The 119549-nt window shown below is 38.9% G+C and overlaps 2 protein-coding genes and 1 pseudogene across 7 annotated transcripts; all 3 read left to right on the forward strand.

Annotated features, from left to right (window-relative positions):
• The first annotated feature begins 6676 nt into the window (after positions 1–6676).
• Positions 6677–7039, forward strand: LOC135321273 (peptidyl-prolyl cis-trans isomerase A-like; annotated as a pseudogene).
• Positions 7040–18141: 11102 nt separating this feature from the next.
• Positions 18142–79120, forward strand: GABPB1 (GA binding protein transcription factor subunit beta 1). Of its 6 annotated transcripts, none has more exons than XM_031453077.2 (9): positions 18142–18291; positions 48919–49026; positions 54268–54435; positions 55622–55816; positions 57318–57465; positions 57820–57933; positions 69745–69930; positions 72834–72949; positions 77616–79120. In XM_031453077.2, the coding sequence occupies exons 2-9, from the start codon at positions 48919–48921 to the stop codon at positions 77766–77768; spliced, it is 1188 nt and encodes a 395-aa protein (XP_031308937.1). In that variant the 5' UTR covers positions 18142–18291; the 3' UTR covers positions 77769–79120. The 6 variants fall into 6 exon arrangements, with proteins under 6 accessions (XP_031308937.1, XP_064341680.1, XP_010994122.1 ...); XM_064485610.1 differs by lacking the exon at positions 18142–18291 and adding an exon at positions 18756–18895 and having other exon boundaries at positions 72834–72968; XM_010995820.3 differs by lacking the exon at positions 18142–18291 and adding an exon at positions 18756–18895.
• A 12118-nt stretch (positions 79121–91238) lies between these two features.
• HDC (histidine decarboxylase) lies at positions 91239–113282 on the forward strand. Its single transcript, XM_010995819.3, has 12 exons — positions 91239–91621; positions 93712–93884; positions 97321–97434; positions 98511–98633; positions 100864–100998; positions 101251–101394; positions 101829–101895; positions 102737–102899; positions 102991–103081; positions 108003–108101; positions 112079–112180; positions 112314–113282. The coding sequence occupies exons 1-12, from the start codon at positions 91594–91596 to the stop codon at positions 113058–113060; spliced, it is 1986 nt and encodes a 661-aa protein (XP_010994121.1). The 5' UTR covers positions 91239–91593; the 3' UTR covers positions 113061–113282.
• The last annotated feature ends 6267 nt before the right edge of the window (positions 113283–119549 follow it).

The following is a 119549-nucleotide window of genomic DNA, read 5'->3' on the forward strand; positions in this document are numbered from 1 at the left end:
ACTTAGATGTCCATATTGAAGGCATTTTTACAGTTGTCTCTCCAGAATGATGAATAACTAATAAACAAGGAAGCTGCCTCAAACAAGGAATTCCTGACTTTAATACCCCTCTACTATCATTATTTTTCCTTGAACTTGATGTTGATGTCCAAATGTCCTCAAGGAGTCCAGAAGACTAGAATGTGGCAACAGGAGGCACCAAAGGTACAAGCCAAGTTGACAATGTCCATAGTTGTGGTAGTGCTGGAAGGACTATATGGCTGTGACTAAATCGGTGTCATTACCCATTTCTTTCTTTGAGCAATTTCATTAGAGTTGTGGATTTTAAGGGAGATACCCTGTGTGCCACAACACAAAAGCACAGACCACAAGTACAGAACTTGGTATAACATTCCCTTGTGTGGAAATCATTAAGGGGTTTCAAGATGTGAAGAACCGGGCAGTTGGAGATTTGGAAGGTAGAAACTAATGAAAAACAAGAATAATTTTAATAAGTAGATAAACCAAAGAGAAAATGACACATGACAATCTTGATCTTGTCTTAATTTAAACCTATTGTAAGAACAAGGTTGACAAACTTGAGACCTCTGATTTAAAAAAAAAATCCTGAAGTATAACATGCACACTGAAAAGTGCCCAAATCATGAATTTCTCAATGAATTTCACAGATTGAGTGCAGCTGCGTAAGTATTGTCAGAGCAAGAAGGATAATGTTACTTATACCTCAGAAATTTCTCTTGTTCCTCTTTCTAGCTGCTACTTTGCTCCCCCATCACACACATATCATGGGTAACCACTGTACTTTTTTCCAACAGAATCTATTATCTTTGTTTTTGAACTCTCTATAAATGGAATCATACAGTGTGAACTCCTTCATCTCTGGTTTCTGTTGCTCGTCATGATGTTGTATACTTCATCCATATTGTTGTGAGGAGTTGTGGTTCATTCATTCTCATTGTAAAGTAGTATTACACTGCATGAATATACCACATTCATTCATTCATTCTACTGTAGGACACTGCATAGAATCCAGCTGCTTCTGCTGGGTAGATACTTAAGATTTGAATTACTAGGTAATAGAGTATGCACTTGTTCAACTTTATATGAGAAAAGAGTTTTCAAAAGGGGCTGTACCATTTTATACTATCATCTGCTGTGTGTGAGAGTTCTGGCTGGTCCATATTTTTACCTAACATTTGATGTTTTCTGTTCATTTTAGTTGCTTTGATTGCTAAAATAGCTTGTGGTTTTAATGTACATTTCTCTGATGGACTAAAGAAGTTAAGTATCTTTTAAAATGTCTATTAGTCTTTTGCTTAATTTCTTTTATGAGAAATTAAGACTGTTCAATTTTTTGCCTATCTTGTAACTGGACTGCCTTTTTCTTATTGATTTATAGAAATTCTTAATGTATTCCAAGTATTTACATATTAAGAACACCTTTCTTCATTCTGTGTCATGCCTTTTTTTATTGTCTTATTGGTGTATTTTGATGAACAAAACTTTATAATTGTTTAATAGTCCCAGTTTATCACATTTTTCTCTTTGTGATTAGCAGCTTTTTGTCCTATGTAAGAAATTTTTGCCTATTCTAAGGTCATGAAGACTTCTCTTATGTTTTCTTCTAGAGGTTTTATTGTTTTACTCTTGACTTTTAAAATGTTTGGGTGGGAAAGTAATGAAAATCAACATCCATCCAAATTGAAGAGCTTTTTTTGAAGAGCCAGTCACAGAGTACTGTGATATCAAAACTGAAGTAGCTGAACAGGCAGCTCTTTGCAGCAGGAATACTGGGGAAAGCAATTACACAACAGCCACTCTGCTTCAGCTAAGTGTCTCTCACTAAGTACGCCATGTTGCAAGCCAGTCAAAAATTGGTTTAATTGCCAAGGGACTGGGGGAAAAAAAAACAGTAAGATTTTCCATACAGAAAAAAAAAAACCCAAACAAACCCTGAGGTCATCTGAAGTAGAAACTGAAATTCTTTATCTCTTACGCCTAGAAATTGTCACAGAAATATTTCACATCTTTCCCTCCACTAATGCCTCTGAAACTATGACCTTGCTCCATAATTTAGCCCCTCTTTTATCTTTTGTTTTTGATCTGCTCTTTATTTTCCCTTTCAATCTACAAGTAAGCTCAGTCTCTGCAGTTCATCATGCAACAAAAACTTTCAAGATCTTTCCTCATATATTTTCTTTTCCTTCATTGCCAAACTTCACTAAAGTCACATTTACTGCCTCTACTTTCTCACTTCCCGTTTCTCCTTAACCACTTGTCTCATCTTGTCTATTGTTTCTACCAGTCTACGGAAATTGCTCTTTTGTAGATTCTCAAAATTAGTGTGTCCAAACCGAATTTTTTCATTTCCCCCAAGGCTTACCTCTTACGTTTCTTATTTCTGTTAATGGTATACCACCCTCTCAAGCACTCAGGTGGTCAGTAACCAAACAGCCATGCCTGGAACGCTTCTGCCATTTGGCCTTTCCCTTCCATTCCTCCTTCTGTTTTCTATGTGATCTCGATACCTCTTACCTAGCTATTCTAATAGTCTCCTAATTGCTCTCCTTGCTCCTAGTGTGCTCTTACCCAACCTATCCTGTACAAAACTCTAAGCTTATTTTCTGAATTCAAAGTTCTAACCTTATCATGTCCTAGTTTGAAGATCTTTAATAGTTTTCCCCATTGTGTGATTAAGCCACCACAAACTGGATCAAATTCATTAATTTTTACTCATTCATACTACTGCGAGAATTATTTCACTTCCTGTTTTCTTCTGATTTCCCTACCTTTGATGATGCAGTTCTCTACTTTTGTTGATGCAATTCTGGATTCTCCCCATTTCTGAATGTCTAAATTCTTCCTATTTTCAAGATAAAAGGGCAACTTCTTAATAGATACCCTTTCCAATCTTCTCTGGTAAACTCCTCTTTATCCTTCAAGAACCAGCTCAAACATCATTCCCTTATACAATCTGTATGCTGATTTAATCACTCCTGATCTCTACTTCCAAAGCACACTGAACATATCACTTATAAAGCAGTCCCTACCACATAGTACTGCAGTGATTTTTTCTGACTTTCTACCCTACTAAGCTCTTAGCTCCCCAAAAGCAAGTGTAATATAATCTTAATCTTTGCATTCTCAGTGTCTGGACTAATACCTTGCACAGACACATCTATGATAAATGTCTACTGAATGAATGAATGAATGAGTGAACCCATTTTTGATCTTCTCCAGTTGGAAATAATTTTTCCTTACTAAATTGCCATACCAGTTTCTCTTATGTACATGTCATTGAGACATACATTACTTTCTACCTTGTGTAATTGTTATTTGTGTAAATATCTTATATTCTCTAGTAGACGGTTATCACCTAAAGGCCAGAGGTTCTGCTCTGTCATATCCATGGACCTCATGGAACCTTGTAAGAGAGACCCTTACATACCAAAGGCCAAGAGCAGTTGGCCTTTGATCAAGACACACTATGACACACCTCAAGAGGACAATGTTCCAAAGCTAAAGTGCTAGAGACAGGCCAAGGCAAGCTACTAAGAGACCGTGTTTGCCCCTGTCTTTAGAAACTGGTAGTGCAGGTTTCTATAAATAGGTAAGTATTATTGCTTAGGAAAGCTGTTCATTTGTAGATTCATTAATTTGTAAACCACTTTGCGGAAAAGAAGGGAGATGTGTTTAGACGCCAAGAATTTCCACATGCCTTGTCTCTCACCATAATATTATGAGATAAGCATTATTGTTTTAAATTTACAAATAAGGAAAACAAGACTCAAAGTGCTTTAGTGACTTATTCAATATCGTGGAACTGGCAGTGGACAGAACTAGGACTTAAAAGCAAGTACTATATGAAACTCAAGCACAAGCTATTTCCCACTTCATCATGCAATATACTCAAGTTTCTGGAGAGACTACTCAAGAAATCCTTGCACCTAGGGGAACATAGCCTGCCAGAACTAAGGGTCAGGTTTGTATCAAATTTTATATTGAGGAAATCCCTGAGGAACAAAAATAAACTTGCCAAGTTTTATCTTTTTAAAATTGCAGTATTATTGACATGCAGCGTTATATTAGTTTCAGGTGTACAATATAGTGATTTGATATCTGTATAACCTGCAAAATGATGATTACAATAAGTCTAGTTAACATCCATCACCATACATACAGAATATTTTTCTCATGTGATGAGAACTTTTAAGATTTACTCTCTTCAGCAACTTTCAAATACGCAATGCATTACTAACTATAGTCGCCATCCTGTACATTACATCCCCATGACTTACAACTGGCAGTTTGTGCCTTTTGACTCCCTTCACCCATTTTGCCCATCCTTCACCCCCCCCCCACCAATCTGTTCTCTGTATCTATGAGTTTTGTTTTTTTTTTAAAGACTTCACATATAAGAGAGATCATACAGCATGTCTTTCTCTTAACATTTTAAAATTTTAAGTATAGTTGTTTTACAGTTATATCATTTTCAGGTATATCAGCATAGTCATTCAGTATTTTTACAGATTATACTTCATTAAAAGTTATTACAAGATAATGGCTATAATTCCCTGTGCTATACAACATATCCTTGTTGCTTGTCTGTTTTATATCTAGTAGTTTGTATCTCTTAATCCCATACCCCTAATTTGTTCCTCCTCTTTTCCCTCTCCCCTTTGGTAACCACTGGTTTGTTTTCTGTATCTGTGACTGTTCCTGCTTTGCATATACATTCATTTGCACTATTTTTTACATTCCACATATAAGTGATATGATACACTGTCTTTCTAACATATTTCACTAAGTGTGATATTCTCTTGGTCCATCCACATTGCTGCAAATGTCAGAATATCATACTTCTCATGGCAGAGTAATACTGCATTCTATATATACACACACCACATCTTCTTTATCCATTCATTGATGGACACTTAGATGTTTCCATGCTTTGGCTATTGTAAATAATGCTGCAATGAATATGGAGTTACATACATCTTTTTGAGTTTGTGTTTTCATTTTCTATGGACAAATACCCAGAAGTGGAATTGCTGGATCATATGGTAATTCTACTTTTAGATTTTTGAAGAAATTCCACACTGTTTTCTACAGTGGCCACACCAATTTACATTCCCATCAATTGTGCACAAAATTTCCTTTTCTCCACATCCTCGTCAATAATTGTTACTTCTTGTCTTTTTGATAACAGCCATTCTAACTGTTGTGAAGTGATATCTCATTGTGGTTTTGATTTGCACTTCCCTGATAATAAGCAATGTTGTGCACCTTTTTATTTGCCTGCTGGCCATCTGTAAGTCTTCTTTAGAAAGGTCTATTCAGATTCTCTGCCCATTTTTTAACCAGATTTTTTTTTGCTGTATAAATTTTTTGTATATTTTATATAAATATACACAGCATATTTGTATATATTCTTTATATATTTGTATTAAGTTCTTTGTATATTTTAGATATTAATCCTTTATGAGATGATACATAAGTAAATATTTCCTTCCATTCAGTAGACTGCCTTTTTGTCTTGAGTTCCTTTGCTGTACAAAAGCTTTTTGGTTTGGTGTAGTCCCATCTGCTTATTTTTGCTTTTGTTTCCCTTGCCTGACGAGACATATCCAAAAAAAAAAAAAAAAAAAAAAAAAGACCAAGACTGATGTCAGAGAGTTTACTCCCTGTTTTCTTCTAGGAGTTTTATAGTTTTGGGTCTTACATTTAAGTCTTTAATCCATTTTGAGTTTATTTTTGTATATGATGTGAGAAAGTTGTCCAGTTTTCCCAACACAATTTATTGAAGAGACTCTCTTTCCCCCAGTGTAGATTCCTGCCTCTTTTGTTACATATTAATTGACAATGTGTGTCAGTAAGTGTGGGTTTATTTGGGGCTCTCTATTCTGTTCCATTAACCTATGTGTCTGTTTTTGCGCCAGTACCAGATTGTTTGCATAACTGTAGCACTGAGAAACCAAAAAATTCACATGACCCACTTTATGGCGAGATTTGCTTTATTGTGGTGGCCTGGAACCAAAACTGCAATATCTCCAAAGTATGCCTGTAATCTACGAGGCTGGTACAACAAGCTTTGGTAGTCGTTGCGACAGTAAAGACACCAACTTGGTTAGAAGAAGAAAAAGAAGCCAACAGTGCCCGCAATGTGCTCGGAATGATGCTAGGTGTTTTCACATACTATCATCCTTGACTGCAGGTCTGCTCAAACCCAGGGCTAGACAGGGCCAGATCAAGGACCTAGATACTTTTTAGGGTAATGCTCAGAGGAGTCTCAAGATGAAAGCAACGTCTGAAGAAGGTCACAATGGTAATCAGGCAGAATAATCTGGGGGCAGGAAGGAAAGGTTAAATTCAGAGGGCAACAAGACTCAGTCATCTTAAGAAAAAGTGATAAAGGCTTATTTACAGTGAAGTCCTTGCTTGCGGAGATAAGGTAAAAAAATATAAGAGCTTTCTTTCCAGGAGGACAAGCAATTTGGACTAAAAGAATGAAGAAAGTTTAGCTTTGCAGACACCACCACCAGCAAGCCAGTCAACCCCACCATGTTCTTTGACATTGCTGTCCATGATAAGTCTTTGGACCATGTCTCTTTCAAGCTGTTTGAAGACAAGGTTGCAAAAACAGCAGAAAACTTTCATGCACTGAGCATTGGGGAGAAAAGACTTGGTTATAAAGGTTCCTGCTTTCACAGAATTTATGTGCCAGGGTGGTGACTTTATGTGCTATAATGGCACTAGTGGCAAAGTGCAAGTCCATCTACAGGGAGAAATTTGATGATGAGAGTTTTATCCTGAAGCTTATGGGTTTTGGTATCTTGTCCATGGCAAATGCTGGACCCAACACAAACTGTTTCTGGCTTTTCATCTGCACTGCCAAGACTGAGTGGCTGGATGGCAAACCTCTGGTCTTTGGCAAGGTGGAAGAGGACATGAATACTGTGGAAGCCATGGAGTGCTTCAGTCCAGAAATGGTGGAACCACCAAGAAGCTCTCCATTGCTGACTCCAGACAACTCCAATAAATTTGTCTTGTGTTTAACTTAACTTCCAGACCATTCCTTCTGTAGTTCAGGAATGCACCCCACTACCTTCATCTGCTTACTGTATCTTATAATGTTTGTGCTGTCTGAAAATATTCAACATCTATTTATGTGCTACATTTCTTTGGGTTCTATATTTTCCTTATTCCCTTCCAAGTCTAGTTGAAGTTAAGTTTATTATTACGAAATAGAAACTAAATGAGAAAAATGAAAGTTTTTTTGAGCCTAGACTATTGGAGAAAGGTGGTACCTTGATAAAGATTAAACAGTTGGGGAGAAGAAAAGCAAAACGAGTTTTACTTGAAGAGTTTAAGGGGAAGAGGGATTCCTAGGTACCTTCTTCTAGATCCTGTACATGTGTGTGCAGATGACAGAAGAGTGAACAAATCAGTTTTTACAGTTCATGTACAAAAATATCTAAATTGAAATCAAGACTATGGGTTTCAATGCTTTACTAAATATTAATATATTGTCCTCCCTATTGATTGCCTGCTGCCAGAGAGAGGCGGGTTAGCCAGGGGAAAAGGCAGCCCTCAGCTTTTCAGACTTCTGAAAGCCTTCTTAGGTTGGGCAGGGACATTTTTCAATTTATGCCTTTAAATAACCTGTAGATGTTCTCTTACTGTAACTCAAAACTCTCGATTTCTCATTTCCTAGTTTTCCATCTCTTTGGGTTAAGCATCAAATCTTTTCTTCTAGAATCAAACATGGTATATCTTCTCCAGTGACTCAGTACTCTTGCCTGGTCAAAGGACATTTCTGTGGATAAAACTGGAGTTTGTGCTCTGACTAACTTTGTTGTATTAGCTTTCTCTGGCCTGGAGATGCAGAAACCTAGGGGCAGGGAAAGAGCACCATGGAGCTGAAAGTCAATCCCACAGACCTACTCTGCTGGCTAGTCAGCAAGGGGTTATTTTAAGCATAGGTGAGCCTAGATTTGCCCAAGTATGGTGCTTTTTATTTGGGGGATGGATGGGTGATGAGGAATAAAGCAAGTTTAAGTATCCAGATCCCACATAAGGCCTTTCTTGGATTCAAGTGTTGCTTTAACCACAAATGCTTACAAAACCTGGTCTCTTCCCTCCACACACTTCAGGATGGGACTTTTGTTAAGCTCTGCCACACTAAGTATTAAGTATTTAAGTATTCTTAAAGTTCCATAGTTACAACTGGCTTGGGAGTAGGACTAGAGGGTTGTCCCAAAGTCCCTCATATTGCAAACTTGGCATATCCTTGGGAAGAGAAAGGAGAAAGCAATGAGTGGCTGAACAGGCTGTTCAGTGTTTCTGCCTTTCACTTACTCCATTTCCTGAGCTGTGTAGGTGTTGCTTCTCACTGAGGGTGGAGTGGGGATATAGGAGGGAGGAGGAGAGAGGTTAAGAGTGTTAGGATTGAGCAGCCCCCATTAGCTTTACTGAGATATAATTGATGCCTAACATTAAGTTTAAGGTGTACAATATGATGATTTGATGTATGTACACCAGTTACCATTTTTTTCTTTTTCTTTTTTGTGGTGATTACTCTTAGTAAATTTCAGCTACACGTTACAGTATTAACTATAGTCACTATGCTGTACATTAGATCACCAGAACTTATTATCCATCTTATAACTGAAGTTCGCACCCTTTGACCACCTTCACCCATTTCCCCTCCTCCATTCTACCCCGTGCCCTCCCCACATTTCACTTCTGACAACCACAAATACACTCTGTTTCTAAGAGTTTGGTTTGTTTAGATTCCAAATATAAGTAAGATCATTCAGAATTTGTCTTTCCTCTGACTTATTTCACTTAGCATAATGCTCTCAAGGTAAGCATAAAGTCCTCAAGGTTGGGCTCTTAATTTATGTTCTGAAAGTGAGATGAGAATATCAGTTCAGTATCTTGAATAATAATTGACACAGATATATGTAACAATGGTCAAATTAATTCTTAGAGAACCAAAGCTTGGTGAGTTAGGTCTGGAATTTTATCAGTTCACTGTTAAATGGTGTCCTTTAGGTACAATACACTTTTAACTACTGCCTTGGGACTCTACCTGCCTTAACAGGAAAGGTGAGGACAAGGATCTCAGAAATCTTCCACATTTTCACATGTGTTTGTCTACCTGTGGTTTTAGGTTTTCACTCAAACAGCATGGAAGAGCTGAAACAGCACAGAAGAAAGAGTGGTCAGGTCTGTCTGAAAGCAGCACGGTACAGTAGAAATAAAACATAAATTTTGGGAGGCAGACCAAATGGGGAAGAAAGTCCTAATTATATTATTTTCTACCTGTGTATTACTTATCTAGAGTCCACATTTTCCTCATTTGTAAAATGGGGATAACATCTACCTTTGCAGAGATTAAATGAGAAAAATCTACAGGAAAGCATTTAGTAGCTGCTAAATAAACGGATGGTAAGTGAAGTCAAATTCATGCCAATGCTGAGCATTTCAATTTCCATGCTTGAGAAGACATTTCAGCTGAAGATTCTTTATATGTTAATTTCAACAGGTATTAGAATTACCCAGAATAATGGAAGGTAAGACAATGAAAGCATAATTGTGGTCACTAGTTATACACAATCATAAGTTATTTTAACAATTTTTTAGTATAGAATATGTCAACATATAGAGAAGTAGAGAGACCACAGAGAACCCCCACGTATTCATCACCCAGCTTCTCCAATTATCATCCCCTAGACCACTATTACTTCCTTAATACTGCCAACTATTTATTTACACCCTGTTGCAACTCCACATTATTTTGAAACAAATCCCAGATATCATATCATTTCCTCTTAAATATTTCAATATGTGTAAAAGATTCTGGTTAAAAAACTTAATTATAACACTATTATAACAAAACATCATAGCTCAGTAACAGTAGTTTTCTTGTATCACCAAATGTCCAAGCAATCACGAGTGTGTATCACTACTTACAGCTCATCAACTGAATGATTTTATACCTGCATTTATACCTCTTATTTCAGCTCAAAAGGCATAAGGATGCCAAATTCCAAGCCACTCGGAGATGCAAATTAAAATTTAGGTATATGAAACAAATTGAAGGATTCCCCAATAGTCTTAAGAGGTCATTGTTTCCAAATTTCTGCAGGAACTACACAGACAATACGTTGGTTGCAGTTAATCTGAAGAAACACAGGATACTATTAATAGTTATGATAATTACTTTGGATGGACCTTTATGAAGTGGGACCTGGAAAGTCCAAGATTAAGGTGCTGGCCATTTTGGTTCCTTGTGAGAAACTCTATTCCTGGCTTGCAAATGGCCTGCTTACTGTGTCCTCACATGGCCTTTCTTCTGTTCTTCTGAGCTCCTGCTAGAAAAGATCTCTCTCCCTCTTCTCATAAGGCCACTAATCCCATTATGAGGGCCCCACTCTAATGACCTAATTTAACCTCAATTACTTCCTGAAGGCACTATCTGCAAATACAATCACATTAAGGGTTAGGAGTTATGAATATCTGGGAAGGGAGGGGAAACATTCAATCCATAACAAACCTACAAATTTGTAAAATGATTTAAAAGTCTGAAAAGCCAGTAAGCCAGCATGCCACACTGAACTATTTTTCTCCCTAAATTACCTTGGCTCTAAGCAGCTTAGATGATCATTTCTGGAAATTTTTCTTTATACCCTAATATAACTACCAGTGCAGGTGGAACCCATAGCCTAATGTCTCTTCCTCCCTTCCTGTGCCACTTCAGCAACAAAGCAAAATTAAGTAAGAATCATTTTCAGCTCCTGTCATACTAAGGGCATTTTTCATGAAATGAGTAATTTCCTCCCTCTTACCAGGTTGATTCTCTGTAATTCAAACAAAGGCTGAAGGATCTTTTTAGATACTGCTAAGCTTGCAAATTTGCCACACACACACACAAAAAAAAGTGTAGGTGGAGCTGTTTGTAGTCATTCTTGGCACTTTTCCAGGTTTTTGCTGGCTGCTTAGATTGCATAAGCAGCCATGTTTTTACTAGTTGTGGGTGTGTAGCTACAGGAGCTGCAGCAAAGAATTTGTGTCCTGAACAAATGCTGTAAACCAAATCTCATTTCCCCCAGTTTAACCAGATGATTTTGTTATTGGTCCTAAAAATATTAGGTAGGACTTGAAATAATCTGCCTTTCAAAAGTTTGCAGGGAAAAGTCCAAAAATTTGGTAACACTCTAATCTACCAGTAATGCTGTGGGAAAACATTTGGTACATGGAGGACAATATGGCAGTACCTATCAAAATTAAAAATACACATATGCCCTTTTGCAGAGTAATCCTACTCTGGGAACTGAGATGAGACATGCTTAAATATACAAGAAAAGATGATGTGTGTACAAAGATATTCATCCAAGCACCAATTAGAATACCAAAAAAAAAAAAAGAAACTCATGTCTCTCAATTGGATATCAATCTACAGAGGTAAGAAAAAAGGATGCCTTTTATGTATTTATATGGAAAAGCCCAAGATGTCTTAAGTGCAAAGTGCCGAAGAGTGTATATGATATCCTTACTTTTACAGAAAAATAGGGGAAAATAACATGGTAAGGCATGAAATAATTGCATGTAGCAAGCATGAAAAAAAAAAACTCTGGAAAAATGCACCAGAAAATAAAAATAGAGGTTACCTTGGGGGTGGGAACTGTATAGAGGAAGGACAGTGACAATGTTTAAAATGTTTTTTGCACCAGTAGATGAATTACCTAATCCAATAATTTTTAAAAACCTGTCTGGAATCTGAAATCAACAATTATTAAATGCCCACTGCCTTAAAAAGAGGAGAAAATCAGTTTGCCCAAATGCAACCTTCACTCTGGGGTATAAAATACAAGGTTGAGTGAAGTGGCTATGACTAACGATTTCCTGGAAATCAAAGTTCTCAGTGCCCCTAGAGAATTCTGAGATCAGTGTCTTCGCCAGAGTTTCACTTACTGGAGGTCTTCTCTAGAACTCAGAAAGAGGGAACAGGCAAATACAAAGGACATCATGCTCCTGCAAACAACTTAAAATTCCTCAGTGGTTTGTCTGCCAAAAATGTACCTGTTATTCATCTGTGAATCAAAAGACAAGCAGTAAGAAATTAGTAATTGTATTGTGGTGGGACATTCTTCTTCTATTTTTCTTTAATGTTAGGATGCGATCGTAAGAGTAAATAAATGATTTTAATAAACCTACCTCACCAGTAATAGTCTTCCTCACCAACAGTGGATAACTCTAAATTTCGAAGAGATATAGCTGCTTTCCAAAAGGAATGTGTTCATTAACAGCAGAAATTATCTTTCATTCTAAATTATAATGTCCTTGGCTGGCAAAGCCATCTTGATCTTTTCCCTTAGAATTTCAGGTGACTGAAAAGGTGAACACTATTGTAGAACGTTTCAGTGTTTTCCAATGTGAAGGACCCATACCACTGGTGATATAAAAGATGGTTCCAGGCAGTACATGAACGAAGCAGCAAACAACATTGAATCACATGAGTTATTCCTGTTTCTCTTTCAGGTCCTGGCTTGATTCAAAGCAGTTGGCTGCCAAGAGTATCTAGCTAAGCTTCAAAACCTGACTTTGTTTTCATTATACTAATTTTTACAGTCACCATCTTGACTTTTTTTCTTTTTGCTAGAGGTCTAGAACACAAATATTTGTCTGAATTAACCATGCTCACAGAAGCACAACAAACAGGAGAGTGTAGGTGCTGCTTTATGTTCCAAAAATCCCTTGGTCACAAATCACAAAAATCCACTGGTCTTTTCTCAGGCTTTATCCTTTCCTGACTCAGATTCTCCCTGTGGACTTCTGTAAGAGACACTTGGCTCTACAGGAATGGTGTAGCGCACTGTATAAATTGGAGCAAAGCTGGTTTTAAATACTGGTTCTTAACCTTACTGTGAGTCTACAAAGTCAGTCTATCAAATGAGGCTAAACTGACTACCTTGGAATCTGAGGGGAATATATAACATTTATTAATGTAGAGCAGCTGGCACACAGTTCAACAGGTGCTCAATAAATACTAATTTCCTCTCCTCCTTCCTCTACTTCTCTCCTCTGTCCTCAGTACTGTTTTTCTATATTCTCTCCCAATGATCTCATTCACTCCCATGGCTTTAATTATTACTCTTGTGTGGGTAGCTTCTGATTTATATCACCAATTCTGACTTTTTCACAGTACCAAAACTTAAGTTATAAATCTGTTTAATAATTCCACTTTGATGTTCTGGCATGTATTGAACAGCAAGTATCTTTCTCCAAATCATTTAGTTCATGCTATCACTATCAACTCCATCACTCAGGCTCAAAATCTCAATCATCCTAACTCCGCCCCCCTTTCCCATCACAATACATCAAACACCAGTCAAATATTTTATATGCTGTTTTAATAGCTTACAAAGGGTTATAAACAAAACAAAAATGCTTTATCAAACTCCCCTCAGCCTCAGGTGAGAAAAATTAAATTAAGTCAAGTTAGGAGATATGCTCAGGTCATATGCTAGAGTGCTTAGAACTCAGAAGAAAAACCTGTTAAGACTTGAACTTGCAGCTCTTCACTCCAGCTGCCATGCCCTTTTACCTTCTCATATTGCTTCAAGTTTTGCAGTATTTTTTGCATCTGTCTCTCCTCCCCTTCACCAATGCCACCCCTAGAATTCAGATCTACCTTATCTTTCACATTTGTAATGTATATATAGAAAGACTGGCTCACTCAGCAAGGTAATGGCAGTATATATCCAACATTGGATATTTTTTCTAACTTCTTTACTCCAGCAAAATTTTTAAAACTCTGCAATATGTAATGCACACACAGAAAAGTCCTGTACCACAAAACCTATAGCTCAATGAATCACACAGTGAACATCTATGTAACCCCCACTTGGGTCAAGAAAAAGAACATTGCCAGCACCCCAGCAGCCCCCTTATATACCCTCCTCCCAAGCATTCCTCCCCCACACCAAAGTTAATCATGTCCTTTCTTTTCTTTATACATTTTACTACCTAAACATACATCCCTAAATCTAGTTTGGTTTCACACGTTTTCTGACCTTTGAATTTTCTGAAGTGGGTATACATTCCCAACAACAATGTATAGTTTCAATTGTTTCAATGTTTGGCATTTTCTGTTTTCCATTTTAACCATTATTGTGGGTATGCACTATTAACTCACTGAGATTTTAATCTGCATTTCCCAAATGGTTACAGAAGTTGAGCACCTTTACATGTTTATTGGCCATTTTAGATACTTTCTTTTGTGAAGTGACTATTCAAATCTCTTACCAATTTTCTATCGGGTTCTCTTTTTATTTGTAGGGGTCTATAAATTCTGAATAGAGCAAAGCAGACATATTTCTATTGTAGAAATGAATGCATTTGCTTCATGCTATTAGAATACTACTAACTCTTCTTACTCTAGCCCCAAATCCACTAACAAACTCTTTGGGAGGTAATGGTCAACTTCACGTATTCTCTCTAAAACAAGGTAGACTTGTGCCAGGAAATTTGCTAGATACTTGAGATATAATGGCAAAAAAAGTATCAGGAACAAGAGCTTTGGAATGAAGCCTGTGTTAGAATCCTGTCTCTAACATTTACCAGCTTGGTGACTTTAGGCAAGTTATTTAAACTGTTTTAGCCTCAGCTTCCTCTTTGGAAAAATGGGGTTAGTAATACCTATTTGAAGAGTTTTTATGAGGGTTAAGGGAGACAATATATTTAACAGGCTTTGCACAGTGGCCAGCAAACAGGAACACTTAATAAGTGCCAGCCAGTATAAATTTGGTTATTTCCATGTAGCCTTCCATTTCAACGTGGAGGGAGAAACTGAGCAGATATCCATTCCCCCTCTTACTCATTACAGTTCTCACTATGAAGTTAAAAAAAAAAAAAAGGCACTGGGTTTAGATCTTCTGGGAACTTGGTCCTTCTCACTCCCCTCATCTAAGTGTCTCTAGAGCAGTGCTTCAAAAATTATCTGTGGTGAAAGGTCATAGACACTTTTATAAAAGATAAAAATAAATTACTAGAAAAAGGAAATAAAAAAAGAAAATAAAGACACATACAATACAATCCCCTAATCTTTATTACAACCATAGACATAAAATTAATGTAACACTAACTGCTATAAAAGTTTCTATATTGTTACTCTCAATTTCTGTAAATACCTTGTCTTGGACCATTAACAAAGGGTTTGCAGACTGGCACTACCCTGTGGCCCATACCTTTGGTGGCACTGCTTTTGGAATGCACTGACAAATAACAGACTTCTGAATCTGAAGGGCTAAGGTCGACCCTGGAATGTGGGGACTAAACTGAAGGGTTTCTCTTGGTCCTGAGCCATCCGTTGGCCACCTGGTGGCCTTTTCTTAGCCTTAAGCAAAACACTGTGTCACTCTCTACCTTAGAAACCACCCACTGTTCCCCTCGTTTCTAGGGTAAAACCCCAATCCTTTAATATGGCGCCAAAGGCCTTCCGGGCTGGTTCCATACAACTTTTTTAGTCTGATATTCCACTATTGTTTATTCCACTAGACTTCACTGTCCAATATAGTAGCAACTAGCCACAAGTGGCTATGGAGCATTTGAAATGTGGCTAATTTAGGAATTGAAATTTTAATCTTAACTTTAAAATAAGAAACTTTATACATAACTCAATTACTGCAAAACTTTTTAAGTATGTTTGGAACAATTTGGATATGTGAATGTACTTTTTCAACTGTAAATTTTATGAAATCAATTACTGAGATAGACTATAAGTGTAAAATACACAGCAAATCTTGTATACTTAGTATGAGAAAAAGAATGCAAAATATTTAAAATATTTAAAACTTTTTAATATTGATCACATAGGAAATGATACTATATGGTTATACTGGGTTAAATAAAAGAAACTATTAAAATTAATTTTTTTGTTTTCTTTTGCTTTAATGTGGCTACTATAAAATTACACATGTGGATTGTGTTATATTTATACTGGGCAGTGATGGCCTAGACAATCATGCCCCAGACCTAGAAACCACTCTTGATTCTTCCCTTTCCCTGTTTGATTCATTAGCAACATATGTTAGTTCTAATCACAAAATGTATTTGCAATCCATCCACTTTATCTCTACTGCTACTACCCATGTTACTCCATTCCTTAAAACCCTTCAATGGCTTCAAGAGCTCTTGAACTTACCAAGGCTGCAGATTTCATTTTCTACCATTCCAACGTGGCTCTCTAGATTTTAGCCACATTGCCTTTCTTGCTAAACACAACAAACTCTTTTTCACTTTAGGATTTTATCTATTATTCCTTTTGGTATCGAATATTGCCTTCAACTTGCTCCTATTCAGGTCTTGGCTCAGAGAATACCTTCTGAGAAAAGCCATATCTGAACAATCTCCAAAATTTTACCTGTCTTCCTCCCCACACCATTGAGAACTGCTTCATCCAGATACCCTTTTAATCTCCTCATGGAAGATATGGGATATTACTTTTTTATAAAACTTGTTTATAGCCTGTTCCCTCCACCAGAAACACGAGCAGGAACCTTGTTGGTCTTGTTCCTGCTTCATCTATTCCAGTGTGTTGAACAATGCGAGTTACAGTTGTTCTTGAAACAACTTCAATGAAAGATACTGAATCGCCTACTAGATACATCTGCTTGCTTGGCTCATAAGCACTTAAAATTCTAGTCAGAACAGAACCATCTTCCTTTCCTAACATGTATTCCTCTGTCTAATCTCAGTGAAGACATCCTCTCAACTGCTCACGCAACAAACTTGGGAGTCATCTTTGACATCTCCCTCTCAGTCATTCCCTTATCCAGTCAACCAAATCACCAAGCTCTCAACATCTTTGGTCACATTCTTCACTCCTATGCCACTGTCTCAGCCCAAGTCATTATCCTCTCACAGACTGCTGTTTTCTCCAAACTGTTTTCCTAGCCTCTGACTGCTGCATAATAGTGATCTGTCTAAAACACAAATCCAATTCTATGATGTTTCTACTTGGTCTTTCAGTGGCTTCCTCAGCTCTCAAAAGCTAATTTCTGGACATGGCACTCAATGCCTTTATGACTAGACCTCTTTAGATACATCTCGTGGTACTCCTGAAACAGAATCACCTTCTTCATCCAACAATCTCTAGAATCTGCCTCCTAAACTTTGTATTTATTGCTTCCTCTGTCTCAAAGGTCCTTCCCCAACTCCCTTATTTAAGCTAATTGCTTCTCCAGTCCCATTCCATGCCTCCCTCACAGGTAAGTAAGGGATTCCTCCTGTATGAAATATCACAGCATTCAGCAGTTTACCCTCATTATACTACTGATGATGCCTACTTACTTGTCTGCGTTCTACAATATAAGATCAAGGATTCTATAGCAACCATCAGCTGAACGTTTACTCAAACTCACCATTAAAGAAAACTATGTGACTATCCAAAGAAGCACTGAAAATATTAAAAGAGAAGAAAATATGGTCCCTATGCTATTCACTTTGCTTCTACTTTAGGCACAACGCTTAAGTGAGTTACACAAACACTTGACAAATCTTTACTACCACAACATCACACAAATGGAGAAAGATTGCATTACCTGAGGCCACACAAAATCAGTAGGCAATATGAATTTCATATGGTTTGTAAACTCTAGATTAAAATCTTGGTGCTCACATATTCCCAATCCCCAGATATGGGATACCAGAAAATTGTAAGGTTAGAAGGTTGGGGAATTCATTTCTAGGCTCACCCGTTAAAAACACTGATATCAGCGTGGTGGGTTTCATAGCAATCATCACTAGTAAATTCATAAGGCTCTTACTTTGCAAATCACGATTTCCAAATAAACTTTTGCTACTTTCTTGCTAAAATACAACACAACAAAAATTTTGACGTTCCAGCCACGTAAAAACAAGATTTCTACCTCTTGAGGTGACAGTAATCCAAGGGAATTCAGCGAGTAGTTATTAGGGTCTAACACACCATCAGAATGTTAAAAGGGTGGGAGGATTGGTGGGGGTTGGTTTAAAGGAATATGAACATTTTCGTCATGAACTTGACTGCTAGGCTTATGCGAAGTGGAAAAAGAACATCTTTAGTTCCTCCCCCTGTACCTCAACAGCGACTCCTGTCCCAGGCTAGTTGACTCTGGGGCCACTTCAAGTTAACCCTAGCCTCCTGGCTGCCCTTCGGTCTCCCAGGACTCTGCTAGATGTCTCAGCTTAATCTTGAAGGAGTGTGGACTCCGCGTCTCTCAGCGCTCTCGTCCGAGAGATAAGGTTAGCACGCGCACTTGAGTCTCCCAACTCCTAGCCCCCGCAGAAAGAGGCGGGAAGGCTGGGCGGCCAGCCCGGGGCTCCGCCGCGCACATGGCCGGCCGCAACTCCCACCCCCGTGCCGCGCAGGCGCCGGGCGAGCCGGGACTTGCGGTCGCCGACAGCGGATCATTCCGCCGCTTTCTTTGTGTGGCTGAAGCTCTAGAAATGGCTTATTTCCTTCCCCTTCTTTAAAAAGAAAAATCAGACCCTTTCGCCCTCTTCCTCCCGCCGGAATGGGATCGGGGCCTGGGTGGGAGAGGGGTCCGCTGACGAGGACAGGGGCGGAAAGGCTCAGGCGAGAGGCTGACGAGGGCCGGGTCCGGGAGGGATGCTGGGAGCTTTGACTCACTCGCACACCATGTGTCCCTCCGCGCGCAGCACGGGGGACTTTTCGGTGGGGATTTTGGGCGCCGACCAGACGCGGCATTTTCGGAAAATAGCGCCCTGTGCAGCTGAAGCGCTTTGTGTGTAGCGGGGCCGCGTCAGCCCGGCCGGGTACGAGGCGCCTTGGGTCCCCGAACCACCTCCTGCTGCTCCCCCGTCGCCGCTCCCGAAGCTTTTCCAGGTCAGTGCGGGTCTGTGTAGGGCCCTGTTACCACCGGATGTGGAAGTTGATCTCTTCGCTGGTAAAAAATAATTCCACTTCCCCCGGAACCCAGATCATCCCCGCGATTTCCTGTTTATTGCATTAAGGCGCCGGGTTTCCGGGGCTCCTGGCCCCGCTTATTCCGCGGGGGTCGGCGGGGTCGGCCTGGGCCCCCGCTCCGCCCGCGCCGCCGCGGCGCTTTGTCCGCTGGCTCCCCGCTTCTGGGAGGGGCGGGCAGACATGGTGGCGGCCGCCGCCCCCTCCTCGGCCCCGGCGCGCCGCGGCCTCCCCGCCATTCCCCGCCAGGCCGGCCCTGAGCGGCGGCCCCGGGGCAGGATGGGGTCGGCTGGGGTTGCGGGGGCTCTGCGGGCGCCGGGAGGCGGGCTGTGGGCGGGGGAGGGAGGCAGGCAGGCAGGCGCGGCGCGGCACGGCCTTGGCGCCCGCCGCCTCGGGAGCCGCGGCTCTCTTTGTCTGGGCGGGCTGACTGCCTCGCCGGGCTCGCCGAGCGGGGAAGGGGCGGTGGGGGCGGCCGGCCTCGGGCGCGCTGTGCTGCTAGGCCCGCGGGGCTGGGAGGCGCTCGGGCCGGGGCGGGAGCGGCCGGACGGTACAGGGTTAACGGGAGCGCACGGCCGGTCCCGCGCGGGGCCGCCGCGGCCACTGCCTCGGCCTCGAGGACTCGAGCCCCTGAGGGGACGAAGCCTGCCGCTCTGGATGCTGGGGACTTCTGCTCTTGGGATTTGGCTGCCGGAATCTGCGGGTGCACGGCCTCGGGGACGAAGTTGAGAATTTTGCCAGGTCATTTCTGCCTGGGCACAGTTAATCAGTGTGTATTTAGTGTGTTTCGTTGAAGCTCTCCTACGCTGTTGAGCCAGCGTGCCTAGCCTCAGGGGTGCATCGTGAAAACTGAAACCAAAGGAATGATAGAGGCCTGCTTTGTGTGTGTTTTCCCACTTGAAGCCTGTTTTCAGTACACAGACTCTTGCTTTAAACCTGATTGGACTGTGGCGAGCAGACATCTGTTCAAAGGAGGGGCAGAGACCACAGTACTTCTGAAGGGGGCCTGGTAATGTGGAAATATTTTAAGTGCTCTCTGTGGACACTGATTTACTGTCTTGATTCAGGCAAGTTATTTTCTGAAGTAGTTTTTATCTGGAAAAATAAATGGTTTGACATATTCAGTAAGTGATTCTTGTACAGTAATTTGCCATCCCAGAATTAAAGATGCACCATAATTTATTATGCAGAAGTTAGTGGTCAGAAATTCTTTTTGCAGATAGTTTATCTCACACATAGACCTACCTAGTTTGGTTTAAGTTTCTTCTTAGTGACTTGTAACCATCGACCTTGACACGTGCACTTTCAGGCTCAGACTCTGAATTTAAGGAAACTAACGACGATTTTATCTTTATTCTTAACTTTTCCCTCTTTTGAAGTATTTATTTTTCCAAAAATGATTTTAAAAATCCATTGCATGTTAACATCAGTGACATTTTAGGAAACAGTGACGTTTTGCAGTTCTGCAAGTCTTTTAAATGTCTGGTTTAGCAGAAGATAGCTGGATTCTTAAATCTACTTCTGCATTCAAGCTGTTGTGGTATCACACCATGTAACCACTGGAAAACACTGTATACTCATGCTTTTTAAAACCTGAAAAATGTGTCATTTCTGTTCTCTCACCATTCAAATCAAATTAGGATATTGTTGTACAAGCCATTTTAAAATATGGATGAGACTGATTCCTATACTTTTTTCTTGGGCTCTAAATTTTTTTCAGCTTGGCGTTTAGATGCATAAACAATACCATGAGTAAAGATTGCATAATCGCGTATGATCTTGGAGACTCAAGAACATTTGAAAAAATTTCAAGTGATTAAACTTAATTTTTAATTCTACAATTTATTTTTAATGATGCACACAAGTAAAACATGAATTCTGTACTTGATGTTCTTGTGAAAACTTGTGTGTAAACGTAACTTTGGAGATAGGAAACTTTCAAAGCACTACAGGAGTGCTAGACTTAAACGAGTCCTGCGGTGAAACCTTCGGTGAAACGATACTTTTGTTATATGCATACGTACTTTTAGAGTTAACTCTAACTTAAGAGTTTGTGTTTTCTATCTCTTTGAATCAGTTTGGGTTTTCTAGGTTGAGGGACAGTTATATAGTAAATGTGTAAAAATTTAAGGCCATACTTACTTTGGTTTACTGGTTTTGAAATGAAGCTAAATTAATTTCTAGTTGTTTCTGTGAACTCTAGTCTGATTCTGTTAGTCTAGTTCTCGCCTGTTCTATCAACAGGAAGCATCTGGTCATTCTTCATGCAATTGTTAGAAAACGCCAGGTATATTTTTGATGTTTGCTATTCAGATGAAAATAAATGTCAGATTGGATCTTAATTTGTTTCCCTTAACTCCCAGCTCTAAGCTATATTTATGATGGGCCTCATTGTCCATAGAATAGACTTTTTTCCCCTCTTTGGCCCTTGAGTATCTCAGAAGTTAGAAATAGTAAGAGGTAAAGCAAACAAGTGAAAAGGAATTCAGACAGAAGTCATTACAAGAAATTTTGAATCATGAATTCATTTTTGAGGGTGCAGTGCCCCTTTGCAAGTAGCCTGAATGTGCATGGGCTCCATCTCCTCCTTTCTACAAACACTAAAAAACAGAAACAAAGCCTTAAGAGTTCAAGGCAACTTAGTTTTCTAATGAGTATTATTTCTTTGGCCCCAGAGCTTCCCAACTAGTAATCATATATTTCTATAGCACTAATGTATCTACTCTGGGACAACCTTAATTAGTATTATACGGAACTTTCCTGAGGATCTGTGCTCCATCGTGCTCTCTAAATGGTCAGTGTATTAATATTAGGGTCTGTGTGTTACCTCACAATGTTGACAACAGTGCTCTGCACAGAGAAGGTGCTTTGGTGCAGTCAGTTGTCAGTTCAGTCGGTGGGCTAGTGCACCTTTATTTGGGCTGAATATGTCCGTGGTGTAGTGTAGAGGCTTAAGCATCAAGTGATTTCTCCAGTGAAGGTAAATCCATATGCAGGGCCATTGATCCCTTTAGAAATAGAAATCTAAAACTCTTGAGCCCTAGTCTCTTACCTTTTAATGGGAATGATCATAAAGTTTGACAGGGCCCAAGATGCTAATGCACAAGTAGAGAATGTGGAAAAGACTTGATCCTTTTAACTAATTGTACGTTTAATATGAATCGACATTTAAAAAATTACGATTTTTTAAAAAGTGAGTATTTTGAAGCTGGTAGGACAGCATGCAGAAAGGGCAAGGTGTTAGTCCCACGTTACTTTGTACTGCTTGTATTACACCTCTGGTATTAAGTCAGCTTTTTAGGTGGCATACTGTCATATTGTAAGTGGTACTTTGCATCAGTTCGCAAACTTTATGTCAGAATCACCTGGATAGCTAATTTAAAAAATCCATGGAAGCCCAAGCTTCAGTGGAATAGGAGCTGAGCCTCTCTTTTTCTCACATTCCTTAGGTGATAGACACTCAAGTTTAAAAACCGCTGAACTATAGAGCATATCCAGAGAACCTGGATCATGGGGGAAATGGAAAGGAGGAAGGGTTGAAAAAATGTGATGTTTGGCCCAAAAAAGAGAAGTTCATCTAAGAAATAATCATGGTCTTTAAATATTTGGAGGTTTGTCACACAGAAGTCAGGTTTGATCTGACCAGAAAGAACTAGGAGCAAGTAGTAGAAGTTAGAAGGAGGCAGATTTCAGTATGCTTCCAAGAAAAATTTCCTCAAAGCAGTAAAAGTATATTGGGTTGCTTCAGGTGGTAGGCTGTCCCCTTACTGACAGTGTTAAAATTAGGGATTCTAGGGTGGAAGAAATGATCTACTTAATGAGGATTTGGGCTAGGTTTCCTCAAGTTTCCTACAAACAGACTATGAAATAGTCTAGGTTTGCAGGTACAGAAGTGGAAGAGCAAAAGCAAATTGAGTGAAACAAGCAGGTTAGCATAACTGGATCATTGTTTTCATTTTCTTGGATAAAGAGAAATGAGTATTAGGTCAGAGAGCTGTTTGATGAGGATTTTAAACCCAGCTATAACTTGGTAGATTCAAAGCCTTAAAAATGGGCATACCTTCTGATGTGGCAGTTCCTATTTCAGTGAATTTATCCTGGTACTCAGCAAATGAGTAGCTGTGAACATACCAATCGCAGCATTGTTGATACTAAAAGCTGTGTGGTAACACATTTGACCCCCCTATATTAATTGTATGAAGTAGGACACCAATCCCAGAAGAGAAAACTAAGGCATATAGAAATTAGGGTGTTTGTCCAAAGTAGCAGAGTTAATAAATTGGTAGAGCCAGGACTTGTATCCAAGCAGCTTGACTCCAGAGCAGGTAACTCTTGATCATTTCGCTGTAAAATTGTGAACAACGTAAATGTTTCATTGTGATTGTTAGGATACATCCCTACAGTGGGGTACTGCATAACTGTTAAAATGATGGTTAGAAGAATGTAAAGATGTGGAACTATATCTTGGTATATGTTAGGTGAGAAAAATAAACTTAAAAACATGATTCCATTTTGGTTAAAAAACAAATGTATTGACATCTGGAAGGATGTGTACCAAATTGTTAAGTGGTTATTTCTGAGTGTAATTTTATAGTAGATTATTATTATTTTTTTACTTATCCAAATTTTACTTCTACTATGAAAGTGTATTATTGTGTATTGGTTGTAATTAAAAAGATATTAAGGTGTTATATTTCTTTTTTTAATTGAAGTATAGTTGATTTACAATGTGTTACTTTCTGGTGTACAGCATGGTGATTCATTTATACATATGTATGCCTTTTAAGGTGTATTTCAGTAAAAAAGATACCAGCATAAGCTGAGAAGTTTGGATATTATAATATACAGTTTATGCAATTGGCTTATGAATTAGACATAAATGATAAGTAAGTGCATGAAGTGTTCTATATTTAAGTTTAATTCTTTACCATTGTAAAACTCATATTAATTGAATAGGGAAAGAGATCACTGACTCCTACCACCCTACCATAATCAGTTGTATATTTTATGTTTTCTTCACCTTATGTGTAATATTTTAAATGTTGTATTCATCCCAGCTTAGTCCCTAGCTGGGTGACTTTAAGCAACTTGCTTAATCTCTGTGCCTCAGTTTCCTCCTTTGTAAAATGCAGATAATTATAATATCCATCTCATGGTGTTGGGAGAATAAAATGGATTACTATATTCAAAGTGATCACAGCAGTGCCTGACACATGGTTAATACTTCAGTAAATGTTAGCAATTATTATAGGATCATAGCCTACTAAAACTCCTGGGGTCTAATAGGTTTTGGAATTAAACATTTTTTGGATATAGCTAAGGTAATGTTACATAACTTTTCAGCAGTCTAATGCAATATACCTTTTCAAATATGTTACTATTTCATCAGAATGTATGAATGTTTATGGGGTAAACGGGGTAAAATAAGACTATAAATAGCGTCATGTCACTTCAGGTAAAGTTTTAACTGCCAAATGAGTTATTTTGGGTTTCAGAGCTTTTTTGGATTTTAGAATTGCAATTAAGGAACCTGTAGAATATTTACTCAATTTTTAGTCCTATTTTAATTTTAAAGCATATACATCTTTACATTATTTGATAGTTTTACAACCTGTGGTAATGAAAAAATTTAAAAGAAGATAACAGAAAAAGTTCACTTCTATTCTATTTGTTTGAAAAATGTGCTAAACCCACAGATACTGTGATTCTGTTACATAGTGGAGAATCTTTTCCCGAAGAAGCTTGAGAGTTCTCTAACACAGTTAGCTTTTTTCTCTCATTACACTTGGCAGATGAGGTGTTTTTACATGATGGTTTACTACAGCAGTGATTTGTTAAAGGAGGTAAGTGGAAACCACCATGGTACCTCTCTCTTTGATATACAGTCCCACTCTCTGGATGTGGAAACTGAGGTGGATATTTACCCTAGGTCAATATATTAATTATAGAACTGGACATTGGAATTAGATCAGCTTCCTTTCACGATAAAGTTATTGGATGTGAAGCCCCTTCTGACTCATCTACCTTTGTGTCCATAGGCTTACCATGTATCCAAATGCAGAAAAAAATTTTTAAAGTGTTTTACTTAGTCTGTTCAAGCTACTGTAACAAAATACCAGAGACTGGGTAGTCCGTAAACAACAGAAATTTATTTCTCGAGGTCTAGAGTCTAGAAGGTGCAAGATCAAGGTGCCAGCATCATTGGGCTATGATGAGGACCATCTTCCGGGTTGTAGACTTCTCTGTTTTATCCTCACATGGTGAAAGGGGCAAAGGGAGCTCTCTGAGGTTCCTTTTTATGAGGACATTAATCTCATTCATGATCTGCCTTCAAGACTTAATCACCTCCCAAAGGCCCCACTTCCTGATAACCTTCACTTTATGCATTAGGAGTTCAACATACAAATTGGGGGTAGGGGAGACACAAACATTGAAACCAAAGTGAACAGTTTGATAGATAAGTGAATGATCTAAAAAATTTCTCTTACATCCTAACTGGCTTTGTAAACTCTGATCTTTGACGATGTGATTACTCTACCTATGTCCTTTGATCTATTCTGTCCATAGGAGCCCTCAGTTTCTCTCCCTTAGCTTATTTCTGTATGTATTGTGTATAGCCTGAACTTCATCACGTCACATCGGTCACTTTAATATTTCACTGGACTTCTATTGTCAAATCTTCCTACCCATCTGTTTCCTCTGTTTTTTCTCATGGGTCACAATGTATTTGAGGAGGAAGGTGGGTAATTGTGAAGATGTCTTGGCTACTATAAATTTATGCTGGATAATTCCAAGGGGCCCTTGCTATTTGACAATCATTTTATAAATCTTATGTTTTGCTGTTGTCTCATGTATCTTCTCTCTCTCAAAAGATGCCATTGACTTCTACTTAACTGAAAAGAAAATAGAATACAAGCTTGCACAAAAGTCACCATGACAAATTTCTATTCTTTCACCTTATTTTGTAAACTGAATGGAAGAGGAATCTTGCTTTTCTAGGAATCTTGCTGCCATACTTTTCTTCTCTGATTACTCTGATCATTGTCTTCAGTGGTTTTTCCTCCCTACCTTCAAGTATGTACAGACTTCTGTATTTTGGGAGGGGAAAAAAAACTTTGGTTCACCATTGCTATTGTTCTCTCCAGCTGCTGCCCTCATTTCTCTTCTTTATTTCAAAAAATTTAAGACCTTAGTTAAAATTGCTGCCCTCAGCTCTTTTACTGCTTCTTCCCTAACTTGCTGCAATTTTGTAATGACATTACATGTGTATGTGACACATCCTTTTTCCCAATGGTATTAGCTTCATCCTGATTTTATTCATTCAGTATATGTGTATTACTATTGACTTCCATCTAGGCTTCTTAGCATTCCTTCTTTCCTTGCCCTTCATGTTAGTGTGCCATCCTGCTTTTCCCTTTCTGGCTATTACTTTTGTTTTGTTTTTGTTGTTATTTCATGATCCTCTTACCACTGTCCTCATTCCTTTCAATACTTGGCCCTCTGCTCATCCCTCTGTCTTTTCTTGGATATTTTATGTGTTGATAACTCCTAAATGTGTGGTCTCCAGGTTTGTATCTCCAATGATTTACTGAATATTTCCATTGGGAGGCTCAAGGACTTCCTATCACTTTTTGATTTATTACCCAACTTCCAGCCTACTCTGATTTTCTTTATCATCATCATGCTTAAATGTTAAAGTTGTCTGTGGTACATGTTTTCCCTTTATTTCTTAAATCCGTCAGTCAGTACAGTTCTTGAGATTACTCTTTACCGGATCTCAGTTTTTCTTGGGATTCTGTGTTGCCTATTATTTGCCCTTTCTAACTTTAGAGTCTTCTTTCTCCAATCCATCCTGCTTATGGCTGCCAGAATAATTTTCATAAAACTTTTTTTGAACTCATTGCTGCTAAACCCTAAGCAGTGTGAGGAGAGAACATGTACTGTTGACCTTTGCACTCTCCATTGTGCCAAGCAAAGTGAATTGAACTTGTGCTGAATAAATGTTTGAATGGATCACCGTTTGCTCAAAACAGTGAATGGCTCCCAACTGTCTGCAGAATAAAGTCCAAACTCTGCTTTCTGGCTTTTAAACTTTTTCGTATTACATTGTGCTTCTGCAACTTAATATTTTACTCTTCAACATTGCCAAGCCAGTGCTTTCTCTATAATACACTATGCTGAGGCATCACTCCATGTGTTCTTTCTTTTCCTTTTTCTTGCCTGTAAAAGCCTGTTCAGATATGTTTGCTCTGTGCCAGGCACTGTTCTAATCTCTGGTGTTACAGTAGTGAACAAAACAGAAGACAAAGTCTCTGTTTTCTTGGAGCTGACTTTCAGGATGGTGGGGAGAGGGCACAGTAAACAAATGTCAGGTGGTAATGAGTGCACTGAAAAGGAGTAAAACTATAAGAGGGTAGAGTGGTGGGAAATGGTTCCCATAGGTGATCAGAGAAAGTTTTTCTCTTTGAGTGTCCTGAAATGAGGGAGTAAACCATGCAGTTATCCAAGTAAAGACCTTTCTAATCAGAGGAAACAACACATCCAAGAACCTAAGGTGGGAACATGTTTGATTTGTTTGAATAGTTACTAAGAAAATCTATATGGCTAGAGCAGAATGATTAAGGTGGGGGTGATAGATGAGATTAGAGAGGTAGTGGGGAGCCAGACTATGCTTCAAGTGGCCGTCTTTGATTCAAGAAGCCTTCCTTGACTACGTAATTTTGCTTTTTAATTTAAAGCTTCTCCAAACCCATATAGCAACTATGGAAGCAGCTTCCAAATTATTTTTTATTGTGACCCACGATAAGAAATACGTTTTACATCATTAACATATATTCACATTGTATGTATGTTGTGTATTGAGTGTGTGTGCGTGCACATGGGTGTAACGGAAACAAATATATGAAACATGACTTATCTTTACTACATTTGATATATACTGATATTTTTAAAAATGTTGACTTTAATCCATTAGAATTATTTCATAGTCTGCTAATGGATCATGACTCACAGTTTGAAAAATGCTAATCTCTGATATATACCCACTTAAAAAAAAAACCAACAACCCCCCAAAAATTGAACTGCAGGCTGCTTTCTTAATAATCCACATGTTCTTTCAGGTTGTAAAGTAATTTTTTTTAACTTTTTTTTTTTTAATGAAGGTTCTGAGGAGTGAACCCAGGACCTCGTGCATGCTAAGCATGTTCTCTACCATTGAACTATACTCATCCCCAGTTGTAAAGTATTTTTGGTTAAAGATCATGATTTCAGTTTTTTTGTGTGTAGGTTTTTAGAGTTTACTATAGTGCTGAATAGAGAAGACTTTAAATTTAGCAAATAGCTATTGTGCAGGATGCTAGAAAGGGCTGGGTACTAAAATACACATAAGAATAATGTAAACCCTGCCTGATTACGCGAGGCTCGTGTGGGAGAGGAGAGCTTATAAACAATTGTTTGTAACGTGGTAGGATCCGCATATTAATGGAAGTAGGTTCAGGGCATGATGAAAGAATAGAGAAATGGTTAATCCCTATTGCTAAGAAGGTCAAGGAGAGCTTGTTGGAGGAAGTAATATCTGAGCTGGTTTTTGGAGGAAGACTATGAAAACTTGGTTCAGTAAATTGGAGTAAGTAGAAGACTTCTCAGTCAGAATAAGGAAAAAAAGAATGGTACCATGAGACAGAATTGTACCTAGAGGTATTTATAAATAACTCTGTATTGTTGGAGTGTAAATCCGAGGGGGGACTGGTGAGTTGATGATGCTGTATTGAGGAAAGGGCTTTGTCTTTAAAAGTCTGAAATGCATTGGAGTCATCACTTATTTAATGATTATGCAATTAGTTAAAAATACCTACAGTCAAAATTACTTATAGGAAGTTGCTGCATAGGAAGTAGAGATATCATTTCAGTAAGTCCAGTACAGCCAGTTTTTCCTCTAGTGATGAAACATATCGCTGTTTCTTCTGTTGTGCCTTAGAGGAAGTTGGCCTACATTTATGGGCTATGTTGTACCAAAAAAAAAAAAAAAAATTTTTTTTAAACATGAAACTTCCACCAATTACAATGTGACAGTCACTCTAGAAGAAGCATTTGAGAACTGAGACTGAGGAAATCGGGAAGATTCATGTTTCAGGCTAATTCTGGGACTTAGGTTTACAAAGTAGAATGATGGGTGGTCAATTATATAAGTATTTTTCACTTCAAGTTAAATATATATGGCTAAATTTTATTCTATAGGTGATTAAAATATGTGATTATATCTGTGTTTTAGATACTTTGATAAGTTTGACCAAATCATAGTTTAAGACAGTGAAATATTCAAAATATAGAAATTTAAGACAGACTGGTAGAAATATTCGCTATATATATACATAAAATAAACCAGAAATATACATAGTACACTCCTACAAAGAAACAGTGAAAGAAAAGTAAAGGCAGTTTCAAAAGAGGAAACATAAGTGGCTGACAAACATTTGATAAGATATACAGTCTCATTTCTAATTTGAGAGATACCTATTAAAACAGAAAGATAACATTACCCGTGATACAGGCAAAAATTTTAAAAGCTTGGTAATGTTAAGATTGGCTATTGTGAGGAAATAATAAATATTATAAACTATTATTAGGAATATAACTTGGTGTAGTCTATTGGAGGTATAAATTGGTATGGGCAGTTCAGTAGTATCTATTAATTTAAAATGCTGTTCTCAACATATCTGTCCATTTTCTGCACTACAGAAACACATATATGTACATAAGGAGGCATGTACAGATATGTTCGTTGCAGCACTGGTTTTTTTTTGAGTGTAGTAACATTGTTTATAATAGTAAAAAACTGGAAAAATAAACAAAATGGATCATAAATAGGAAAATGAACAGGTAAATTGATATATTAACACAATGGAATAACGTAATAATTTTAAAATGAATAAATTACATATATCATTAAGGGATAAGTTGTAGAGCAGTATATACAGTATGATAGCATTTATACAAATAAGGAAAAAACCCAGAACAATACTATATATTGGAGGGGGTGTATGTGTATGTACATGCAAATGCAAAGAATATGGTCTGGTAAGATAAATACTAAACTGGTAATAGTGCTTAACTCTTGGTGGTGGATAGAGGATTGGGTCTGGAAAAAGGCGAGAGGGAGGGATGATCAGGGAACTTGAGCCTTTTCAGTTCTTTAAAATGTAAAAGGTAGAATTATTATAGTGTATACTTAAAAATTCATTAAAGGTAATAATGATCAGTTTGACAATAGGATGGGCAGTGGTTGGAGAAGAAGGGAGACCAGTTAAGGAGTCACTTCATTAATGAAGGCATGAGAATGCAAAAAAAAAATGGTGAGTAAAGGACTAGTTTAAAAATGACATGAGGGCAGTTTTATATCTGTCAGAATTATAATTGTATTTACCTTTGTCCTAGCAACCATACTTAAAGGAATTTTCCCTACAGTTATATGAAATGAAATGGTACATCTGCCGTTATTAATTGCAGTGTTGTTTATAATAGCAGCAATGTCCATCTATAATAAACTGAGGCATGTCCACACAGTAGCATAGTAAGCAGCTGTACAAAAAATGGGGAAGCTCTCTGTGAACTAATAGGAAGAAGTCTCCAGGATGTGTTAAGTAAGGAAAGCAATGGCGGAACAGTGTATGTAATAATGTTATCTTTTGGTAATTTTAGAAATACTAGAAGGATATCCATTAAACTAGTAAAGATGAATAGTTGTGGCTGGAAGGATGGTATAGAACTAGTATAAATGCTTCCATTGAGACTTTTCAATGTATACATTTCTTTTTTTTTTAATGTCTCATTTTATTATTTGTAACAAACTCTTTAAAAATTTTTTTTTAAGTTTTAAAAATATTTGTTATTGAAGTGTAGTTCATTTACAATGTTAGTTTCAGGTATACAGCAAAGTGATTCAGCTATACATATGCAAATATATTTTTTCTTTTCAGATTCTTTTCCATTATATGTTATTACAAGAGATTGAGTATAGTTCTCTGTGCTTTACAGTAGGTCCTTGTTGTGTATCTATTTTATATATAGTAACGTGTGTCTGTTAATCCCACACCCCTAATTTATCCCTCATCACCCTTTCCCCTTTAGTAACCATAGTTTTGTTTTCTGTGTCCATGAGTCTGTTTTTGGTTTCAATTTATACATTTCTGTGTTTAGATTTTTGAGCTATGTGAAAATATTGCCTGTTGGAAAAAAGAGAGAGAAAGAGTGGTGAAGTAGACCCTATAGGACTTGATGAACAACTGTATGTACAGACAGGAAGGAGTTGAGGATAACTCCCAGATAATTTGGGAGGTAAAGAGGGTGGTAGTGTCATCAGGGATATAGGTGGAAGACTAGATTTTGGCATGTGCTTTGGTAGTTCTGGTCATGCCAGTTGTTGAACCCTTACTCCTTTTTAGTTTTGTGTATGTGTGTGTGGATATAGTTTATGTGCTTTAGAACTCAAGCTTATCTTAAATGTGAATAGCAAATAGTCATCAATAAATGTTTTTTATCCTTAGATTACAGATGTTTATATTACAGGTTTTTTGGGAGAACAGCTGTGTAATGATGTCATAGTTTTATAGTCAGCTAGGGGCATTGATATGCAGAGATAAAATGTAGATAGAGAAATAGAGAATGTGTATCTGATACATAGCTTATATGGGAAGTAGGAACTTAATGTATTAGCATGGTTCCTGTTTATTTACATCTTTGGGTGCCTGAAATTCAAAGAAATAAAAATAGCTTTTGAATAAGGAACTAATCTTTAGGGTAGTTGAGATTATATTGTAATATTTAAAACAATATTAAAACTGGGTTAGGGAAGTTTATAGTAGAGCATGAAAGTATTTTTATATAGTACATGTGGGAGTAACTGCGTATAAGACAAAGAGGTTTAACCTAATGCAGGAAAGGAATCCTGAAATGCTGGGTGCTGCCTGAAACAAGCTCTTGCTGTATAATTTTGGTTTTAAACTTTTATTGGAATGAGTTATAGCTCAGAATCTGATTTTAGAGGCCCTAATTTATCCATGTGACTTTTACTTGGTTTCCATTTGGCTAGAGTCAGAAAAATTAAAGGGAGTACAGATAAAGCACATACATGCCAGGACTTGTAAATGAATTAGTAGTTCTTTTCTAGGTTTGTGTTAATAAGGACTTGGGTGTGGAATAGCAATAAAAAAGGGCTGTGTTAAATAATTCTTGCTTGAGACTTAAAATTTTAACCATTTTATATCTGATGAGAAGATGCTATACTGGCAATAGCTTTCTTTTAAAAATACTTTAAAATTACAAATAATGTCATAAATAGAATTCTGTAACAATTGGAGATGGTCTTGTTTGAGTCAAGGTGAAACTGTTCTGTAACCTCCAGCCTTTATTTACTCATTCACCCGCTGTCTTTCTCAGTACTGCAGTTCTCTGGAGCTTTGAGAAACACAATTTGAGAAATGCTGGATTGGGCTTGGCCACAGTTTGGGCTTGGATGGACTGTTACCTCTTATATATGTTTGATGTGTCCAGTTGAGTGAAAGGATAACACAGTGTATAGAAATTAACTTTAATTCAAGAAGCATTTAATTAGTAGGTCTCAATTGGAGTGATTTTGCAATATCTAGAGGCATTTTTTTTTATATAAATGGGGAGGGGGTTGCTACTGGCATCTCAGGGTAGAGACCAGGGATGCTGCTAAATATCGAGAAACCTTTGCTTAGTTGAATACCCACTAAGTATGTAGCACTGTTTGAAAGTACTTATGGGTGCAGGTGACACTAAAAAAAAAGTCTTGTCTCTACCCACAAGAAACTTAAGACCTAGCTAAATAAAGCATTTCAAACTTAACAAATCTGTGGCCAAACTTTTTAACACCCAACCCGCCCTTTCCACTTTGCCATCTTTATTTCAATAAATAATCCCACTTTCCACCAAGTTGTTGAGGCGAAAGGCTAAGATGTCATCTTTGACTTCTCTTTTTCTTGTACATTGACATCTGACATCAGCAAGTCCTGTTACCTCTACTTTGATGTATATTTTGCATCTGGGTTATGGTGGGATAAATTATTTAAACCAGTTCTCTCTTTGAAAACAACTGAAAATGCTGGATAAGATTTATAAGACACTACCTTAAGAGCTTTGAAGAACTGGGAAGATAGTGGAATCTGGTTAAGTCAAATTCTGGAATGAAGCCTAAACCAAGGGAGGTTAGCAGAATGCCTAGAGAACTGAAGCCACTTTTGCCCTGAGTCTGTTTGCTGATACCAAGAAATTTAGGTTTCTGTTCATCAGCCTTGTTGGGTGAGATGGACAAATGTCAAGACTCAGAGCCTTCCCAATGTAAATCTTGTAAGAGATCCTTCCCTGTTAGGCTTAAACTCCATATGTTAATACCTGAGGGGAAAGGATGAATCAGAGCTAACCCCTGACCCCCTTTCACTGCCTACTTCCCAGCCAGATATCAAGGGACTTCAGGGCACATTGTCTTGGTAGTGAGCAGAACAGGAGGAAAAAGGAAATAAAACTCTTACCAAATTGTGGCCACAGCCTAGATAGGTAAGGGAAGCTTACCTAGTTAATTTAGGTTGGTCCCTGACTGGTAGTGTCCCTCAGGTGCTTGGTAGAAGCAAATGCAGATATTCCTTTGAGAAATACTCCTTCATCTTAGGCATCCCCACAAATAATTTTTGAAGGACACTGACCAGCACATAGTCAGAGATAACCAGGCATGCAAGGAAACATGGGCAAGAACCAGCAGAAACAACAGAGCAGGAAAAGATTTTCATAGGCATCATATATCAGAATTGGAAGATACATGATAAAACAACCATGATTACTGTGTTTACAGAAATAAATAACAAACTTGAAAACAGGAAACAGGAAAAAAAAAAGGTGACATTTGTGGATTTGAAAAAAACAAATACATATGCTGAAATATAGAATAACTGGATTAAAAACTTAATGATGTAATTTGCAGCGGACTGGACACATCAGAAAAATTATAGTTCTGACAGCATTATCCAGGGTGTAGCTTAGAGGCAAAAAGATGGAAAATGTAAAAGACAGGGTAAGAGATATAGAGAACAGAGTAAGAAGGTCTTAAGTGGAATTCCAGAAGAGGAGAGAAAATGGGGACATTTAAAGAGGTGATGGCTGATATTTTCCAGAAACAGTGAAAGATACCAACCAGGATTCAAGAACCCAGTGAATCTTAATTAGGATGGAAATAAACCCACACCTAGACACATCATAATTAAATTGCAGAAAATCAGTGGCATAGAGAAAAATCTTAAAAGTAGCTGGAGAAAAAGAAGATAACTATCAGTGTAGCAAGAATTAGGCTAACAGATACTTAACAACAACAATGGAAGTTAAAAGATAGGCAAATGATGTCTGCAACATGAAATGAAAAAACCTGCAAACCTAGAATTTTTTTTAACATTTTTAATTGATTTATAATCATTTTACAATGTTGTGTCAAATTCCAGTGTAGGGCACAATTTTTCAGTTATACAGGAACATATATATACTCATTGTCACATTTTTTTCTCTGTGAGCTACCATAAGATCTTGTGTATATTTCCCTGTGCTATACAGTATAGTCTTGTTTATCTATTCTACGCAAACCTAGAATTTTATAGCCAGTGAAAATATCTTTAAAGAATGATGATGAAATAAAGATAGTTTAAACAAAAACAGTTTGTCACCAACATTCAATAAAGATAATTTAAACTAGCACCATTCAGTAAGATTTTCTGTGATGATAGGGGTATTCTTCATCTGTGCTATCCAATATTGTAGTCATAAATTACTTAGGGCTACTGAGCACTTGAAATGTGGCTAGTGGGATTGGGGAATTGACATTTTTATTAATTTAAATGTATATGGTCCTTGCACCATATGAGTGCAGTTGTACAGGATATATAGCAGGCAGAATGAATTTGACCCTACATGATAGGAATAAAATGTGTGAAAAGCTAATAATAAAGTGATGTGTATTTATAAAATGAAAATGAATATTGACTACATAAAGTGGTTTAAGATATATAATGGATTTAAAGATAATAACAGAAAGGGGCTAAGTGGGGCTCTAGGTTCTAAGGTCCTTATCTAGAAGGAGAGTAAATTAAAAAAAAAAAGACCTTTGTGGAAAACTTTAAATATGTAAAAGGAAAGGAAAGAGTATAATGAACTGCATGAATTCATTACTTAGCTTTAACAGTGATGGACTCATGACTAATCTGGTTTCATATACATCCCCCACTTATTCTAAAATAAATTCCAAGTATCACATTATTTACTCCATAGACATATTATTTTTAATCTCTAAAAAGATATAAACTTAAATTATAATATCATATCAGATCCAGAAAAACAGTCAGTATAATTCCTTAATATTACATATTTAAGCAGTGATTACATTTCCCCAGTTATCGCCAAAATGATTTTTTAAACTTATTTTTTTAGGGCAGTTTTAGGTTCACGGCAAAATTGAGGAGGAAGTACAGAGATTCCCCATACACCATCTTTCCCCGTACGTGCATGACCTCCCCTGTTGTCAACATCCCCCATCCAAGTGGTATATTTGTTACAACTGATGAACAGTGACACATCATCATTGCGCAAAGTCCATAGTTTACATTATGATTCATTCGTAGTGTAGTATATTCTATGGGTTTGGACAAATGTATAATGACAAGTATCCATCATTATGGCATCATACAAAGTATTTATTGACTGCCCTAAAAAATGACTTCTAAAAATTTACGTTTAGTTTCTTCAGATTGAATCCACACAGGATCTAGACGTTCATTTGGTTGATATGTTGCTTGGGTCTTTAAAAACCTGTAAGTCTTTGGGGAAGGGAGAACTAGAGATATTGATTAACTTTAGACTTTAATGCATGGTATAATATCTAGGGAGCCACTGAAAGAACAGAGAATATAACTCCAAATCAGTAGAGGAAATGGATAGAATGTTAAAAAATGAATCAATTCAAAAGAAGGCAAGAAAGAAAAGAAACCTAATAGGGAACAATGGAAAGCATAAAATAAGAATTTAAATTTGTATAGATAGTATTTAAAGGTTAAAAAGTCTAAATGATTGCCCAGGTATCCTAGGCTGAGGCACCATCAGCCTGAAGTGTTTTCCTAACAAGTGTTCCTGCCTTAATTCTTGCCTCCTTCTATGTATTGCCCACATAATATCAAGAGGAGTTTTTCTTAAAATGTAGCTCATATCACAGCACTCTCCTGTTTAAAACATGCTGACAGCTTTCTAGTAAACTCAGTAAAATCCAGGCTTCTTAATAGTGCCTATAAGGCCCTGTGTGAAGTGGCCCATTTTATGTCTCTGTGATTACATGTCCTGCTCTTCATTCTAGTTCAGGACCCTAATAAGTGCTATTGCATCTCCTTGGATCACCAGGAACAGTCAGAATTCTTAGTTCTAAGCACCAGAAGCTGCCTCTGGTTAATATTGCAGAAAAAGAATTTACCCACTAGGGTCATTGGAATCTGCTGCCACTGTTGCCCATGTACATGATAGATTCTATGTACTTCTTGCTTTTTTATCTCTGTCTTTTAAGTTAGATTCCAGCATAGATGTATCTCTCTTGGAGTGGAGATGATGACTACCCTAGCTTCATGGGAAGCTGAGAAAACAGAGGTTTTCTTCAGTAATAGGCAGAGGTTTCTTCCTTCTTTCAAGACTCATGAAGGAATTCCCTAGGTGTCTGAAGGTGTTCTAACGCTGAGCATTTAAGAGTGACATGTTCATCATGATGCTTTTCTCCAGAATCCTTCCTTGGCTTGCTTCTTTCTTTCATTCATGTTTCTCCTCATGTGTCACCTCCCTGAAGAGGCTTTTCCTTTAGACTTTGTCTAAAATGGCAGTTCTCCATCCCTAACCCAGTACTTTCTATTTTCTAACCCTGCCTTACGTTTTCTTCATAGCATTTATCACGTCTTCTACTACTCTTATTGATTGCCAGGCTCTCCCTGCAGAACACAAGCTCCATGAGGGTAAGGACTTGTCTGTCTTTGTTTTTCTGTTGGCAGATAGTACATGCTTAGTAAACATTTGTTTATTGAATGAATAGGAAACATAGATTATGACATAAATTGCTGAGAAAAATTGAAAGGAAGGATTATTGAGGAATTAGCTCCTTTAAGGAAAGCTTATTGGAAAAGAGGAAGTTTTGAAATGGGCTTTGGTTAGAGTCTAGGATTTGGAGAGAAGGGATGTAGCCATTCCATACTGGGAAAACAGCATGAGGGGAGGCATTGGGTCTGGAATAAGGTGAGCTTATATGAGATGAGGGAAATTTAGATTCTGGTGGCGGTTGAGGAGTATTAAGTGGGAGTTGAGCAAACTGGATGAGGCGAATGCAAGATTTAAGCAGTTCATATAGGGCCTTAAAGTGAAAGTTGAAGGCTTTTGACTTACTTGCTAGGGAGTAAGAGATCACTATTTTTTTCTTAAATTAAAAATAAATTGTGTTTTTTTTTCACATTTATGAGTACTATGCAGCTGTAAAACAATGTTATATATAAAGTGGGAAAAAGCAAAGTGCAGAACAGTGTACATAGTATGCTCTTTTGGTGTAAGAGGAGTGTGTATGTGTGTGTGTGTGTGTGTGTGTGTGTGTGTGATAAAAATATATATACTAATTTGTTTATGTTACAAAAAGAAAAACTGAAAAGACAAACCAGAATAAAATTGTTAGTCTTTGGTTGGTGGGGGTGGTTGAGAATGGCGTGAAGGAAACCGATGGAAGTGAGATTTCTGGGTTTACCTTTTTATTTAGTTTTGACTTTTGATTTGTGGAAATATTTTACACATTCAAAAATAATAATTAAGTCGAAGTAAATAAAAACAATTCCTAAAATTGAGAACTTGAACAAATGAACCTGTGTGTATATCAAAATAGTTATTCAAGAGTCTCATGCTCTACTGACTGAGCTAGCCAGGCAATAACTTTAAAAAAATTTTTTTTAATGAAAGTACTGGGAATTGAACCCAGGACTGCGTGCATGCTAAGCATGCGCTGAGATCTTCATGCTAAGTGAAGTAAACCAGAAGGAGAAAGAAAAATACCATATGACATCACTTATATGTGGAATCTGGGGAAAAAAGGACACAAATGAACTATTTACAAAACAGAGACAGACTCACTGACACAGAAAACTAAGTTACGGTTACAAGGGGAGAGAAAGGGTGAGGAGGGATAAATTGGGAGTTCAGGATTTGTAGATACTAACTACTGTATATAAAATAGACAACAAGGTCCTACTGTATAGCACAGGGAACTACATTCAATACCTTATAATGGCCTATAATGAAAAAATATGAAGGAATATATATGTATGTATATAAATGAATCACTGTGCTGTACAAAGGAAATTGATGCAACATTGTAAATTGACTATACTTCAATAAACCAAACCCAAACAAACAAAAAACCAAAATAGTTATTTAAATACATGAAGAAAAATACTTTCTCAAGTGACTTTTGAGTCCAACACCTAATGTCATATATGTTAAGGACAAAAAGAACTGCAGAGAAATCTTAAACGTCATTCATTTTATTGCTAGTTGTAACAGGTTATTTTTATTTTGACACCATTGATATATAGTAGGATATAGTAGGGTAAAGCCAGTAAGTTTTTATGCTTGTATATTAGTATACACACATGTATACTATCAAAGAAGCTAAGCAAAAACCTGACAGTGTTGAACTTGAATTATAAATGCTAATATGAATTCATGATTTAAAATAGATATTTCTTAATTCCATCTAAATATATATATTTTTAGCTCTGTTCATTGAAGGGCCTAGAAACAGTGTGTCACTTTGGCAGATATGAGTACCTCTATTACCCCAGTTTTGATCTTTGCATACTTCTACTTAGAATCCAGGGCTCCTCAAAGAAATGACTGATTGCAGGACTAGGGCGGGGAACATACATAGTGAAACTGGAACATGTTTTGCCAGAAGCAAGAAAGCTTTCAAAGACACGAAAGCCAACCTGAAAAGGCTTTTGTTGGCCAAAGTTGGAACAGGTTGAACATCCAAAAGAATAAGGACAGAATTTTTTTTTGAAACAAACAAAAAATTTTAAAAAACTAAATGAAAATGGCATTTATACCTATTCTTTACTCTGAAAATTGGTACTTAAATGTTTGAACTGCCTTTTTAGTAGAAACTATATTATAGTTAATGAGGAATGCCAGGTGATAAATATAGAAGGAATTATAGAATTAGAAAGTCACAATTTGTTACAACCTGTTATGAAATAATTGACTTGGACCAGGATCATTAATGGATGCTAAAACTGTCAGGTGAAAGGTTCATTGGCAACTGGATATTCATATGGTGCCAAGGTAACTCCACAGAGTACTAGTTAGTCTCAGAGTAAGATGATAAAACTTTGGATCAGTGGAAGGATCAGGCTATCACCAACCCAGTTATTAATTTTAGCATCACTAAAAGTGAACCAAAAATGTATGCTTCCTGATGTGACTCAATATCAGGTATCATCTATGAAATATTTTTTTCTAAAATTTAAAATCTGAATTTAGTAAAACTTTTAAGACTTTGAGTTAATAAAGAAATACGGAAGATGAAAGAAATTAAGTACTACCTTGAGGAAACAGAAAAATCCAGAATGTGAGATACAGATGAACTGGCCATTTAATATCATGGGGGAGAAAAATGGGTGAGTGAGGTAGATGGGGGAAAGGGAAGTTAACCTAGAATAAAACTAGTTTAGAGATGTAACAACCAAATGCAGTGTATGTCAGCTGTAAAGTACATTTTTTTTTTAGAAAAGAGTAGGCTGAGGCATGATAACGAACTTTTAATTTAGAATGTGGGTGATGGCGTATGGACATGTGTGTGTGTACACACATACACATTTACATTTCTATATTTGAGAATTTTTATATAAAAACTTAATAGTTCTCTGCTGATGGACACTTAAGTTGTTTGTAATTTCTTTCTATTACAAATAATGTGTCTGTAAACATTCTTACACATGTTCCTCTCCTTGTGCACATGTCGTAGAGTACACAAGGAGATAGAGTACTTTCCTTACAGCAGAATCCCTGGATCAAAGAGCAGGTACATCTTCAGCTCTACTAGATATTGGTAAATTGTTCTTCAAAATGATTGTACTGATGAGAATTTTAGACAAAAGAATTATGAGATCTATGTCTTCCCTGCTAAATGTTGAATTCTTTGAGGGTAGGTACTGTGTAGAAACTCACATATAAAAATGTTTACATTGAGTGAAATTGTATTTTAGGGGGATTGCCTGGCAGCAGGATAGAGAAACTGGAGTTAGGTCACCTAAGAGGCTATTGTGATGATTAAAGCATGAGGCAATGAGTGTGTGAGACTAGCGGTAGTAGAGAGCAAGGGATGGATACAACAGAAATCTTGGAGAGAAGAGTTCAGAGTGTATGGATTCTCACTGCTGGGCAGAGTATTGATGGCTCACTGTTGTGACTTAGCATCCAGGAGTTTGTTGGTTTCACTTTGTAAAACAGGTAAGTTATGCTTTTCTAATTCAAAAAACCATCTGCTGGTCCCCATCTAATAGAATTCTAGGCTTATCTTCATCCACTGCCCATACTCCTTTCAAGCCTCAGTCTCTTCCTGGGATAAATACATGTGATTTTAAAAAGACTAGTAGTTGAATGGGGTAAAGGGACAGTGGGTTGCAAAGATAAGAATTTAATAGAATCTATGGATGCTGTCATCCCCAAATGAGTTCATGAGGCTCTTACAAGGACAAAGGCCATATCCTCCTATAGTTTTTAGAGGGAAAGTCTATCCAGTGTTATAACGGGGATCATTTATCAGATGCACTTTTTCTAAAAGAATGCCCTATATTTATATATATATATAAATATATATATATATATATATATACACACACACATACATACACCTATATATGTTTATATGTATATATTTCTTCTAGTTTTATTGAGATGTAGTTGATATACAGCATTGTATAAATTTAAGGTGTAGAGCATAATGATGTGACTTACATACATCATGAAATATCACAGTAAGTTTAGTGAATACCATCATCACACTAAAAAATCTTTTTTTCCTTGTGATGAGAATTCTTAGGGTTTACTGTCTTAACAACTTTCATATATGAGATACAGTAGTATTAATTATATTAATCATGTTGTGCATTACACCCCTGGTGCTTATTTATCTTATTACTAGAAGTTGTACCTTTTGACTGCCTTCATCTAATTCCATTTTCCCTGACACCCTCTGCCTTTGGTGACAACAAATGTGACCTCTTTTTCTGTGAGTTTGTTTTTGAAGTATAATTGACCTACAACACTATGTTAGTTCCTGGTAAACAACATAGTGATTTGCTATTTCTATACATTACAAAATGATCACCAGGGTAAGTCTAGTTACCATCTGTCGCCATACAAAGATGTTACATTATTGTTGACTATATCCCCCACTTTGCATTTCATACCCATAACTTGTTTATTTTGTAACTGGGAGTTTGTACATCTTAGTTTCCCTCACCTATTTCTCTTATCCCCTGTCACCCATATCTTATTGTAAAATGTTGCAACTTTTTGCAAAATTCTAAAATGGGTGCCTTTAAGAAGTTTTGACTAGTGGTTCTAGAACAGCTCTATCCAATAGAAATATAATGTGAACCACATACTTAAAGCTTTCTAGTAGCCACAGTAAAACAACAGAAACAGGTGAAATTAATTTTAATATATTTTATTTAACTCTGTATATCACTACTTCAACATGTAATCAGTATAAAAACTACTAATGACATATTTTACATTTGGACTAATCACATTTCAATATTCAGTAATCTCATACAGCTAGTGGCTCCTATACTGGACAGCTTAGTTCTAGAACGTACTGAATTGAAACCTTTGAACTCAGTTTGGTACTGATTTGATCCACTGTCATTGAGGGTGGCCCTGAGCTGATCTTCCTTCACAATCCTATTGCTGATTATTAGATAAGTTTTGGCTTCCCGTCCAAATTACTAACCTGGCAGGTCCAAGAGTAATTCTAAGGGTCCAAGATGAAGCCATTACCCATACTTATTATGTTCATAGTTTCCTCCTTTGAGTCAGCAAACATAGAACTGACTTCAGACTCTTGGATCAAATCTGTCAATTTGAGTTGCTGCCAGTGAAGAAAAGAATATCCAGGCAAGTTCCAACCTCATTTAGTTATGAGGAATTTACTTACAAGGCTGATACCAGTTCACTTGAGCATTCTGTTGATTATGGTATTAGAATTTGTGAAGCTCTCAGCCTAATTTACATTTAAAGAGTCAAATGTTGTGGCTTTATTGGGTATGCCAAGTATTTCTGGAGTTTCTACAGTATGGTAAACTTTGTTTATCTATTCAGTGAAAGAACACTTACGGACCGTTCACCAGGCACCACAGTCCAGGCACAGTGACAAGCTGTCGCCAAGCAAACAGGCCCATTTAATGTGGTTTGATAAATGCCATGATAGAGATAAACTTAGGATTCTAGAAGAACTCACAGGAAGAATACTTGAGTTAATTTTGGTGCCATCAGGGAAGCCTTCTCTGAGAAGATAAACTGAACTCTGAAGGACAAGTAGAAATAAATATGGCAAAATGAGTGTGGAGAGAAAACCATTATTTTTGACAGAGGGAATATTGTGTGTAGGTGCCCAAAGGTGAGAAAAAGAGCCCAGTACAACATATTATCTGGAGTATAGAATTCAGTGTGAGAGGTGGTGAGTGGAGGATGTGGGGGTGACAGCAGCAGATGCCAAATATGAAAGGCCTTGAATCTCATGGCAAAGAGTTTGACTTTATTTGCGTTAACTGAGGAGAGACATGATTTCTGCTTAAGAATGACTGAGAAGTTTGGTAGCAGAGTGGAGAATAAATTAGAGGAAGGCAAGACTGAGGCATAGATACTAGTTTAGAGGTGCTCTAAGAGAAAGGGTGGAGGCATGGGCAAATATTTTGAGAGAGGGAAAAAACTCAGTCAACAAATATTTATTGAAGGCCTATGCTGTATCAGTGGAAAGAGGTAGAAGGATTTGAGGGATATTTAGGAGGTAAAAGTGATGGGTCTTGATTGATTGAAATTGAGGAAGTTGAGGGTGGGGAGGAGTCAAGGATGACTCCAAAGTTTCTGACTGAGGGAACAAGCCAGTACGTGGACAGTTTTAATTTTGAGGTGCTTTGTGATCTACAGGTGGAGGTGTCTATGCAATTGAATACTTGGCTCCAGTGCTCTGTAGAGAGGTTTGGACTGAAGGTAGATTTGGAAGCTATCAGGTAATCACGGCTAAAAAAAATAAAATCTGCTAGATGAGAGAATGTAGAGAAAGAAAAAGGGGACTGAAAATTGAAACACTGAGGAATTGCCAATATTTAAGGGGAGAAGAAAAGGAATCTAGTTGAAAGATACATTAACTACCATCCTTGCCTTCAAGCATTTTATAATTTAGGTAAGACACATAAACATGAACCATGTGGTGACCAAGGCAAATCAGAGTGTAATTTGGTGGGGAGTTTTGTTCTACCATGTCTGTGTTCAGTGTGAAATAAAATTAGGTAGGTAGAGATAGTGGTTAGTGTTTAGCCTAGGGAGTAGAATTGTTAGCGTCTGCATTCAGTGGGGGCATCTGGCCTGTGGTCACTAGGAGGATCAGATCAGAAGTATAGCATAGTGACTGTGAGCATGGACCCTGGAGCCAGACTGCCTTTGTTCTAATCCTCACGGGCAGTCTGTCCTTGAGCAGTGCAACCTGCTGTGCCTCGGTTTCCTAATCTGTAAAATGATGATAATGATAATTACTACTATTTAGTATGTGAGATTGAATGAGTTAATGTGTGTAAAATTCTTTGTCACATAAATGTTAGGGATTATTATCATTTAATAATTGGTGAGTTGGTGGGTCAAATGAGGGCCTATGTTTTGAACAGAATAGGTAGACACTAGAGAAGCCAAAGTTTCCCTGAAAAGGAATGTTCCCTCTATAGAACTTAATGTGAGCACATAAGGTTTTGAGCAGGCTTTCACAGTTTAAGTGGGTGAAAAATGACATGGGAGAACCCAAGAAGGACATTTTCTCCCTAACTCCCAGTTGGGGGCAAAGATGTCTTTTTTTTTTTTTTTAACATTTTTTATTGATTTATAATCATTTTATAATGTTGTGTCAAATTCCAGTGTAGAGCACAATTTTTCAGTTATACATGAACATACATATATTCATTGTCACATAAAGATGTCTTTTTACTAGAGGCTTTAAAGATGGTAAAGAGTCTTGTAGTTAAAAAGTCTTGCTATCCTGGTGTGGAAATGGAATTTCTCAGGTCATGATTCCTGAAGAAAGTTGTTGTGGAAGTTTTTTCATCAGCTTTGTGATTATGATTTCACTGGATCCTTGGCCTTGACTGTAGGAAAATCTAGACCTGGGGTCAATTTTCTTAGGAAAGTGGGGACCTTATGGGGAAACAGTCATTCTTGTACACTGATGGTGGAAGTGTAAATTGGTGTAATATTTTGATAGATAATTTGGCAGTGTTCATTACAATTAAAATGTGATTTTAAAAACTCTAGCAATTATACTTCTCAGAATAACTTCCATAAAAATGCTAACCTGAGAGTATGTTGAATGTCTGTGTTATAGCATTGTTTGTAAAAATGAAAAATTAAAATGGAATTAATGTACTCATACTCTGTATTTGTTTCCTCTATAGTGTAATAGTTTCCTATTTGCTATAACAAATTACCACAAACTTAGTGCCTTAAAAATAACATAAATAAATTATTTTACAGTTCTGGAGGTCAGAAGACCTAAAAAATCTTCAACAGGGCTGTGTTCCTTTTGAGACTCTAGGGGAGTATCCATTTTCTTTCCTTTTCTACTTTGTAAAAGACTGCCTGCATTTCCTGACTAATGACCCCTCCCTCCATCTTCAAGATTAGCATCTGCTGTGTCTTCAAATCTCTTTTTCTCGCTTTCTCTCCTATCTGCTTCTTTTTCTCAGGCTCTTCCTGCCTCCCTTCTTATAAAGACCCTTGTGAGGACCGCCTGGGCAATTCAGGATACTCTTCCTATCACAAGATCCTTAAGTTAATCACATTTGCAAAAGTTCCTTTTGTCATGAAGTTATCATATTCACAGATTCTGGGAATTAGGATCTAGAGGTCTTTGGTGGAGCCATTATTCAGCCTACCTACCACACTCCGTAATACTGTGCAGCCAGTTAAAAGAATGTTTAGGTCTGTGTATGCTGACATAGAAAGATATCACTGATAAAACAGTATTCTTTTTTGAGTGCTAGTAACAATTCACATGGAACTAGTACTTGATAGTTTTATAGAGAGTTTTCATGTCCAGGAAATATTAATTTTCATAATAGCTCTTTGAACTATAAAACTATAGAAATTCAAAACAAAATGGACTTTAAGCTTTACGAATGTAATTACTGGTAGTAATACCTGTTACCACTAGATGGCCCTCTCAGCATGTACTTTTGAGCAAAAGTAGCTAGTTTATAGACATTTTGAAGTTACCTTATAGATCTTACTAAAATACATTTTAATTGGAGCTAAAAAATGGTTTATATCAGAGTATGATAAGATTTTTTTCTAAGTAGTAAAGAAATTCAAAATGGAATTTATTACAGTGGGGTTTTGGGTTTTCTTCTCAAGAAGAATGGAGTATTAAACTTAGTATCATATACATAGTATACTTTCAATAAGTGTTTTTATCATTCATTAAAATTTATTGAATTGAATCAGGCTTCACCATTTGCTTGGGGAAAATTATTTGCCATACCAAAAAAGAACTTTTATTGCTAAGCCTTTAAGTGGTTTTATTGAAATCTGGTATTTTATCTCTGAGGATTAAATATATAGATAACAAACTAAATCTGAGGGCTCGAACTAAGTAAATCGCTTTGTTCAAATGCATCATTGTTTTGTTGCAGTTTTTATAAGCAGATCCATATGTTTGCTATTTTAGGTCCCCAGTAGCCTGTGTATTCTTTGTTTTTTCCTCTCTTTCTGTTTAGTAAGTCAGTGGTATATAGCTTTTTGTATCTTTTCACTTAACATAGCATCACTTTTTCATGTTATTATATAACTTTAAAACTACTATTTTATATTACTGCATCCTATTCTATTAGATTCCACAATTTAACTATTTTCCTGCCTTTAGTTTGTTCACATTATAAAAATGAATATATATGTATATATAATATGTGTAAACACGCACGTATACTTTTGATCCGTTTGGTATATTTTCATTTTTCCTTTAGGATAGATCTTCAGAACTGGGGTCATTTATTGGGTCATTAGGATTAGGCTTAACATTTTTATAACTTTTCTTAAATATTGCCAAATTGACTTAAAAATCACTTACATTTTTTGACCATTAGTGATGCTGAACATTTTTACTCTTGTGAATTATTTCTGTTTTCTCTTTTGGAAAATGTGGGATCATGCCCCTGACTATTGATCTGCTGAGTGCTTGGTGTTTATTCTTTTCTCTTTTCATCTGAGTCAGACCTTTAAAATAATTATAATATTAATGTTTCTTACATTCATTTTTGTGCTGTTTTTATTTTAGTTTGATTATTTTTTTAATGAGACTTGACAATTATCTACTCGTAGAAGATATTATGTAATTTTAAGAAGAGAACACAGGGTGGGAGAGTCAAGAAATCAGGGTTCTAGAGGGAGATAATAATAATATGAATTTAATATGTATTATATCTTACAAAGGACTCAGATCTGGAACCTATATAAGCATGCTTACAAATCATTAAGAAAAAGGCAGACAACCCAATTTCTAAAGAATGACGAAAAGCCCTAAGCTGCCGTTTCATAAAAGATATCCAGATGTCTAAACCATCTGGCAGTATGTATGCTGAATGACTGCAAACTGATTTTATATTACTGTGTAAGACATATTTAAAAATACGTATTTTGGGGAAAGACTTGTTTCATTATGAAACCAGATTAATATTAACTTTTGGTCACCCAGAGTGTAGACACTGTATTTGTTAGCGTGGCCAGTTTGGATTTTACTGTACTTCTGTAGGAGAGAGGTCAGATTCTCTTAACTTATTCTGCCTTTAATGCAAAATAGTCATTGCAGGTTCTTTGCCTGTTGAAAATGTTAACTCCTGTCCAGCTGGTACATATTCCCTCAGAAAAAAGCCTTCATTAGAGAACAGTAATCTCTTGTGATTTCAATGCTTTTAGTGGGATTAAGGAGTATTTTGGATTCCAAAGACTCCACCAAGGTATGAATGAGAGAATGGGCGGAAAAAGGAAAGGAAATTAGAAATTCAACGGTGAAAATATTGTGAATGTCACAAAAAAGCATTTAAACCCCCACATAAAACCCACAACTGCATTGATTGTTTTTCTTATTCTTCACCATAGGATGTATTATGGATTATTTATATCCTTACAAATAGAACAACTATAAGAAATTCTTTTCCTGCCTAATGACAAATGCCTGTTTTGGATATATATATCTCACCTAATCATTGCGTGAGCCTCCTAGTATTAACATCTGTTCCTAGGGGCTCTTTTTGTGTTTGGTTATTTTTATGTTATGGAATCTACTAAAAAAAAATACAATAATTTAAACAAATTTGTGTTCTTTTTTTAACATTTTTTTATTGGGTTATAGTCATTTTACAATGTTGTGTCAAAAAATTTGTGTTCTTTTAAGGACATTTTTAAATGAACCTTTTAATCAACCCTTTTAGGTTCCCTAACACTTCTAGTTATGTGATGCGTTATGTTCCTTTCTGGCATAAGTAACTCTCCAAATTCTGTCAATGCCCTTCTCATACACATACTCCTTTCCCCTCTTTCTTGAGTAATAATTGTTCATACAGTTGGGATACACTAATCAACTTGACATTCCTCTCTTATGATTTATTTCCCCTTGTCACTTTTTGAGACAAATCCACACCCCAGGCACATTTTTTCTTGTGTAAATTTCAGGGGTTTCACATCTTTCCTTCCCCACAAGCTTTAAATTCTACCCGTTTGCCTTTCCTCCAGATACTATATAGCATCATTGAATAGTAGTCTTTTCTGGATTTAGGAACTTTCTTCTCCTAGAACTGTCATCCCTTGAATTTGAACATCACTGATACATTTGAATCTTTCTTCATCTGTGTACTCCTATGATGATCTTTCCCTAACTCATATTTCAGTATTTCTTGTTCAAGACCACACGCGCGCACCCCCAGGCTGTGACATGAGTCTTTTCAGGTGTCTTGAATTCAGGATACCAAGTATACTTACTTTCTAGGTTCTTGGTGAGACACATACACTGTTGATAATACTGTTAGACTCTTTTGATTATTTTCATTGAATGTGAATTGTGCCTTTTCTGAAAGAACTTTAAAGTGTATTTCTGGTATAAGGGTTGAAAATACTTATTTTCAAATTCTGAACACATTTACTGTTGCAAAAAATGTTATGGCAGATTCACTTTAAATTTTACCCTAGTTAAAGAGGACAGTATATTTACCTTATTTCTATTCACATTTGTGAAAAAAATTTATTGTACAACTTCTCCAGTGAAAACAGTTTATTGCCTATTTTAAATTTTAGACAAACTTTCTCTGCCACTTATCTCTTTTGTCTTTCACCAGTTATTTTCAGAGAATTTGAATTAATTTCATTATTCTAGGTAAATATTTAATAATAAATCTGTTCTCAAAATTCAAATATAAATTGCTTTTGTGTGATCTATAGTTTGAGTTTAACCATATCATAATCTTTGGAAAGGATAATTGAAAATTGACTTATTAATGAAGATAGAAGGAAAAAAGAGTAATGTCATAATATATAAATGGAGATGTTAAATTCGTCTGTGTTTTGTTTAGATGTCCCTGGTAGATTTGGGAAAGAAGCTTTTAGAAGCGGCACGAGCAGGTCAAGATGATGAAGTTCGTATTTTGATGGCTAATGGAGCTCCTTTTACTACAGACTGGGTAAAGAATGATTTTAATGTTGTGGGGTTTTTTTTTTTTTCCTCTTTTTCTTTTTCTTCTTCTCATTTTTGAGTTTTTCCAGATAAGAGTTTAGTCACTATGTGTTTATACGTGGTAAAAAATTAATTTTTTTGCGAGTTTGTTTGCAATTTTAGAATTATAGCAAGCTTTTAAAGAGAATGGCTAGTGTGTGTGTGTGTGTGTATATATACACATACATACACACACACACACACACACACTAATATTGGACTTCCTTGTCTAAATATTCTGTCCACACACAGGTTTTTCTTTTAGACTATGGAGTTCAGTAATAAAGGATTAATGTAATGTAAAATGTAGCTGCTTAGGATTTAATTTAAAAGCCTTATAAACAGCACAGGCAAAATTCATAATTCAGAAAATAACAAATTTGGGGTTAATGTTATAATTGATTCTAAAAAGAAAATTTGTTTACATTTCAGTTGATACTTGCAAAACTATTGCATACCTGACTCAGAAGGTAGAAAGGATTGGGAGGGAGGTCTTAGTAATTACAGAAGGTGATTGTGAGGAAGACAAAAACCACAACTCTGTCTAATTCTGCAGGTAAATCAGAAGGGATGGTCTTGGGAGTATGGAGGATTAGAAGTCTGGGTTAACTCTACCGCTGGTAACAACTGAAAAATCCAGAGTTTTGATTTTGTTGTCTTTGGCTTATTTGTCCAGTGTTCCTTTTTATTTTTCTTTCAAAACAAAATAAATTTTTTTATTATGGAAAATTTCAAACAAAACACTTGCATAACCTTCATCTTCAGAAATTATCAAATCATGATGAATTCTGTTTCCTCTGTAACCCTATTCACTTTCTTTGTTTTGTATTGTTTTAAAGCAAATTCCAGGAACTATTTTGTTTCATCCATAAATATTTTAGTGTCTGTCTTTAAAAGCGAAAGATATTTTCACTAAAAATTTTTTTTTAATTGCCTTATGTGCACTGATGAGTTAGAAAGTAAAGGATTATCAACCTGAGAAACTAAGTGAAGGCCAGAATGCAGAGAAGGTTCACCCTTAGAACATTTGGGGACTCAGTAAATTTGCCTGTTGGTTTTCCCACCTCCATGGCATAGGTTACTAAAGATAAAGTCCTGAGATTGCTCGTAGAGAAGTCTCCTGGGAGATACTTTCCACATAGTTCTGGAATCCGCAAGAGATGTACCTTCATTGTAAGGGTAAACCAGAAATAGTCCCTCCCTCCTCTTGCTGGATCCTGCCCCTGCACCTGCCTCTGTTGTTAGGGTACTGCAAGGAAAATGAACTGACTTGAACCCCGGTACCAAATGGAGAGAGGTAAAGTTTTGTTGATAGAATTGGTAGTCAAAAGCCATCCTTTGCATACATTTATGGCTTGAACTCATAAATATTTGTGTACTCTGCAAAACTGTGAACTGAAAAATGAATTTAAAGTGATCTTTGGACTAGAGGTTACCCCACGTTCCTGACACAAGGAAATGAATGTCCTTTCTGGAGGAACCTTCCTTCATCCCAGGCTTGATAGCCACAAGTGAAATGTCAAGGAAAGTGAACAATCAAAAATAACTGAACATACAAGGGCACAAAGCAACTTGGACAACAACCCACTGAAACAACTGACAGTAGAAGCAGATGTATACAGACTTTTGGTAAGATTTTAATAGCAGTTAGGAACAGCTGAAGAGAAAATTAGTAAACTGAAAGATAGGAAAAAATCATCCACAATGCAGCACAGAGAAGAATACGTAGAAAATATAAAAGGTAGCAGGTGTCATGAAGGCAAGTGTGTGACAAAGTCTAACATACGTCTAATCGTAAATCCACAAGGAGAGTGAGAATAGCGATGAAATAATTGAAAAAAAATGATTTGGATTTTTCCAAACTGATGACAAATGGCAGTTCCCAGATTCAAGTAGCCCAACAAATCACCAGCAGAATCAATAAACGCAATCTGTATCTAGACACATCATAGTGATCCTGTGGCACCTCAAGACAAAAAGATCCTTCAAAACAACAGTGAGGTAACACCTCACATCTGTCAGAGTGGCTATCCTGAAAAAGTCTGCAGATAACTAATGTTGGTGAGGATGTGGAGAAGAGGGAACCCTTGTGCACTGTTGGTGGGAATGTAAATTGGTGCAGTCAGTATGGAAAATGGTATAGAGGTTCCTCAAAGAACTAAAAGTAGAACCACCATGTGATCCAGCAGTTCCACTCCTGGATGTATATCCAGTAAAGATGAAAATTCTAATTCAGAAAGATCCATGCACCCCAGTGTTCATAGCAGCACTATTTACGAAAGCCAAGATACAAAAGTAACCCAAGTGTCCATCAGCAGACAAATGGATAAATAAGACGTGGCATACACACACACGCACACACGCACACACACACACACACGTATATATACACACTTACAATGGAATGTTAGCCATAAAAAAGAATGAAATCCTGCCATTTGCAGCAGTGTGGATGGATCTGCAGAGTATTATGCTTAGTGAAATAAGTCAGAAAGAGAAAGGCAAATCCTGTATGATATCACTTATTTGTGGAATTTAAAAAATAAACAAATGTATATAGCAAAATGGAAACAGAGTCACAGATGTAGAAAACAAACTAGTGGTTACCAGTGGGGATAGGAAAGGGGAGAGGGACAAAATAGAGACATGGGATTGAGAGATACAAACTACTTTGTATAAAATAAACAACAAGGACATATTGTACAGTACAGGGCATTATAGCCATTATTTTGTAACAACGTTCAATGGAGTATGTGCTATAAAAATACTGAATCACTATGCTGTACACCTGAAACTAATATATTATTGTAAATCAACTATACTTCAATTAGAAAAATACATAAATAAGCCCTGGCATAAAAAAGACAAAAAGCTCTCAAGAAGGATTAGTGTCCATAATACGTAAGGATTCCCATGACAGTAGTGAGATGACAACAAGACAAAAAGAGAGGGCAAATGCATGACTTGATATGGTACTTTACTAAAGAGAAAGTTCGAATGACTAATAAACATGAAAAGATGCTCAACTACATTAATAATTGGGAAAATGCAAAGTAAAATCATGAATTACTATTGCATATCTACCAGACTAGTCCCCCCAAAAGAAAAAAAGTCTGGCAGTTCCAACCATTGGCAAGGAGATGGGTAAACTGGTATAAGCATTTTGGAGGACAGTTTGGCAGTACCTGGTAAATTTGAACATGGACATACCCTATGATGTAGCTATTGAAGTTCTAAAAATATTCCCAAGAGAAACTCTTATTCACATACTTGAGACACGTGCAGGACTGTGTTTGTAGCAGCATTATTCATAATAACAAAAAACTAGAAACCTTAGTGTTCAACAGTAGATAGATTGGTTGAGTTGATTGTGGCTTATTCATTCGGTAGAATGTTATACAGTAGAGAAAATTAGTAAACTACACTTACATTCATCAACGTGGATGAATCTCATGATATTGAACATAAAAAAGCAAGTCACAGAGAAATACATGCATTGTGATTCTGTTTAAATAAAGTTCAAAACAAGCAAACCCGAAGAATATTTTTAAGGATACATGGTAATTAAAAAAAAAAGTAAAGTAAAGCAATATTCATTACAAAATTCAGACTAGTAGTTATCTCAGGAGTTGAGGTAAAGGTTTATTAGGGAGCGGCATGTGGGGAGATTTTAAAGTGCTGGTAATGTTTTATTTCTGGACTGTGATGGTGGGTTCATGAGTGTTTGCCTCATTTTTTTCCTTCAGACTACATATATATGTGTCTCTCTCTCTTTATATATGTATGTGTGTGTGTATATGTATATATATACATTATATATATGTGTGTGTATATATTTTATTTATATATATATATATATATATATATATATATATATATATATATATATAAGCATCAGCCAAAAAGATAAGGTCTCAAGATGAAAAAATTACAAAATAAACCATTATATGACACTGAGCAGAAGTCATGGTTGCTAAATGGGCTGTTGAGGTACTTCACTAAATATTAGAATTTAAGCATTTGGAAAGGGCCGGTTAGAGAAAACTATGATAGAGCATGGAGAAAGAAAGAATTGTTTAAGAATCTTCTTAGATCTGCTAGAATGGTCTTCCCTTAAAAATTCAAGACTTTTAATAGCAGTTAAACTATTTCCAGGGTAAATGGTTTCTATTTTTACCATGTATTAAGACCACATGCCTAGCTTTATATTATAACTCTTGTTGTGTGACTTCAGGCAAATTAGTAACCTCTTTGTGTCTTAGGTTCATTTACTGCCAAATGAGAATAGTAGTAGTACCTATGTTATGAGGCTATTAAATGATAAAATAGATACAAAGATCGGAGAATAGTGCTTGCTTTGGAAAGTGCTTAAACAAAACCTTAGTTGTTATTATTACAGTAGTGGTCTTAGCAAATACCATGTTCTAGTGAACTATCTTGATTCTTTAGAACATGAGTGCCTTGGTAATCAGAGAGTTGTAGGGACTTTCTGTGCCTCTAAATACATGTGATACAGCTTAATTCTAATTTTCACCTGTTAATGATTATACCTCTGATAAGGTGCTTCTGCACATTTAGTATGTACTTTCCCTATATTAGGAATGTAGCATTAATGTCGTGGCTAGGCAGTGTGGAATCAATTTCAGGAAAACTGGGCTCTCTTTTGGTTCTGTCTTAACTCACCTTTGGCAAGTACACCTCAGGATCAGATTTTTCCCTTGAAAAATGACAATATGAACTCTTTCAACTCCTTTAAAAAGGTCATTGAGGTGCTTTAATTAATTTTTTAAGCCCTACAAAAGTTTAATGTAAAAATGTACAGTTACATTTATTTGATGTGAATTTCATAGATGAAAAGAGATTTTGTGTGAATGGTATGAGGAAAACATTTTAATACTCAGAAAAATTTCTCAAATCCTAATTATGTCTAATTCCTGATGAAATTAATTTTGTTTAGGCTATTTATCTGATAAAAATAATGAGAAATTCAGGTTTGAATTAAATAAAATCCTTACTTTTCTTCCTCCTTGAGAAGTGAATGAGAATTCTTGAAAGCCTCTATAAAGAGACTGTTCAGCAAAAATTATTTCTTTTCAGTTTTGAGTTATTATGTAAACACTTAATGTAAAGATAATCTACTCTCAATGTAAACAGGAAATACAAAGTAGAAAGTAATAGTGTTTTATATGTGGTTTTTCTTGTGGTACAGCTGGGAACTTCTCCACTTCATCTGGCAGCGCAGTACGGGCATTATTCCACCACAGAAGTACTACTTCGAGCTGGTGTAAGTAGAGATGCCAGAACCAAAGTGGACCGAACACCATTGCATATGGCAGCTTCTGAGGGCCATGCCAGCATAGTAGAGGTTTTGCTTAAGGTATGTGTTCTCTTTTTGCACTTTGCTTTTAAAAGTAAGCCCCCACAGGCTTATAAGACCATAGTGGTTTTATAAGAGGGAGTAGGGAACTAGTTTGATTGAATATCTACTCCCCACTCCTCTCCATATTATCTTTTTTTGTGTGTAAGCATTTATATGAATGAAAATTATCGTAAAATTTTCTTTTGTGGTTGGGGGGAATTTCCTCTATGTATGTTCTTAGTTAAATCAAACAGTTGATTTCTTAGATCTTGATTTTTGCTATGGTGAGGGACTACAGCTTTGTCTTACTCAACAGTTAAAATGTACATGAAAGGGAATGTTAGGTTTGGATAACTAACAAATGAATAAACAGATAAAACAGACAGGGCTTTTTCTTTAATTATCTAAATGCCAAAGAGAAAATTTTAAAACAGAGTGATAGATTTAGATATTCTTAATCCTTTTTATTCTAGCCTCAAGATCAGCTTGTTCAAAAAACATACAATGTAAACCACAAGTATGAATCACATGTAATTCTACATTTTCTATTAGCTACATTTAAAAAGTAAAAAAAAAAATTCTTAAGATGATATTTTATTTAATTCAGTATATATACAAATATTATCATTTCAACATGAAAGGAATACAAAAATTATTAATGAGATATTTTACATCATTTTTTTTTTTTGGTGTGAAGTCTTTGAACTCCAGTGTGTATTTACATACACAGCATATCTCTATTTGGACTAGCTGTTGTTTAAGTGCTTCATAACCACCTGTGTCTGGTGACTACCATAATGGATAGTGTACCTCTAGATAGCTCCCTGTTGATTGATTGTGTTAAACTGGTTTTGAAAGCAAAGGATGCTTTCATGTAAATAACTAAATGGAATGTTTTGGAAGAATGCTCATAGTTTTCCTTCACTCCTCATGCCACTCCAGCCCTTCTTGCTCATGGCTGGGTGACTGAAAAAATAATTACTGTACCCCTGAGAAATTAGAAGAAAAGCAGTTAGGAAAGCCAGCATGATAGAAAACTGATTAAGTGACAGATGTGTGGAGAACATGTAGATGATTCAACACACAAAAACAGTTGATCATGTTAGTAGCAAATTCCTGATTAAAGCACAATGGCTAGTGCTGTCAAATCAGGAATTCTTTATATTTCATATTTCAGAAATTTCTTATTTTGAAATTTTCGTAGCATGGTGCTGATGTCAATGCAAAGGACATGTTGAAGATGACAGCTCTACACTGGGCCACAGAACACAATCATCAAGAAGTGGTAGAACTTTTAATCAAATATGGTGCTGATGTACACACACAAAGTAAATTTTGTAAAACTGCATTTGATATTTCAATAGACAATGGAAACGAAGATTTAGCAGAGATATTACAGGTAACTTTTGGCTTTTAATTTAAGAAAATAAAAGGATCTCTGTCTTGTAGCTTTTCATTTTATACTTGTTATTTTGGACAGGCCTATTCCTCTTTCACTTCCTCTTTGTTCATTACTTACTGTTCATTTTCATTTCATTGTAAGACCGCAGTCTTTGCATGTGACAGTAGAAAATTAGATAAAGTAATTGCTTTTGGTGTTTTTAAGGTTCTGAATTTCCTTCTAAACATTTTATTCTATTATTTTTGTTGCATATTTGAATACCGTATGGTTTTTCAAGTCTGTTATACTTCCACTAAATTTTGTTTTGTTTTGTTTTTGTTACTGGAGGTACTGGAGATTGAACCCATGCATGCTAAGCATGTACTCTACCATTGAGCTATACTCCCACACCCCCACTAAAATTTTTTGGCAATCATAATGATGTGCCCTAAGTAAGTGATGTAGTCTTCATCATTCTGATTGGTTCCTTCCTTCCTTCCTTTCTCTCTCTCTTTCTTCCTTTCTGTCTCCTCTTCTCTCTTTTCCCTTCCCCTTCCCTTTTCCCTTCCCCTTCCCTTCCCCTTCCCCTTCCCTTCCCTTCCCTTCCCCTTCCCTTCCCTTCCCCTTCCCTTCCCTTCCCTCCCCTTCCCTTCCCTCCCCTTCCCTTCCCTTCCCTTCCCTTCCCTTCCCTTCCCTTCCCTTCCCTTCCCTTCCCTTCCCTTCCCTTCTCTTCTCTTCTCTTCTCTTCTCTTCTCTTCTCTTCTCTTCTCTTCTCTTCTCTTCTCTTCTCTTCTCTTTTCTTTTCTTTTCTTTTCTTTTCTTTTCTTCCCTCCTCAAAAGAAGCTATTTGTGAACATAGTTGTTTATGGCTTTTGGGCAAGTTTTCCTAATAACCAATATTCTCTTTCCTTCAGCTAGACAACTAAATTATTTTCTTTATTTACTACCTCTTCTTTCCTGTGTTCTTGTTCTCCTTCCCAGTAGAATTCTTCTCCAAGACCATCTGAGACTATTAAACTTCAGCTAGTTACTTGAAAGATGTTATGTGTCCAGGAAAACGAATTTTGCCATGCTTCTTCCAATTCTCTTACACCTAAGAGTTTAGTTTGGGGCCTTGGGTTGAAGATGGAGAACAGTTAATTGGGAAAGACATGCTTTCTACATGTAGTGTTATTTATTGCTGAATATAGTAAAGGACATAATTTGATTTAAATAATTTAATTTCTGTAGCCACAGGGCAGCAGAATATCTTTCAACTGTGTTCTATAAAAGCCTTTCAGATACCCATTTCTCCTCACATGGGATTTGCTGCCTTACAGGGAACTTAGGATATAAAGCCATACCTGTGATTTACCACTGTGCTCTCAGTAGACCATAAACAAAGATTTTCAATTTTGTATTATATGATTCTTCTTAGATTACAGAATGTTCCTTTATATTTGTGTTTGTACTACATTGAGTGTCTGTGCTATGTGTTCTGCTTATAATTCTGAAAACATGGTGATGATTTGTCCCCTAGATTGCTATGCAGAACCAAATCAACACAAACCCAGAGAGTCCTGACACTGTGACGATACATGCTGCAACACCGCAGTTTATCATTGGACCTGGAGGGGTGGTGAACCTAACAGGTCTGGTATCTTCAGAAAATTCATCCAAGGCAACAGGTATTGAGATGCATATAGGATAGCTGTTGGGATTTTATGCTTTAGTAGGTGTTCATCCTTTTAAGAAAGGACTGTTGGAGAATGAGGGTAAGATTATATCAGCCACCTTGGTTTTCTTTGTTATAATTGCCAAAAACCAAATTTTCATGAGACAAAATAATCGAAAGAAAGATGATATTGCAAAATGTACTGCAGTATTACCTTTCAAAACTTAATGCTATACAGGCTCATTTTTCACAAAACTGGTATTATCTAAGCTTTATTTAAGAGTTGAATAAAGTAAAATAGATTGTCAGAAAAATGCACTGGATTAAGTTTCTTAAAAATTCAAACTTGTTTTCTCCTTTCTCATAGATGAAACGGGTGTATCTGCTGTTCAATTTGGAAACTCCTCTACATCAGTATTAGCTACATTAGCTGCCTTAGCTGAAGCATCTGCTCCGTTGTCCAATTCTTCAGAAACTCCAGGTTAGAAAAACAAGTCAAATGTGTACATTAAAAGTTGGAGACTGAATTATTTACAAAGGCCAGGAAGGAAATGTAAAAGGCTGAAGAGGGCGGGTTGAGATGGCCACCTGAGGAGAGTGGGGCAGGGCAAGGGTACATCTCCTGCTCAGCTCTAGCTGATCATAGTCATACGCTCAGTGTTGCCAGATTCTGTTTTTTCATGGGAAGCTGAAAAATCTGGATTTTAAAAAGATAGTTAATCTTGGCAATTAATTAAAATAAAGTTTAATTTAATTAAAATTAAAAACAAACCTCTGTGGTTTACAGAAAACATGTTTTTGTACCCACTTTGACTTTGTTTTACTTGTCTGTGACTTTTTGTATAAATAAAGTAGACAAATACATAGGAACCTGCTGTCTTTTTCATAACTTTTACTTTTTGTCAGTTCTATTAAAATGATGTAAAAGCTTAATGACTGACAGAATAGGAAATAGCATACCAACAACCACCACTAAAGAATAAGCTGGGGGTAAATGATGACAAACAGTATTATCTATTTTAGATAAGGCTTACCTTTATACTTAACTGAAATAGTTCTTGCTGAAATTATGTAAGTAAAGTATTTTTTTAATTAGGGAATTTTAAAAACGCCATAAAATTATTTTTCTTACTGTAGTTTAAGCCATTATATCTAGACCAGTGTTATAAAAGTAAAGAATAATTTGTTGTCATTCATTAAATTGTTTTTTTCAAAGTGTGATTAATAATAATGACAACAATTCACTGTATGTTTATTGTGTGTCCTGTGGACTGTGACAGATGTTTTACTTAATGATCTCATTTAATCCTCACCAGAAAGATTGAAGGTAGATATTACTGGATTTGACTCTTTAAGGTGCTACTGATTGAAGGAAGTTTGTTTTGTTTTGTTTCTGGCAGAAGGGGCTGCCTATCTCTCATTCTGTGTGTCTGTCTCTCTCCCGCTCTCCCCTCTAACTATGATAATAAACATTTATTCATTCTCCAGCTTCTTTAGCATCATAATCAATGTTTGAATCTAAACCTTTATATTTGAGAGTCTTAAGATTTTTCTGAATCATTTTTGGCCATTAGCAGCTATGTGCATCATGGTATTGACATACTGCTTTTATAACCTATGCTTGGATCTCGTCAGCACCTTTGTAATTGCATAAGCATATCAAAGAAAATTAATTTCATTGGTGGATTTCTATCTGATTAAGCTTGTAAACTTTTTCTTTGTAAGATTATACTTTATACAGTATATATCTTTATACTTCATAAAATATATGTCTCTAAAAATTAAACTTTTCTTCAAAGTCAGCTGGAGGTTTTGACATTTTAGATGTTTGGCTCCATAAATTGGTCATACCAACTTCTAATGTCCGCTTTTGAAAATGTTATATGTGGTCTAGTCTGAGAGAATTAGTAATTTTAATGGACTTAATGGACTCTTGTTGCATGTAACTTACAGTCTTCTATGAACACAATAATTTTTCATTTCAATGCTACACATAGTGGAATCTTGTTGAAGACATTTTAAGAGCTTGAATTAAGTTAAAGTTCAGGTGAGTACATTGCCGCCAGTGTAAACAACTCAGCTGAGGTGTGTAATCACATAAAGAAAATCTTCTCACAGCTCAGTTTGCACATGCTCAGTCAAGTTATTTCTCTACCTCTTGGCTGGCCAGTTCCTTTTAACATCAGTTGTCAGACTCATCCTGATTTAGAAATGTTTGTATGTTTTTTTCAAGGACATCTTAGGTTCTGGGAAATAAAGTAGTACTCCTATTTTGTATACGATGAAATTGAGGTTTGTGGAGGTTAAATAATCTTGCCCTAAGTAGCATGGCTATTAAGTGGTGAAAGAAGATTATGCTCAAGGTCTGATTGATTCCCAAGCTGTGTGTGTGTCTGTGACCACTAAATAGACTGCTTCCTCTATGCAGTTTCTTCAGGTGATCAGTGGACTAGTCTCTTCTAGAATGTTTATAATTTGGTTTGTGATAGGAATAAATATTTGTGAGATTATTACTTTGCCTTATATGAAACAAAAGCATCACTGTTCCTACTTTTACTCCCGAGGTGTGTTTGTTGAAGCAGTCTATTGAAATAAATGTTTTAAGTGATTGAAGAACAAAATGTAGGAACCATCAGTACACTAATTGGTACTGCTCATATTCATTACTGTTACCAGCTAAGTAGTACATCTTCTGATACCAAATAGCCAGACTTCAGCAGCAGTTGGACTGCATTTGAAATGGAGGCTAGCTGGCTGACATGGTCCTGTACATAAACGGAAGGTATTTGTGATAGTCAGGATACCATGCCAGTTCACTTAAACTATGGCTTTAAACAGCTCTTTCATGATTACGTTAAGACCATCTTTGACATGTAAAACAAATCTTAATGTTAATCCAATGGGAACCTCATAAAGGAAGTCTATCTATAGTGCTTTCATTGTGAAACCAAATGATACGTCTGTCTTTTCTTGATGTTACAGGCAAATATAACTTCAGATTGTCAATGTTTGATGATTAGAATATCTCATTGAATTGCTTCCTTACTAGCATTTATTTCCAGTTGAATTCTTTCCTCATAAACATTTGTTTTTCCAGACATTTAACCAGCTTGATTAAATTTTTTAATCTCCATGCATAGTTTTCATGATTCTTGTCTGTTTAATAGAAGTACAAAAAAAATTTGATAAGCCGTAGTATACCCTGAAGAGTTTGCTGCTAATGTTCATTGTTATTAAATTGTTTTAATGGGAGGTTTTATTTCAGTTCCTGAGCCTTTAGGCCTATGTTAATAATCCGTCCAGGGACAAGCCAGAAACAGATGATGAAACAGTTGGTATAAGCCATAAGTTTAATTTGGCATAATGAATTATAGAAAAATACTGGTTAATGTATATAGGGTTCTTGCTATACACTTGTTATTATGTGAAGTGCTTTACATGCGTTATCTCATTTTGTTCTCACAGTAGTCATCTGAATTAGGTTACTGTCATTGACCATTGACTGAGGTTTAGTTTTCAGCTTTGATGTTTCAGAAATATTTTATTAGTATAGCCTGAGTTAATATAAGGGACTGATTCACACTCAGCCAACTCATAAGAAAGTGATACATAAATCAAAATGCTAAGTTATTTATTTTTCATTTCTTTTTCAGGGAGAATATAGCTATCTTTTGATACATGAAATTAATTTACTCATTTTGGAAATAAATCAGTGAAAAAGTTTATAGTCTTTAAAAGTATGCCCACAGTTTTCAAAATACTTATTTAAAACATCCTTCATAATTCTGGAATGGAATTGATTCAGGAGAAGTATCAGGCAGCTCATACATTAACAAAATAATTGTCATTCTCTTTTACATTATTAAAACAAACTACTAGGATTTTTGCTTGGAAATAGTTGGGAATTACCTTGTTAATTTAGGTACCCAATGATTAGAAGGCTATACTCTTCAGCATATTCTGTAATTCAACTTTTCTACTCATTTGAACTCCTCTCAACTAGTTTGAATTAATATGTAATGTCAACAGGAGCAGGGGTCTAAAATTTTGTGTGAATCAGAATCACCTTCTCAACAATACATTTGCCCCAGTTCTACCCTAGACGATTCTGATTCATTAAGTTTGGAGTAGGGCCCCAACATCTATATTTTTAACATGTTCCCAAAGGTGATTCTGATGGCACACCAAAATTTAAGAATTTGATCCAGATTTTAAAAAGTGTATTTTTTTTACTATTAATAAATTGGGCATAGTAAATATCTAAAAGATCGTAAGTGTACTCCAACAAAGATTTGCTTGAATAATATACATTTTGTATTTATTTCATTTTTTATGTGTAAGATTTATGGGGTACATAGATGAATCACTAATAATGTTGCTGCAGAACCGACCTTTATACCCTGAAAGATGGATTGAGACTTGGAGGTAGAGTTTTGGGAGAATCAGAGAAGAAGAGCTTTATTGCTTTGCCAGGCAAAGGGAAGTCACTCTAGGCTAATAATGCCTTAGAGACTGTGAATCCATCTTGGGGTTGGGGTCTTGAGGTTTTATAGAAAAACTGGATGAACAGAAAAAGTGATAACAATCAGGGCATTTTACAGGGTGCCACATTCCTCTTAACCTGGATGAATCTTCCTGGAGAAACTCCACGGGGTCTGTCCATTCTTCTGAGATTATCAGCCTTCCTGGAGCATAGCCTCTGGGTTAAAGCTATTCTTGGTAAAGAATGTATAGGGAGGGGAAAGCATAATGGAAAAGTTTGGGAGTTGTTTAGCTCAAAAGCAGTAAGGGAGAAGCTGCAGGACTTCTCAGAATAAATCAGCTGACAGTTTCAGCATCAGGGAAGTCTGTTAGTTTGCTTCCTGCTCCTTCAATAAGGAAAAGATATGGGAGAGAGGACTGGCTTTAATAGTTTTAATAATTGAGTATATTTCTATGCCTGCTACTTAATCTTTTTTTAAGAATTGAATAATTAAGGAGCAGGTTTCAGGTAATTAGGACATAATTAAAACAAAAATATGACATCAGTTATCGAGACCAAATTTCTCAAACTGAGGTTAGAAGAATGTTAACATGTTGAGCACTTTAAAAATAAAACAGAGTAATTATTTACTGTCAATAGGCTATAGACCCAGTAGGTCTTACTTACCTCTAATTTATGTGCCTTTACTTTAAGTTTCTAACACACTGACTTCTGAAATAGATTAGAAAAATTTTGTAGGCTATAGTAATTCCTATGAAATTTTATCTCTAACATGTACTGATTAGTAAGCATTGATAAAATTGTGATTTAAAGAAAATTAATATTACTGACCTCTTAATAAAAAAGAAAATTGTTTCAGGGAACTAAATGTGGTTACCTATTTAAAACTAAGGGAATGTGTTTCCTTTTCATCTTTTAACTTACCTCTAAGTTATACTTAGGTATGTATCTACCGTATTTGCTGAAAGTTCCCATCATTATGCTTGATAATTTTAGGAACTATTTTTCTTTTGACTGATATTTCATCTTCTAGAACCAAATTAGTCTAATTTGCAGTCTAGTTTTGGTCTATTTTTTTCTCTTTGGTATTTGAATTCCTTTGCTTTATTTATTTTGTCATAGTAGTTACCTGGCCAGGTAGGAGATTTACCATCAGAAAGTAATGTACAGGTTTCATGTATTTAGGCACAACTGAACATTTCATTTGACTGGCAAGATTTGCAGAGGTCCTATTAAAATATACTTTGTTTTTTTTTCTTATGTGCTCTTTTCACTAATTTTAGAAAAGCAAGCATCTTCCTGAAACGTATTTGAAGTGTTCTCAGAGTATATTTTCCTGTGCATGTAACTAAAGGGATTAAACATTGTGACTGCTGACTTCTGTATTTTTGGCCAGGTTATTTTGTAAGGTACCTGAGCATGTATTCTATACTAAGTTTTATGCCTGCTATGTGCAGAAACAAAACTTTGATCTCTCCATGAGTCACTGCTTCCCAATGCTATTTTTAACTATCTTTCTGAGCCGTCAAAACTTAAAAATGCCTACAGGTACTATACATCAGGGAGGTTTTGTTTTCTTTCATGGTTTTAAGCTTGGAGCTTAATTGACTCTACTCTAGAAGAAGAATGATCAGGCATCTATTTTGGAGCCAGCTTGTAGTTGCTATTTTTCCAAAAAATTGTCAACAAATTTGAAATTTAGTATTCCAGCCTAGGATAGGAGGGAAACTAAAGCCAGGGAAAAGGTGAGGGGAGAGTTATAATCAGTTGGAACATATAATCTTGTTAGAGAAATAAGAAATAAGTGAAAAGTTAGAGTAGGTTAAAATTGTTACATAAGAGATTTGTAAATAAATTATTTAGGCAATTACTATAGTTCTTCAGAGAAAAGAGATTACTTGTAGCTGGAGTTGGGGCCTGGGGATAGGGGAGTGGGGTGAGGTGAGGTTGAGTTGTGCCCTGAAGAATGAATATGTTACCCTATCTTTCCATAGGCTGATCTGTTATAGGTATTTCCTATTTGAAAAATCAAGGGGGAGGGTATAGCTCAGTGGTAGAGTACATGTCTAGCATGCACAGAATCCTGGGTTCAATCCTCAGTACCTCTGTTTAAAAAAATAAAATAAAATGAACCTAAATTACAGCCCCCATTAAAAAATGTTTTAAAAAATTGTTTAAAAAAATCAGAATTCCAGTAAACTCTCACCATTACTCTGTTTCTTCCTGTTTTAGAACAAAACAAAAATGTACACGTAATAAAAATTCATGAAGGGGTATATCACACTTTATGTTAAAGAAATGACTCAAAACTGTTCTTGGGCTGAAATTTCCATTTAATGGTTTACAAATAGCTATTCATCTACAACAAGAAAACTGTTATTTATTCATTCATTGAACAGCTTTTTGTTGAATATCTCTTATGTCCTGGGTACTATGCTAAGTGCTAGAGAGAAAATGGTAAGCAGTCAGACACAGTCCCAATCTTTATGGAACATGTAGTCTTTTGGTAGAATGAGATATTAAGCAGTTACTCACTCAGACAAATGTGATTCCTGATATAAAGAATACAAGATTTCAACCTAGTTGGTGGGTCAGAGAATCTTCCTAGAGGAAGAGACATTTAAACTAAGGATTAAGTAGGAATTAGTGGAGCAAAACTTGGGGGAAGAACATTTTAGAAAGAGGGACAAGTGAAGCTTTTGAGGCAGGAAAGAACTTGTCCTTTCAGAGGACTCAGAGGCCAGCGTGGCTGAGTTCAGCAAGTGGGAGAGTCACTCATGATGACTGAAGGTTAAGATTATACAGGACTTTAAAAATGATTACTTTAGTGGGCTCTGGAAGGGAGTTTAATTAGGAGTCTAATACAGTCACCTGGGAAGAAATAGTGCTAGCCTGGATTAGGATCCGGCAGACAATAAGAAGTGAGTGGATTTGTGAGTTATTTGGATGTAAAATAGGAAGTTAAAATTGGTTAGACGTAGGCAGTAATATCTGCAGTGTAGTTTGGTCCTTTTGAAATAAACTGTCATAAAACACTGTTTGATGGCTCTAGCCTGCAGTCTTATGTTAATTTTGCATAGCTTGGCCTTATTCTTTCTTTTGGCCCAGCTATATAATCCCTTGATTAAATGGACATCTGTAACTGCCCTTCTTTTTGTCTTTAGAGCTACTTCTGCTAATTGTTAATAAGGTGGTTTTTCCAAAGATATAATGCATCTGGTGGCTGTTTTCCTCCTTTCTACTAACATTGAAATTTGAACCAGATCCCGTTTGCATTTTTTTTTCTTTGTCCCTAAAATAGAGCAATGAAAGTGAATTGGCTTTCAGGGTGAGTTACTGGGCTTCATAAGATTGTTTAGGTTTTGCTTTTTTTTTTTTTTTTTTTAAGATTTCAGGTTTAATTGAAGGCAGTAACACCTTTGACATGTTATTTTTTTCTTTAAGTAAACATAGTTTCATTTTTATTGTTGAAATATGTATATACATATAGAGTTTTCAATCTTGTATAACATCTTAAAGATAGTTTTTTCCCTGTCTTAGTTGAATTTTATGGCATTATAACTCAAAAGTCATGTTGAATAAGAGATCTCAAATATTTTCAAAGATAGTGTAGATTATCTAGGCTCTCTTCATATATTACAACTTGACTTTTAAATTAGATCAATGACTATTTATTACAGTTATTTTTTTATCCAGGAGTTTTATATTTGGAGATATGTGTATGTATATTTTTTTTAATAGCACTCAAAGTTTTTAGGCTTTCTGTTTTATTCTTACTTGTTTCAACATTTCACTGTTGGGTTATTATTAGGGTTCCTGGAGGTACTTTTTTTTTTTACATAATTGGTTTCCTTATAATTTTTTCTTAAATTTCTTACCATAGCACAACTTAAAAAGAAAGAAAGCTTTTTAGATGAAAGGCAAGAACTCTATTATTTTAATGACAGTCATTGCAAATAGTGCCAAGATGAAAGTTCTTGAGTTGTGCCTTGATTGTGTGTGATCTCAGAAATTTCTTACATATGATTATGCTTTAAAATATTTGTTACTTGTAGTTAACATTCAACCAGAGTGAATATTTCTTTTTCATATGGATAATTTTTTAAAAAATCAAAGTAATAATTAATGTATTTGAAAACCTCAGTAGTTGTTCGACTGAATCTATTACTATTTTTTATGCCCTACATTTCATTTTATAATTATCTTCCTGAAATTTTCTTAAGTGCTTGGTGATAAAGCCTAATTATAGTTTAAGACAAACAAAAAAATGAGAGAACTCAAAACATAGAGGTTGTTTGCGTTTTGAATATCACCTGTGGTTTGTACTGTGACCCTTGATTCCCCAAATAACACAGTGAACAGGGTTACAGCCAGGCCTGTTGCCGTGAGTTCATTCTTGAAAACTAAGGTCCCAGTACACTTGCCTTTAAAAAAAAAAAAGGAGTTTATATAATTAGGGCCTCTCTGTAAGTAGTAAATCCTGTGGTCATTGGTATCCATGATGTTCTGCTGGAAGTTGGTAGCAACCTAAGTGACTTTCAGCGCAATTGTGTATCCAAATGGTAGCATGACTTCAGGAAAGAATGGTTTTATTTAGTTATACTTTTACTTTTAGTAAAGTGTTGCCTCAAAAACACATTTTAAAAAACTGTATCATTTAAAAAAACCATATCATTTAGAAATAGTTTTTCTGTCATTTCTTTTTGCAGAACTAGTTATATTAAAACAATTTTTACGTTGATAGCTTTCAAAACCCATAGAAAAGTTGGAGGGTGAACTTTATACCATTCATCTGTATTCACCAAGTGTTAACATCTTGCCATGCCTTTATGTTCATGCATGCGTACATATGCACACATGCACAAGATTTTGTTTTGCCAAATTATCTGAAAGTAGGCTACAGACATCATGTCACTTCATTCTTAAATTCTTCAGCATGTATCTACCAAGAACAAGGACAGCCTCCTATATAGTCACAGCTCTCTTATGTTTCCTAAAAACGTCAGCATTAATTTAGTAATATTATCCAACATATGGTCCATATTTAGGTTTCCTCAGTTACCTCCCAAATGTCCTTTATAACTTTGTTTTTCATCCAGGATCCAATCATAGTTTATACATTGTATTCAATTATTATGTCTCTTTAGTCTCCCCCAACCTTGTTCTTTATGGCATTGGAGTCTTAGTAGAGTTTAAGCCAGTTGTCTGTGAGATCACCCACATTCTAGATTTATTTGTTTCTTAATAATTAGATTCTGGTCAAACATTTCCAGGAAGAACACAAGTGATATTTTGTGATCCCTCATCACATCACATCAGGAGGCACAAAATGTCAGGCCATCCTGATTCTGACCACCTGGTGAGAGTGGTGACTGCCAGGTCTTTATAGACACATTTTCCCCTTTGTAACTAATGCTAATCTTCGGTGTGATACTTTGAGAACATTTGAACATCATGTTTCCCAAAAACATTTCACCAGTGTTGTTAACATGCATTAGTGATGCTTGCTTGAATCAGTTGTTATGCTGGGGGTTACAGTGATAATTTTTAAATTTTGTTAATTAGATGTCATTCTTCTGTCAAGAAGATCTGTGCTCTTTCCCCCTTTCTCTCCTTTTTCATGAGGTATTATTATGGATAAATGGATTTTTTAAAAAATTCAGTGTTATAATCCATTGCTGTCATTACTCCTTTTGATGCCTTTTTACTGATGTGTAACATACATATGGAAAAGTGCTTAGTTCATAAGTGTACAATTTAATGAATTATCACAAAGTGATCACTCCTGTATAATCATTGCTCAGTTCATAAATGAAAAGTATACAGCACGTAATTTGTGTCTGATTTACATCGCTCAGAATGGTTTTTTGTTTTTTTCTTAATTGAAGTATAGTTGATTTACAATGTTATGTTAGTTTCTGGTGTATATTAAAGTGATTCAGTTATACACACACACACACACACACACACACACACACACACACACACACACACACACACACACACACACACACACACACACACATATATATTCTTTTTCAGATTCTTTTCCATTATGTTATTACCAAATATTGAATATAGTTCCTTGTGCTATACGGGAGGACCTTGTTGTTTATCTATTTTATATATAGTAGTTTGTATCTGCTAATCCCAAACTCCTAATTATCCTTCCCTTCCTTTCCCCTTTGATAACAGTATGTTTATTTTCTATGTCTGTGAGTCTGTTTCTGTTTTGTAAGGAAGTTTATATGTATCATTTCTTAGATACCAGATATAAAGATATCATATGATATTTGTCTTTTCTGATTTACTTCACTTAATATGATAATCTCTGGGCCCGTCCATGTTGCTGCAGATGACATTATTTCATTCCTTTTTATGGCTGCATAATATTCCATCATACATATATACCACATCTTCTTTATCTGTTTCACCTGTCGATGGACATTTAGGTTGCTTTCTTGTCTTGGCCATTGTAAATAGTGCTGCTGTGAACTTTGGGGTGTTTGTATCTTTTTGAATTAGAACTTTCTCTGGGTATTTGCCCAGGAGTGGGATTGCTGAATCATATGGTAGTTTGTATTTTCAGTTTTTTAAGGAATCTCCATACTGTTCTCCGTAAAGGCTGTCACGATTTATGGTCCCACCAACAGTGTAGGAGGGTTCCTTTTTCTCCACAGCCTCTCCAGCATTTATTATCTGTAGACTTTTTGATCATAGCCATTCTAACTGGTATGAGGTGATACCTCATTGTAGTTTTGATTTGCATCTCTCTTGTAATTTTGATTTGCATTTCTTTAGTAATGTTGAGCATCTTTTCCTGTGCCCATTGGCCATCTGTTTGTCTTTTTTGCAGAAATTTCTATTTAGGTCTTCTGCCCATTGGCATGAGTTTTGTCAGATTCATCCATGTTTTACATTTAGTCACTTTAATTGCTAGGTAATATTCCAGTGCATGAATCTACCACAGTTTATTTATCCATTCTACTTTTGACGGATATCTGATTTGTTTCAAGTTTTTGACTATTATGAGTAAAGCTGCTATGCATGTTCCTGTGTATGTCTTTTGGGATTCGTGGTTAAGCATCAGATTGCCCGTGGAAAAGGATTTTGGCAGTTTCTTTACCCAGGCATGGCAAGGAGTGCTGTTTTCAGCTGTCAGAATTCTCTCTGAGCCTCTCATAAAATATTGAGAGCATAGTTTTGGATTTTATTTATGCAAATATTAATTTTTTCACTATTATATAATACCAGATCTATGTGCCACTTATTATCAAGGCAACTTCTGCTCACTATTATATAATACCAGATCTATGTGCCACTTATTATCAAGGCAATTTCTGCTCACATAGTCCAAAAAGGGAATACTTTTTATTCTGTCTACTTGAAAAATACAGATTTCCCTGTTTTGTTGGATGTGGAAATGTAAGTGTAAATGGAGTATAACCACACACAATATTTTCTCTCTTGAGATTGTGGAATTTTACTAAGCTGGTGTAACCTTTGTCATATCTGTGACCTTAGGAGATCTCACACATTTCGTACCTCGTAGAATTAAATGAAGATAAACAGTTCATTTAAACACTTGCACACATAAATGTTGGAACTCACTTACTGTAAATTGTAGGACTTCTAATCAACTGTTTACATAGATGTATAACACCGCTGGATACTGAAGTTAAAAAATAGGTAAAAGCTTTTCTGTATAAGAAAGAAGCAGGAACATCAAAAGCAGCAAAATAAAAATAAAATTCTATTCATACTTTTATATCTGTTCTTTGATTTTTACGTTTTTTTTTTTTTTTCCAGTAGTGGCTACGGAGGAAGTAGTTACTGCAGAATCTGTGGATGGTGCAATTCAGCAAGTAGTTAGTTCAGGGGGTCAGCAAGTCATCACAATAGTTACAGATGGAATTCAGCTTGGAAATTTGCACTCCATTCCAACCAGTGGAATAGGTCAGCCCATCATTGTGACCATGCCAGATGGACAACAAGGTTGGTAAAAGGCATTTACATGAAGTTTGTGTTTATTAATTCTCAGGAAATTGTGACATGTTTTTCACAGCATTTATTTTTGCCTTAAATTATGTTTTTGTAACCTTTTGCAACAGACTTCACTGCCTAATTTTATTTGCTTAAAATTAGCTTGCTTTCTCTCAGTGTATACTAGGTGGAAAGAGGAATTGGCCCCAAAGTATTCTGGTTGGAAAATGAGGTTAAATTAATAATTCAAAATCAGCACTGGACAGTACTTTCCTTGGCCATTTAATGCAATTTGGATATCATACTGGCTTTTGAAAATGCCATGTGAGAAAAGGCTACTTAAAAAGAAGTTGGACTTAGGACTTGATGTAGGAACATGGTGGCAATTTAAGCAGCTTAGCTGATAACTGTCCCATTTTCTTTCTTCTTGAGTAATAAGAGAGTAATGAGATGGATGATAAGCCCCAGTTAACAATTGCAGTGAAACGAAAAGGCTGAGAAAACCACAAAATTCCATATTTTAAGTGCTACCAAAAGCATCTTAAGACCATTAAAGCAAGAGAACCCTCCGGGAAACCCACAATCATGTATCCAGAAAAGGAATTGAGTTCAGAAATCAGCAATACGTATACACTCCTGGCAAGACCGGGCCCAGTAGGAAGTGCTGCAGGTAGGGCTGAGATAGACCAGGGCATGAAAGCTGGAGGAAGCAGAAAGAGAAGGTACGGAAAGCTCCTACCTGAGCCAGCATCGTGGCAGCAAGCATCGCCCTGCATCCAGTACCCACCCCGACCCCCTTCCCCTGCAAAAAGTGTGTACACACATAACGTTTTAGAAAATGACTAGAATTGCAGAGACCAAGCCCCTTCATGGCCTGTGAAGGAATTGGGGAAGGGAAGGGCTGGAGGTAGAAGTTCTCCTAAACCAAGCTTGATTTCGAATGACAGTGGAGGTCTGGCACTACAGAGAGACCAGGTCTCAAGGAAAGATGTTGCTGTAGCATTGGAGGAGGAAACCCTTGACCTGTGAAGCCTGGGAGGCCTTTCTCTCCTGCTGTGATTCAGTCTTCTGGGGATGGTCCAAGGTTTGGATCAGGCCCAGGTACTTTCCCAAGGCTTTGAAGAACTAATTCTAATTATATAGAGAAGAAGAAACTTTCAAAGTATTTCTATCGAGCAGATATAAGATTGTTTCCAAAACTTGACATTATACTCACAGACTAATCTCATTGATGAACAAATGGAAAGAAACTCTTGATGACTACCTGTCATAAAACTCTCAATTCTTCTTGCATTAATTGATAAATGTAAGTGATACAAAAAAAAAAAAAAGAAGACAGTGCTAGCAGTTCTCTAGGGCTGTCATGGCAGAACAGCACAGACGGGGCGACTTAAACAACAGACATGCATCTTCTTGCGGTGCTAGAGGCTGGAAGTCCCAGGTGGAGGTACTGGCAGGTGTGCTTTCTTCTGAGGCCTCTCTCCTTGGTTTGCAGGTGGCTGCCTTCCTGCTGTGTTCTCACATAGCCATCCCTCAGTCTGTGTGTGTTGTCTGTGTCCTCACCTCTTTATAGGGCACCAGTCACGTTGGATTAAGAACCACCCAAATGAGCTCATGTTACCTTATCTACCTCTTTAAAGACCCCATCTCCAAATACATTGTGAGGTGCTGGGGCTTAGGACTTAAATATTTGCATATTGAGGGGGACACAATTCAGACCTTAGTAAAGATCACTGGGTCTTTTTGTGCAACTTGCCAAACAGATTCTGAAGTTTATACTGATGAGAGGAGTAGGGAAGAAGAGTAAGGAAAACTCTGGAAAAGAAGAGCAATGAGAGGAACCTACTGAAAATTAAACATTTAAGGCCTGCATAATTTAAAAATGTGTAACTGGCATATAAGTACATAGACTATGTAGACAGTCCAATGAAACAGATGTAAGAATCTCAATTCTTCTTGAGTGAATTGATAAGCGTAATATGAGTTAGAAGAAATACTTTAATTCTCAATATTTCTAATGTTTCTAACTACATTGTACTAAACAAATAATATTTTACTATTTTTAATTTGTTTACATTTATAAATGACAGTAGGAGAGTTTTTAATATTTTCACAAAAAAACTTTAAAGGCTATGGGACAGTTGTAATTTTCTCCATTGATGATTAAGGTTGTTTTGCATAGTTTCAGACTGCACAGTCATTTTTACATTCCTGCACTGCTGTGCAAAACAAGGATAGTCTCTCGCTCTGTATGTGTTTACAATTAATGCAAGGAGATACTAAAAATTGGGACAGAGTCTGACACCCCAGGGAAAAACAAGCAAAATTTATAAACAAACAATGTTCATAATGGTGTATCCACACAGTGGACTATAATGCAGCTAAATTAAAGAAAGCTCTGTATGTACTGATGGGAGATACCCTAGATATATGGAATGGAAAAAGCTGCTGCAGGACAGTGTATCTACTGTACGTATGTTTTGGTATGTATGCTACCTGCTGTGTAAGAAATAAAAATGAGAATGTATATTCATGTTTGTTTTTACATAAATGAACACAAAAAGAATACACAAGAAACCAAGGAAAGAGATAATCAGTGTTAGCAGGGGTGGAATCAGAACTCTCAAAATGTGCTTGTTAAATTATTTCAATTTTGAGCCCATGTGAATGAATATAATATCTATTAAATTTTTAGAAAATAAATAGGTACTTTAAACATTCAGTACTTTTCAGTAAAAAAGCAAGAAGGTGAAGACAAATATGGGCATTTCTCATAAGAAGCAAATCAGTGTTTTGAAATGATTATTTTTGAAATGTATTTATTTTAGATGAGTTGCATCAACAATGTCAAGGCTAGTTTTAGTTCTTCTAAACCTGTCTGAAAATGAAGTAATGTGTACATTTTTTTATTTTAGTATTAACAGTACCAGCAACGGACATTGCTGAAGAAACTGTTATAAGTGAAGAACCACCAGCCAAGAGACAATGTATTGAAATAATTGAAAACCGGGTGGAGTCTGCAGAAATAGAAGTAAGGAGTCTTTTGCCCGGTGTGTTTTGCTGCAGTCATCCAAAATAAATTCGATTTACTTTTCTTTCTTTCTTTTTTTTTTTTTGTCTTTTATATTTATTAATGACAGTATTGTTTTGATATAGAATGAAAGTCATAGTATTTTTTGTCTAATTTTTCTGCCTTATCCATATAGCAAGCCTTCAATAAATAAACATTGAATGAATGAATGAATGAGTGAAGAATTTGTTTGTAACAAAGTCTGTCATCGTGGTAACATTGGAATGTCTTTGGTTCTTGCACTCCATCCTTTATTTTCTGTTAAATTTACATACATCCTTCTCACAAATCACTAAAGGAAATGTCACTATATATTGACTAAAAAAATTTTTTTTTCCTTTCAAAAGTGAAATGCAAATGCCTATTTGGGCTGAAAGATCCTCTTAAAGAATGTTGAAGTTTGTCAACTGCATTATTTTTTAAAAAGCCATAGATAGCTGCTTGTTTCACTATTAAGCCCTTTAAGAAAACTAAGTTTAGACTAACGGTTGATAGGATTTATCTTTTTTTTCCCTCTCCCAAACTAGTTTGTAAGTGTAAACTAGTGTGTAAGTGTAACCAAACCATACCTCACAGGATTTTTTCTTACATGACTAAATAAAATTATGTCCCCACATTTGATATAAACTTATATGCAATGTAAAGAATATTGGACCTGAAATTAAATGAACTGGATTTGAACCCCTATTAGCTTTGAGGCAAATTATCTTACCTTTCTGAGTTTCTGTTTTATTTTCTCCCAGCTTGGAATTTAGGATAACAATATCTGCATTTTGGGGTTTTTAGGAGAATTGAAAAAGTCATTATATACATGTTGATAATATCTGATATATAAGAATAGTAAATATTGATGAATATTTAGGACGTCTTCATTAAGATTTTTTTCATCACGGAAAAGAGAGGGATTTTTTTTTAATGTCACTTAAAGACAACATAATTCTGACTGCGGACAGTTAGAAAATATCCTTGCCCAAATTCACTTAAATGTAAGTCTAGTACATCTTTGGCCACAATCTCAAAGAATATGTTACTGAATTAAGAAAAGTTCGATTCATGGTTTAACTAGAATGTTTGATAAAATTATGACTTTAATTATTGAGGGTGAGTTGTTTTATTTCTTCAGAATTTAAAGAGATACTCAGTACACTGAAGTTCTTCCAAACTAACAATTTACGTCATTGAATGGTATTAGTGTACTTATTATTTAATAATTTTTAATATCTTTTACTGATTAGGTGATTTTTTTTCTGGCATATAGGTGAAAAAGATTTTGTCATGTACTTTGCTTTAACTGTTTAATAAAACATTTTAAAATCTCTGAATTTTTATTGAATGTAACTGACTCAATCTAACATTTTTAAAACAATGAATGTACAGCCTGTACCTTTATTTACCTAACAACCGGTGAAAGTTGCTGTTTTCTTCAAAGATCAGCCTAATTCCTCTTTTACAGTCTTTCAGAGAGCAAGGAGAATAATTGCAAATAATAGGAAAGTATGAATTGAGGTATATAAATTAACTAGAACCAAGGAGCAAGAATTTCAGGGAGATGGAATTTTAGCTTGATATAAAGAACTTCAGGGAGTTAGAGTTTTAGCTTAATTTTAGTAATTAGAGCTTTCTGGTAATGGAAATCTTATTCTCCATCACTGGAAATGTTCAAGTCAAGGTTGCATGATCTTAGAGCAACTATGGAGAGACCTTGAAGCACAGAATAAGTAGAGATGGTAGAGATGGGTAGGAGATATAGAATGAAGAGAGACCTCCAATGTTTTCATCAAACCAGGTAATCATTTTCTTATAGTCAATGAAGACATTCTTTTGAATTTATTTTCTTGGATGACCAGTAGAGTTGTCTTGGAAGTATACTTTTATACTCCTTTCTAAGTGATAGCTTGGCCATTAACCCAAAAAGTTTCTCTAAAGCAGTGGTTCTCAGCTGGAGCAGTTTGGACCCCAAGGGACATTTGGCAATTTCTGGAGATGTTTTTGTCACAATGAGAGGCATGCCACTGACAGAGGCCGGGAATGCTGCTAAACATCCTACAGCATGTGTTTTGCTACTCAGTTCTGCCACTGTAGTGGGAAAGCAGCCATGGGCAGTTTGGAAATGACTGGGTATGGTGGTATTTCAGCAAAACTTTATTTATAAAAACAGGATCATATTTGGCCTGTGGCAGTTAGAAAACTGATGTTTACACTCAAGCAGACAGCTCACACACCCTGCCCAATTTCTCTCTTTTTTGAAAAAAAAATTTCAGTGGTTCAGAATGAGTCTGGAATCCGATTTAGGGTTGAATGATAATTTTCTGAGTGTGATTGGTCAGGTTAGTTAGCCTTTCAAGGCTTTACTTCTTATCAGTAAAAAGGGGAAAATAATAGCACCTACATTAATTATCAGGTGGTTGTAAGGCTTAAATGAGAATGCGTGTGAAGAACTAGTATAGCGTTGAGCATATAGTAAGTGCTCAGTGACTATTAGTTGCTATTATTGTCTTCTAAAATTTATATTGAGGTGTGGTAGAAGATAAATCACTAATGATTTTTTGGTTTTATAATAGCTAAAGTAAAATAAATTTGAATATTACATAGTAAAAGTGATAAAACTGTTAAAAAATAATTGCTACTAGCTGAAGCAGAATTCAAGAATGTTGTTTGGAAGTAAAATAGCAAACTCAAAGTCCTTCCTTGCTCTATTCTGTTGCCTAATGTAATAATACATTGCTTGGGTTTGGAGTTGTAGTGGAAGATAAATATCTTCTGTATTGCTTTCATCTTCTGAAATAATTGTGAGTCTCTTGCTGTTTCTAAGTGTGAATAAATAGGTAATACTGGAAAATACCTTAGACTTAATCTTTCCCAGTATTTCCTACCAAATCAGGACAAGTCTTTATCCATATTCAAAACTTAGGGAGAGGTTATAGCTCAGTGGTAGAGCACATGCTTAGTAAGCACAAGGTTCTGGGTTCAATCCCCAGCACCTCCATTAAAAAAAAAAAAAAAACCTTCAGGCAAAATTTTGGCTGCCAAAGGATCTTATTTCTTAGTACATGTAAAATTGTAAAACATTTATGCATGGCTGTGAATGCATAAATGGTGGCGGGGGTTGGTGTCTAGCCTCCCACGCTGTGCATTGGTGTGCCCAAAGTCCTGCAGAGTTCACTGTCAGGGACTAGTGTCAATTGCTTGCATGAGGCTTGTCTCTTGAGTGGCCTTTCTGACTTGTTCCTACTCTGACATCTTGCCTGTAGTCAGGAAAAAAGGGTAGCAGATTAGGGCTCGGGCATTTCTTAGCTTGGAGATGAGGGCACACCTCTCTTCTAGTTGTACATTTTGTGTAATTGGAAGATTTGGAGACTACTTGTATAATCAACCACTCCCACATTTGGTGGACCCATGGGAAAAATAAATGTTGGATCTAGCTTCATTCCCAGTGTGGGGAAGGGAGTGGGATTACAGGAAGACAGGAGTATTGCACATGTTCCTCCTTGCAGACCATGTGCATAGTGAAGGGGAGGGAATCTGCTGGGGTTCACAATGGACAGGGACCAAGGAGGCAGTGGAAGAGACCCTCATAGCGAGTGACCTCCTCCCCAACAAGCTGCAGCCCCTTCGCCTTTCCCTTCAGTTCTCTCTGGTCAAGTGTCTTGTCCAGTGTGAACCTGGCCTTTTATGTGATTACTAGTCCTACCTTCAGCTCCCACCCCAATATGAGGGCTTCTGTAATGAAGTTAAGCCTGGGCCCTCTCAAGTTGAGTTTTTGTCCATGTGCTTACTTTAGGTGTAGGAAAGAAATCTTTGAAATGTTTTCCCTTAGGCAACTGTATAGGGGCAGAGTGAAGAGGAGGACAAAGAATACCATTTTTGTTGGACCAGATTTGTGTTTTGCCTCTCAATTTATTGAGGAATTTAATATATATACTTTATTTCTGTATAATATAATGAATCACATTAGTATTTTATCGGTTTGTACAATGATATAATTTAGGAAACACTAATCTAGACCAGCACTCTTCATTTTAAAGATGAGGAGTCTTGCTTGCTCTCACAGGGGAAGATAGTTTTAAAGCAGTAGTAATAGAATCTCATAAACCTGACTCCTTATTGTGTTACCTTGGGAAAGCAACATCATCTCTGGGCATTGTTTTCCTCATCTGTAAAATGGGCATAATATCTTTCTTAGAGACTTGTTATTGGAAATCACCCTGTTAATCAATGTAATAGGTGATCAATAAATACTGTTTTATAATTATTACCTTTAGATAAAAACATCACAGAAATGTGAAGAGGAATGGTTATGTACATGTCCCTCTTAAAGTTCTTTACTAGTTTTTTGTAGTATGTATAAAAGTACAGGTACCCAATTTGGGTTCATTATGTTAGTCTTATTTCTTATTAGGAAAGAATTTCTTTGAGGTCAGAAACTAATCCATATCTCATAGTGTGGAGCACAAAATCAGGGCTTTGATTACAAGTGAATTGATTGAAAAGGCAAGATGTCTAGGAAATACCAATAGGTGGCTACTTTTAGCTACTGCAAATTTTTTTTATTTGAAGGATGCATGCTTTTATGTGTTAATGTATTTCTGCAACAATCGAAAAAAAAACTTTTTTTTTTTTAAATTAGGAGAGAGAAGCTCTTCAGAAACAGCTGGATGAAGCAAATCGAGAAGCACAAAAATACCGACAGCAACTTCTAAAGAAAGAGCAGGAAGCAGAGGCCTACAGACAGAAACTAGAAGCTATGACTCGCCTTCAGACTAATAAAGAAGCTGTTTAATTGCAATGAACATGTAGTTTGAGTTTACTTTTGGTCAAGAAAGAATACAATCTTGAACTGTACACAATAAGGTGCAGTCATGGGAAGACATGATAATAGAAGAGACTACAGATTGATAGTTGGACTTAAGCCATGAGCCCTGAATTCTTGTAACATAAAACTTTACTTTAGAAGTTGTGAAATGTATTTAAAACTGAATTCTGTAAATAGTTTTTTTTTACAGTTCCAAATGAGTTGATAAAGATTGTTGAAGAGATCCAAAAACACAATAAGCCACTGTTTTTGTGAATTCTTTTTGATTTTAGTACAAACCTTAATTTCTCAGAAACAGAGCAGTTTTAAGGGTGATCGTTGATTAGACCAAATGTTGTGTAATAATTATGTGGTGGACTGATGCTGGAATTACTCCTGTAGGTATAAACTTCTGTATGAAGAGAAGATTTCTCCCAGGAAGTCTTTGTACAGCTTTAAGTTGTCTCAGATTCTCTGAAAACATTTTTTAGAAAGCAAATTTTTATATTTGTTGCATTTCAGCTATACCCAAGTAGATTTACATGTATATGAAGCAAATATTTTTTAAAAATTTTCTGTTTGTACATATTCTGCATGTTTTATAATTTCAAAGTGCATCACTTGCATAGGTATTTTTCCCACAAAGATGATGAAAGTTACCAGGAAGAAAAAAAAAAACTTTTATTCTATAGGTCATTGAAACTACGTAAGCTAGCAGCTGGTTTTATTGGGTTGACAATGTTCTTGGAAGGAGCAGCTTACAAAATACCTTGAATTTGCAAACTGCAAAATCTATGCTTTTTTGAAAATTTCGTAGTGGGGACGTGAAACTATTCTGTGCCTTCTATCATGATTTCCACATGAAAGCACTTTAAGGCACTGGATTTTAAGATAATGTTTTTGGGAAACTCAAAGCATATGAGTTTCTGAAATATTTCATGGACTCGTTTCCCACCCTAGGAAATTATTCTTATGGAAAAAATTGCTTTTGTATGTAGAACAAGAACTTTTTGTACTACAGTGATGCTGTAGATGTGTCTAACATAACTTTTACTTTTCCCTGTGAAAACTGTCTGTGCTGTGACTGGCTCTCATCACAATATTGTTAAATTCCACAATGTATGGACATTAAACTCTGACATACTGTTCCTTCTTTTTTTGTAAAACATAACTTCAAGCCCTTTTTTTCTTGTTTTATTTTTTAATGTTTTATTGCTTTATGAGAATGTTTAACCCTAAGTCCCTTCTAGATTACCTATACTGTATAAAGAAGCAATTACCCTTAAAACTGTACTCTAGCCTACTTTTCTATTTTACAATTAAATATCTTTTCCACATGTGTTCAGTGTAGACTTATATTTTGACCACATTTTATTCACACATTAAAAAGTTTGTTCTGTGTACTAGTGCCATATTCCACCTTATGAAAATATTATAAATTCTTCACACTGTGTCTTAAAAGTATTTAAAACTGGGTTTTACAAATGGCAGGTCATATTTCAGTTGCATGAAGCTACTTTTTTATGTCTGTTTTTTATTTCTTTAGTGCATTTAACGGATTTGTTATGTTAGGCAGGGTACCCAGACATATGCAGTGTCAGAGTGGAGAAGGGCCAGTGTGTTCACCCAGTGATGCAGCCACTCTACAGTTTTGCTTCCAGACCAGATTGGTCCTGAAGAGCCTTGAGAGTGTTGGAAACAAGCTGCTGAAAGCTAATTTAATGCCTTCTTTGATTTCTGGTCTCTCTGCTATAAACTTTACCTGTGCAAGAAAGAATTTTGATCTCTAATAACATTGACAAAGTTGGTAGAAAACAACTGGTTCTTAAAAGGAGTTAAGTCTATAATAGTAACAGGTAGATATTGAAGTGTCTTTGGGTGCAGTTCACTTTTTTCAGAGCCTTTTATGTTGGACTTGTTTAATTCCTCAGTCAACTACACCTGATTCACTGTACTATGAAATCAAAACTTAAGACAAGAGTTTATAACTAAAAAAGTGCCTCCTTTTTCATTTCTTCTTTTTAGCTTCTGTTTTGAAGTGGCCTGGAAAAGCTTTGCATTGTAATTATTCTCAAGGGTGCATGGGCAGAACTAAGAATAAAATAACAAGTTTTCAGAAATCCATACTTCATGTGTCTCCACTACATAACGATGGATTTGTAATTAAAAGTCATCACGTTGCCACATTGATAGTTAATTATTTCCACTTATGTGTGACCAAGACACTTCCTAGAACAGCTCTTCTCAACCAGGGTTCTGCTGGAGAATCAAAGCCTAACGCCCTAAACACGAGGGCCTAATGAATTAGTTTCCTTCCCACACATCTGGAAGAGCACTGGTTATGAACTCTCTTGGCACTGAGCTCAGATGTCTTGATTGCCTAATGACTTGATTAAGATTTAAAACTTCCCTGTGCAGAGCTGCTTGAACTTTGGGATCACCATTCCAGACTGAGTATGTGTTGATTTCAGAAAGCCTCATCTGACAGCTGGTATTTGTAGAGACTGGGCTTCTCAACTAACTTAGTATTGTTATTTTTTTTATACCTTAATTACTTCCAAAAGGCTTGTGATGTCATTTATTTTTATTGGCTTTTAGAAGTTATTTTCTTACGTCAGTCTTTCTTGATATCAGCAGCAGGGTAGTTATTCTTTTACTTAACCACTGGATTGTTTTATATGTTTCTGATGGTGGAGGGTTGGATGTTGGGAACTTTCTTCTGTGACAATGAAAAGAATTGCTAAGGACAGAAGGAAATAAATGTGAAATCTCATGTCATTTGGGCTATAATTATTTTTAACAGAAAGATCTATGTATAAATATAATTATCCAAAATATATTGCTAATGAAAACCTATGCCAGTATTTCTCTTCAACATGGTCATTTATGATTTCATTTATTGAGAATCAGAAGAAACCCTTTCCCATAACAGGAACTGATGAGTTGATAGACATATTCATGGATGCTTTATGCTCATTTGACTGATTTTATTACTCTATACAAAGTTTCTTCCAGATAAAACCTATAGGTTTTTTTGTGTTTTAATACCTGAAAGATCTTGAGAACTGACTCAAAATATATCAAGAAGAAAAATGTTTTTAGATAAAGTCACAGAACGATTATGTGAACCTTTACGTCCATATGGATGGGTTCCCAAGACATTAGCACTCAGGATTATATAGCAAATGGAAAAAAAAATAATTTCTATCCACCCAGCTTCTATTGAATAAATACCTCTTTCCATCATGTCAGATCAACTTAGGAATGGACTAGCTAATACATTTGTTATTTCATTAAGTAATATTTACTGTTCTTGGATTTCATTATAGATAACTAGTCTCTTGCAGTTTTGAATGATGTTTGTTATTTGCTTTCTCTTTGTCAGGTGAGAACATCTCAGTGCACATGGATTTAGTTTGACGTAAGCTCTCTGAATTCATTCTCAGATTACTCTGTGTAATTTATGGCTGAAAACATGGTATCATCACTGGAAATAAGCTTCTGGTTCCAAATCAGAATTTTGATATCAGGATTTTTGAGACTTATTTAAACTATCTTCCAAATACATAGTTTTGAAAATTATTTTGATATCCTGGGGTCCTTAAAAAATATTTCACATTAATGATCATCAAATATTGAATATAATTTGAATATAGTTCTTAGGGCTCTTCATTTTTAGGTAAGTATTGTAACTCTTCAAAAAACTACCACTTTCTTCCTGGAAAATTTTTTACCTGATTTCCATGATTCTGTCCACTATTCTTTATTAATTGCTTACTCAGTTTTTCATTTGAATAGTTTAGATCTCGTGTGTGGCTGATAATTGTAATATGTTTTCTACATATAAAATACATAGTACTATATAATACAATTCCTTTGATTGATTACATGGTTTTTAATTTTGAATTTTATGAATTATTTTAATGTCTGATTTTTCTGTAAGAAATATTTTTGTGTGCAGATAGAAGTCAGTAAAGCATTAATTTTCATATTACCATTTTTCGTAATTATCCTATACTTGCTGTCCTTGTAACTCTCAATAATTGCTTCTAGTTTAAATTGCATTTGCATATGTTGCTATAGAAAAATATCATACATTAAGAAAGCTTAAACTTGAATGAAACTAAAATCTCTTTTTAAAAAAATTCTTGGTCAGCCAGAGAATTGACTCTACCTCCAAACACTTCTGCCAAGCATAACAGACTTTTGGCATCAAAACTGAAGCATGTTGTTAAGAATGTTAATACTTTTGTTAGATACAATTCAGTACTCAGTTGTTTTAATGAAAACTTCAAAACACACAGTAGGGCCCAAAGAATAATTTAACAAATATCCATGTACCTACCACCCAGATTTAAGAATTATTAAAATTACCTTCTTTGCTAAAATTACAGATATTTTCTGTTAAGAAACTGATTGTTAAAGATGAAGTTGAAGTCCCTTTTTTCCCTTCTCACCTCATTCTTTTCTTCTAAAAGACAACCGCTGTTCTCAGGTTGAAATGTTTCGTTCTACCTACATTTTCATGCTTTTACTTCATACCAAATTTCATAAATATAGGGTAGAGTTTTGCGTGGTTCTTAAACTTTGTTTAGTCATCATTTTGTACATGTGTCATTCTGCATATTGATTTTTCAGTTCATCAGTATTTTAGACATTTATTCATGTCCAAATATCTAATCATTCATTTTGACTATTATATAAAGTTAAATAAGAATATACCATATGTATTTATGTATCTTTTGTTCTGTGTCTAGATATGTCACTCCCTATTTAGGGCTATTATAGATAGTACTGTAATGAACATCCTTATATGCTGGTATCTCCTTATGTGAATGTATGTGCTAGATTTCCCCAGACAATAGAATCGTTAGATCAAGGGTAGGCAGTTTCACCAGACTTTGTCAAATTGCTTTCCAGAGTGACTGTGAATAGTGATGTGAATTCTCACTTCCCCACATCTCACCAACACAATATTTTTGCCAACCTACGTTGGTATGAAATTTTTCTAATTACTTGCAATTCCCTATTATTAGTGAGGTTGAACGTTTTTTTCCCTGTTGTTTCTTGGCCATTAGCATTTATTCTGTGAATTGCTAGTTCGTGGCCTGTTTTTGTTTTTGCGTAGTTTTTCTTACTGATTTGTTGAAGTTTAATATTTTTCTGGAAGCTAATCTTTCACTGGGTGTATGGGTTGTAAATATTTTCTCCCAGTTTCTGACTTAAGTTTTTTTCCTGTTGTCTCAACTAGTATATATTTACTGAGTGTCCAGTATGTACAGCTCTCAATGCCAGGCTGAGTTGGAATTTCAAGTATTATATCACTCTAACACTCAAGGAGCCTATAATTAAAGATGGAAGGAAACTTTAATTTACAACTGATTCTTTTTCTCTTTTAGCTAAATACTATCACCTTTTTATAATGTATGCTTTTCCTGGTAATTAGTGAGGGAAAAGTTTAACTACCATTTTTAGATGTAATGTACTACCCAGTGTAATTCTTTTTTTCAATTCTTGCTCTAAATTTTTCTTTTGATATTTTATAGTTGTGTGTCTTGAATTATATTTGAAAGCACAATAAATGTTTGGATTATTGCATGTGATGTGTAGTAAAGTGTTCGGAAGCATTTAGCAGAGCCTCCAAAAATCAAAATTCCGCTAGCCTCTCACCCTAGGGGTTTGGTGTCTTAAAAGTTGTAGACTAGAAAGTTGAAAGCCTGTGTGATGGAAAGAACACAGGTATTGGATCAGATAGTCCTGGGTTCTAATCCTGGCCCCTTCAATTATTATTTTGGGTCATTTTAGACAAGTATTTTAATTTCCTTGAGATTGAGTTTCTCAAGGATGAGATAGAAGATGGTTTTCACTAGGTTCTGAAGGTTGAATCAAATTGTGTGTGTGAAAAGTGTACGGTATAGTGGTCGGTATATAGTAAACATTTGCTAAGTATATTGTGAAGAAATATGTAGAAGAGATAGAACTCTGTTGAAGCTATGTAAAGGGCAGTCAGTCATCCCAGCCACACTCTTTCCCTCTGGATTTTCTGCCGGCCTAAGGCAGTATTGTCTGTCAGCTCTATCCTTAAGCTACCTTCCCAAGTGAGCAGCTAAGCCTGTTGCACTTTGTACAGCTGGTTCCTCCCTGGAGGAAGCTGGACTTTCTTCTCCCTCCTATCATGTAGTTTCTTGCAGACTGACCCTAGCTCACATCTGTACCACATCTGTACCCAGTGCCTTTTTCAGGGGGCAAAATACCATGACAAAAATCCGCTTTCAATACATAGTTGAAAATGAAACTAATTCTTCAGTTCTAAGCAGCTCCTTGGAGGGCATAGCTCCCTATCTTTTAAGTCCTAGTGAATCCCTCTGTTTCCAGTAAAATCTCTTGTTTCCTTGGTGACAATTGTACCACTTCATTTGCAGTTCACATTTCCCCCATCGATCAGGCAGGCATAATATTTCTTTGTGGATTTTCTCAGTGAAGTTGGAGTTCCAAGCTTTTATTTATTTTGTTGCCTGGCTTTGAGGCATTAACTTCTTTTTTTCCCCCTAAATTCAGTTATGAACAGGAAGGATGGACCAAATGTGGAAGACTTCTCTTCTCAATTCTTCTAAGCAGAACTTAATAAGACATTCTAAACAGAAAACTGCATAAAAATAAAGAATTGTTACTACAACTTTTAGTTTTATTTTATGCAACCTGTTCATATCTAAAAGAAGGAGGGAACAGAACTCATTGTCCCTATGTGTGGAGAGATGGGGAAACACTGATACACTTGGTCTTTCTGGAGGGCATTTTGCAAACAGACTAAAACCATTTCACTCAGCAATTCTACTTTAGGAATTTATTTTAAGGAAATATCTAGGAATGCAAAATTGGTCTATCTTATCCTTACTAGTAGCAACAAACAAAAAAACCCCAAACTTAATTGTCCAAATACAGGATTGGTTGAAGACTGCAGTAAAGGCATGTGATAGATAGAGTATCATACAACCATTTAAATGTTAAACAGATTCTTTCCCTGGAGAACCTATGATTGCATTCTTAAAATGTTTATGTATGCGTCTAAGTGTGAGGTGTATGTGTGTGCCGTGTCTATCTGTGGAGCTAAAAGGAGGCAGTTAAGGAGCGGTGCACTGAGTACGAGTATTGCAGGTGAGATGAGGTGGGCAGGAAAAATATCAGTATGAGTGGCCAGGGGTGGGGAATAAAGTGTGAGAACTTGAAACACAAATGTATTTGGAAGTCTATGTGACATGTCATCCTTGTGCTTTTACCTCAGGATCCACTTGCTTGGTGATCTCATCCAGTTTCAAGGCTTTAAATATCATCTGTAGGCCGATGACTGCCAAATTTCTACCTCCAGCCCAGGCCTTTTCCATGAACTCCAGTCTCATCTAACTACTCCCTCGATAGTTCCACCTACACATCTAATGCATGCCTCAAACTTGACCTGCTTGAAACTGAACTCCTCTCAAATCTTTCCTGATACTTGGCTCCAAATTTTGAAGTCATCCTTGATTCTTTTTCTTTCATATCCCACATCTGCAAAACCATTAGCAAACCTTGTTTGTTTTACTTTCAAAATATATCTCGAATTTCATCACTTCACGCTGGTCCATTAGTACCACCATCATCTTTAATCTACATAATTATAATCGCTTCCTATTTGGTCTACCTGATTCCTTGTTCCCCCGAATCAACTCCCAACACAACAGCTAGAGTGACTCTTTCAAGAATGAAGCTGGCTCATGTCACTCCTCTGCGCAGACACTGTTGGCTTCCTACCCAGCACAAAGTGTTAAAATACTTACAGTGCCTTGAAAGGTCCTCCCTGATCTGAACCACCTCTTCCCATTACTTTTCTGACCCTACTTCCTCCTCGTCTCCGGCTCCATCACTGAACTCCAAGTGTCCTCCTCACTGTTCCTCAAACGCAGGAGGCCCACCTTGTCTCACCCCCTTGCACAGCCTGTTCCCCTGCCTGGAGCATGCTTTGTCCAGATATACCTAAGACCCCTTTCTCGCCTCCTTCAGATTTTTTCTCAAATGTTGCCTCTTCAGGGAGGTCTTTTCTGACTTGTCTGTTTTCACCCCTTCCCTGGCTTTCTTTCTTTCTTTTTCTTGCCCCCATCACTGCACTTATGACTTCTGACGTATTTTGTATTTCCTTTATTTTCTCTCTGTCCCACCGGAATGTAAGCTCCACGGGGAGTTCACCATGACATCCTCTGCATTCACAAGAGTGCCTGGCACAAGGGAAGTCACTGACAAATACCTGCTGAATGAATGTGTGAGTGTCAGCTCTGGTTCTCTGGATGGTGGGAATTTTACGTTCTCCTCCTTGTATCAGAGTTCCTCATTTTTCTAGATGAAATTTTTTTTTTTTTTTTAAAGAATGAATCATGTTCATTGTGCCTATCTTACAGACAGGGAAATGAGAGAGAGAGAAAGGAACTTCCCCAAGTAATGGGTGTCAGAAATCCACCCTAGCTCTTTTCAAACTGTTTTTCCAAAGAATAGGATTTCTCAATCTTGGTACCACTGACATGCTGGGCGGCACAGCTCTCTGCTGTGGGGCTGTCCTGCACAGTGTAGGGTGTTTCGCAGCATCCCTGGCCTCCACCCAATTGACGCCAGTAACACCTCCCTCCTCCACCAAGTTTCAAAAATGCCTTCAGATTTTGCCAAATGTCCTCTGAATAAACTGCCAGGGAAGCTTTGTTATCCAGGCCCTTCATCCATCCAGGAAAAGGAACCCACAGTGGATCCTCAGAGCTGATCCTGGTAACCAGCCTCATTGCTATCACCTCCGTCTGAGGAGGGCTTGTTAAACTGAATTTTAAGTTTTGCCTTTCAGAAAAGTAGCTGCTGAGGTGGGAAATAAATTGAGCTATTTGAGAAGCTAAAAGAAGATTTGGAGGCTGTGCCAAAGGGAGTAGGGAGTGTGGGAGAGGGAGAGGATCAGGAAGAAGGAGGCGGACAGGGGTCAGATCATGCAAGGTCTTGAGGGCCATTTTAAGAAGGTTAAATTTTATTATAATTACATTATTTTAAAGTTATTTAATTTTTAATAGGTAGTAAGTGCTTATTAAGAAAAGCAAGTAAATAAGTACATACAGTAAAAAAAACAAATTGTTAAAAAAAGTTATAAAAGGCATCTGTGAAAAGTCCTCCTCCCACCTCCAGGCCTATCTGCTCAATTCCTGTTCCTGGTAACTATCATTAGTAATTGCTTACTAATAATTCCAGTGTTTTGGGGGGAGGGGCATATAATGTAAATATATGCTGCATTTTCATTTTCCCCGTTTTTTACACAAACAGTACACTGTTCTTGTGCTGTGCCATTTTCCTTGTCCCTCGCAGCATACTCCATACTCCTTTTTTTGTAGCATTGCACTGTGTGCACGTGGCATAGTTCAGTTAGTCTCCTAGTCATAGACATTTGCGTCATTTCCAATCGTTTGCTACTACAAACTGTGCTGCAAAGAATAACCTTGTACACATGTCATTTCACACGTGTACAAGGATCCTATCCTTGATAGAGCCTGAGGACTACAGGGAGAGAGGTGAGCGCGGCACCCCCAGCCCCCTTCCTTTTTTTACCCCAAGGATTTATTTATTTATTTAAGTATAGTCAATTTACAATGTTGTGTCAATTTTTGGTGTACAGCATAATGCTTCAGTCATACATGAATATACATATGTTCATTTTCATATTCTTTCTCACCTTAAGTTATTACAAGATATTAAATATAGTTTCCTGTGCTATATGGTATGAACTTGTTGTTTATCTATTATATATATTAGTATCTGCAAATCTCAAATTCCCAATTTATCCTTTCCCACCCACTTCCCCTCTGCTAACCATAGTTTGTTTTCTGTGTCTGTGAGTCTGTTTCTGTTTTGTAAATAAGTTTGTCTTTTTTTTTTTTAGATATCATATATAAGTGATATTATATGGTTTTTTTTTTCTTTTTCTGGCTTACTTCACTTAGAATGACAATCTCCAGGTCCATCCATGTTGCTGCAAATGGCATTATTTTATTCTTTTTTATGGCTGAGTAGTACTCCATTGTATAAATATACCACAGCTTCTTTATCCAGTCATCTGTTGACGGACATCTAGGTTGCTTCCATGTCTTGGCTATTGTAAATTGTGCTGCTATGAACATTGAGGCATGTATCTTTTTGAATTAAGATTCCCTCTGGATATATGCCCAGGAGTGAGATTGCTGGATCATACGGTAAGTCTATTTTTAGCGTTTTGGGGAATCTCAATACCCTTTTCTATAATGGCTGCACCAAACTACATTCCACCAACAGTGTAGGAGGGTTCCCTTTACTTCTACTTCACCCCTTTCCAGCTTTTATCCTGATAATTTTAAAACATTTTCATCACCGTTATTCTAAAAAAGCCAAGCCCTTTTCCTCTTAGCTGTCAACTGCTGGTTACTAGTGATCTACTTTCTGTATCTACAATTTTGACTATTCTGGACATTTCATATAAGTGTCCTTTGTGACTGCATTCTTTCAGTTAGCATGTTTTCCAGGTTTATCCATGTTGTATTTGTGTCAGCACTTCATTTCCTTTTATTATGGAATAATATTTCTATGATATGGATATACCACATTTTATCTATTCATTCATCTGTTGATGGACATTTAGGTTGTTTCTACTTTTGCTATTACGAATGATGCTGCTATAAACATTTGCATACCAGTTTTTGTATGGACATAAATATTTGTTGTCCTTGGGTAGGTACCTACTAGTGGAATTGCTGAGTCATAAAAGAACTCTATATTTAGCTTTTTGAAGAACTGTCAGACTGTTTTCCAAAATGATTGCACCGTTTTACATTCCCACTAGTAATATATGAGGGTTCCAATTTCTCCATATCCTCACTAACGTTTGCTATTATCTATCTGTTTAATTGTAGCCATCCTAGTGGGTGTGATGTGGTATCTTGTTGTAGTTTTTTCAGCAGCAATTAAAAATTTTTTAATTTCAAAATAATTTTACAGTCACAAGAAGTTGCACAAATAGTACAGAGGCCATGAATCATCCACCCAGCTTCTCCCAATATTAAGTAACATCTTATATAACCATAGTATAGGATCAAACCAGGAAATTGACATTGATCCAATACTGTCAATTAAGCCTAATTCAGATTTCATCAGTTTTAAAATGCACCCTGTTATGGATTAAATGTTGGTGTTTTTCCAAAATTCATTTATTGAAGCCTAACCCCCAATATGATGGTATTAGGGGGCAGGGCCTTTGGGAGATGATTAGCTTTAGATAAATTCATGAGGGTGGAGCTCCCATAACCCTTATAAGTGACTGCCCTTAAAAGAAGAGGAAAAGACTAGCTCTCTGTCTCTCCACCATGTGAAGATAGAGCAAGAATGTGACTGTCTGCAAAACTGGGAAACAGACTCTCATCAGACACTCAATCTGCTGACACTTTGATCTCGGACAGTCCAGCCTCCAGAGCTGTGAGAAATAAATGCTTGTTGTTTAAGCCATTCACTCCAGGGTATTGTTTTATAGCAGTCTGAAGTAAGACACTCATTTGTATATTTGCATATAATTCTATGCAATTTAATCCTACATGCAGGTTTATGTAACCACCACCACAACTATGGTACATAGCTGTTTCATCACCATCAAAGAATTCCCTCATGCAGTACTATAAAGTGTAGTTGCATCCATTCCCCCGCCCCATTCTTAACATCTGACAGCCATTAATTTATTCTGCATCTCTATATCTATGTTATTTTGAGAATGTCACCTAAATGGGACCTGTTAGAGTAATTAAACAAGGGGACCAGTGGGCTGGGTTGGCTCTAATGCCTTGCTAGCCTGCCTAAGCAAACCAAAACCTGAGTCAGAGTCAATGCCCCAAAGAACAACCAGTCTCAGAGAGCTCACTGGTCTATAGGTGTTGCACAGTTTTTGGCTTTTTTGGTAGGCATTTTATTTTTTCTTGCTGTTATAGTTAAGGTCTTTAAAAATGATATCTTCCAATTAGTTATTATTGTATAAATGAAAACTCTTAATTTTGTATCACATTCGTTACTGAGTTTCCTTAGCTTTTTAGATGCCAAAGTCTTTTTAATCAGGGGTTATCGTGATCAGATTCATTTTTGGAAAGATCACTCTATGATGTAGAGAATAGATTGAAGGAGGCCAGGAGTGGACAAGGGAAGGCCCTTTAGGGGGCTCCTGCACTAGTCTAGGTGGTGCAGAAGATGGCTTGGATCAGACTAGGTGGTCGCCTTGGAGGTGGGATGAACCTGGCAAACGACAGGATTATTTTGGATCCAAACGAACAGATTGACTTAGGCAGGGGTTGGGGATGTGAAGGGGATGGAAGAGATCAGGTTTATGCCTTGAGTATCTGGAAAGGTAGATGGATCAATGGATGGATCGATGGATGGAGATACAACGAACTGAGATGGGGAAGACTGAACGAAAAGTAGGTTTCTGGAGAAAGACTAAAATGTGGTTTTGTAACATGCTAAGTTTAGGTGCCTAAGAACCATGCAAGGGGATTTGTCAGTTATGCAGTTGGAGGTAAGCTTTTGGGGCTCAGAAGACTGGGAGGGCCTCAGGGTATAAATGTGACATGGGGTTTACAGCTATCACCTGGTAACATTTCAAGTCATACAAATGGATAAAGCCACCTAGGAAGAAATCAGAGGAAGGCCATCCCCTGAAGCATGCCAACATTTAAGGATCAGAAGGAGGAGAGAAAGAGCCAGAGAGGTGGGAGGAGGAGCATGAGAGGTGGGACCATGGGAGTAGTAACTACCAACCTCCACCCAGAGGACAAGGAAGATGGAGACTGGAAACAAACCAGTCTGTTCTATTTGGAAACTTGAAAGCATTTGATCACTTTTTACTCAGAAGTCAAACTCCAAGAGTCGTGTTTCCCCTCTCCATGGTACATGCATGTGTACACACACACACACACACACAGCCTTTTAAGTGCTAAAAGCGATGATTAAATCTGAGTGATGTCAGGGAAATATATTCAGTATCTTGTAGAAACCTATAATGAAAAAGAATATGAATATGAATATATGTATGTATATGTATGACTGAAACATTGTGCTGTACACCAGAAATTGACACATTGTAGACTGCCTATACGTCAATCAAAAAAGAAAATTAAGAAAACAAACGAAAAAACCCTGAAAAAATTCTGAGTGATATTTCAATTTGTATTCTTTTCGCTTATCTGTGTTTTCTCATCTCTCTCAGCAATAAATATTATGCAGTAATAATTTAAAAAAAAAACCCGCGCTGAGTGATAACATCTGCCTGTTTCCAGCACAGCATGGCCCGCAGAGCAGCCTCGCCCTGCGTGCCTGTCTCTCCCTCCCTGCCGCTGACAGGGGCAGGAGTAACACTAAGAACTGGGGCTACTTTCTGTGCATGCCCTTGGCTTTGTTCTGGGCTACTGAGCTGGGAGCTTTGTGTGAGCCTCAAGGCTCTATTGTATGAATCCAGGGGCAGAAAGAAATGAGGGCTCTTGACCGTATGCACCTGGCAGCTGCCTGCTAAGTGCACTGTTTAATTTAGAAGCAGCTAAATTGACCAGCTAAAGTTCACTGTTCCCAAAAAGGCCAGGGGTGGGGGAAGAAGGGGTGGAATTAATTAAGCCCAGAGGAAGGGCCCTGGAAGGGCGGGGCTGAGGTGGAAGAAAGGAGAACCCTATAAATAAAGGGCACACAGGCCGCCCAGGAGTGCACCTTCCACCTCCTCCGTGTGGTCTGCGAGCCGGAGCCGAGCCCGAGGGAGACGATGGAGCCCGAGGAGTACAGGGAGCGAGGTGAGCATGGCACCCCGGCCTCTTCCCTGCTGCCATTCTTGAAGGACCTGCCGCTTAGATTTTGGGGTGTCGTTTGACTGGAGCAGAAGAACTGCCTTCTGAGAGCTGGCTACTGCAAAATACTTCCCGAGGGCAATGGGGCATCTGCGTTTAAAACTACTCTCAACCTCTCCTTCGTCCTCCCTCTCATACATCAGCTCTCAAGTCCATTCATACTGCATTGTCACGCTTTTCCTTTCTGCTTTCCCCCAGAAGAGGGGATTTGGATCTGATCCACTAAATGGGGGAAAAAGGGGGGATTACTCATATTCTGAAATAGAAAATCATTTCCCTAAGTGTTCTGCAGTCACTGCAAAATCTTATCTTTCTTCTGATTTGTTTCTTTATGTGGGAATCTCTCTGGAGTGTTCTTTCATTTAGTTATTCAGTCCACACGTAATTACTGAGCACTTCCTATGTCTCAAGCCTTGTGTGATGAGCGAAACCAAATGGTTATCCTGTTTCCCAGCATGGCTCTCTTAATAGGGAAAGTAGATCGTTGTTCATAGTTACTCTTTCTATAAGGTTTTATATCCTCACCCCCACTAGTAAGTTATTTTGGTTAAAATTTCTTTGCCATAAGGCATTGCCCCATGTTAAAATCCAACTTTTCCTCTCTTTCCTCCACCCGGGCATAACTCACTGAGACGCTATCAGACTTTACACTTCAGTGGGCATTAGCTTCTTCCATTGCTTTCCAAAGGCACTTTTAGCTGAGAGCAGACTCCTGGGGATATTCATCCTGTGACTAGAACACCAACGAATTTCTTATGGTTCCTGGACAAGTAGAGGGCGAGGCCCAGGGCTCTGGGAGCTGTGGAGGGGTGCTGCTGCAGTCACAAGGGGTGGCGGGCTATGGGAGGGTTGGAAGAAGCACAAAGGAGAGAGGAGGGTGCTGAAAGTTTCCCCAGTTTCGTCTGGGGTTTGTCTTGCTCATGAAAATTTTACATGAGATGATGCAGAGGGAAGGAATCGGGTTTTCTTTACTGGTCTCTGTCTCTCCCTCTCTTTCTGTTTCTCTCTCTCTTATAATGCAGGGGGGAAAGGAGCCTGGGGAGGACTAAGGAGGAATGATGGATATTGAGAGAGACAGAAAGGGAGAGGTGATCACATAGACACAGAGAAGGAGAGAAGCAATGAGAGAGAAAGAGAGAGAGGAGGAGACAGAGGCTTTGAAGACAGAGACCCTCTCCTGAGAAATGAAAGGGAAGACAGAATAAATAATTTGTGGTGGTTCCAAGTATTTGATTTGGCTGTTTTTCTTCCCTATTCATGGATTTATTTGTTTGATATAATTTTTTGAGCATCTACAAACTGTTCTAGGCATTGTGTTGGTGGAGGCAGAGGGAGGGAGATAAATGGATTAAGACATGGTCCTGCATGTCCCCCAGATTTCACGTTGGTGCAGGCTTCTTATTCTGGGCCTATGGTTGTGCTTTAGGGAGTCCATGAACCTCAGAAATTCTACAGAAAACTGGGTATATGTATAAGCCTATAGTTTTAATCAGCTTCTCAAGGAAGTTCATGGGTTAAAAAAGGTGGGGAATTACTGGTTCAATGGGAATGGTGAGCAAATAGATATTTTACCTTTTATCAGAACCTGGCTTGGGAACTTGCCATCTGTGCCAACAAAGAATGTAAGGGGGGTGTGTGTGTGCGTGTGTGCATGTGTGCAACAATTTTTGCATGGAAAGAACCACAGCATTTCTACTGGACTCATAAGGTAGTAAGTGAATAGCTGCTCTGTTTTTGAGAAGAAAAGAAAGGTAGGAGAGCTGATCAAGATTGACATGGATAAGGGAAGCAGAGGAAAAAGAAATACTTTACTTCCACGCAGTGTTTAATGCCTTGAAGATTTTCCCACTTGTTCATTTATTCAGTCACGCACTCCTTCCATCATTCATTCACTCCCTTACATATTTTTTAATTTTCAGCCCATGACTCCATTTCCTCCTTCACCAAGTCTCCTGGCCCCGACTGGAGGGTGATGGGGATGAATTGGCCAGGCCTGTCCTGGGAACCTGAGGCTGGTTCCTCTGCCTCTCTTGTAGGAAAAGAGATGGTGGATTACATCTGTCAGTACCTGCGCACCGTGCGGGAGCGGCGGGTGACTCCTGATGTGAGACCTGGCTACCTGCGAGCCCAGCTGCCTGACAGTGCTCCCGAGGAACCTGACAGCTGGGACAGCATCTTTGGGGACATTGAGCGAATCATCATGCCTGGGGTGAGATGCAGTCACCACACTGGCGATTGTGAATCTGGGTGCAGGCGGGCAGGCACTACTAGTCCTGGAATGACCTGCCGCGGGTACACCTGGGGTGATCCTTCAGCCACTGGGTTGCCCACTTCCAAGCCTGTCTTCTGGGCATGTGGAGGGGCCAGGACTCAGTCTGGACTTGGGTTTCCAACCTGTAGAGCTGAGTGGGGAGCTGGAGGGGATGAGGACTGCATTCCAGGGCCTGTTCGACAAAAGTGTGGAGATCCGATGGGTGGGGTGAATAGTGAAATTTGGCTCTGAGGGGAAAGGACAACTGTGGGAAGCAAGATGGAGAGAGGAGGTGGGAGGTGGTCCCTGAAGCCCCAGCTGGCCGAGCCAGGGACTCTCCTACAGAATCCTGAGACTTGCCAAAGGGAAGGAGGGAAGAAAACACACTCCTCTGAGGGCACCACGATTTCCAGGTTGAGTGGGCAGAGAAGCCAAGTGAGTCCCAGTCAGCTCCTTCCTTTCTCCTCCGTGAGGGGGGAGCCACGTCCTTCCTAACCAGGGGAGGTTGCATGACTGACCTGCTTTTCAGGAGTAGGAAGGAGCTGTCCCTGAATCATCTACACTTTTGGTGACAAAGGGCACAGCCTAGTGACAGCACTAGTGGGGCCAAGGAACAGGCAGGAGCTGGCTGATGCCTGAAGGTTGAGCTGGAGCCAGCTGCCATGAGCTGAGATGATGTCCCTGACCACCTGGGAGAGGAGCTGGGCCAGGGTGCTCAGGGAGCCAAACGTGCACCATCCTTTTCCCACAGAGAGCCTGCCTTTTACTGAGCTCCATGCCACGTGCTGGCTACTTTACTAGCAACACTATAGGCTAACTTGTTTTATCCCAGAGTGACCCTAAAATCCCCATCTTACAGATGAGGAAACTGTGGCTCAGAGAAGTTTTTGTCTTCCCAGAGTCATACAGGTCCCAGCTTGGGGCATTGGTGTCCTGCAGCTCTCCCCCAGGATGACTTTGATATTTGCTCCCACCATCCCCAAAGAGCTTGGAACGGAGATGTGACAGAAATATGCCTGGAGGCAGGAGTGGGACATTATTCAAATTTAGAAAGTAATGGCAAGTTTGTCCAAAGCCAAATACTCATCTCTGTCTGACCATTCAGCCTATTTTGCAAGCATCTTTTGAAAATTTCTCAATCAGTAAAGCTCTACCAAGGAAGCTCGCTGCCCAATCAGATTATCTCATGGATTTCATTCTGTAAAATGTTATCTGCGGAGGGCCCAACCGTAATTTGGTAGTGAGACTGAAAGCAACTGTCAAAAGAGGTGGAAATGAGCTGATTCATTTGAGGGAAAGAAATTCCAGCAGTTGCTGGGGGCGCGGTTAAAGAGGCTCATTTCTGGACCCGGAGGTCTGTCTGTTTTGATAAGCATTTCTCTGACTTATCTTATCTTGTTTATCTTACAAGAACAGACAAATTGCCTCTTGATAGGGCCCAGAGGTGGAAGCCTTTCTCTGGGGTTTCCAAAATACTGTCACTAAGCACATCGATAATGAAAACTCAATCTTCCAGCTCATCTCTCAGGCTGCACCAGCCTCACAGAGCTGGCCTGAAAGCAGTTGGCCCCTTACTTTCTCATCTGGGTTAGCACATCATTGAAAACTGGATTAATTTTTCCCTCCATGCCACCTCCCAGACTCGAAGAGAAGAAAAACTGTCCTTTTACTTTAATTCCAACCCTAGTTAGAGAAACCCTGCCTCCTCCTCTTGCAGAGCAGGGGGAGAAGACAGGTTGACATCCTGCTTAGATGCTGGGCTCTGGAGTCGGGCAGCCCTGGGTTCCTGTCCTGACGCTGACATCTGTCCCTACAAGGTGTGTGTGATCATGGGGGTGCTGCCTCTCTCCGCCAGCCCCAATTCTTATCTGTAAAACAGGGATAATGGTAGAACCTACCTAACAGAGGGGCTGTGAGAACTAAATAAGAAAAAGCGTGGAAAGCGGAAGATAACTTATTACCTATGATCCTTCTGCCTGGTGAAAATTGGAAGAAGAGGTCTGATTATTGAAGGGTCAGTCAGGATATGCGAGGTGTCTATCACCATGCGATTAGTTTACTGTTAACACTAGTGCTTTACATTTTACGAATTTCCTCCCAGGCTGATCCATACAATAATCCCAGGAGACAGGATTTATTTTATGTTGAGAAACTGAGGTAGACTGAGGGAGGACTCTGGTGTTGGGGGTCTGACTTGGATATAAAATTTGGGATGTCCTTTAAGAAAAAAAAAATCAACAATGGATCTTGAAAGACACCTGTGCAAACATGGGACCTTGGAGCTTCAGTACATTAGCTTCACAATAAATCTACATGGTCACACAGCTGGTTACAGGCAGGACCTGTGTCCTTGGGCTTAATCTTAAGCTCCTTCTACCATACGCCTTGTCCAGGACACGTCCTTGCTCTTGAAGAATTACAGGAATTTGTGCACACTAAGTAAATCGATGATACACTCAGTTCTCAGTAGGGTGAAACATCAAGGATGGGAGTGTTCCGTGGGCTCAGGGAAGAGATCAAGGGGGGCATGGGAACTGGGGGAGGGTTCACAGAGGAAATCAACATTTAGTAGCTTTCTAAGAATTAACAGGTTTTGGAAGGTCATGTCTGTATGAGAAGTGCCCTCCTGTCAGGGGACACAGCTTTGCTCAAAGACATGAACCCAGAAATGATCAGGGCATGTTTGTAGAACAGTGAGATGAAGCCAGATTAGATAATCAGTGAGGCCAATGAGCTTCTGAGGATGCTTCCAGGACCTGTTATAGGGGGCTCTTCCCGTCCAATGGCTTTTCCTTACGTGGGGTTAATCTCATTGGAAGCTCAAGGGTTAGCCTGGAGGCAGCGTCCCATGCCCTTGGGCTGGCACTTCTGCCCTCTCATCTCCTCTCTCCATCCCCACTGGGAAGCTAAGGACAGCTTTGAACCCATTCCCACTGATCCTCTGCAGGAGCTGCGTGCCCAGAGAACTCAAGATGCTTTTTGCAAGACTGGGTGAGACAAGCAGCCTGTTCTTCCTGAGCTCCCAGCCTCCCCTTCCTTTCATGCTGGGTAGGAGCAGCCTGGGGGATAGGCACTGGAGGCGAATGCAAACACTACCTAGAATCCACAGCTCTAATTCCCACCGCGATTTCCACTTTGCATATTCCCTTCTGGTCTTTGCACATGTGCAAACCCTCCGCTGGTGAACTAGCTCAGAATGTGAGAAATGGGGGTGGCAAGAACACCATGAGTATGTTCTATGGGTTCTATGTGATTTGTGTCACTTGTTCAGTTATCTTAATAGTGTCAGGCTGTCTCTAGAGCGGGTGCTTCCCCTTGCCAGGGAGGGTCTCTGGAGGAGGAAAGCCTCCGGGACCTGCCTTCTGGTGCCACCGTGTCCATGCTCTGCCTCCAGGTGGTACATTGGCAAAGCCCCCATATGCACGCCTACTACCCAGCTCTCACCTCATGGCCGTCACTGCTGGGAGACATGCTGGCCGATGCCATCAACTGCTTGGGATTCACCTGGGTGAGTAGCAATAGCTGTAGCTGTAACCAGGGGTAAAGGGGACATCGCAGGAAGTGATCTCCTGGGGCTGATATATTTTGTCCTGGTCTCTGAACAGGGTTTCAAGTTAAATGTTAACAATGGCTATGTTGTTTGAGCTTAAGCTTTTTGTTTGTTTTTGGTTTTGCTTTTGTTTTGGGCGAGTTATTATTTTATTGATAGGTTTATTACTTTTTCAATAGAAGTGCTGGGGATTGAAACCAGGATCTTGTGCATGCTAAGCACACACTTTACTACTAAGCTATATCCTCTCCCTCGAGCTAAGCTTTATATAAATTGTCTCATCCTTTACCCCTATGGAATTATGAGTATTGGCCCCATTTTGTAGGGGCCAATTAAGAAGTTAAGGCTTAAGGAACTTCATGTCCCCAAGACCACACAGCTCACAGAGACAGAGATGAGATTGGGGCTGAGATCTGGTTATTACCACAGTTTGTGACCCTCACTAAGCACATTGTTTCCTGTGGGTACAACTTCCACTGTGCTCTTGTCTTCAAGGGGTTAGGGATGGACCCTAGTACTTCCATTAATAACCCACTAAGCACTTCCAATCAGTTTTAAATTATTCCAGAAGCCTCCTAGAAGGACTTTATATTTTAAGCCTGAACTGTTTATGTGTGTGAGTGGGGTGGGAGCTGGGAAAGTTGCTGTCTTTTCCAGGAGGGAGTGCTGTCTTTCTTAGTCCTAAAACATCCCCCTGGCCTTCAGCATGCTTCTCAGCTGGATATTTTAGGGACTTGGGGAGCCAAATGGAAGCAATCATTTCTAGGGCTGTTCTTCCACAGAGCCTTTGAGTCACAGGAGAATCCACCTCCTTGAAGGTGGCCTGAATCAAATCCCCACATTCTTTCCCCTTTTTGGTTTGGCAGAGGATGGGGAAGGGATGGGACACAGTGCCTGACAGTGGCGCCTTCTCCAGGGACAAATTAGGTTAGGCCTGGGGAGAGTCAAGGCGGAGACAGATTTAGTTTCTGGGGATGGTGGGGGCACCTCGGTGCCTGGGGGCCATCGGGATGAAGTTGTTCTCCTTCTCTCAGGCTTCCAGCCCTGCGTGCACGGAGCTGGAGATGAACGTCATGGACTGGCTGGCAAAGATGCTGGGACTCCCAGACCACTTCCTGCACCACCACCCCGGCAGCCAGGGGGGAGGCGTCTTGCAGGTGCCTCCAATGGCAAACTCCCCCTAGCTGAGTCGTAAAAGATAAGCCAAACCCTTGCCCAGGCAGTTGTCATGTGTTCCATGGGGTTCCCTGCGTATCACTCACACCCCCATCGCCACTTCCATCCTCACTGGCACGACTGCCACCACCGTCACCCGACACCACCAACCCCACCACAGCCCCCGCTCCCACTGCTGCCGCCACTACCATCGCGACTCCTGTTGGGTTTACAGCACTGCCACCACTGTCTCCACTCTTCTTTCAGTTTTTCTTTGAAAAAGATCAATCAACACATTATCACATGTCTGCTATTCCTTGAATCAGGTTTCTTAGTTTGTGATCTAACTCCCCTCCCTTGTCTGATTTTACACCGTATGGTAAGTGGAAAAGAGAAAGCAAGTAAAGACTTCTTTCCCTCCCTCCCAGGCCCGGGAGATGCTTGGCAAGGAGAGAAATTAACAATGTAAATCGAGTTACCTTATCTTATAACCTTGCCTTTTGAATTTCGGTCAAATGATGGTTCTTTAAATAATTTCACTTTTCTGTCCAGAACAGTGCAGCATAGTGGAATCTTCTGGGTGCCTTCCATAGACTATGGGTATTTTTGCATCTCTAAATCCTTGACATTCATGAGAGTTTGGTTCTGAGACCTTTGAGAACCCCCAAATTCTTGAATCCTTCTGTAATATGTAATTGTCTTGATTTTCTAATATAGTATTTTCTCATTTATTTTCTTGACTTTATAGAGAAGTAATAATAATAATAATACCCTCAAAGGGATTAAGTAAATTCTTCTATTACATGAAAAGAGCCATGCTGCCCTGAGATGAGAACTGGAAAGTCTGCTGGGCCCATTTGCTAGCTAAGTGACTCTCTCTCTCACGCCAGTCTTGTACCAAGATTAAAATCTGAACCCCACAAGAAAGACAGATAACTGCACGTTGTGAACTTTCTGGGTTGTGAGCAAACAGTTACAGCTTCAGATACTATATCTGGAAGAACATGCTAAATGTCTGCTGGACATGATCTTGCTTCTCATCGAATTATCTCCAAGAACCCTGTCAGTAAAAAATGTTATCCTCGGTTTTGGAGATAAGGGCATTGATGTTCAGAGAGGTTAAAAATTTGCTCCAGGTCACACAGCTGGTAAGTGGAAGAATGAAGATTCAAACCCAGGCCTGTCTCAATCCAAACAGTGCTTTCTCCTGTATTCATCAACCATGTGAACTTGGTTTAGTCCTGTAACGTCTCTGAGCAGCAATATCCCTGTATGTAGACAGGAATCACAGTGTCTCAGGTTTTATGAGGAGCAATGGGGATGACAGAAAGTGTTTTGTAAAGTATGAAATGCTATACAGATGGTATTATAATATTATTATTTCTGCTGGCTTCCTTGTTGTGGCGTAATTTTCAGCCACCGAATATCTTGTGGGACCTGGTCTATACTATTCGCTGTGACACTCTCTGCCCGGCTTTTCAGCAGGGAGTGATCAGCTGTAGGTCATCTGAAGCTTTCAGGAAGCAAAGACACAAAAGACCGAGAAAATGAATGGTGAGAAACCAACAGGATTCCTGTGAGGTTGCTGAGGGAGGCCCAGGATTCCCACAGTCATGGCCAGAGCAAAATCCTATCCATCGCTTTTTTAGATAATTGATACCCCAACTCTTGCAGGCAGCTAAAGGAATGCTCCCCATTTTATAAATGGAAATATTTTGGAGGGGCAATATTAGTTCAAGATCACAAGAGCCACTGGCAACAAAACTGAGGCCAAAGTCATCTCTCACAGAAGCCAGAACCCTCTCTCTTTGGGATATCCCTGTGGAAACAAACTCCATTTCCATACCTAGTACATTGAAAGTTCTTTTTTTTTTTCCTTAAACACAGGGAACAAACATACCTACAAGCAGACTTGTACCTAGCAGGGACTGAACATTCCCTTTTTGGTCTCTGTGGTCTAATCGAGATGTTGGTGAAAATTTGCTTTCATTAATTTCCCTGAAAATTAGAGGAGTGAGAGGTGCCCTGGGATACACAGGAGGTTGTGAACGGAGAACACGGAATAGGTCTGTGAGCTGGGGAGGAAGGACAGCCCCTTAGGCAGGCACTGTGTCCTTCCTTGGCAATAGCTATTAAACACACACACACACACACACACCCTTAAGAAGCCGGGGGAATTTGCCAAGAGAACACAGGCAGAGGCTGCCACTGGTAATCTTTCTTCCACTGCAGAGCACAGTCAGCGAGTCCACCTTGATCGCCTTGCTGGCGGCGAGGAAGAACAAAATCCTGGAAATGAAAGCATCTGAGCCTGGGGCAGATGAGTCCTCCCTGAACGCCCGGCTCATTGCCTATGCCTCGGACCAGGTGAGCTGCCCGGCACAGGCCACACCTTCAGGGCAGCGCTTGGCTTCTGGGGTCCTAGTCCTTGAGTGATTTCCTTGTAGACATGAACGGGCTGGATCAAGGGCAACTCAGGCCTCGGAGGTGGTCTCCGGGAACCCTGGGGGAAGATGAATGTTTGATGCTGTGTTTGCTTCCCCGGATCTGGCTTCAGTGGGTTCTAAGCAGTGCTCCTCCCAGGATGACTCTGCTAACTGGTTTCTATGGTCCTGCCAGGCCCACTCCTCAGTGGAAAAGGCTGGTTTGATTTCTTTGGTCAAGATGAAATTTCTGCCCGTGGATGACAACTTCTCACTTCGAGGGGAAGCTCTTCAGAAAGCCATTGAGGAGGACAAGGAGCGGGGGTTGGTGCCTGTCTTTGTAAGTCAGACCAAGTTCTGAGCTTAGGATGATAGAGCTGGGACAGGAGGAGGGATTTTTATCAGAATTCAGGTAAGTAACATGCTGCACATAAGAGCAGAAACATCCTTGAACACAGTGTTTCACAAATTATGAGTCTGTGTGAAATAAATTTTGTGGGTCATAGCCAGTATTAAAAAAAAAAGAAATAGAAAGGAAAATATCAGAGTGCACTTCTGTAGTGAGAATACACATTGTTTGGTAAAATTTTTATGTCAAATACATGTATGTCCTAGGTTGCTGTATTTCTTCCTGTGGGTCATGATAAAATATAGTGCGAAATGCACATTGTGCTAATGGGATGGATGGGATAGATAATACCTGTGATTAAATCTTTTTCAGGCCCAATGTGTCACACGAGCCCACTTTCCCATGTTAACTTTGTTTTCCTCCAGGTCTGTGCAACACTGGGGACCACTGGGGTCTGTGCATTTGACTGCCTATCAGAGCTGGGCCCCATCTGTAAGTGTCTGTCCTGTCTGGCTAGGAAGACAAGTAGTGTTCCCTAGAGCACGAATCCTTAACCAACCCAGTGGAATTATCTCGCCCCTCCTTGGTCAATGCAGGGAGCGTGGGAAGAGCAAGCAGAGGTCACCAGCACCTTCCGGGCAGCTAGGTCACTGCTTTGCCCAGGCGTGGGACCAAGGCTTAGAGCTGCCCTCCTTCACAGCCTGTCCTAGGAGGCAGCAGTGGGAGGGCCTTAGGCCTCTCACATCTCACTTGTATGTTGAGATCTGCTTAAAGCAGGCAGTATCCAAAACACAGGGTGAATGAGGCTTGGGGGAGTATTTTCTGGTCTAGACTAAGAAAATGAAAAGGGTAGAGGTGGGGAAACTGTTGGGGGAGATAAAGGCAGAAAAGAAACCCAAATGTGATTGTTCCAAATCCTCAAGCAAGAAACCTACTAGGAAAGAGAGACACGCCCTCACTGACGTTTGTTTTAGGTGCATGAACATTGCTCTCCAAACCAGCAGTAGGTTGCTTTCTGTTTCAGAAAGCTCTAGGTGGAGCCAAGAGAGTGCCGACCCTCTGGGCCAGTGAGAGGAAAGGCGGGCAGAGGCGCTGTAGGCTTTCCTTGTAGGGGTGGCTGTGCCTCATTTGGCCCCAGTCCTTGCACAGACACCCTCCCCTCATCTCCACATGCCTCCTTGTGTCATTTAGCCAAAGCAGTCCTTCCTTTCCCAGCCCTTCTCTTGCCGCCCACCAGCTGGCTGGGCCAGACAAGAGATGCCTTTTAGCTGGCTGGTGGCACCCACTCCCACCCTCAGGGCCACTCCCAGCCAGGCGACGTTTGCCTCCGCAGGTGCCCGTGAGGGGCTGTGGCTCCACATTGATGCTGCCTATGCAGGCACTGCCTTCCTGTGCCCCGAGTTCCGGGGGTTTCTGAAGGGCATCGAGCATGCTGACTCCTTCACCTTTAATCCTTCCAAGTGGATGATGGTGCACTTTGACTGTACTGCATTCTGGTGAGTGTGACAGCCCAGCTCCCAGCCTGTGGGAAAGCCTTGCTTCCTGCAGAGAGGCCTCAGCCATTAATGCCCATTTGGGAACCCACAGGGTCAAGGACAAGTACAAGCTGCAGCAGACCTTCTCTGTGAACCCCGTCTACCTCAGGCATGCCGACTCGGGCGTGGCCACCGACTTCATGGTGAGTGGCCGGAACCGGAACCGGCAGCCTGGCTGCCTCTGAGGTGGAAATGGGCTGCATCTGACCCCGAGGGTCTCCTTCCGTCAGAGAGCTGCACACTGTGAGCCCTTCCCATAATGCTGCCACCGTCTACCTTTGGCTTCAAGCTGTGCCTCAGTGTACAGAATGAAATCCAGAGAACTTTAAAAACCCTAGCAAATGAGACCAACCTTTGAGGCAGTATGCAAGTTTCCTGAATATTTGTGGCATTTAAAAATTCTCCCTACTACCACAGGACCAATTTTCTTCTGCCTTCATCCTGGATTATCTTTTCTGCTTACCCCTCAGCAGCAGGGCAGGGCAGAGAACTTCCATGGGTAGGGAAAGAGACTCCTTGCTTAAATCATTTTCAGCTTTTTGTCCCTGTAGAGGCACTGTGGGAGGCTCCTCGGTGAGTGCATTAATTTTAGGGTAGACAGGAATGTAAACTTGGTTTGGGATTGCATAGCAGCAGTGGGCTTTTGGGAAACTTAGTGGACCTCACTCAGCCTTGATCTTACCTGAAAAATCAGTATGTGGCACTGATTTCATAGGGTATTGGGAGGCTGAAGTGGGAAGATACATGTGGATCACTTAGCACAATACCGGGAATGCGGCCCATGCTCAATAAACGTAGGCTTGATGTTCCTAAAAGCTCTTTTTTTTTTAAGATGCAGAGATTGGTTATACAGAAAAGTGGCCAAGCACGTAGGTGCTAAAGCCAGGATGGCCTGTATTTGAATTCCAGTTCCTCCATTTCTTAGCTTGTGTAGCTTTGGGCAAATGACTTAAAGTCTGTATCTAGATTTTCTTGTCTGTAAAATGAGGGTGATAATCACAGTGCTGCCTTCTTAGGCTTGCTGTGAGGATTAAATGAATTAACACAGTGAAACACAGAGAGCAATGCCTGACATCTGTGAGTAATTCTTTGTGAAGAGATGGTTCTCTCTTATCTCCTGGGACTCAAGTGTCCTGCCCTTTTCGTCCTAAAATAATCACCCCATCATTCCTTGATTATATTGGTTATTCCCTCGGACCAGCTCACACTTTCTTTAGGTTTTTGAAGCTTTTTGATTGGAATTACAGGCATTAAACTTGCATTGGTGGGGGGAGGACCCTCCAGAGGTTGATAGAAATAGAAAAAAAAGAAGATTCTTTTACTTCCACTGCCCTGTCTGGTGGGTTTTCAGCAATTTTTTAATTAAAAAAAAATTCCACAGCATCCCCAGGGGAAGATATCTTTAGGGGTAATTCTAGGTTTCTCTCCTGAAATGATGCCCATTCTCCTATAAGTGAATTTGGATCCTCTTAACTTAAGAGCATTATCTTGCCTTGGCCGTTTTGGATTTTGTATTACTTTTGTTGTTGTTGTTCACAACAACATCCTAGGGTCTTCCTGTGGTTTGTTCCCATCAGTCTGAAGATTTTATGGTATGCTCTCTCTACCAGATCACTTAAAAAAACATCAAATTAAACTTTTCTTCACACTGGCCCAGGGGAACCTTACTGTGTATATTTCTACCTCCAGAAGGTGCTGCTTTATGTTTTCTGTCCCCCACCTCTCATCTGTGGATTTAATTTTCGAATCTCGAAGAAACTCCTAGAAAACCAAAGCTGCCATCTGTTGTGACCCTGGGGGTCTTCACTGCTGCTCCAGCTCATGCCCTAAACTTTTTCACCTGGGTGGCTGCAGCTTTAAATAGAACCCCAGGCATGTCTGACATGAGCCAGAAATGGAGCGGCTTCCCCGGGAAAGAAGACTTACGGACTTCATCCCTGGGGTCCTGGGGCCACCTGGAATCAGGGCTAGATTCTTCTGACATCAGGAAGTGCCATCTCCTCCCCTCAGTGAGTGGATGGGGCATTGTCTTGTCCTTGGCAAGAGAGACCTGAAAAACCTTGAAAGGACAGAGAGGGCTTGGGAAAGCCTTTATTCTTCAACTCTGTTTGGATATCCCTTATATTGTCCAACTCTGCTTAAAACTTTGCTCTGTGCATCTGTACTCCTCCTGAGTTCTCTGAACATCTTGGCCATCATTACTTTAAACTCTTTCTCAGATAAATTGCCTATCTTGTCATCACTTATTTCTTCTTCTGGGATTTTATCTTGTGCCTTAGCCTGGGAGATATTCCTCTGCCACCTCATATTGTCTACCTTTCTATTTGTATTTTTAGGTAGGTTAGTTACATTTCTTGACCTTGGAGAGGTGGCCCTCTGTGGAAGACGTCCTGTGCGTCCCAGCAGTACCCTCCTCTTTTGTCACCCAAGGGCCAGGGTCCAGCCTGTCCCAGTATAGAGTCTTGCCTGGGTTTGTGGATTCCTTCCACAGGCTTTGGGATTGTTTTCTTATTTCTGGTATCTGTCCCCTGTTGAATGAGGCTGGACTAGAGGCTAATGCAGGTTTCCTGGCAGGAGGAGCCAGTGCCTGCCCACTGCTGGGTGGAGATGTGTCCTGGACCTCTGGTGGATAGGGTGTCTAGAGGTAGGGTGTTTGTGGCTGTGGAAGTCTGCTGATGGGTGGGGCTGTGTTCCCACCCTATATGTTGTTTGGCCTGAGGCTTCCCTACAGGCTGTTGGGTGGGGCTAGGTCTTGATGCTAATGATCCAATCAAGATGTCAGCCTCCAGGAAAGCTCATGTAGATGAACATTCCCAGAATGTCCACCACCAGCTCTTATGTCCCCTGGGTAAGCAGCAGCCATCCCCTACCTCCCAAGAGACTCCAAAACCAGCAGGCAGGTCTGGCCCAGATTCCTATGAAATCACTGCCTCTGCCCTTCGACCTGGTGCACGTGAGATTCTGTGCACACTTGTCAAGAGAATGAAGTCTCTGTTTCCCCTAGTCCCATGGGGCTCCTGGAGTTAAGTCCTACTGGCCTTCAAAACCAGAAGTCCTGGGGTCTCCTCCTCCTCCCAATGCCAGAACCGTGGGCTGGGGGGCCTGATGTGGGGCTCAGACCTCTCCTGTGGGAGGGCCTCTGTGACTTAATTATTCTTCAGCTTGTGGGTTGCCCACGCAGGGTGTATGGGGCCCGATTATATCACAAGCACACCCTTCCTACCGTCCTGCTGTGGATTCCTCTTTATGCTTCCGGTTGAAGAAGATCTTTTCTGCTAGGTTCCAGTCTTTTTTTTCCCTCAATGGTTGTCTAGCAGTCAGTTGTGGTTTTGTTGTAGTTGTGAGGAGAGGCGAGCTCATGGTCCTACTACTCTGCCATCTTGACCAGAAAAATTGGGAAAGCATTGAGTTAAAGAAGAGTCATTTCCAAATTTCCTTTCCCAACAGAAAATATTGGCTAGAACGTGCTGGGTCAGCATGGATTGGGTTTGGAATAGTGACAGTAGGAACCACTGGAGATGTGGATAGAGTGTAAAGAAATCAAAATTAAAAAATCTCTGCCTCTCATGTTAATTTGCTGGTGAATTATAGGAGTCAATTGGCCATAACCATCTGGAAAGCAGTATTTTTAGAGAAGGCTGCTATTATCCATTCATTAGTCTCCTTCTAGAATGTTCAGTGAGCAAGGGGTAGAGTTGACGCTTTCCCTTACAGGGATTTTGTCCTGTGTCCAGGTTTTGATGCCCTCTGCTGGTGACGAAAGTCCCCAAGCTGGTCCTCAGCACTAGAGTGTTTGACTTGGAAATCCAAGGCTTATTACTTGATATAGGAGAAACATTGTCCATCAACCAAAGGGTAGTATCCAAACTGTGCCTGAGTCAGGAAATTGGGGTGAAAGATGAAGGTGAGCACAGTTTTGAGGATTTGGCAGTCCTGTAGAGGAGTAGGTAAATATTTGATGGGACAAATATTTATTTCTAGTCAAAAGAAATTGTGGTGAAGCTTTCTGACATTTGGGGTAGAGGTCATTAGAAACCACCTTAGACATCCGAATAATTGCAGATGTTTCCCAAACCCTGCTCTGTTTTCAGATCTGAGAGATTTGTTTGGAATTGGTTTGACATTTTTCAGATCTTTGGTGTCCACAACTTTGAATTTTAAGCTCTGTTGAACTTGGTCACCAGGAACAAAGGGTCAATCTTTGTCTAACAGAGGCCGAGAACTTTAAACTCTGTTGAATTTGGTCACCAGGAACAAAGGGTCAATCCAGGCTAAAAGAGGCCAAGAGTGGATGCTGATTTGCAATCTGAGGGCTGGAATGCTGCCTCCTGAGGGCACTGGAGTGTTACAGGAAAAATCAGGGCGGGACAGTGAGATTAAATAATGATCATCTGGATTCTAGGCAGAAATACCACTGTGATATGTCGCTCAGGTTTTTATCATCTAAAGAGCCAGAACTTACTGATAACTTCCTGTGAAGCTCTTTGCCCTGGTTCCCTGGAACCATTTCCCCAGAGGTGCTGTTCGTTCTTTGTCTCACCAGGAGCCAGTGAGGCAGCCACGCCCAAGGGCTCGGCCGGTGAGAGGCAGAGCTGGAGGAGAAACCCGGGTTTGCGGGGCTCCAGTGTCCGAGCTCTTGATCACTGACTTCACATGTTCGGAGGGAAGAGAAATAGAACTTTATTTTCTGCTATTCAAGGAACTTAGGTCCTTTTAGAGAACAAAAATATATTGCCCCTATCGTGAATTTCAGCTTGGGATGAAATGTTTAAAGTGGCATTAAAAGCAAAGTATCTTCTCCTTGGTTCAGGGTCATGGGCTTGTTTTCCACCTGTCTTGCTCTTGGACCAGGGCCTATTGGCCACCTTCGCTAGGATTTGGGCACATGACGAGGCAGCCTTTGGGTAACTTGTCTCAGCTTCTCCTTAGCAACAGCTTCGGGAGTTATGGTGACACCGTGCATCCCTGGGTGCCTGGGCAGGCAATGAGGGATAAAGCCCAGGGGCGTATTGGGGAGCCAGGGTCCCTGTCTCTAACCACAAACACCGTGTTCCTTTGTTCTAGCACTGGCAGATCCCCCTGAGCCGACGGTTTCGCTCTATTAAACTTTGGTTCGTGATTCGGTCCTTCGGAGTGAAGAATCTTCAAGCACACGTCAGACATGTACGTAGTGTGCATACTGTGGGCCGAACCCATGCTTGCTCTGTGGCCTGGTGGGGAGGAAATCTGCTTTCTGCTTTGCAGACCTGCCCTGGGGACCTGTGGTGCATGGCTCAGGTGTCTGGGCCTGTTTGGGAGCTCCTGGGACTTGATTATTCAGGGAGGCTGCTGCTTTGTTAGCTAGAGGATCAGTGAGCAAAACGTGACACCCAGGGCTTTTTGGTATCTTTCCCCCCTGCCTGAATGTCTTGCCTTCTGCTGTCATTGAGCCCCAGGGAGGGGTGGCCTGAGAGCCTGATTTGCAGGGAAAGAAATAGAGAGTAAACCAAAGGGCACCGTGTGGCCAGGGTAGGAGCCTATCTTTTTTCAGAATTACTCTGGTTGTCACGGCTGTCTGAAAATTTTAGTCACTATTATGGTTATGCCAGAAACATGGCTCTCCTGATTTGGACATGGAGACTTACTGAGTCTGGAACAAACATCCCTGCAATGTGTCAACAGGTATTTACCAAAGGTATATTTGGTACAATATATTTCAGCTCAGTTCAACAACCGAATGATTGTGCTAGGAAAGAGATCCAGAGGGAAATGGAACAGGCATGGTCTTCCATCATGTTCATTATGGAAGTTGTGGATCTTAAGTAAGAACTTTGGCTAGCAGTGTTTTCCTCTCATTTCTACGAGCAACTATGAGTAAGACAGAGTTATTGATGAAAGCAGCAGGGTTAATCCAAAGACATCATGCTTTGTTCCTTTGTGTGTCTCTCCCTAGGGAATTCCTTCCTCATTAAGCAAACACAGAGCCAAATGAAACGGTTGAATCAGTAATTAGGAGTTGGTGATTTTACATTTGTAATCAATCAACATCAAGGTGTTGATTAACTGGACATTTATCAGTGAGCAGCTGTCACACAGCATCTGGAGGCACATTGGGCACTTTGTGCTCTCTCGAGATCCTCAGACTCAAAACTGGAAGGTGGTAGCAGGGGGATGAGGGTGGAGGTTACAAGTTATCAGGAAAACTCCTCTGCTTACGGCCTAGGAATGGATCTTCAACATGCAGGTGCTGGCTAACACCCGTCACGTTGCCTCTGCCAGGCAACTCAAAGCCCTGAATTCCCATCAGCTCCCCACTGCCTACACAGACTCCCGGGCCTGGCTTTCAAGGACCAGATTATCAGCCTCTAAGCTCAAGCTTCTCACCGATGCATTACAATTCCATCCTCAGGGTGCCTCTGCACCTTCACCTGTGTGTTGCCCTCCGGCATAGCTCATGGGTTGGGTTCCACTTTTCCCAGGAGCTTCCCTGACTTTTCCATCTGCCCTGTCTTTGCCTGCTTGGCATTCCTAGGATCACCTACAAAACCGAGCTCTAAAAGGCCACCAGTGTCCCACAAAAGTAAGGGGTGGAACTAAAATGAAGTTGTTTGATGTGAGTTAAATTTACCTCTTCAACTTGACTGCGATCATAAGTATTATTACTTGCATAGTGTCTTAAAGAAATAACTTACAGTGTTTCATTAGGTTCTTACAGCAATGCTTGGGGTAGTCACCCTGATGAACCCCATTTTATAGCTGAGGCTCAGGGACAGTGATTGCTTGGCTTTAGGCTAAAGACCTCCTTTCTTCACAGTTCTGGGCTACTCTCAACTACGTGAGCTCTTGAAAGTTGTATAAAACCGAGTTGTGTATCTCTGTTACAGGGTAGTGCTTTTGAGTGCTTTTGAGGGATTTGTGTTTGAGTTTTTAGTTCTACCCTTTCCTATTTGGTGACCTTGGACAAGTTACTTAAACTTTTTGTGTCTGCCTTCCTAATTTACAAAATGAGAGAATGATAATACGTCTCTCAAAGGTTTATGGTCATGATTAAATGAGATAATACACATAAAGCCCTTACTTAGTACAGGACCTAATACTCCACTAAGTACTCAGTAAATATTTCCTTTTCCCCCTTCCTCCCCCACTCCTCCTCTCCTCCCCTTTTTTCCTTTTCCTCTTCCTTTCTCCTCCTCCTCCTTCATTTTTTCCTTCTTCTAATGATAACAAATCATTGTCATCATCATCATCATCTCCTACCACCTACAATAGGGACAGGTAAACTATTTCAGTAAAAGGCAGACAGTAAATATTTTTGGCCTTGCGGGCCATATGGTCTCTCTTGTGACTACTCAACTCTGTCTTTGTAGCACAAAAGCCACTGTAGACAATGTACAAATAGGTGTGGCTGCGTTCCAAAGAACTTTATTTACAAAAACAGGTGTGGAGGGGGCTGTATTTGGCCTGGGGCTGCAGTTTGCCCAGCCCTGACCCGGATGGGTATAGGACCCTGGTTGTAACGCTGTACACCTCTCATCTCCCATGGAGAGAGGGGGCTCCTCCCGGGCCAGAATCTTTTCTGGTGGCAGGGATGCTGCCTGCCCCCTTTCCTCTCTCTCCCCTGCCCCTCTTCTGTTTTGTTGCAAATAGTATGTGTTGTAGCAGGGAGCAGAGCATGGTTGGGGGGAGTGTGCTTGGCAACCAGAGATCTGCATTTGCCACTGGTACCTTGGGGACTTCACTTGACCTTGGCTCTTCCTAGAAGATGAAGAGATTGAACAAAGATGACTTCTCGGTCTCTTTCCTTGCTCAAAAGTATCAGTTTCACGGTCCTTAGCTAGCCTGATTCTAGATCTGTACCTGAGATGTCTTAATGGTGCTCAGATAGTTTTAAGAAGAATTTCCTTAGAAAGATCTGCAGATTGGCAGGGCAGGGGATGGAAATGGGCCTGGAGGGAAGGAGATACAGGGGAGAATCGTGACAAAATTAGAAAATAAATTGTAGAAATAGAAAATAGCTAGAAAAAATGTTTAGCAGGGTGCTTTCCCTGAGAGTGAGCCTTAGGACTTGAAAATGAAAAGTTCTTAGGGCAGGGATTGGAGACCATTTTAAACAGACCATGCATTGGAGAGAGAAAGGGCTTCTGGATCAGGTTTGTAGCACTCCTTCTGCTAAATCCTTTGACTTCTCTTGAAACAGAGTAGCCGGTATGAGAATCAGGTGATAGCAACTACTTAGCAAATATTTTATCGAGATCCTTCTGGGTGCCTGGAGAAATTTTTTAAAATGAAAGAAAAGGCAAGCCCTATCCTTATTTAGTTAATAATACTAAGTAGAAAGAAATAGGAAATTTAAAAAATGACATCAACTTCAGTGAAAGATTGATATGATATAAAACTTAAAAAATTTTTATTATGGTAAAATGTATGTAACATTTACAACTTTAACCATTTTAACTGTTGTATTCAGTGGGGCATTAGGTACATTTACATCTTCTGTTTCCAGAACTTTCCCCATCATCCCCAGCAGAAACCCGTTAAACTGGTTTGAAGCCTTCTCCACAGTGTACCTGGGGATGAGATGTAAAAATATGTCCTTTGTGAAATGTCAGAAAAAAGAGGATGAAGGGTATTGAGGGGAAAGGGTTTGAGGGGCAAGGGAGAGATGGAGACTCAGGATGGGGGCAGGGCTGTCAGTAGCCCTCTGGGTGCCTTTGTGGGCCGTAGAAACAAACATCTCTTCCTCTGAGCATTTGCTGCCCTTACGAGGCACCTGCACTGGAAATGCAGAACACGGGCTGGGTTTGGGCCCTTGCCAGCCCCCTAGGCCCATCTGGGAGCCAACATTTGTGAAGCAAGCTATGAGGGATACGTTGCCTTGACTGCAAAGCACAGGCCTTCTGATTCTGGGGGTGAGTTGAAAGAGGGCCCTGAGACATGAGTTCTCAAGGTGGATCTAATGTGACAAGAAACAGGGAGACACTGGAGGTTTCATAGCTTGGAATGTAAGTAAAATAAAATGGAGAAGAAAATCAGACAGGAACCACTTAGGTCTCTGGTTCAAAGGTGTCACTAGTTTAAACTCATTTGGCCGTGTGAATGTTTATGCATGGTCGTCCCCTGTCAGATAATAATCTCAGTTCTCTCTGTGTTCCCAATTCTAGGGTACTGAAATGGCAAAATACTTTGAGTCTCTGGTCACAAATGACCCTTTCTTTGAAATTCCTGCCAAGAGGCACCTTGGTCTGGTGGTTTTCCGTCTAAAGGTAATGCCATCTTCCATGTCCCATGAAAGATGCTATTTGGTGATTTTCAGCCTCTTGGAAAGGGAAATGCTGGGCTTCCGGGGATGCTTACAGGAAATGTGATACAGATTTTACCTCTCTTCATCCTTCACAGGGTCCTAATTGTCTCACAGAAAGTGTGTTAAAGGAACTAGCAAAAGCTGGCCGTCTCTTCCTCATCCCGGCCACTATCCAGGACAAGCTGATCATCCGTTTCACTGTGACGTCCCAGTTCACCACCAGGGATGACATCCTGAGAGACTGGAATCTCATTCACGATGCTGCCACTCTCGTCCTGAGTCAGCATTGCACTTCCCAGCCTAGCCCTCGGGTTGGGAACCTCATCCCCCTGACCAGGGGCCCCAGAGCCTCGGCCAAGGAAATGTCCTTTCAGTCTGTCACTGGCATAGGAGACGACCCAGCCCAGGCCAGGAAGACCATCAGGCAGCCTCAGCATGCGGCAGCCAGTCCTGGGGGAGGGGAAGGCTTTCGCCATCTTGAGACCCTGCTGGACCCACTTGATGACTGCTTTTCCGAAGAGGCCCCTGACGTCACCAAGCACAAGCTGTCCTCCTTTCTGTTCAGTTATTTGTCTGTGCAGAATAAGAAGAAGGCAGTGCGTTCCCTTAGTTGCAACAGCGTGCCGGTGAGCGCTCAGAAGCCACAGCCCGCAGATGGCTCTGTGAAGAATGGGGGCTCCTCCCGGGTCAGGATCTTTTCCAGGTTTCCAGAAGAGATGATGATGCTAAAGAAAAGTGCCTTCAAAAAACTAATCAAGTTCTACAGCGTCCCCAGCTTTCCTGAATGCAGCTCTCAATGTGGGCTCCAGCTGCCCTGCTGCCCTCTGCAGGCAATGGTTTAGACCTGGAGGTTCAGCCAGAGTCCATGAATGTGTTTCAGGGAGTCTCTGAACCCCTCAAAATTGTTCGCTAAATTTATGTGCTTATGTGTGTGTGCATTTTTCTTGGGAGAGAGCCCATAATTTTTCTCAGATTCTGTTAAGGGTCCAGGGTAGTGTATTGACCGGCAGCTTCTGTGATTTAGCTTGTGACATGAAATATAATGTGGAAATAAATTGTGCTTGTCCCTGAAAAAATGCATATCCTGTGTCACTTAATCGACCACTGAAATATTGATGAATTAACCAGGGTGTGTTCTGGAGTCTAAATGAATGTTCTATGGATTCTGCTTTTGGAGATGCTGAAGATTTGACTTTAATTATGAGAAAAAGCTTTTGGAGGAGACTCTTGGTATGAGGAAGGCAGGCAGCTTGGGTCAGGCACTGTGGCTTATGGTTTATAAATGAGGCAACGGAGGCCCCAGTTCATGCAGCATTTAAGTGGGCAAAGCCAGGTCTCCTTGTCTTCAGTAAAGCTCAGGCTGTTCCACCAGACTGTACTGTTCACGGTTGTACTTGACTAGAAGCTCATCATTCAGTAGGCTCCTCGAGTCCTTCAGGACAATTAGATGTTCCCTCTCTAAGTTGGGAACTTGTGCATTTTCTCTTTTCTCTGGACGCGGTAATCAAATAAAAGCCTTGCTCAGAGCAGCTTACCCATGGTGAGTTCATAGGCCAGAAAATCATTTTCTTTCCATTTCAGATGGCACGTTGACAGGGAGTGGTTCTGAAATTGGTTATATTAACTGTGCTAAAGGTAAACAAAGCTGGATGCTAAACGGTCAGGACAGCTTTTAGTCAGTAATAAACGATTGCAGTGGGAAGAGTCCAGACTGAACCAGACTCAGCTTTGACTTGTACAGAGGTCACTGGGTGTTTTAGAGGGAAAATGTGGGAACAGGGAGGATGCAAATAGGGGCTCAGGAGAGTCAGGGAAATGAAAAATTACGAAAAGCAGGAAGACGGGTTGGTCCCTGGGAAACCCATCTGCGTTTGCTCCCTGGTGCTTATTGAAATTAGGCTCCTCCCCTCTCACAGAGCCTGGGAGGCAGGGGCTCTATCTTCAGGTGTTGTCTGGAACAAACCGGACATCTTTTGGCAGCCTTGAGTTTTCTCAGACAGGCACTTTAAGGTGATCTAGGATCATCCTAGGGGTGTGGCCTTGAGCTGTTAGAAACTTTGCTACTGTTTTGTTCAAGCCTTTATGAGCCGAGGTTGAGGCCTGGCAGGGAAGAGGGTTCAGAGAAGCCTGGGTAGAGTCTGGTCAAGTAGAGAATCTCTGTCAAGAGCTTAAATTTTTGTGTTGCCTATTCTCCATCAGTGGTCCCTGAACTTTGCTGCATACTGGAATCATCTGGGAGTCTTTAAAAAAAAAGCACTGATGGCTGGCTCTCAGTCCCAGAAATCTTGCTCTAATAGGTCTGAGGTGGGCCTGGGCTTTGGGACTTTTGACAGCTCCCCAAGTGATTCTCCTGTGCAGCAATGTTCAGGACACCCTGTTCTAGAGTCACTGGCTATTCAAAGAAGAGGGTGTGCACCAGAAGCACTGGCCTCCCAGGTGCTTCTTATATACATTAAAGTCTGAGAAGCACTGGTCTAAGCCTGTGGTTCTCAAATTGAGCCTACATCAGAATCACCAGGAGGGCCTGTTAAAAACTTAGATGGCAGGGCCCAACATCGCCTGTGGTTCTGATTCAGCAGGTCTGGAGGAGGCGGAGCTGATAAACTGCAAGCCTGACAAGCTCCCTGATGATGCTGATGCTGCCAGTCCAGGACCACACTCTGAGAACCACTAGTCTATAAGGAGGTGGTCTCTTCTGGAAGTGCTAGGTGGGAGCTTAGTGATGCCAATGAGCTGTATGACTTTAGGCAGGTACTTCACCTCCCCAGGCATTTTTTTTTTTAATCAAAAAAGAGTTTTGACTAGACACTATCCAGGACTGCTTTTAGTTTTGCTGCAGCAAATAATATGCATGTGTGTATCTAGTAAATAGATACATGCTGTTAATGTGAATTTCCAAGAACAACTGCAGGCTAACGATGAAAACGTGCTGCTTTATGCTGGGCCTTTCCTGGGACCTACACTTTGAGTCGCTCCAAATCTAAGATCTGAGCTTCAGTTAGTAAAGGATAATCCATCTCTGAGGAACTGAACTGCACTAAGCACATTTGATGTATAACTCAGGATGCTTTTTCTACCAGTCAGTGGTTCCCAGAATGCAGCAGCCCCTGACCAGTAGCATCAGCAGCACCCGGGAATCTGTTAGACATTCAAATTCCAATTCTGATTTCAACTCTGGGGGATGGGTCCCAGCACAAGACTTCTAGGCGATTCTCAGCGCCCAAGTTTGAGAATCACGGCTGAAAGTGAAAGAGAAGACTCAGATCATGTGTTTAGCTCATCCTCTCTGCCCCCCTACGCCTGCCCCAAGAAACGCACAGGGGGAACAGATGTTTATCAGGGTTGTTTGATGAAAAAGCAACAAGTAACTATTGCCCGTTATGTGCCAGGCACTCGGAATAGAATGGTGAGCAAGACAGAATCAACTCCACGTGGCGGCGGCGCCGGTCCGCCGCGGCGCCTGCGCAGATCGCCCAGTGGCGCGTCCCGCTCTAGTCATGGCGGCACCCCGCGGGGCTCTGGAAACGTGTGGTCTGGAGCGGATTTTGGAGGCGTTGAAGCTGCTGCTGAGCCCGGGAGGTGAGAAAACGGATCTCGCCGTCGCTGCACCCGGGACCCTCAGGGCCGCCGGTCTTCCACTGCGGCCCTGCCACCCGCGGCGTGCGTCCCCTCAGGCCGACCCTCCCCGGGCCTGGGGCTTTGGGCCTGGTCTGTCCAGCCTCATTTTACCCTTGAGGAAACCGAGGCTCAAGGAGGGATGACACTAAACGTCTCCCGAGTGCTTCCTGTGTTCGGCGCCTCGGGTGCGTGATCTCGTCGGCCCTCACGGCAGCCCTCTAGGGCAGCGAGTGCTGAAAAACAGCTTCAGAGAGGTCCTGACCTCTCGGGGGCGTGGACACCGGAGATCTGTGCAAAATGCCAAGGAGTCCAGAAAAAGGAGGCAGTGACATTTGAGCTGGGTTTGGGGAGAGGATTTAGGGATTTTACAGTCTGTGGGAGAGATTTACGGTCACTTTTAATCTTTCTTGGTGAGTTGTTAAGATCTTCCCAATTTAGAATCAGAAGGGACCTTGGGAGTGATGTAGCCTGTCACTCTCCTTTGACAGTGGAGGACACCCATGACTCACTGAAGAGATTAAGTAACCTGACCAAGATCACATAGTTAAATTAGGGTCAGAACACGGACCTGGAACAAAGGTCTATGGAACCCTCTTCTCAAACTAAGGCATATTACTCAGTATAGAGCCTCTGATGTTATCTGGAGCTTTAAGAAAGATGTACTAGAAATATAGCCCTGCTTATAATTAGTGTGTGTATTTTGGAGGAAGGGCTTCGTAGAGTGAGCAAGGTAAGGTGCATGAAGGTGATGTTCCCAGTCTCTGATTTTGAGATTTTTGTCCTCTCTCCAAAACTGCAAACAAAACATAATACCATACTTGGGGCAAGTGAAAAGTTATCACTTGCAATAACTGAGTGCCTGCTAAGTATCAGTCTCTAGAGCTTGCTGTTTACATATGTGTCATTTTATCCTCACGACAATCTCGTGAGATAGGTATTACCTGTAACCCATTTTACAGATAAAGGAACCAAGGCTCAGGTACACTGGACATTGCCCAATGCCAGTCCGCGAAGTGGTAGAGCTAGGATTTGAACTCAGACCCTCTCCACTATAGTATGACAACTGTACTGCTCTGCCTCCATGAAAAATTAAATTGGAAAGTACAATTTTAACTTGCTAATTGAGAGGTCACTGATGTAGCAACTGCAACTATCTAGAACATGACTGAGAACAGAGACAAATAAGTAAAAAAATCTGGATATAATCATCACAAAACACATGTACTTCATTTATATAAGACTAACTCTCAAAGAATAGGTGGTGGAGTTACATACATGTACTCGTGTAGTTTAGAACAATTCAAGCATTCCTGTTTGAAAAAGAATAAATAGTGTGGTAAAATTATACTATTTTACATAGACTATTATTTAAAAAAAAGAATCTCTGCTCTCACGGAGTGTACAGCTTCACAGAAGCAGGACATCTGTGCAGAGGGAAATTGATGATCATAATGTAATGGACCGTCAGCTATACGTACATATTACACTGTGTTGCTCTGTGCGCTCTGGGGAGACAGCACCCACGCCAACTGGAAGGCCTGTGTTGGCCGGTCAGCCCACCTCCCCTTGAACAGTGCTACAGTGATGCTGAGTGACACCTTTCCTGTTAGCTGCTTATTTACAGACTTCATGCAGCTCCACCAGCTGTAATGACAAAGTAATTATTTTCAAAAAGTTAAAACACAAAGAGAGGACTCTGGCTCTCTTTCTAGGGGGCTTTGCAGTCAGCTTCCCCTGAAGGCCTGACCTGACTTCTTAGATAGAGGCTTGGAAAACTCCAGCACACTGGTGCTGAGCTCACCTCTCGTTCTGTAGCAGGGCCCCCCTAAATGCTTGTGGAGCTGATGCATGAACAAGCAACATATTTAACAGCTCCTCTCTTAGGAACGGTCACAGCATCTGACTAATCTGATCCATCTTTATTCTGATGCTCGTTAGCTTCCATTGCAGATGCTGACATTTCCTAGTTTTACCCCCAAATTATTTTGGTGCTTGTAGCATTCTATGTGCTCATCATATGTTCCCACATAATACGCTTGAAATCAGAGACCTAGTGAATGATTTACATGGATATGAGCGTATTTTAAAAAATATCTGTTTTTACTTTCAAATGATTTGAACAGATGTTTTTATGGGCACAATTTCTGACCCTTTTAAAAGAAAAATCAGTTTTTAGAGTTGATTATCTGTCACAGGTAATGGCTTATTTTTGTTTCCACATATGCAAACTCGGGTCTTGAGAAGATGGTGCCCGTGCCTCTAGCCATCTTGATGAAGCTGTGGTTCCTGGCCTGAATCACGGAGGTTTGGGGAAGCAGGAGACTGAGGAAGCCATCAGGCTGGGAGGGAGAGTTTCTGAGTTTCTAACTGGGAAGTCTAAGATGGGTGTCCGAGGTAGACAGGCCCCAGCAGGCTTTGTTTACTGGAACTCTGATATTCTCGCTAATGATGTAAGTGCTGACTTTTCCCCTGAAAAGATAACCCTTGTGACACAGAATAACATCACTGCTTTAACACAATCTCAGCTTACTTCCCGATTCACTTGAACAAGACTCCAAGAAACACAATTGTACAATGTTGTACTCTCAAAAAAAAAAAAAGGCTGTGCTATCTCCTATCACCTGGGTTGCAATTCTCATAGGGAGATTAATGAAGCAAAGGCAAGAGATACCTAGAATTTTGCAAAAATTCCCAAATGCTGACCCACAAGCAACAACCATTCTAAATTATTGGCAAAATTCACCAAGATGCAGTGATATCCAGAGTTTTCCTGAGGCCATCCCTGAGCCCTTTATGCAAATTAAGTGCTCAGGAAATGTTAATTGTTGGCCATAATGAGCAGGGGCAGGGATTCTCCTTATGAGTTTTTTAGGAGTCACCTAAAAGAATGGAGTTTAAAAACTATTTCTAGTACTGTCTTGGGGTTGGGGAAGACCACCGTTCGCATCATAGGTCATCGAGGACCCCTGGATATGTTTGCCTGGGGCTTTTGGGGAACACAGTTGAGGGAGAATTAGGGCTCCTTTCCAGCTCCTGGTCATCTGAGGGTGTCCTCTTTTTGGGAGGCTGGGGTGAATTTGAGTCACACTTTCTGGACGTGGGCTTAGTGACCATGATGCTGCGCCTGTGGCCTAGGACAAGCTCTAGGAAGGAACACGTCGTCTGGAGGGCCACCACCAAGGACCTGCTCCTGGAACTCTGCGTGTAACTGACCCACACAGAGCTCATGGGGTCCTGCTCAGGAAGGGTGGCAGCTGAGGGAAGGACAAAGAGCCTGTCTGAGAGAGCCCCGCAGACTCCCCAGGCCTCCGGTGCCACACCAAAGGCCCTGCTGTCTGGCCAGAGCCTGGCTGTGGAGTGAACCCGGCTCAGGCCTGAGGAGCAGGTGGGACTGAGGGTGCTAGCTGGACAGCTGGGACTTCTCTGGTGCACAGATACATTTTGTTTGAGGTGCATGGAAATTATCAAAAAATTGAGACTTTCCATGTGAAAAATTGGGAGAGTCACATAAGTATCTGGATTTCTGTTTTCTGAATAATCAGATGATCTCAGAAGTACCTGGACTATATAGCCACATGACAGTAGTCAGCTGACTGAAGCTGTGTAGTGGCTGTCCCCAAGTTTTCCACATTCATTTGTGATCTGCTTTTCTCAGCCACATTACCAACATGAATCCTGAAAACACTTGAGTTTGCAACCCTTGATATAACTAA

This window comes from Camelus dromedarius, chromosome 5 (genome assembly GCF_036321535.1).
Source record: "Camelus dromedarius isolate mCamDro1 chromosome 5, mCamDro1.pat, whole genome shotgun sequence".
NCBI lineage: Eukaryota > Metazoa > Chordata > Mammalia > Artiodactyla > Camelidae > Camelus > Camelus dromedarius.

Bases quoted from the DNA above. Each gene is read 5' to 3' on its own strand.
- GABPB1 (XM_031453077.2), top strand. From the start codon at position 48,919: ATGTCCCTGGTAGATTTGGGAAAGAAGCTTTTAGAAGCGGCACGAGCA. The intron at 49,027-54,267 runs GTAAAGAATGAT...CTTGTGGTACAG, and splicing joins CTCCTTTTACTACAGACTGG to CTGGGAACTTCTCCACTTCA. The intron at 72,950-77,615 runs GTAAGGAGTCTT...TTTTTAAATTAG, and splicing joins TGGAGTCTGCAGAAATAGAA to GAGAGAGAAGCTCTTCAGAA.
- HDC (XM_010995819.3), top strand. From the start codon at position 91,594: ATGGAGCCCGAGGAGTACAGGGAGCGAG. The intron at 91,622-93,711 runs GTGAGCATGGCA...CCTCTCTTGTAG, and splicing joins CGAGGAGTACAGGGAGCGAG to GAAAAGAGATGGTGGATTAC. The intron at 112,181-112,313 runs GTAATGCCATCT...CATCCTTCACAG, and splicing joins TGGTGGTTTTCCGTCTAAAG to GGTCCTAATTGTCTCACAGA.